Genomic DNA, 144,179 nt, shown 5'->3' on the forward strand with positions numbered 1-144,179 from the left:
AGACAGGCTCCTTCACATATACTCATAACTATATGAATGTGCAGCAACAGTCCATTGTAACCTGCGGACTGTGGAACATGTAGTGCAATGCACAAAATGAGGGCCGTATTTACAAACTTTTGACACAGGGCAGCGCCACAAACATTATTGCTGCTCTGTGTCCGAAGAAAAGGACAGCAATGTGTTGTAGCTTCAAGATACAGGCGGGCGGCGGTAGCCGCCCGCCACGCGGTCACCGCCATATGGCCGCTCCGCGGTCAAAAGACCGCGGCGACCATTCTGGCTTTCCCGCTGGGCCGGCGGGCGACCGCCAAAAGAGCGCCCGCCGGCCCAGCGGGAAAGGCCCTGCAACAAGGAAGCCGGCTCCGAATGGAGCCGGCGGAGTTGCAGGGGTGCGACGGGTGCAGTTGCACCCGTCGCGATTTTCACTGTCTGCTAAGCAGACAGTGAAAATCTTTATGGGGCCCTGTTAGGGGGCCCCTGCACTGCCCATGCCAGTGGCATGGGCAGTGCAGGGGCCCCCAGGGGCCCCACGACACCCGTTCCCACCATCCTGTTCCTGGCGGTAAAAACCACCAGAAACAGGATGGCGGTAAGGGGGTCGGAATCTCCATGGCGGCGCTGCTTGCAGCGCCGCCAAGGAGATTCAGCCCAGACAGGGGAAATCCGGCGGGAAAACGCCGGATCCCCTTTTCTGACCGCGGCTTTACCGCCGCGGTCAGAATGGGCTGGGAAGCACCGCCAGCCTGTTGGCGGTGCTTCCGTGGTCCCCGGCCCTGGCGGTCTTGGACCGCCAGGGTCGGAATGACCCCCACAATGTATTCCTGCCCTTTTCCCTAGTGCTGGCGCACAATGGGCTGCCATACGCCAATGCAGGCACCCTTGCACCATGGTGCAAGGGTGTCTGCATTACAGAAATCATTGTTTATCAGTCATTATTGGCATTTTCCTCCTTCTATGTGTACTGCAGAAAGCGCTATATTTTGTGAAATAACCAACATTTTTTAAGTCTTTATAAACAGAGAGAGGGCGATAGTGTGTGTTCATTTTTATTTGTGTGTGTGTAAAAACTCCTGTTTAAATCCAACAGACACCTCACCATACCTGACTGGAAGCACCTGCACCCAACTATTTATCACAAAATACATTTATTAAGGGTTGTGTAACACCCTCCCCCCACCCTTGAAGCTACTCCCTGATCACTGTGTGGTAGTAAGTATTGTCCCTGACCCAAAATGACAAGGTGTAGAGGAGGTATGTACATGTCCAAGTTATTAGACTTCAGTTGAAGGATGTGTCACCCTATGTTGAAACTCAAATATACCTAGTATTAACTTGGCTGACTAAAATTCCTAGTGTGACATTCACCATAGCCTATGAATTTGCACATTGTGCCCATTGTCAACAATGATGGACCCAAACATTTATGCAATCTTATAAATTGGGATACAGAAATAGGCACTACATGGGAAGTACATGCACGTACGCATTGCTGCAGTCTCTCACTTTTCTAATGTGTGTAGGGTTTTGCAAGATAAGTGAAATAAATTCAGCCCTTGAACACATTAATACATGATGTGCATGGTAGACAGCACAAGAAGGCAGAGTCTCATAGTCTACAGTGTGAAACCCAGATTACTGGATCATAACAACATCATGAACAAAGCCATATCACATGCACAGGAGCAGTGAGATGAATACTGGTACAGGGAATGCAGCCAACCTGGGGAATAGGTGGAATCAGAACAGTAGTAGGGTCCACATGTCTGAACACAATCACTACAGGCAACATGTCAACCAATGTCAACCAATGTCAACCAATGCAATTTTACTTGACAGATGTGGACAAGATGTCTTTACATATGTCCAGGAATGGTAGACTCAGTGACCTGTGTAACAATGTTGCAATGTGTGACATGAGCATAAACGTAGGTCTCGTCACACAGTGGTTGCAGTGATAATGCAGAGATAATGTAATTTGAAAGGCAATTACAGTGTAACTTGTACTCCAAGACTCTGTGTAATATACAACCCAGGCAAAAATGTTGTTTCAAAAGTCAAATATTACCAACTCAGATAGTCAAACAGTTTAGACATGTCAACAACTCACAAAGGACACATTTAACATTGCTCTCTCTCATTGCAGAGGATGTACCTAAATACTGCCTGAGCAGCTGCCTGTCCAGGGTGATGACCTGGCTCAGGATGACAGCCTGCCCAGCCTTGATCAAAACACCCTCTGTGGAATCCTGGGCTCCCTTAACACACCATCTCCTCTTGCAGGAATGGCCAACAGTGATGCGGGGTGTCCTGTGGATCCACCCAGCAAACAACTACCACAATCTGCTATCCCACCCCCGGGCCTGGACTCTGAGGACTCCCAAATAGATTTTCAACGTCATTCGGTAGTAGTCCAGCGGGAGATGCTAGATGTGGTGCGGGTGAGGATGAAGACCATGGCAGGCACCTTAAAGGCAGTCCATAGGTGCCTCACTCCAAATAAAGACACCTCGTCCACGATACGAGGCACCTACACTCCGCTCTGTGGACTACAACAGTCCCTGGCTGATATCGGTGGGCAGAGACATGAACAACTGCCCTGCCAAAATGGCACCAACTGACGTAGCCACACTGCTAGGGCCTATGTGTAAGACCCCAGAGTCTATGGAGCGGAAGCAAGACATATACATTGCCACTATGGGTGCATACCACTGCGGCCTTGGTGCAGTGTTATCAAACCAGCAGGCCATTCTCAGTGCACTGCTGCCTCATCCCTTGGCAGAGTGAAATGCTGCTGCGGAGTTTGGGGCCATATTTTCAATCCCGGATGTGTGTGTGCGTCCCTTGCCATCACCTCCAACACCTACAATACCGTGTTCACAGGAAAAGAACACACACATCAGAGGAGGAAGATATGGGCTTCACCTGTTTCCAACATAAAATTTCCCAATAACAGTTTTCTATGCCAAGATTCCACTTTCTCCTTTGCCCAGTGCTCATGACTGTCAGTAAACTTCACAGCTGGTATTGAACTCAATCTGTTGTCCCCTGTGTTGACCTCAACCATGTCTGAACTGTCAATGTGGCCTTCCCTAATGGCAATTTGTCCATTCTTCTCATCACTGAACCACTCCTCTACTCCCCTAGACTCATGCAGGGGTTCGCCCATGGACTCTGTCTGGACATTCAATGGCAAAAAAATAGTTTGGGGGAGTTGCTGCAACAACTGTGTCTGTGATTGAAACAATGTTGCACATGTAAATAAATGTACAGACTCAAATACGTATGTTGTGTGTCTGTAGGGGTATGTAGTAAATAGAACCTGGGGTATTGTGTGAGTTAGAAATTAAGCAAACTCTCCAAAGTGACACAGGTTTGATGGTGCCATGGACAAAGCACCACCGTCTGAGGGAATTTGATCATGTGAACCCTATGTGTCTGTAGACTAGTTTGTAGTCACCCAAGGTACCAAACATGAATTGAAACATGTCATAATTTGTCAATGTAGAGGGTGAAATAAACCATAGTCCTCGTGGGGACTTCATCCATGGACACTAAGCTACAAACTACACTGCTGTGACAAGCAAATGACGGAAGCATCAGTTAGTAATGTTCTGTCAAACAGTGTGTGACCATGGAGTGCCCAGATAGTTGACAATGGTTCACAATCAAAGTAACCCACAATGCATGTGGCATGAGACACACATGCACAGAAATGAGTAACAAAAGATGGTTTGGCATGTCTCCACTTTCACATTAACAGTGTCACATTCTTTTTACCAATCATAAGGTCATTCCAAGCTGAACCTGACAGATTTCTCTCCATGTGATTGTGAAAAACACTGTAAACAAATCCAAATGCATGTAGTTACCATTATATAGGCACATGCACTAACACCTACACCGAAAACATGAGCTAGACTCTTATGTTGATTTAAAACAGATTTTATGACTGAACAGATCCAATATAAAAAAAACTAACTACACTGAAAACATGAGCTAGACTCTTATGTTGATTTAAAACAGATTTTATGACTGAACAGATCCAATAGAAAAAAAAACTAACTACACTACCGTAACTGACTGAAACTACACTGTACCTATTCTAACCTAAGCTATATTACCTACACTAACTTATCATAAAAACATCTAAAGCTAGCTTAACTTAACTTATCTTACTCTAAACATATAACCTGTCAGGCTACACATAAATCCAGTCCCACCGTACAACACATCAACTTACAGAAACAACATACACTTAACCTATACAAAAACTACCTACTCAGACGAGCCTAAACAAATATGAATATTATTTGGTATTTTTATAGTTTTTTTCTTTCTTATTTATTTTATTTTATAAGCACACATACAACACATCAACTCCCCACCCAAAATCCCACAACACCCCTACCAACTAAAATCGTACCCACCCAACCTATAAACTATGAAATACTGAACCTACACTACATCTACACTATCTAACCCCACACTAAGCTATGCCAAACTTAATTATCTAAAAATAACTATCTACATGGGGAAGTGCACAAATGGTTTCTGTGGCTTTTAATGGCAGAGAAGGTTTTTGGGCAGCCTGCTTTATTTCTTGCAACAGCTGGATCACAGAGTCCATTTTATGCTCAATTCTAGATACCTTGTACTTCAGGTCCAATACATCTTTCAGAATCTTTTGTTCAAATTACCTAATTTTTCCTGTACTTTTAGCTGGTTGCAATGATGGTCCAGTTGGCTGGCTTTGTGAGGTGCTGGCAGTGGGTTCCGCTGATCCCCCCTGGTCTGCACTGTCATCCCTGTTTTTTTTCTCCTTATACTTTTTTGTAGGTGCCTCAGTTGTGATGCACCATTTTCCAGAGGCAACCTCCGCAGCATATCTCGTTTTCATTGCCTTGAAGGCTTTTCCAACAAGCCAGATGTGGATGAAGCATTCCGCCCGGATGTAGTGTTGCCTTTTCTGCTGTAGGGTCATGTTGTCTGTGGAAGCAGGATGAAAAACTGTCAGTCCAATGGTCACTAGGTACTGGGTTGATCAACATTAAACCAAATTCCTGTTTCAAACATCACATGTTGAATTTTCTATTCCAAAAAATGAACCTAGAGATGATAGTGAGCATACATACACGTAATATTTTCCTTCAACAAATTTAATAAGGTCAAAGTACCCAGGCATACAAAAGTTTGTCCAATGTATTTGCATCATCCTAGTACATCTAGGTATGATGTTTTGAGTACATAGTAGGCTTTGGAAAAACACTGTTCTGTACCCATGATATCGTACACATGCCATCATTACTGATCATTAGTGTTCCTTCTGCATCATGTAATGGCATGAATTCCACTGGCAACAGCCAAAGTAAGATAAGCAATGTCTGCATATATTGTGTGAAGACATTGGGTACCTGATATTCCAAGGACACATGGCTGGACACATTGCTACATAGAATTAACAGGTGCCAGGTATGAGATCTCAGAATGGAGAGTGACTCACATCACAGAGACAGTCAGAAACATACCCTATATTAACTCATGAAATCCCATGGAGTGTGTCGCCGCTAATGACATGTAGCAAATGTATTAGCATGTGTACCTGTTTGTCCCACATGTCAGATATAAATGTCATCTTGCTGCACATCAGCACGCAGCACATCCTTGTGATGGATGTGTGCATGCATGCTCTACATCTCACTTGCCCAGGTATCCTTTGTGCTATTGCTGTCCAAAAGTGTGATCCTGATTGATACAAATAATGAAGAGTATCATGTGTGACACATTCTGAAGGTTTATTGGGCAATTTTATGTTGGATTACTATTCTGTGCAGACATGCCTCTGGTCAGACTCACCTTGGCATTAAGATGAGAAGACAGGGCAAAGGTATGCTCATGTACCCACCATGGAGTGTGCTGAATTACACAACACGAGGGGGGACTTCAAATACCTTACCATGTGTGGATTGGTGAATCCTGCATTTGATACACTTAGAAGCTTATTGTAAAGTCTCTCTGTCATGTCACCTAACCTTCAGTGGCTGGCCTGTGGCACACACAGCAGTGCCATTTTAATAGCACAGATTAAGCCACCCTGTCTGGCTTTCCACATTCTGCTAAAGATAGCCCATATAATTCCTGTCCTTACTGTTGTGCTATTCATCCCCTCCTGTGTGAACTTGCCGAATAAGTTGGACAGAGAATCAACTACGTTGGAATTGGGCTTCTGACATGCATTTGGAAGTGTTACCTTCCCCAGCCTTGTTCACATAAGAATACACTACAACATGTTTTCACTGAATAATCATTTTGGTCATTACTCCTACCTCAGCTCACCTGTCATGTTGTACATCAGGTATTGGCAATATATTCACTCTGACAAGAGCTAGATTAAATAGCACAAGCAAAAAAGTAAATGTAGCTTTCAAATATAACCTTCATATGATATATGCTTACTTTGGGTCAAATATACACAGTTTTGGTGCAGGGCAGGTCCATAACCCATCTTGCTGTGCTGCCCTGTGTCAAAACAAAAGGAAAGGAATGTGCCATAACTACAAGATGCAGCACATTCCTGTCCTTGTCCGATGCGCTGGTGCACAAATTGCTGTCATGCGGTAACGCAGATACCCGTGCACTATGGTGCAAGGGTGTCCGCTTTGAGGGACGATTGTTTTTGTGCAGGAGGTGACACCTTCCTGCACAAAAACAATCAATACAGGCAATTTCCTCCTTCTATATGTGCACCAGAATGCAGCCTCCATAGAAAAAGGAAAAAATGGGAAGAAATAATGTTATTTCTCACTGTTAAGCCACCCCGGGGAGGCAGAGGCTTTTGACACATTCCCAGAAACCTTGTAAATCTGGGACTGAGTCAAACCCCTGGCTTATGCGTGGGAACACCCATGGAAACGCCTCCCTGATGCAGAGTAGGGCAACGCAGCCTCACTCCATATCAACAAGGCCATGTAAAGCCATGCAAAGGGCTTTGCGTGGCCTTGTAAATATGGGTCTGCAGCCTGCGTCACCGGTGCATCAAAAAAAGTGAAGCACAGCCGAGCAAGCTGCTTACAAATGAGACCCTGAGTGTGCATATTTGTGTGAGTAATTGTGTCACTGTAAACCCAATAAGAGGCTTATTGACAAGACCTACCTGTATAGTGCAGGACAGCACAGCAATTAACCTAGCTAAACTTCCCTGTGCCACAGGGAAAGGGCAGAAATGGGCTGTATCTTCATGAAATGGTATATTTCTGTACTTTCTCCCTGCACTGGGGCATAATTGGCTGCATAGCACCAATGCAGGCAGCCTTGTACTGTGGTGTAAGGGTGCCTGTGTTGTCACATGCCAGCCCATTGTGCATCAGTGCAGGGAAAAAGGACGGTACTGCACTGTATCTCATCGATACAGGTCATTCATGCCCTCTTCTTTTGACGCAGGTCAGCGCATCAAGTATACTTGTAGTGCTGTCTTGCACTGAAACATCATAAATAAGGCCCTTAGTCTACTTTTTATGTGTGCTTTAAAATGCAGCACACATAGCAAGGGCTGAAACAAGAAGATATCCATCTACCTCTCTCTCTGGGCAAAAGACTGTGATTCATTCCCTGGTTTACATTTTCCTGTAAATCTGGGAGTGCTTTAGAAACCATGGTTGTTGCATGGGAACACCCATTGCAAAGCTCATGGCATGCCCCATGACCCAATGTAAGACAACACACAGTGCCTCGCACTGCATTGCCTTACATCATATAAATGAGGTCATGAGAAGCCATGCAAAGTGCCTATGCACAGGCTTGTAGATGTGGGTATGCACTATGCACTGCTGATGCGTCACAAAACATGACTCACCAGTGGTGCATGGCGCTTTCAAATAAGCACTTACCTATGTTGGACATTTCTTAAAATTGACAATGCACACAGCTTACAAGAGTGCATCCTGTATTAACTTTGAAAATGCTCAAATTTTTCAGATTGACCTAAGACCTTGGTTGGGCCAGATTTGCATTGCCATGGTGGCTGCACAGTAAAGTATTTTAAGGAAGGACAACTCCATTTTGCACTGTGCATGGCACACCAAGCTTCACCTTTCTGTACTAGCATAGATCCCATTGCAGACTAATTGTTGACTATGCAGTAAAGCTAAAACTGTGTTTTGTGTGATGAAGATGTCAGGAATCCACCTTGAACATGAAGAAATAGCAGTTCTGCTGGGTCTCATTGCGCAGATGTTGAGCAGGCAGACTGGCCTCAACACAGGCATCCTTGCAGCATGGTGCAAGGGTTTATGTGTTGTTTGTACAGTTGCTAATGTGGAGGAAGGGACCCCTTCATTCACAAAAGATAACAAATGCAGTTTCTTCATTTTATCCATGTGTGCTTCATAATCCCACATACGTGAATAGTCAATGATAATGTCTCTGACATATTGCTCTCATGTTCACACCCTCCTCCGTGATGAGTTGGTAAAGTTGCAATAACTGGGTTACAGGCCTTATCTAATCAGTTATTGTCTGATATACATGTATGGATGCATGATAGTGGCTTTGTTACCCACATGGATTCCATTTCAGAATGAAATGTGATGCAGTGGATACAGATGAGTAATAATGTTACTGAGACACACACAAAAGATGTCAACTTGTCCCTTCCCTGGTTTAGTATAGTGTTTTGTTCAGGTGGCTAATGGATGTGTAACAATAGTGGTATAATGTTGACGCAGACTGGCGGCCAATTGGGGCAGTCATTTTCTACATGTCATGTCATTATGCTGTTAATATTGATGGATCAAGTCCCACAGGAAACTACTTTTCTTGAATCTTTTGGTGTACAGGACTCGCATTCATGCTGGTTGTGCAATGCAAAGCAGGCCTACATAGCTGTGTATGACCTCATAGTCAAACTCTATCATTGTAGTCAATGGTAGAAAACACAGTGTGCAATCTGTCACTTGTGGGGTGATTTCTGTGAAATCCACCTGGGGTTAAGTTCTTGTGGGCCCTTGGACCAAGCAACAACAGTCTGTGTGCAATTTGACCTGGCTCGTTGGGGCAAGATGCAGAGTGATTCTGGCTGTCCTTGGCACTGAGCAGGACTAGCTATGTTGGAGTGGCACCTTACCTAAAGGTATCTTGCAGGTGGAGTTCAGCAGAGTCCTTTGGCTCTTGAGCAAGGAGCTAGCCTCAAATCAGAAATAACCAGGCAGTGAAGCTTCGCAAGACTTCGGTGACGTTGGTGCAGAGGTGTTCCTGGCTGTTCGGAGTGATGAATGGGATCTGTGGCTGCTGGCTTTATCAGGAGTGCCAACGCAGGCTGAAAGGAGATGCAAAGACTGGACAACAGAGCCACTGAGGTTGGTGGTTCCACTGTGAAAATGTTTCCTTGGACCTGGAGCGTTGAGTTAAGCAGCTAGTGTTTGGGCTGACCAATAACACGTCTTGGTGCCAGCAAGCACAGTGGTTTGAGAAATCTTCTTCCAGTGGACCAGGTGAAGGATGCATTAAGCTGAGCCTCACAGAGGGTCTGGTCTCCAGTTCTTTGAAGGCTCCTGACCAATTACTTTTGGGGGGCCACGCTGTGGGGCCTGGTGGACAGTACTTCAGTGGTCTTGTAAAACATGGTCTGGTCTGGCTGTCGTTAGGGGACTAGTTCCATTAGTCCTATGGAATCCTGATGAAGGGGTCCGGTGGCGGAGGGTTCACCTTTACCTTTGGAACCAGTCTCTGATCCAGTAAAAGTCGAAGTGAAGAGTGGCTACCACAGGTGCAAGTACTCTTCCTCTTCTTCGTGGAGACCTGCCTTGTCTTGGAGTTGGGCCTCTTCTTGTTTCACAGCAGACCTGAGGTTCTGGTGTCAGGAGTGCCCCTTAATTCTTACATTTAGGGGCATTAAGCGGAGTGAGGACCAGTGACCAATGGGCATCTAGTCCTGTGGCTAACCTGCCCCTGAGGTAACAACATCCGGTGGGAGGGTGTCATTAAACTACCCAGAACCCAATATTGTTAAGCCTTTTCAAGATGGTACACGCCATCTGCCATGGTCCACTCCCACGTGCCTACCTATCGGTGTGATCAGCCTTAGGGGAGTGTTCAACTCATGACTAGCTAATTTTCCCACGTGCCCACCTCAGAAGGCGCCGGGGTCAGATAGAGGCTCTGTCCTCGAGTGGTGGACAAGTTTCTTTGTCCAACAGCAGTGGTGCAGTCTTTAAAGCTTAGTGCTGTGATGGGACTAATCACTAGCCATTCTGGTAGGGCGGAAGCGCGACCTCCTTCCAGCACAGGCCTTAGTTCAGACCTCTCTGAGCAGCACACACTCCTGGGCATGGGGTCAGAACTGTGTCTTGGTGGCAAACACTTGAGGAAGCCCACCAAGGCCTGAGAAAGCTGGCAAATTGATTGACATTCTCTGAGGATGCCACCTGGGTAAATACTAGGTAAACCTCAGCACAATAATTACGTTCAGGGATCACAAAGCACAGTTTTTGATACTAAACACAGGGGAATTTGGTCGGCACATCATGGAGCTGGACATCTGGGGTCTGCCTGGGTGCCAGCCCATGTTATCCTATGGACTGCTGGTCACTTGCAGTAGTATTACGTTTGAAATGCTAACACAGGGTCCTATATGCATGCACAACTATGTCCACCCTCAGAACACAATGCACCCTGCCTCCTGGGCTTTATGAGTTCTTCTTAAAGGGTGACTGACCTGTGCTATAGGCAGTGAGGGGGACTCTGCCTGCACCTGGTGTGGGCAGAGCTGAACTTGAGCAAGCAAGCTGCTTGTGCAGACTGATATGGCAGCTCTGCAAGCTTTGTTTTCAATTGGGCCAAGCATGGTTGCACAATTAGCGCTGTAGACCTGGATACCCCTTTACAATACCTTCCCTGGGTGCCACTGGAACCATTACTAGGGGTTTACAGGGGTGGTATTGTCGTTGTCAATTAGGGTTAACAATCACAATACAATTTAAAGAAATAAGCACTGGACCTGGCCTCTGATTATCAGGCCGCAGTGCACTTTAAGATCAAAAACGACACCATCCAGCAACAAAAAGTGGGGGGTGACATTTCAAAAAGGGCACTTTAACACACTAACCTTTACGCATCCCCAAAATAGGCGCAACAAGGTGAATCTTTAGGGAACAAGTTTGTCTTACAGATTTACCTGTGTCCTGCAACATGTAGCACGCATGGTACATGACAAAAATAGGCATGTATGTTTTGTGTACGTGAATGTGCAGAGATGACTTGAATGGACGTTTACATCACATTAGATCAAGGATTAGGACAATTCTTCTACTCCATGTTTTCCTTCTACAATTTACCCCAGGCATTCTGTATATCCCTGTGTCTTGGATGTCAAAACACCATGTAACTCACAAAGAACACAGATACGATGCAGAGTTGATCAAGGCAGCCTATTGATGTTCTTTCTTTTACATGAAACCTATGTGCCAAGGATGAGCCACACAGGATTTTGGCATGCCCTCATGGATATGTTTGAGATGCGTGTGCCACCTGAGGTCCATGTTGATATGTGCATACCAACAAGTTCCATAGAATCATGTTGATCAACCACCATATCATGTCATTGTACACACACATCTGTAGTATGAACCTGAGCCTGGATGGATATGTGTTTCATGGGCACAGTGCCATTATGCAATATTTTCATTTCCTTATCTTTAGCATTGGTTTTGTATTGACAAGTTTTTCTGAGGAAGTATCCATTTATTTTTGGCTGGCATCGCCATATGTGGAAATATTGAGAGGGATCTTGTCCTTCAGATGTGGGTATGCATTGATAATAGTTGTTATGCAGTGCATTTATTGTCACGTTCTGCCACTCTGACCTAAAAGGCATCAACTCATGGTTACTTAAGTAGTATTAGCTTGCATTTCGTCCTTTCTTCTGTGTAAAGGTTACATGATCAGACTCTTTGTGTTGTGTTTTGATATTTACATATGACATGTTGCCAGAGGAGCTGACCAATTGTTTGTATCTGTGTACAGCACAGGAACTTGTGATGTGACATCCATGCTTGATCCATTTCCATAAACCTATGGTGAAGCTGACATGGCAGCATTGGCAGTGGATAGATGATCTTGTACTGCCATGTTTTTTCTGTTCACAAGTGATATGTGTGTTGTGAATGTATTCCATATTTACCAGGACACGTTGTCGAATCATATGTTGTATATATGGCTTAGACTGTACCATGCACATACTAATGGGCATATTTACAAGGCCCTTTGTAAATCTGGAACGTCACTTTTAGTGACAGTCCAGCGGCACACACTGCTGGGTCATATTTACAAGGCCATGTAAAGCCACCCGTGTGGCTTTTCATGGCCTTGTAGATATGGACTGAGTTAATGCAGCATAAGTCACTGCATTGGCTCACCTTGCGACAGAGAAGCGTGCCGTGGATGTATTTGACACATTCCCAGATTTCTAAGGTTTTGTACACCTGGGAATGCGTCAAAAGCCTCTGCCTCCCCTGGGGAGGCATTAGGGAGGCGCAACTCGGGGAAATACCTTTATTTCTTCTTGTTTATTCATTTTTCTCCATGTGCTGCATTCTGCAGCACATATAGAAAAAGTATAACTCCTCTTGTGATGGTTATAGTGCAGGAAGGTGTCCCTTCCTTCACAAAAACAAGCATCCCCACAACACAGGCACCCTTGCACCATGGTGCAAGGGTGTCTGCTTTGGTGCATGGCAGCTCATGATGCGCCAGTGCGGAGGACAAGGAAAGGAATGCACTGTTTCCTGTAGATAGACTTGGGGCACTGTTCTGTATCAACACTTTGTAAATTTGGCCCTATTTGCCTCAAATGACATCCATAAGATTATGAGTTCACTCTACTATCCTTACCTAGTATGTGTCAGTAAAATGGATAGCTGAACAACATACACATAGTATTAGGAGAATAATTACCTTTAACCCAATATTTGATAGAGTTGTGTTGTCTGGCGTTGTTTGCAATGCTACATACCACATTATGAAGAGCAGTCCTGACTTTGGCACATTACAAGAGATTTTTTGTGGTGAGTATTCCCAACAGAGCTGCATTTGCCACAGCTCCCTTTTTGGAATTACGTCCAGCCTGTTTGTTACACAATGATACGTACCTTCGTTGCGTGCCAATGACTAGGACTTGCAGTTTTTGTGCTTTACAGCACCTTGAAATGAAGAATGCTTAAATATTGCAAGTTGTACAAAATCATTTTTTATTGACCTGTACTGTGGTCCGTAATCTTTTTATTTGTGGCTTGATTTTTCTCAGGCCTCTGTGAAGAAATTATTTACAATCTGCTGTCTTCAGCGTTATCCAGTATTGGAGGCCACATTTGTCTGTCAGCCCTCTTCTTCCCCTTCTTCATCATCTGGGCTACTGCGTGCACCCAATCCGCCACCATCTAATTCAGAAGGGCCTGTTCTGCTTCCAGAGACCCACTGGTCTGCGCAAGGAGGGGAGGCGGTCATCCCAAACTCTTGCCAGTATATATCTGGAACGTCAGGCGGGGGCTGCATGCAAGGATGAGACACAGGCACTGCAGCTGAGTTCAGCTCTTCAAAATGGTGACCATACATCGGTGGCACGAATTCTCGCAAGACTGCAGGAACTCTATGGAAGTGTAAGCCATTGAGCACTCAGTCGCACAACTAAAAGTAAGCGTTGCTTTATAAATTGGTACTCTGAGTTAACGTACTGCTAACAAATTAACTGCACCATGACTGATTTGCTATGCATACACTATTTGTAGCTCCATTGTTGGAATGCTTTGATGATTGTTGTTTGATACCTTGTGTACATTGTAGGGGTGAGTGAGCAGCGCACCTGCTGGTGGAGTGTTTTTGCTGTGCAGTGGAGTGCAGAGTACCAGAACTCTATGAACTTAACCAGTGGTGCGGAGTTCACCACCCACCCCTAATTAGGTGTTGCATGGATAGCCTCAACATGGGGCCCATGTAGCACATCCTTGATGCAGAGTAAGGTAGTGGAACACTTTGCACTTCCTTGCCTTTGCAGTGGTGTAATGAAACTTGAGCCCCCCTCCCCTGCAAAATACATGAAGGGGGCCCTCCACACAGGGCCGATTATAGTGCTGGTGGCTTCTGGTGTGACAGTCTTTTTTGGCACCCCCCCTTGACCTCCTTCTCCACAAATTCCCTCATTACCACTCTCCAACAATGCTCCTCACCTCTCCATAGCTCCTCTCTGACATTCAATAATTTTTCTTTTTTGAAGCTCTACTCATAGTTCTTTCAAACTTTTGTGATCTTTGTGGTACACATTCTTTGCAGCAGGTTCATTAGCCCTCTGTTCTGCTTTATGATGAGTAAAAACTGCCACAAAAAAAAATTCAGATCTCTCACCAGAGTTATCTTGACATTTTTATTGTTGCCTGAAAATTGCTGGATGCACAAGCATTTTCAATGCCACTAACCCATCATTTATTTTTAAGCACAGCACCCACACCAAAGTCAGTGCTCTGGTTGCGCCAGCCATGCCCCTACGCTCAGACCCAGTCAAGAGATATAAGGCCCTGGAGCTTGGGGCCCCCCTGCACCGCAGGGGACATGGGGGCTATTAGGATTGTGCCTTTGTTTATCTACATGAGGCCATGCCAAGGCTCACAGGGTGACTTTGCAGGGCCTCATATTTATGATTGGAATACTGTATCTCAGCAGAGCGTAATTGAAATGGATACCCAATCAGTACTGGCTTCTTGTAAATGAGGGCCACAGTAGTTTTCAAGGTCTGTACATGTGTGAGTTATAGGGTTATATTGCACATGCACCATGTGTCAGTTTGCAAGTACGAGGTACACACCTGCTAGATATGCACTGCCTCACTCATCCAACCCAAGCATATCTAAATTAAGCAACATGATTTATAGTCATGAGTTTGTTAATGTGTTTGAGATGTACTTAGCAACCAGTAGGCTAGTCCAATATATTCCATTCTGGAAGCGTTCATTGATGATGAAGTGTCTGAAGATGTAGGCATCATGAGTGCTCCCCGGGTACTTTGCCAGCACATTGATGCACAGCCCCAGATGGTCCACTATTCCCTGCACACTTATTGAATATGTGTGCTTCCAGTTTCGGTACAGGTGGCCTGTAGTGCCAGGAGGCACGAGTTGCACATCAGTGCAGTCCATTGCCCCCAGCACATATGGAAAACCAGCAATGACATAGAAGCCCAGCTTCTTTTCCAATTGTTTCTGGTTTGTGTTGGAAAACATGAGGTACTGGAGTGTGAGGCTTATGATAGCTTTAAGAATGGAGGGGAGGAATGTGAAAAATGAAGGCTGCAATATTCCTGCCACACTGGTGTGGTGGTTTGGAATGAGCCAGAAGCCAGCCTGGTCAATACATCCATCAGCTTAGCCTGCAGAGGGATGTTGGTGCACCTCTGTGATGTTGTCTGCAGCCTTGGTGCAATCTGGTGCAGAAGCCGGACAATGGACTCCCTCTTAAGCCTGTAATAAGTGATGACCTCCTCCTCCCTAAGGTCAATGAGGGTAGTCCTTTCACGTAGATCCGCTCCCTTCTCCTGCTCTGCCTCTGTGGTAGTGGTGCCTGTCTTTGTCTTGGTGCGCCAAGCTGGAGTAGTAGTTGCTCCATGGTGGGATTGATCTTGCCAGAGAGTTTTATGCATGTTTTGCTTATGTACTAGTGCCAATGCATAATTTTTACGCTTGGGTTTCCGATGCACAGGTATTTTTACACATTTTGAGGTCTGTGAGTCGTTTTGTTGCTATGCGTCACTTTCCCAAAATCTTGTAAATATGGCTGCATCAGTTCTGCACTGGTTTTTAAGTGGGACTGTCTACCTTGCATATGATTAACTTAGCCTGACGCAGGCAGTTGTTGCGTAGGTTAAAAATGGTGCAATGGGATGAATAGTGAAGCATTTCACTGAATTGGTCACTTTGTAAATATTGAGTAGTGACTGCGTCGTCGCTAGGTCAAAGAAAATGACGCAGCGACGACACAAGCTCCTTGTAAGTATGGGCCTCAGAGTCAATAGAGTGAGTTGCATCTTCGCTAGAGTCAACATAGGGTTTTTTCAATCTCCTCTTGGAAGAAAAGAGAGAAAGTCTCACAAAGCTCTGCCAAAGGGATAAAACTTTAAGTACAGGCTTTGGGAGCAAGGAAAGACTATTTTTGAGCGTTGGAGGCTGAGGTGATGTGATCGGCAAAAAACTCAGCTTGAACCATAGAGACTACACCATGAGAGACCTTAAGTGCCAATTTAGAAATCTCTTTATGTGATAAATTATAGGTTTTCCTCCAGCGATGCTCCATTTGTTTACATTAGTTTTTTTTTGGCCAATAAGGCTGTTGCAAGTCAAGGAGCAGAAGAACGGGATCTGACAGATGCTCTGCATCTAGCAGGGGCAGTCGTATCTACTGTGGCAGACAGCCAGTTGTTAATCAGAATGGCGTTGTACTCAGGATTCTCATTAAATAGTGGGAGGTCCTTAGAAAGATTTTGAGCTAGGTTAGTCTCATTCACCTTCTGCCATGGATGTGAGTTATGAGAGAGTGGTGCACAAGGTGGGAGCCTAGATGGGAGGGAAAACAATAATGGGATCAGATAATTATCAGTCCATGTAAGTGTAACTGGGACTCCGATCTTTTAGTCTGAAACATTAGTACAGACCAGATTCAAAGTGTTACTATACAATATATTCCTAAGCAGCACTTGACTTTCAGTCGGAATCCTTTTGCAAGTGCTGTTTCTTGTTTTTTGACAGCAGACGTTTTAGACATTTTGTAATACTGATTTATACACTTTGTTTATACTCTCTTTAAACTGTCTCCTTGGCAACCCTGTGTTCGTATACAGTAGTGAGTTTGATTAGTATCCTCCTGCCTTCACGTTGCACGCTCACTCTATAGCTGGTGGAGTAGTAAGTGATGGGTGTTTCTGGGGAATCTCCGGACCTCTCCTAGTTGATCTTTAGTTTTGAAAAAGTAGGATGCCTTTCATAAAACAGAAGGCTAGTCAGTTAGTACTTTTATCAGTCACCAATAATGGTAGAGTTATAACCAAACAACCTTCAATCAAGGCTCTCGCTCAGTAGCACGCCACAATCTACTAAAGTACTGACTTGATTATTTGTACTTGATAAAACATATTCAGCAGCTTCTCCACCGCTGAAAGAGCTAGGCTTCATCGCAGCTCTAGCAGAGATACTTATAATAGTGTCAGAGTCTTTGCAGCAGGCTATTTGTTTTCCAGAGGTTGAGGCTGGGCTGCTGTCATGATTAAATGGCCCAAGCATTGACTCATATCTGCATTTCCCAAGGGGAGCCTTCCTCACACATCACCTACTGGAATTGAACTCAAAACTGATATTAAGAGACAAAAGTAAAATCTGTTGATACCTATTTTTATAACTTACAGAAAAATAACTTGACTTAGGATCTACTGTTTTCTAATGGCCTATTGATGATGGAAGTACAGGTCAATTACCCAAATGGGTTCTAAGAGAAAGTACCTCTTTTTGCGTGGTCACCCCTATTTTTTGTAGTTTGATGCTGCAGTTGTTTTTGTTTTTTTAACTCTGCTCACTGGGGTGCAACTGTCCAGTCTCTAGTGTATGTGCTCTAAGTACTAGCACATGGTAAGTTTGACTAACTCCTACTTGCCATTTTTAGCTTCCCAGTAAGGCCACAGTATATGATTCAAGAAATACTAATGGCATGGCAAAAGATAAATGCCATCAGTGGACTGCATTATATGTTATGTCATCCACTAGGCTGGCAAAGGAAATGTGGCTTCAGACCCACCTGTGTAGCCTGAAGCCTTTATACTGCAGGCAAACCTGTCAAAAACCTTTTTGATAGCAAAGAACACTACTTTTAAGTAATAAAAATGCTACCCTTAAGTAGGTCTTGTATAGGGTGCCTGGTATTTAAATGTGGTGCATCCAAGAACTTAATGTTCACACTTTACTGACTATGACTAGCCTACATAAGCTATTTTACTGCGAAGAGCTATAGCTTTCCTGTGGGAAAAATCAAAGTTCACAATAAAATCTCTTCTAGCTATGGTTTGGGACAAGCTTATTACATTGCAATTCAGTTTTGTAGTCAGATTCGTAATACATATTCAAGAAAAGGCACCTATTAAACATTTAGACTTTGTCCTCTTGAACCTCCAGAAGACTAATTAACATGAGGTGTGAAAACTACTCATAGAACGCAGACAATGGCTTAGGGTATTTGACAGGAAGACTTGGGTGTAAGGTATGTGTCACGGTTCAGGAACATTCCTTAACTTGAAAGGAACCAGAGTAAGGCATACCCATTTATAGTTACTTATAAAGGAAGACCTGGGCAAGATAAACTCTGTCTCCTGGCCCCCTGTAGCCAGTTTGGCATCAGCCCAGTAGAAAGAGGAGCTGGTTCCAAAACCAGTTTGAAGTAGTTGAGGAGGAGGGATTACTCATTTCTCTAAACAAACCCCTGGCTAGCGCACAAGATACCTCTAACGTCAGAAAGGTTGTACCGTCTTAGATTTTACTTTAGAATTGTGCACCATGGGATAGTTTGTAGTGATGCAAACAGGATGTGCAACAAAAGTAGAAAGGTTTGTCATAGGAAAAAAATGTTCTCCTTTGTTAAGGAGTGTCTAGGAGTTATCTCTACCCACTGCCTACTGAATCTTCCCAAACTAGCACCTCACACACAACTCATCAGAACACTCTCTGGACCTATGGAACAGCGGAAGAGGACTGTATCTGCTGTTTGAAACCAGTGTGAAGACCCGGAGGGCTGTTTCCAGAACAAAGAAGCATACACCAATGGTCAGTTCTGTGTGGCTTTGTGAGGCTACAGGGACATGCCAACCTGCAAGATGAGTTTTACTTGAAGTGTCCATCTGACCAGTTGCAACTAAACCTGCACTGAACACTGCTGATGACCAAGACTGGAGTGAGTCCTGGCACCTAAGGACTTCCCTTGAAATCCTGGGAGCCTTAGAAGTGATCAAGAGAAGCTGCTGCAAAAAAATGTGAGAAGTTGGCTTGTTGGTTGAGGAGAGTGTGAGACTTTCTTAAACAACAGTCACAATCACTGTAGGGGTGAATTGCTAAAATCACTGAATTAGCCTCTGCTTAAGCCTCTGGTAGCTTGGCACAAAAGCAATCAGGCTTAACTTACAGTCACTGTGTAAAGTATTTATGCAGCACACACACAGTAATAAAGTGAAAACACCAAAGGGAAACATCTCACATAATTCAGAACAATAGAGACAAAATGCAATAAATAAATCAAGACCAAAATGACAAAAATTAAATCAGTAGAACCGGAGTTTTGAATTTCGAAAGTTTAAAGTGTAATCTAGTGCCTAAAAGATCAAAGTACCAACCACAAACAACTAGTCACATTAGCAGTGGCAAAGTCAAAAGGTTTGGCTGACAGTGTTGGACCGCGAGTCAGACAAAAGACATAGGGGGTGATTCTAACCCTGGCGGTCGGTGTTAAAGCGGCGGCCAACCCGCCAACAGGCTGGCGGTAAAAAATATGAAATTCTGACCCTGGCGGGAACCGCCAACACAGACAGCCACTTTAACACTCCGCCCGCCACGGCGGTACAAACAAACAGCGCAGCGGTCACCGCCAACAGCCAGGCGGCAGACAATGTACCGCCCACCCTATCACAACTCACCAATCCGCCACCTTTTCCGGGGCGGGAGCACCGCCGATAAAAACACGGCGGAAACAGACTACGAACGGGAAAACGCTCACCACTACGCACTCCAGGAGGAAGGAGGACAGCATGGAACCCGAATTAAACATCCTACCTGCTCTCGTCTACCTTCTCATCTACCACGAGTACGAAGTCCGGCGCAGACGACAACGGTGAGTACTGCACCTACGACACACGGGAGGGGGGAGGACGAAAGGTTACGGGCACACACATATGCGACCCCCCCCCCCAACTATGTACACACCAATGCAGAGCAACAAGTCACAGTGACACCACCCAAACACCCCAGAAAAATGCTAGGACATAATCAAATTTGGAATAAATATTTATGTACCAAAAAGGTCCTGAAAAATATTGTACAACCATGAAAGATATTCACAAGAAAACAAATGACATACACATCAGTGTATAACTGAAGTAACAAGTCCTGCACATCCTACGAATTCATCATGTCCGTGGGCCAAAGTTTTGAGAAACAAGGGCAAAGCCCACACAGGAGACCTGAGTCCTTTGGAGAGAACACTGCAGGGGCATCAGATGTAAAAACTACAGGCACCTCAGGGGGAAGGGAAGGGGGGTGCACCACAGCCACATGAGTCCACGACGCCAGATCCACGAGGAGCCACCATGCCCACTGTACCATCCTGGGGAGTGCAAAGCCACAGTCTCTCAATGTCTCTACAGTGGGTGGGCTGCCCACTGGACCATCCTAGGGAGTGCAAAGCCACAGTCTCTCAATGTCTCTACAGTGGGTGGGCTGCCCACTGGACCATCCTGGGGAGTGCAAAGCCACAGTCTCTCAATGTCTCTACAGTGGGTGGGCTGCCCACTGGACCATCCTGGGGAGTGCAAAGCCACAGTCTCTCAATGTCTCTACAGTGGGTGGGCTGCCCACTGGACCATCCTGGGGAGTGCAAAGCCACAGTCCATCAGGTGGATGACAGTCTCCACTGGTCAAGGAGGAGGCATGGTGGGCACAGTGAACCATAAACAGTGATTGAGACGGCGGTGCCCAGCGGAGCGGTGCTTGAGATGAAGGGCCCAGCGGAGCGGTGCTTGAGAAGAAGGGCCCAGCGGAGCGGTGCTTGAGAGGAAGGGCCCAGCGGAGCGGTGCTTGAGAAGAAGGGCCCAGCGGAGCGGTGCTTGAGAGGAAGGGCCCAGCGGAGCGGTGCTTGAGAAGAAGGGCCCAGCGGAGCGGTGCTTGAGACAGCGGTGCCCAGCGGAGCGGTGCTTGAGATGAAGGGCCTAGCGGAGCGGTGCTTGAGAAGAAGGGCCCAGCGGAGCGGTGCTTGAGAAGAAGGGCCCAGCGGAGCGGTGCTTGAGACGGCGGTGCCCAGCGGAGCGGTGCTTGAGAGGAAGGGCCCAGCGGAGCGGTCCTTGAGACGGCGGTGCCCAGCGGAGCGGTGCTTGAGAAGAAGGGCCCAGCGGAGCGGTGCTTGAGAAGAAGGGCCCTGTTCAGCGGTGCTCTTCTCCACGGCGGGCCCTGTTCAGCGGTGCTCTTCTCCACGGCGGGCCCTGTTCAGCGGTGCTCTTCTCCACGGCGGGCCCTGTTCAGCGGTGCTCTTCTTCACCGCGGGCCCTGTTCAGCGGTGCTCTTCTCCACGGCGGGCCCTGTTCAGCGGTGCTCTTCTCCACGGCGGGCCCGGTTTAGCGGTGCTCATCCAGCAGGTCAAGGGAGCCAGACCTGGCCTGGACTCCCTGCTCAGTCGCCCTCGGTCCGTGACGTTTCTGGACCCTTCGGGGACGGACTCCTGGCCTCCTTAGTGTCCTCCTTCCCAGCTGGGATGTGGCATGTGGGGTCCACCTTCTCCGCGCTCCTGCTGCCCTTCCGCTCCTTTGATGGGGCTCTCGGGCCCTTGCCTCCCCTAGATGGTGTGGGTGGTGAAGTGGCCGCACATTGCTCCTTGGGGGCAGCCCTGTCGGTCCTCGCACGGCGGCCCTTGTTTTTGCGGGTCCTCTTGCCGTGGGGGGGGCTGGACGTGTCCTTGCTGCTGATCGATGTGTCACTGCTGGCAAAGGGTGGGCTCCAGAACCCATGCACAACAGTGACACCCGAAGCTGGGCTGGTGGTGGCTGCGGTGCTCTTGGGACTCTTTGAAGATGGATGGGGGAGCTCATCGGGGAGAAAGAGGTCAAGGTTAGCCATGAAAAGTTTCTTAGGGCCAAGATAAAGGGTAGGAGAAGTGGAGATGGAAGTGGAGGTAGAGGAGGTGGTTGTAGGAGAGTCAGGTGTGCTGTCATTGGGTGAAGGTGCTGGTGCTGTAGGCTGTCGTGAGGTGGATGGCTGTTGGGTGGGTTTTCTGCCTGCGTTTGTGTGTCTTGGAAGAGGGGGTGACAGACACAGTGGGAGAGGACACAGGGGACGTGTAAATGGCAGTGGGCGTGGTGACTGCACGAGTGTGGACTGTACTGGAGGGTGAGGTGGTGATGGAAGCACTGGCTGATGTTGGGGTGCATGCAGGTGTGAGTGTAGACGTCACAGGGAGGGAGGAGGGAGACGAGGAGGAGGGGGACACAGGGGTGGCAGTGGCTGTTGGCATGTCTGCATCTGGGTGTTGCTTGGGTGAGTGTTTGTGGGATCTGTGGTGCTTGTGTTTGGATGAGCTGCTCTTGGGTGTTGAGGTGTGTGCAGGCTGGTCTGATGGTGTGGATGGGATAGGCTGAGGGACAGGAGACAGAGAAAGGCTGGAGGCAGTAAGAAGAGGGAGGCTGGAAACAGGGACAATGGCTGCCGTCAGTGCTGAGGCCAGAGCAGTGAACGCTCGTTGATGGGCAGCCTGACCCGAATGAATGCCCTCCAGGTACGCATTGCTCTGTTGCACCACCCTTTGCACACCCTGGATGGCATTCAAAAGGGTCGTCTGCCCAACAATGAGCGTCCTTACCAGGTCAATGAGCTCCGCACTGAGGGCAGCAGGGGCAACAGGGGCAGGGGCTGAGGTGCCTGGGGCGAAGGAGACGCGCGCCTTCCTGGGCGAACGGGCACGGAGCGAAGACTGAGGGGCTGCTGGGAGGGCGGGGCTGGTGCGCTGGGTGGCGGCTGTACCTGTAGAGGCGGGGGGCACGGATGTTGCCGCCACCCCTAGGGAGCTCCCATCCGAGGACGTGTCGCTTTCGCTGCTCTCACCAGCGGTCCCCGTCGTGGTGCTCCCCTCGCCCTCCGGATCACTGGTGCCCTCGGTGTCTGTTCCTGGGCCCACCGGGGCCTTGTGTCCTGCAGCTCCCTCGTGCTCCGATGCCAAATCTCCTCCGCCTGATGATGCTAATGCACACATGCACAAGAAGATGAAGAGAAAGGGTGGGGGGAGAAAAAAGAAGACCAGGTTGAGTGCATGCAATGTCAACACCGTTGGCGGAGAGGACAGACACAGGTGCCTAATGCACTAAGCCGCGCATTCGGGGTACACTACTCAGTACTACTGACTAAGACAACAGGCCAAGAGACGTCAAACGCGCACATGGGAGATGCTGGACCTTCAATGGCTGTACTTGTCACCCTACCGAGGTGGGGGCCGGGGCCACAGGGCCATGCCTAAGGGAGAGGACTACACTACAGAAAGCGCCCTGGCCTAATGTCACCCACAGCCCTCCTCCCCCACCCATACGCCTCCACTGCGCAGAAAGATAGGAGAATGTGCTGATACTCACCCCCTTGTGTCTGCTGTGATGTCTTAAAGCGCCCATCCAATTCAGGGTAGGCCACCGCCAGGATCCGGGACATCAGGGGGGTCATGGTGCGACTGGCACCCCTCCTAGGTTGGGAGGCCATCCCCAGCAGTGTTTCTGCGGTCTTCCTTGTTCCGCGGCGGATGTCCTCCCACCTCTTGCGGCAGTGGGTGCCCCGTCTGTTGTGGACCCCCAAGTTCCGGACTTCCTTGGCGATGGCACGCCAAATCTCGATCTTCTGATGGGCGCTGACCTATTTGACATGTACAGGGTGGAAAGGAGGAAATCATCAATGACCTGCATGTTAGATGTGATTGGCCCCCCCTCAAACTTTGCCATATGGCACATGCTCTCATCTGTCGGGCGTTGCACTCCTCATTCGCCCCCCACCCCACCAACTTACATCCACCCCAATCCACACAGGCATAGCCCATTCCATGTGCACCCGGTGTACTCACTTGTTGGTCTGGAGGACCGTAGAGTAGCGCATACTGGGGGAGGACCCCATCCACAAGCTTCTCCAACTCTTCAGACGTGAAGGCAGGGGCCCTTTCCCCAGTCGCAGCAGCCATTGTATCTTCCAGACCGAGGTCACAGCAGCACTTGCAGTATAGGTCCTCTCCTGTGGATGATCAGGTCTCGAGTGATTAAGCAGATAGAAAATGTCGGTCACGCCCGCGGCGGTGCGTACCGCGACCGCCGGCGCACTTCATCATTGGCTCCTGAAACCCATAGGCTTCAATGTTAACCAATGCGGCTTTGCGCTGCGGTCTTCGACCGCCTACCTCCACGGTGTGCCCCGCCAGCGCATTGACCTCACATCCCATTGTCCCACTTCACAGGTCAGGCAGCCGCCATTTCAAGGGCCTACATGGCTTAATTTTGACTGCGACACACAGGCCTAGGCCTTGCATTGCCACACATACACGCCTTGCAACCCATTGCCATTCTTTAACTGTGCAAGCTGTCTGTACGTACCTGTGGTTTGGCTGACTCTGTGCTCCATGTTGTCCTTCCTAGGCACCGTCTGCTGGGACTTGGGATGAGAAGGAGGAATCCTCGCGTGTACCGACCGCTGGTGGACCTGTCGACAATGGAAGAACGCCATATAATACTTCGATACAGACTTGACCGTGCCACTATCCATGAACTGTGTGCCCAGCTGGAGCCAGACCTGATGTCCCCCATCCGCCAACCCACAGGGATTCCCCCTCTGGTGCAGGTTTTGTCAGTCCTCCATTTTTTGGCAAGTGGGTCATTCCAGACCACAGTGGCCATGTCATCTGGAATGTCTGAGCCTATGTTTTCAAAGATTTTGAGCAGAGTGTTGTCTGCCCTGATGAAACTCATGCGGAGCTACATCATTTTCCCAGAGGAGGGTGACTTGCCTACAGTGAAGGGTGATTTCTATGCCCTTGGACATATCCCCAACATCATTGGTGCCATTGATGGGACCCATGTGGCTTTGGTACCCCCAAAAGACGATGAGCAGGTGTACCGAAACAGAAAAAGTTATCATTCGATTAATGTCCAGGTGGTCTGTTTGGCTGACCAGTACATCTCCCATGTAAATGCCAAGTTCCCAGGGTCAGTGCATGACGCGTATGTGATGCGAAATAGCAGCATCCCCTATGTGATGGAGCAGCTACAGAGACAACGTGTGTAACTAATAGGTAACTCTGGTTACCCCAACCTGCCGTGGCTACTGACCCCAGTGAGGAATCCCCGGACAAGGGCAGAGGAACGCTACAATGAGGCCCATGGGCGTACTAGGGGGGTGATTGAGCGAACCTTTGGCCTCCTGAAGGCCAGGTTTAGGTGCCTGCATATGACCGGTGGATCCCTAATGTACTCACCAAAGAAGGTGTGCCATATCATCGTGGCGTGCTGTATGCTTCACAACCTGGCTTTGCGACGCCAGGTGCCTTTCCTGCAGGAGGATGGTCCAGATGGTGGTGTTGTAGAAGCCGTGGAGCCTGTGGAGAGTGAAGAGGAGGAAGACTCAGAGGACGACACAGACAATAGGGACAGAGTGATACAACAGTATTTCCAGTAACACCCAGGTAAGAATCACCCACGCCATTTCACAATTGCTTATAGCCTCCTGCATCTGTACTTTCTGTAGTTCCCACCAGATCTTTTTGGGTAATTTTTGTTTTTCCCTTCCCTTCTCAGTGCTGTATGACTCAGTGCCTGACTTCTGCTTGGTTTGCCCATGAACTACAGCGTATTGACATTGGTATGTTGTCATCACTAATTGACAGAACAGATATTGAACAGTAATATGTAAAACATTTGCTAATAATACAGCATGACTCCAAACTGATTTGTGTGCAATATGGGATTTATTTACAGTGCTAGATATTGGTACATGTGATTATAAGGGTGATGGGTGGGGGGGGAGTAATGTCCATGGCAGAGTCCAGTTCTCAGTCTCACAGGTGCATTGTCCTTTTGCCTGTGGAAGGATGGAGCAGAGGCAGTTCATGGTTGGACAGGGTGGCAATGTGGGACAGTGGGAAGAGTTCAGGGGGTATGTCCTGCTGGCGGGGGTCTTGACATCCTACTCTGTCTTTTTTTTGGATCTCAGGCTCCTCTTACGGGGTGGTTGTTCTTCAGCAGGAGGTGGGGTTCTGGTGGCCTGTCGTGGTGTTGGGGCCTCCTGTCCACTTGCGCCGGCGGAGGTGGTAGGCTGTTCCTGGTCCGGGCTAGTGACAGGGGCCCTGTGTGGTGCCACATGGTCCCGCAACGCGTCTTCTATCCTGTTGAGGGCCAGGACGATGGTCCCCATTGCGGTCCCGATGATTCTCTGCTCCTCCCTGAACCCCATGTAGCGTTCCTCCTGCTGTGCCTGGATCTCCGTGAACCTGGCCAGTACCGTCGCCATCGTCTCTTGGGAGTGGTGGTAGGCCCCCATGATGGTGGTGAGGGCCTCTTGGAGAGTGGGTTCCCTGGGCCTCTCCTCCCCCCCCTGTCGCACAGCAGCCCTCCGAGCTGCCCGGTTTCCCCCAGCCTCTGTCTCCTGGACGGTGTGCCCGCTCCCACTGCCCCCAGGTCCCTGTTGTTGTTGGGGTGTTGGGTTAGCCTGGGTGCCCTGTAGTGGCAGACACACCGCTGATTGACGTGTCCTAGAGACAGAGGCATGGGCCCGCTGGGTGGGAGCTGTGCTGGTGTTGGCAGAGGGGGTCGGGTCTGGTGTGGCCTGTGGCTGCCTGAGGGGAACCGACTGCCCAGAGGTCCCCGATGGTCCGAGCTGGTCATCAGGTTCAGTGTCGACAGAGCTGCTGTCCTCACTGTGGGCCTATTCCGGGGGTGGGATGGACATTTCTGGACCCTCCTGGCTGGTGTGTTGGCGTTCGGGTCCTGCATGGGGTAAGAGAGTTTGGTTATTGTTTCTGTGTGTGCAATGGCGTGCGTGTTATGGGTGCCCTCGTCCCCCAGTGCAGGCATTCCCTTGAGGGAGGTGTTGTGAGGGTAGTTAGTGGGGGGGGGTAAGTGCAGTGGTCATGCTTGGGTGATGGGTGTCCATAGATTGTGTTGGCATGCAGGAGTTGGTGTTGGGATGGGTGGGTTGTGCTGGTGAGACATTGTCAGGGAGGATGTGTGCTGGGGGTTTGGGGGTGAGGGTGGGGGTGTGGGTTGGCATGCTGGTGGGGTGGGGGGGATATAGTAGTTGAGATTGGACTTACCAGAGTCCATTCCTCCGGCTACTCCTGCGAGGCCCTGAGGATGCAGGATGTTGAAGACCTCTTGCTCCCATGATGTAAATTCGGGAGGGGTGGGTGGGGGTCCGCCGCCAGTCTTCTGGACCGCGATGTTGTGCCTGGAGACCATCGATCGGACCTTCCCCCGTAGGTCGTTCCATCGTTTGCGGATGTCCTCCCTATTCCTGGGATGCTGTCCCACCGCGTTGACCCTGTCCACGATCCGCTGCCATAGCTCCGCCTTCCTAGCTATACTGGTGTGCTGCACCTGTGAGCCGAAGAGCTGGGGTTCCACTCTTAGGATTTCCTCCACCATCACCCGGAGTTCTTGGTCCGAAAAGCGTGGGTGCCTTTGGGGTGCCATGGGGTGGTGTGGGTGAGGTGTGGGGTGGTGTATGTGATGATGAGTATGTTGGTGTGTGGTGCTTTGTGCTACTATGTGGTGTGTGTGATGGTGTAGTGTGCCTCAGTGTGTATTGCTATGGATTGTCTGCTGTGTCTCTCTCTCCTTCTCTCAGTAATTGTGGTCATAGGGGTTTGTGGGTGATGTGGGGGTGTGTTTTATAGTTGATTGATTGTGTGGGAGTGGGTTGTGTATGTGTATCAAGTGTGTGTATTTGTAATTGTCCAATGTGCCTGTGTTTTGGTGCTGTGTGTGTATTTTGACCGCGGCGGTGTGTACCGCCAATGGAATACCGCGTTGGAAAGCCCGCCGCGTTGATTCGTGGGTCGAAATGGCATGGGCGTATTTCTGTTGGCGTGACGGTGGAGGTTTGGTCATCTCCAGTTTATCGCTGCCCGCTGATGTGGCGGCCTGCAGTGGAGGTCGGATTTTTGGAGGTTTGGCCGTTGTGGGTCAGAATGACCGTGGCGGCTTTCCGCGGCCGCGGCGGTGTTATGGCGGTCTTCTGACCGGCGGTAAGCGCCTTTTACCGCCGGGGTCAGAATGACCCCCATAGACTGGGCCGGGTCTCCACTACCTTCAGACTTCGAAGAAATTTTAAAGAAAAGTGTCTGAGAAGGTATATTTCAGCATGGCAAGGCAGCTGGTGGTGCCCGAGGAGAATGTATAATAATTGAAGAGCCAATGACTGAATTTACGGTGAAAAATCCTCAGTTCAGACTTAGAACCTGATTTAGATGTTGGCGATAATGGTCTCACCATTGACTTTTCTACTGAAAACCTGTCCTCTGCCTTAACGGTCTGCCTACCATATTTAGATGTTGGCGGTCCCATAGATGAAAGACTGCATTTGAACCCTGCTTCGCTAAGAAATAGCACCTATGTCCACAATGGGAGAGGGAAAAGGGAATGCGGACTGCAGCCAGGCTTCCTGCGGTGCAGATTTAGATGTGCCTGACCTCCAAGGAAAAAGTGGCGATCCGGCATCCACTTCTTAGTCGGTGGATTGGGGGAACAGGGGTGAAAACTCACCTTTTTTCCACTTTTCCCCCGTCTTCGACTGGACACAAATAGACAAGACCTGCCATCGCTTCTCACACTGACCCACAGAGAAAACAAAACCCCTTCCCCCCGTCGACAGACTTGAAGGTAGGGCCGTCACCTTGGCTGGGTATGTCGGGTGGGCACTGCACGAAGGTCGGGGACACTGCAGACATGTACTGTCACAGTAATTTTTTTTGTCACTGTGACATGTGTATGTCAGGGACACGAGTGGGTCAGACATGGATGGGCACACACTGCTACACAACACATATCGCACACATACACAACTCTCATTATGGCGCCAGTATTCACTGGCAATTTAAATACTGACACCACAGTAATGGTACATTTTCACCGGTCAACTGTGTCCATGTGTGCACTTTGCCAGGGGGCCTGTACCTGTCATGTTGTTCTGCAAGTTGTGTTTGTGAGTCAGTATGTGTTTGTGTGTATACCATGCAATTGGCTGGTTGAGGTGGGGGGAGCTGGCGTGGGTGATGTGGTTGTGTCTGTATATGTGTCATTTGCATGTGAGGCCAACATTGTTGTGTATGTTGTGTTGCCATGAGTAACGTTTTTATTGTTTGGTGGACGTTGTCATGATGTGTGTAGTTTTTCGTGTGGGTGAGTTTGTTTGTGTAGCTGTGTGTAGTTGTGTTGTGGATGTGTTGTGTGTGGGTGTAGTGTCAATTGTGTGTGTATTTTGTGGCGTGGATGTATGTCGATGTGGGTTTTCAGCATGTACAGGTTGTGTTGAGTTATGATGGCAATGGGTTATTGTGTGTATGTGTTGTGTAGTTTGTATAGCGGGGTACACCTATGGCTATCGGACAGTGTGTGTGTGTCACATACCTCTCTTCCATAGCCCCTGCCATTGTACAAAGTCCATTGAGTCCTGCCACCGTCTTCCTCCATCTGTGAAAAACCCCTACCATTCAATCCGCCTGAAGAACTGTAACATCTAAATGAGGCAGGCAGAAGATCGTGGCGGTCTTCTCGGGTTTGTGGCCGACGCAACTTGTTGGTGCGACCACCAACATCTAAATCAAACCCTTAGGCCCATATGTACTAACACATTTTCCCATAGACACAGAATGGATAAAACCCTTTGGTACATCTGGCCCTTAGTCTCTTGTTTTGAAAGTCAAAGATCTCCAGCGAGATGAAGCTGCAGACTATAGCCGAGGATGGCTCCCAGTGGCCAGATACCCTTTTTGCAAGGAGCCACTGAACAGGATTTGCTGCTGCGGAGAACAACAGAGTGAGAGCAACCGCAAAATCAGGCCGACTGGCGATGCACCTTGGGTGGATTGACAAACAGGTTGGTCCTGGTCTCCTCTCAGTTCTCAGAGCACTCTTTGGTCAAAGGTTTTAGATTTTGGCTACCTGGGCATATTTAGCACCACTTCCAAGACTCCAGAACTAAAGGGGCACCACTTGAAGAGTTAGGACTCACTTGGGTTGGGTCCAGGTGTGGGTTCAAGATGGTTAGAACCTTTTCTGTCCCTGAGGCCGTGATTGAGAGGCCCTCCAATTAGCCCTTGTAGTCACTCTGTTAGTCGTGGGTACAAGGAGAAGCGCAGGGTTAACAGCAGAGCAGACATATGTGGGGTCAGGGCAGACTACAAGCATCAAAGCAGTCCTCCTTTGTGCAGCAAACCAGTCTTCTGAAATGCACAGCAGGCCACAACAGCAGGGAGTCCTCTGCGAGCCCTTACACAGATCCAGAAAGTGAACTGAAGAGTGGCTCTAAGGGTCTTTTTTTATACTCAATGCTCTCTTTAAAATAGGTGACGTTTCTAGAAGTTCCCCTTTCAAAAGTGCTTGGAACTTCATGTCGCCCCTTAGGCACAAAAGGCTAGTGTGAGGTTCTTTGTAAAGGCAGGGTACACCCTATTGAGTTGGCCTGTACCCAGTTTTAACACCCCATCCAACTCCATCCTGCTTGAGATGGCACAACCGGGCACACCTAATCTCTCTATTGTGTGACTGCATGGGAGGAATATACAAAAGCCAACTGCCAACTACACCCAGTCATGTGACCCAGGAACAGATTACAGACACCAAATAGGGCAAGGAAATTCTAACTTTCTAAATGTGGCATTTTCAAAATGGTGATTTAAAATCTGACTTTACCATTAATGAGGATTTTGAATTACAAATGCTCAGGCAACAGATATGACTCCCCTATCTGCTCATCTGCTCCCATTTAACAAGTTAGCACTTATTAAATGTAATAAAATAACCCAATTTTATCCTATGGGAGAAGTAGGCCTCGCAGTAGTGAAAAAGGAATTTATATGTTTTTCACTACCAGGACATGTAAAACTTAAAGTACAATTCCAACGTTTTAATTACAATGCACTGTGCACTAAAGGCTGTTTAGGGCCTTCCTTAAGGCTGCTTTCTATGTATTAAAAAAGAGCCTAAGTATTGGCAATTGGTTTATTGTGCCAAGACAAATTGGCAGTTTAAAACTGCTAACAGACTCTAATCACAGGCCTGAGACATGTTGAGGAAGCTACTCAGTGCTGTAGGTCTACTACTAGCATTTAATATCCCATCCCTGGGAATATGATATTAGGGACGTATAAGTAAATTAAATATGCTGGCCACATGTAAGCCAATTTTACCAAGTTTTAGGCAGTGAGCAGAAGCACTTTGGCACTGGTTAGCAGTGGTAAAAATGCACAGAGTCCTAAGGCCAACAAAACCCAATTTAGACAAATAGGTGGAGTAAAGGTAAAAGTTTTAGGGATGACCCTGCAGAGAGGGCCAGGACCAACATAAGACTTCTGTGCAACTGCACGTTATGACAAAGGTGTCTAATTCTGAAAGGATTTCATTGGATACACATTTAGGCTTGCTACACTGGACAATTTTAAGCTTTATAAAAAGACTAAGGGGTAGATTTACCAATATTTTGCACTTTGTTTGTGTCGCAAAAGTGATGCAAACTAGCACAAAATATTTTTGTAATTGTTTACTTTGCAGTGCAAAACTTGTTTTGCACTGAAAATGGACTAAAAGTAACACAAAGTAATGCTAAGAGCTGCTTTGTGTGACTTAGAGTCAAGGGTCTGCTACAATGGCATTCCCAAGTAACCACCCACCCTTTTTGACACAAAACCCTATTTACCAAAAATATGAGAAAGATTTTTGCATCAGAAATTAAGGTCATTTGAAAGCAGGTGTTAAAAGAAGAAATGTTTTTATTTCTCCTTTCTTTTTCAACTTTGCATGTGTGCTGCACTGTACGGCACACATACAATGTAGAAAAAGTTTTAAATATTGTCTTGGCTTACTATTTTGTACTGGAAGGGATACCTTCCAGTACAAAACCTATGCTAGTTTCTCGAACACACCTTTGCATTATGGTGCAAAGGTGTGTGCATATCGTAAGGCAGAAAAATTCTGCACTGGCACTAAGGAGAAGGGAGGAGAGAGCCATATCTCCATATATTTGGTGCTTTCCTGCCTCTGTCCTTCTACACAGCACAGCATTTTTGGCTGCTCAGCTGCTTTGGGTAACTCTTTAATAAATCTGCCTCTCTGTGTGAAGGTATAAATATTTAAATGTATCAGCTTGAAGCAAGGACTTCAGTGGCTGAGAAACTGGAAGAGGTCTAGAGGGCTGCATGCAACCATTCTATTACGTGATCAATTTTATTGTTTAGTGTGTAGCAGGATATTACTTGGGGCCTCATTACTAGTTTGGCGGGCAGACTGCCATGTTGGCGGTCTTTCAGACTGCCCTATTACAAGTTATACAGGCAGGACTGCCGACCGCCAACCAAAAAAGGCAGACTGGCAGTAGCGCAGAGGCCCAGAAATAGGCAGTCCGACCTCCAGCCCCGACAGCACTGCGACCAATCACTGACCCTATTAAAAGCCGAAGGTTGCAGTGGTGGGCACCAATGGCAGTCAGTCGATGGTGGTCCAAACCATAGAGGCTTAACGTAAATGGAATTTGCATGCTTCACAAAGGTTTGGTCAATACAATCAATACCATTGGTACCTGTCACAACAGAAAACCAGCAAATCAACTATGTACAAGGTTGTTGGGAAATGTCACTGTAAACGTTTGGAGGTAGATGTCACAATACAATCAGTAACTATACATTTCACATTAACAGGTTGAGCTGCCACTGGCCACACACATTCCACAACAGAGAAAGCCACTACCCACATGGATGAAGCCCTCAATGACGATGATACTCCTGGATGTCTGGATGTGGAGGATGGTTCTGGCTCATCTGGGCAACCTGGTCAGACACCAACAGTGAATCTCACTGTGGCCACTACATCAGCTCCCAGCCCGGTTGCCTCTACATCACAAGCAGCCATTTGAACCCCTGCCTGTGTCCCTAGGACAGTGGCAACTGTCTTGTGCCCCCCAGTCCAGGATCCTGAGTCACAGCACAACACCTCTGACAATGATGGTCCTGGAACCAGTATGAGCGGGCACCCTGTGACAAGGGCACACGGCCGTGGAGGTAGGGTACGTGTGAGGGATGTTGTTGGCCAGCAGGGTGAAACCACTGGGGGTCCTTCTGGCCAGGACACCATCAACCATGTCTTGGGGGTCTACCAGGAGTCCCAAGGCAAGATGGCCAGAAACTTGCAGAACTCCGGGAAATGAAGCAGCCTACAGAGGGACTGTCATCATGAAATGCATGAACAGTGGGAGGCTCAAAATACCAACATCTCCTCTCTAATAGAGGTGTTGAGGAACATTACCACCACCCTGATCAGGAATCGACAACAATACACTACCCCTTCCTTTGGTACATCTACATCAGGGCCTTCATCAGTGCCAGCCGCTGGAAGGGAGGCCCTGTCGGGGGAAGAACCTGCTCCAGACACCCCTGCCGATGTTGCAGCAGATCCCCCTCACCACATAAGAGGGGACGTCTGGCAAAGAACCCAGGAGGTGCAGATGGCAACACACCCACCACTGCCAGCAACTGACCTCTCCCAAAATAACCTCTTTTGTGTGCCACACATTCACTCTGTTGAATGATCTTAAACCACCTTACATTTCCAATGGGAGGAGTACACTGGACTTTGGACATCCAGTGTTGTGGCATCTACTCCAATGATTTCATCCACCATGACTGAACCCTTCACTTTTCTTTTCCGTCATGCCCATAATTTATTTTATTCACAAATGTTCAATAAATTCACCTATCACAAAGTCATTGTCTGCTTACTTCTGTTCCACATTTTGCTATGTAGAGCTGTAAGACCTTGCGAAGCAAATGAGGAAGACACAAGATACTAATGCAAGGAGGGATATGTTATAGGTACAGTGTCCTGCTAAGGATTGATACTAACACACACAAACACATTGCTAAAAGTGTCTGGTCACACCAAACATTTTATGTCACTGTACAGCACATAGGTTGTTGAAATGTCTGGACTGTCATAACAAGAATGGCTGACTCATATTGTGTCAAGGTACACATACCAAGGTACAGCCCCCCCAGACAATGTAAGGAAGAGCCATGTCAGACATTGTCCTGTAGAATAGGCAAACAGAAAAGTGGATGGTGTCACCAGCTTGAGCCTTATCATATATGACACCAAAGAAATCTAACATCACATAAACCAAGGTACAGACAGAGGCCAGTACAACTATCCTTGATCACTGGCTCATCATTATCTAATGCCCATACATCTTGTTGTATGACACAAACATATGTTAATGCTGTGGCACAAGCACTGTGGCCTCCAATGATGAAACACATTTACAGCAACTTACATGCCATACAAGAATAGTGTTTAGGCTGCGTGAACAGTGAATGCCTTGCTTGCAATTGATGACAACATATATCATGCCCACATGATCACACACATGATGCAATCAGCCAACACAGCACACTAAACAAGTCCAATGTGCACTTCTGACCTTCTATCCAAACTCTGTTCAACCCTCCTTGTCACTAGCCTCATACACCCCAAATATTTGACCTAAATTACCTGGAACAATCCATGTCCACTTCCTATGTCAGAACTGTATCAGATACCTGCCAATGTCACAACTTTGAAATGCCCACATGTAGATGTCATAGTGAAGGTACCAGTACAAATACAAAACAAAGAGTATCGGCTTGAAAACATACCTATTACACAAATCACATAGCAAGCATCTGGAAAGTAAGTTACATTGCAATGAGACTGACACAAACAAAGTAGCTACATCAAGATGGGGATATGTCAAAGGTTAACTCTTCAAGCAGCCTTTTGGCTGAATATTGCAGAGTATCCACCCGGTAGTTGTTTCCAAAACAATCAACTCCACACATTCTCACAACTACAGTTCTTCGTACAGTCACAGTCATTACATCACATGACATACTTACACTTGTGAAAAGTAGCTATTGATCAGATATTCCCGCAAGTCAGCTCTTTCTTCTTTGCCACTGCCATCTTCACTTGGCATTTCAGGAATCTCACCTGGTGGCACTGCAGACTACCCCTCCTCTGGGATGTACGGGATATTCCTCTGCAGGGCGATGTTGTGGACAATTCAGCATGCCACGGTGATCTGACACACTTTCCAGGGTGAGTAGAGGAGGGCTCCACCTGTCCAGTCCAGACACCTAAATCTGGGCTTCAGGAGCCCAAAATCCAGCTCCACTACCTGCTGTGTTCTACATGGGCCTCATTGAAGGGGACCTTTTCTGGCGTAGTTGGATTCTTTAGTGCCGTCAACAACCAAGGATAGTTTGGATATGCGGAGTCTTCTGTTAAGGAACGGGACATATGTGTAAAAATAAGTCACTCACTTAATGAGTGTAGCACCAGACATTGCACACACACAATCATGACAGATGTGACTTACCAACCAGCCAGGCCCTCTCTGGGTGCAGTTCTGACATTAGCTGGGATATAGTGATGTTTTGCATTATAAAGGAATCTTGGACTGAACTCAGATAACGGGTGCACACATGTGAAATGTATAGATCTGCCAAACAGACAACTTGCATGTTGATGGAATGGAAGTTCTTTCTGTCGCGATAGACTTATTCATTGACGTGTGGTGGGACCAAGCCAACATTTGTACCATCAATGGCCCCCACTGCTTGTGGGATGCATGCAAAACCATACAAGTCAGCCTTCTCATGGGCTAAATCCTGATGTCGGGGAAAATGGATTTAGCTGCCCAGGTGTTTCAACATTGCTGAGATGACATCCTTCAACACCAAACTGAACCTAGGTTGGGACATGCCAGCTGATAGAGCCACTGAATGTTGGGATGGCCCTGTGGCCAGGAAGTGCAATACTGACATGACATGTACAATGGGTGGCATGCTGTTGGATAACTAATAGCTGGCATCAGATCTGGCTCTTACAGATGACATAAGTTCACTATTGTTTGCCTATTCAGATGGCAAAGAAGCATAATGTGGTGTTCTTGCATGGTCAGAAAGTCTGGTAGTGGATGGTAAATAGGAAGTTGACACATCCTTCCTCTCCCTAGATACCTATGCATGACAAGACATGATTTCTAATATTAGTCACTGTGTCCACAGCACCATAATGATATCATGTGACAAGACATTTCTGAAAGAAACAGCATGGCAACCAGGACACATCACAGCTGCATATATCGCAAGAGTCACACGTGCCCCCATGGTTTTTCTCACATATGTCCACAACATGTACCTGGACCAAGCTCAAAGATGTGCAGCACAATTGCTCCTCAAAATGTGACTGGTAATCCCTACCACCAAAAGGATTGTCGGTGGGGATGGACTCTGCCCCACTGGTAAATGTGATCTGTGCCCTGTAACACACTACAATGGTGTTTGAGTAGTAGGACCTACATGACAAGACACAATAATGTTTGTGAACTCAGAAAAACATTTTCAGAGGTGTGACGCATTCTCTAAAGCACAGTAGAGCATTTTAGGCTGCCAAAATGGCAGCTGCCTGACCTCCTTCACTGGACATTAGGAACCGCCTGCGACCACCGGCAGAAGTTGTCATGGCGGTAGGCAGTTGCAACTGCGACGGACACAGCCACAAGCTAACGTTGTTGCCAGTGGCGGTTGCAGGCCAATGGCTGTGTCGTCAGTGATGACGACCAAATATGTGGCGGGCGTGACCACCATGTTCTGCAGATTCACTCACTTGACTCCTGACACTGCTGCCAGCAACAACTCCACTACGTGAGTTGCTGTGTACTGCCTCTGGGAGCAGTCATGCCACATCCAGCAGGTGATAGGGCCCCTGCCTTCTCTCCAGAGGAGCTGGAGAGGCTAGTGAATGAGGTCCTTTCCCTTTATGGACAGTTCTATGGTGCACCAGAGAAGCAGCTAAGAAACTCATGTGCACAGTTTTATCTGTACTCCACCATCCTTTCCCTCCTCACAGGCTACAATGTTGCCATGTGTGCCAGTTTGACTACTCACATGCCTGTTGTTGCAGTCTGTGTGGACAATGTGCAGGTATTAGTGGCCAGTGCCATAGGTAAAGTTCAGTCACATCATGTTGGGAGAGGCTTTTGGGGTCCTAGATGCTCCTAGTGTTGGCTGCACATAACTAGGCGAGGAGACATTACTGCCATACACTGCCATCTCTTCCCTCATGATTTTTGTAAATGTCAGACAACATGTATGTGCATGACAGCATGATCTGAGTATGCATGGTGTATGAGTCAGTTGAGAGTCATGTGACTGTAAAAATGTAAATGTAAATCTTCACTTTTATAGCGCACTACTCACCCGTTAGGGTCTCAAGGCACTGTATGCATACCACTGTGAAACCACTCCTGGATTTTCCCTGTGAGGTAACCCACTCCTGGGCAAAGCCAGCCATCCAAGAACTGTCAGGGCTGTTGTGGAGATTAAGCAAGCTATTGGCCAGAGTTACAGAGTGGGGCCCATTAATTAGATTAGGCACCAAGGTGAGAATTATCTTGTCCAAGGGAATTGAGCCCAAGACCTACTGAGGCAGGAATTGAACTCTGGTCCTGATCGCTGCATCAGGGTCTGCTGCTCTAACCATTGTGCCACACTTCTCCACACTAATGTGCATGGTGTCATAGATATTTCTTGACATTTCTGCCCTTGCTAAACTGTTGTTTGTAAAGCATATCATGAGTCACTCAGCTGTTCAGGTTGTCAGACACACCACATGCCAAATAGCTGTTGGCTACATGAGGTACTGCCATGCATGGAAGTCATGGGAATGAAGAGACCAGGGCCTATCACATGTATCTCCTAGTATGGGTCCTAGTCTAGGTGGGGGTAGTATTATTGTGGCTATGCAACTGTGGCACAGTGCCCACTCCCTGTACCCCAGCAGATCCTGTAATGTGGCCAATATGAGGCTTTGGTGGCAAATCCTACCCAGAATACCTCATTCCTTCCAATGTGTCTTTGACTCATGACAGATCCTTTAGTCCCACAGGCCTGTTGTCACCTTCACACAGATCATATTTGTCCTGTACAAGCTTATTGCACAAATGACAGTCCCACATTGCAGACAGTCTGTTGATTCCTGGGAGGCCATGATATGTGACTCAGTAGCTTGGTCACATGGCAGAAACTGTACTACAAATACCTTTGTTTCTTGGATGCCATCTCTGTAGGATGGACACATATGTCCAAAGCACTGTTATGCAGTACAGGTACATGGCACAGAACCCAAACCCCTGAAGTGGCATGAGTCTGCATTTGTAATGGCACATGTCCACGCATGGACAGGGAAGGAACTTTTTGGACCCACCATGCCAGTCCCTTCATTGTTACTCACGTGTCATGTTTGAGTTTCTACTCTGGCAGTTGCCTGTAGGGACTTGTGCAGAGAGTCATTTTTTTAGAGTGTGAATTTGTTGGTCCAGTCATGCCTAAGGAGTTCACCCTCTAGAATCCACATAGGTGTTATGTGTTTCATAGTGTCTCACATCACAGTCAAGTTGCTAGAACATGGGCAACATGAAGTCAGTAAGCTTGCTTAGTGATTGTAGGGCCTGAGCAGGGTAGTGGGTTAGTGTGCAGATGGAAAATATGTTTATAGTCATGTCCCTGTACTTATTAGCTTGTATGTTTCACACTTGGGAAGTACTGACAAACAGGAAAGTCTTAGCTTGATGTTACTGACATGTATGTGACTCAATCATTTGTCTGAAACTTATGATCATGATTTCTTGATTTGTCCTTTGCATCCATGCAGGTCAACGCCCATTAAAAGAAGGTATTATGGATAGCCATCACCCGAAAGGTGTGGACCCTGGGGTTTCACAGCCCGCGGAGCGCCCATTGCAGGAAAAGGTGGGAGAACCTGAGACGCTGGGCCCAGAAGATTGTGGATGTCCAGCTGGAGGGTCCTCCCAAAGTGGGCGGAGTGCTTGTAGGACCATGACCCTCCTAATGGCCCATATTCTGGAAGTGGCCTATCCGGAGCTTGATGGGTGTTTGAGGGCAGCAGAGAAGCCACAAGGGGATGAGTGCAGGGCATATTCCTGCATGTCACATTGCCAAGTGAATGTGTTAGGTTCTGACAGCTCACCCTGACAATTAGGGATGGCCCATGTGCCACATAGTGGATGAGTGATTATTTATGTTGACATGTTATGTGGTGCATACTGATGTGCCTTGCCTATGGGCCCACGAACCTAGGACACCACTGGGTAGAATCCACAAACCACTTGCTCTGCTGGGACGACATATGGCTGTTTACATTGATCAAACAGCTACTGTTTGTTGCTAATTTCTATGCAACAGACCACTACTCCTCAGTATTACAGGCCAAAGGTAACTAGGTGATGGATCACTGTCCTCAGCCATGTGTCTGGGCAAATACGCATATAGGCCTCTGCCACGTAGGGGCTAGTTGTCTTCAGCGTATGACGGGTGTTGGTGCCTCACTGCGTGTATTATGTGAAGATGTCCAACATACATGTGACAGAGCTCACATTATTATTTGGATGCAGCTATAGGTTAATACTTTCCCTTGGTAAGTGGGGAATGGGCATTGACATGATGTATGTGCCATCACTGTTGCCAACATTCCTTGTGCCTACATGTCAACAGGTATCCCTCTCTCTTTTGAAACATATTTGCAAGCTGCTGTTTCATGCATGGTCAACCTATGTTGATGGGATGATGTCTGCATTCCCTCACACATAGGTGCATGGCAACCTGTGTGTGGAATAATTACAATGGGGGTCCATTTCATGTTGTGCCACAGACAGCAATGTGTTATCATTGTTTATTGGCTGACACATGCCCTCACCCACCATAGAATGTTGTTTAGCATGTACAATGGCAGTAGCAATGCAGGACATGACAGGTAGGCCTAGAGTTTAGAGCCACAATGTAAATATCTATGCCCTTGATGTGATATCATGGGGAAAAGTGCACTGCACATGTATAATGGGTAAGGTTTGTGACCTGACTTGTGTTTGTGTACAAGCATTCATCCACAGACATACATCTGGGTCTGCATGCCCATAATGGAGACAGTGATGTAGCTTTCAATTTGGTAACATGTTGCTGGACTTCAACAAATACGTGCAAAATCTCTGGGCCTTTCCAACATCCAAAGGACTAATGGCATCTACTGATGCACTCAGAGTGTGTCATTGTAAGGGCTGCCAGACAATAGTGGTGATTACCCTGGGACTTGTTGAGTCATTGTGTTGTGGATTTTAGGGACATCTCTCCCTGAAATATTGCACATGATGTCTACAGTGTCCATTTCCATGCCACATGTGTGGCCTATCTGAGGAACATTAATACTACCTCAATGATTCTATTGGGACAAATCTCACTTGGTGAAGTGTGCATAGTGGAAACACTTCCAGTGTGACATGAGTACTTCCATGTCATCTTCTCCTGGCTATTGTACTTTTGTCATCAACATGGCAGGAGCATCATTTCCTATTGTTGAGTCATTATGTATCTGACAAATAGATGTGCGCATGACCTTGTGTAGGATCTGTGGAGATGCATTTTCCATTGGCTTACTATTATATGCCAACAGGTAACTGAAGTCGGCTCCATGGGGCAAAGCTTTGAGGGTGATGGGGTCTCCCACCTGTTGAATGGTTATTGTGGTTGCACAACTACAGCCATGCAATTGTAGTTGTTTGAGATCTTGAATTTACAGTGTGAAACTTCTGACAGTTCAGATGGCATGCATGCATATGGTATGGCACATACATGGGCCACTTAGGTGGAGTCTGTTGTTGGGGCCGACTTGATATTATGGTAATCTTTGCTAATCAGAGATGTTGTTCAAGTGTGATCATGGACATGTGATGACCCTATTTCTCTTTGTATTTGCAGCATCAGAACCAGCAGGTGAAGGTAATGGGGCACAGCAGAGTGGGGAAGCATCTGGCCACAGGACCTCGGGTCAGGACTCCAGAGACACAGAAGGACCCAGTGGCCTGGAGGGTGAGAGAGTGGCACAGGTGAGACTGGAACATCCTAATCATCATCCGATTCTTCTTCTTCCAGTGGCCACTCCCTAGTGATGGCAGACTCATCAAGGTATCCCCTGTACCATCTTTGTCTGCCACCCTCCATTCTGTCACGGTCCTTCCTGTTGCTCTCCACCCAGTTGGCCCAAGAGAGGGAATCTCCTTTGCTGCAGCCACCTCTGCCTCCTCCCCTGTTACCACTGCTGCCCTCAGTGAGGAGGTTATTGACCTCCTGAGAAGTATCTTTGTGGGTCAGTCAACCACTGTAAATGCCATCCAGAGATTGGAAAATCAACTACAACAAACAAATGCATTCCTGGAAAGCATTCATGGTACAATGGCTGGCCTACAGAGATCTTTTCAGGCTCTGGCCTCATTACTGATGGCAGCCAGTCACCCCTCACCTTCCATCCCTCTTCCACCTCCTTCTTCCCAATCTAAATCCCCCCTTCCCCTACTTACCCAAAGCACACAGAGAGATCTGCATGCATCCACATCAACACACAAGAGAAGCACACACAAATACAAGCACCACAAAACACACAGGCACGCAAGCAAACAACAGTCACCCACAGACACAACAGTCACTACTTCCCCCGACACCCTCAGCACCCCCAGCATTACACACACAACATCAAGCATACTCACAGGCACCACCAAAATAGTTAGTGACACACCCACCTCACCCAGCATACCCACAGACACCACCCCAACAGACCCCCAGTCATCCACCACAGGCACCATACCCGTAGACACCACAACAACAGACACCCAGATATCCACCACATTCAGCATACTCGCAGTCATCACCCCACCACTCCATCCCCCAGCACCTCCACCTCCCAGACCCCAAGACATGCAAACGCACTCACTCACCACCCAGCTTACACCAACCAAACACAAGCATACTTCCCGGAAGCACACACCCACGACATCCACACCAACACAGACACACAACCACTCACTCTACCTCCAAATCTGAACCCCAACCCCCTTCTGATGCCCGTCCACATGTCCTTAAGAAAGTTTATTTGTTTGACCTGAACCTTTTCCCTGTTCCCTCCACCCACCGTCCCCAACCTGAGGCCCCACCCACCTCTCAGCCCCTCCCATCCACCTCCAAGGATTCTCCTGCAAGCACCCCTACCCCCTCCCCAAGAAGAAGCTGACCCCTCCCAAAATCAGACAACTCCTCCCAAAGCCAAAACCAAACCCCCCTCCAAAATCCGATTCACCCCCAGATGTTTCCTGAGGTGCCTGCCTGCCCACTTGATGCCCCTTCCTACGGAGGTTCACTGGCAGTTAAGAGTCAAGTGACAGCACCATGATTTGCCTGTGCTATAGGACATGGCCTGGCCTGTGGTCTTCGACTTTTCAAGTTTTGTTCCTCATAAACCCAAGCAGTTGTTTTGTTAGGTATACATTTGTCCTGCAATTCCTTTTCTGCCTTTCTGTTGTTCCTGAGTAACTTGTGTTGTGTGCCTACAGTTGTGTGTTTCAGCCTGCTTGCTGATCCATTTGCTGTTGTTTGCAGTATTTGAGTTTGTGGCCAGTGCTGGGGTCCCCCAAGACAAGGGTATATGTTGACTGCATGGTATTATGTTCTGTTTGTTATGGTAAGTATTTCATCTTGTGTTGTCATCTTTGTACATGTATGGTGTTAGGCTTGTCCCCCTGCTATGGATTATGTATTAATCTAATTTGTGACATCTTGAGTTTTGTTTGTGCAGACATGAGGGTATTCAAGTTTGCTACCTTTGTTTGCATTTGGCTGTGCATGTGTCTATTTAGTTGTGTGTATCTTGCAGCTACTTCATGTAGAGGTATGCCCCACACAGTTGGAGTTATATGTGCTTTATTGACTTGCATTTCCACATTGTGCAGATAGGCATGTCATTTGGGTCTAGTTTTGTTTGTCCCAGGGATACCTGCAGAGCCAGTTTCTGTGCAATAGTTGTTTTATGGGCAGTTGCAAGGTGATATGTGTCCCAGTACTGCATCCTTCCCTGAGTGCTCCTGATGCCACTATCCCTAATGTGCAGGTATTGTTTGCATAGTGAGGTTTGTATATTTGTCATTCTAACTACTGTGCATCCTGTTGTACTTCCATTGTGTTGCAATGTGTGTGATGTGTGTGTTCATAGCAGGGCTGTTTACTGGTAGTGGTGTTTCCATCTTACATCCATACATATGTGTGTTGAATGTGACAAGAGTACATGGCACGTGAGGAATGTGACTGTGTGAGTTGTATTTGTATTTGTGATGTTGATGTGTTGTTGGCGTTTTGTGAGACAATGTGGTGTACACTTCACTGTCCCTGTGCCTAAGATGGTCAGAGGTGTGTTTTTGTGTAGTGTTGCGGTGCAGTGTGAGTGACCTGCCCAAATGGGGCATTTTGTGACTGTGAATGTGTCCTTCTTTGTCTATAGTTCTGACCTGGGACACAATGAGACGTGTACTTTGTGCTGGTAGCATGTCCCCATCTCAGAACGCAACAATCTGTTGGTGAAGTTATTGAGATAGGTTGGTGCGGGTAGTCACAGTCGGTTGCGCCCACTGCATTGTTGATTTTATGCACCTTCGATGAGCAGCAACAGCGACAGGACATGCGTGATGGGCTCCATGTTGGCACGACATACGAGGCTGCCTGCAGGTGAGTGTCTTCCTTTATACTCCCTGTTTCTGCCTGCTGAGATGTGGTGGTTGGACCACCACATCCCACTGGCGGTGTGCAACCACACAATGTGTCTGGCGGAAACACTGTGTCCGTCTGCCTGTTTGTGCTGCCTTGTGTCCATGGCAGTCTGTGCTGACTGGCAGTGCCAGCAGGACCACAGTGGTCTTTGCTCTATGAGCCCGCATGACTCATAATCTGGCAGTGCAACTGTCAAACCGATGGTGGTCAGACTGTCAAACCGACGGCAGTCAGACTGCCAACGCTGCCATGATGGTCCACAGACCACCAAACTGGTAATGAGGCCCCTAGTTTTGGGTTACAGGAATGCTGTCATGACAATGGCACTCATTACAACCCTGGCGGTTGGTGTTAAAGCGGCGGTAATACCGCCAACAGGCCGGCGGAAAAAACAAATGGAATCACGACCATGGCGGAAACCGCCAACATAGGCAGCCACTTTAACACTCTGACCGCCATGGCAGTAGAAACAAACATCGCAGCAGTAACCGCCAACAGACAGGCGGAGGACAAAGTACCGCCCACCCTATTATGAGAGGCCTACCCGCCACTTTTTCCGGGGTGGAACCAACGCTATCAAAAGCTCGGCGGAAACGGTACACAGAAGGGAAACCACTCACCTCTCGACACCCAACGAGGAACCAGGACACCATGGAGCCCGATCTACAGGTCCTGCCAATGCTGGACTTCCTCCTGCTCTATCAGGAGCAGGACAGACACCGTTGATGACCACGGTGAGTACTGCACCTACAACACAGGGGAGGGGGAAGCGAAAAGAGAGTAACAAACACATGCAACACGCAATACCTCCACCCCCACCCTCACCCACAACACCATACACACAAATACATTCAGCAACATTACATATACACCCCCCACCCCCTGGAAGAATGCAAGGACAAAATTAAATGATGGTAACAATTGTAATCATGAAAAATCTGATAGTGAAATTTCAAAATTCAGTATATACAAATATGTACACCAACTACACAAGTCCGGATAGTGTACCAATCATTGTCCGTGGACCAGTGGTCCCAAAATGCATGGGCGAAGCCCACACAAGATACCTGGCTCGAAACGGAGAGAACACTGCAGGGGCATCAGATTGAAAATAAACAGGCACCTCAGGGGGAAGGGAAGGGGAGGGGGGCACCTCAGCCTAATGAATGCACAATGCCACTGCTGCACGAGGGGGCTCCATGCCCATTGCTGTATCCTGGGGAGTGCAAAGCCACAGTCTCTCAAGTCTTTCCAGTAGATGGTTTGCCAACTGCTTTATCCTGGGGAGTGCAAAGCCACAGTCTCTCAAGTCTTTCCAGTGGGTGGTTTGCCCACTGCTTTATCCTGGGGAGTGCAAAGCCACAGTCTCTCAAGTCTTTCCAGTGGGTGGTTTGCCCACTGCTGTATCCTGGGAAGTGCAAAGCCACAGTCTCTCAAGTCTTTCCAGTGGGTGGTTTGCCCACTGCTGTATCCTGGGGAGTGCAAAGCCACAGTCTCACAAGTCTTTCCAGTGGGTGGTTTGCACAGAGTGCTTCATCCTTCCAAGGACTGAGGTAGCGGATGTGATTCTCCACTGGTTCTGGAGGGGGCATTGTGCCCAGAGTGCTTCATCCTGCCAAGGACTGAGGTAGTGGATGCCTTTCTCCACTGGTTCTGGAGGGGGCATTGTGCCAGGAGTGCTTCATCCTGCCAAGGACTGAGGTAGTGGATGTGATTGTCCACTGGTTCTGGAGGGGGCATTGTGCCCAGACTGCTTCATCCTGCCAAGGACTGAGGTAGTGGATGTGATTCTCCACTGGTTCTGGAGGGGCCATTGTGCCCAGAGTGCTCCACATGCAGTGTGGCCGGTCCCATTCCCTCACCTGGGTGTGTGTGCCACGAGATTGCCTAGGAACAGGTAGCATGATACGCCATGGAGCCAGAGACATACCCCACACTGCTGCGGCTTCGCCTCCCACCTGCAGGTGCAAACAGTGATGGAACTCATGCCTCATGGAAGCTGGGCAGGGTCCAGGAAGTCTCCTCCAGCCTCGGACGACTCACCACTGGGGATGGTAGCCATGTCAGCGGTGGTGCCACTGTCCGAGCACGTCGCGGGGCTGGTGGCGGTGCTTGCAGCGGTGTCTGTGGCGGCGGTGCTAGCAGTAGTGCATGTGTCAGCACCTGTTGAGGGACACAGCAGGACGTCTCCTGCAGCCTCGGACGGCTGCCCAATGGGGAAGATGCTGGGGACTGCTGTTGAGGCTGCAGACGTGCAGGTGGTGGTGCTTTTGGCGGTGCAGGTGGTGGGACAGGTTGCGGTGTTCGCCGCCGTATAGGTTGGTGTAGTTGTGGACAGAAGGGGTGACACTGGTCCCTCAGTCGGTGCCACCGTGCCCTGTCCTGACCTGCTCTTCTGCTTTTGTCCCTTCCCCACCTTTGATGGTGCGCAGGTGTCTTGCCACTGTCCCCTTTTGTTTTGCCGGAGCCCTTGGTGGCTGGTAGGGGCGGCTTCTCCTTCCAGGATGTGGGCACCTTCTTCACCTTTGCAGGTGGCGGAATGTCCTTGCCCTCGTTACGTGGCACACTGGCAGCCCTGATGGGTGGCACACTCGATGACCCTGCAGTTGCAGGCACCACTGTGCCTGGGGATTTGGTGGCTGAGGTGCTGGGATGGGACCTGGTAAGCCTGGCCCTAGGGGAAGGACGGGGTTAGGTGAAGGGAAGAGGTCAAAGTTTGCCAGGAAACGTTTTTTAGACACACCGGGTCGGGAAGATGGAGGGGGTTTGGAAGTGGAGGAAGTGGTAGTGGTTGTAGGAGGTGTACGTTTGCTGAATTTGGGTGAAAGTGCATGGGCCGGAGGCTGTTGTGAGGTGGATGGCTGTTTGGTGGGTGTGTGCCTGCGTTTGTGTACTTTGGGAGGAGGGCTCACAGACACACTTGGAGAGGATACTGGGGATGTTTGCATGGTAGTGGGGGTGGTGATTGCACGTGAGGGGTGTGTGGTGATGGGCGTGCTGGTGATGGAGGTAGGGGCTGAGGATGTAGTGCATGCAGGTGTGAGTGGAGACGAGACAGGGAGGGAGGTGGTGGAGGAGGGGGACACAGTGGAGGCATTGGATGTTGCTGTGTCTACATGGGTATGGTGCTTGTGTGAGTGCTTGTGGGATGTGTGGTGCTTATGTTTGCCATGTCCACTCTTGTGTGTTGATGAGTGTGCATGCTGGTCTGATGGTGTGCTTGGGATAGGTTGAGGTACAGGGGATTGGGTCTGGGTGGAGGAAGTTGGAGGGGGGAGGCTGGACACAGGGACAATGGCTGCCATCAGTGCTGAGGGCAGAGCCTGAAATGCTCTCTGTTGGGCCGCCTGCTCAGAATTAATGTCCTACAGGTATGCATTTGTTTGTTGCAAATGCCTCTCAACACCCTGGATGGCATTCAAAATGGTAGATTGCCCAACAGTGAGGGATCTCAGGAGGTCAATAACCTCCTCACTGAGGGCAGTAGGGCTGACTGGGGCAGGGCCTGAGGTGCCTGGGACGAAGGAGATGCCCACCCTCCTGGGTAAGCGGGCACAGGACACACGCTGAGGGGCTGCTGGGAGGGCGGTGCTGGTAGGGGGGGTGGTGGCTGTACCTGTTGATGCGGTGGGCACAGAGGTGCCCGCCACCGGAAGGGAGCTCTCATCAGAGGAGGAGTCGCTGTCACTGGTGTATGCTCCTGTCCCCGTCGTGGAGCTCCCCTTGCCCTCCATCCCACAGGTGGCTTTAGACTCCATACATTCACCCTCCAGGGCCAAGTGGGTTGCAGCTCCCTCCTGCTCCGGTGCCACTGCTCCTCCACCAGATGATGCTATTGCACACAATAACAGGGAGACAAAACAAAAAGAGGGGGAAAGACAGAAGAAAAACATGTTCAGTGCCTGCAACACCACTACTTTTTGGCAGAAACAACACACAGGGAGCAGTCCCCTGCACTAAGCCATGCACTAACAGTTCCTAGCAAATTCACATGCCCATGAGGTACGAGGCCTAAGCCCAATTGCTGCACACCTGGAAGTCACAGGAGCCTGACTAGGTGTAGATGGCTATTACCACTAGTGGGGTTGGGGTGCCACAGAGCCTGCCTAACAAGGGATCTTGCCTACCAAGTTCGCCCTGGCATAGGGGAACCTACAGCCCACCTCCCCCAACCAGACACCTCGTAATGCACGCAGAGTCAGCCCTTGTGGCTGCTGTGATGCCCTCAAGCGCTCATCCAACTCCGGATAGGCTACCGCCAGGATCCGGTACATCAGGGGGGTCATGGTGCGATGGGCACCCCTTCCACGTTGGGAGGTCATCCCCAGCTGGGCCTCCGCCGTCTTCCTGTTCCAGCAGCGCAGGTACTCCCATCTTTTACGGCAGTGGGTGCTCCGTCTATGGTAGACCCGCAGGGTCCGGACGTCCTTGGCGATGGCACGCCAAATACCCTTCTTCTGGTGGGCGCTGACCTAGAGGAAAGATACAGGAGGAAAGGAAATTACTCACCCGTTCGGACCATCATATTCATTGCCCACCAGTTTCCACCCATGCCCTGACACACATACACTCACCATCCTCACATGCAGGCCTCAGCCCACCCCCACATGTATCTTCCATCCACACCACTCAAAACAGGCATTGCCCACACAGCATGCTCACAGTGTACTCACCTGTTTGTCTGGAGGACCGTACAGTTGCGTGTAATGGGGGAGGACCCCATCCACAAGTTCCTCCAACTCCTCCGAAGTGAAGGCAGGGGCCCTTTCCCCAGACACTGTAGCCATCGTCGCTTCCAGACACAGGTCACAGCAGCACTTGCAGTGTAGGTCCTCTCCTGTTGAAGGTCAGGTATCAAGTGAGGGAACAGTCCGCAGCGGTGCGTACCGTCACCGCCGGCGTACATCGTCATTGGCTCCTGGGACACATAGGGCCCAATGTTAACCAATGTTGAATTGCGCCGTGATCTTCAACCGCCCACGGCAATGGTGTATAACGCCAGCGCAGTTACCTCATTTCCCCTTGTCCCACCTTACAGGTCAGGCAGCCGCCATTTCAGGGGGCCACATGGGATGGATAAAAACTGTGTCACACCTATCTAGGCCGGGAATACAGACAGATACCGGCACATTGCGATTTACCAACGTTTCAGCAAATAACACATTGTGATACCTCAGGGTTGGATGACCCTCTGCTCGCTGTTCTCCTCCATAGGGCACGTCTGCTGGGACAGGTCATGAGATGGCGGCATCCTCCTCTGTACAGACCCATGGTGGACCTGTCGACAATGGAAGAGAGACACATCATAATCACATACAGACTTGATCGTGCAACAATCATGGAACTGTGTGCCCAGTTGGAGCCAGACCTGATTTCAGCTATCCCCCATCCCACAGGAATTCCCCCTCTAGTGCAGGTTCTGTCTGTACTCCATTTGCTGGCCAGTGTGTCTTTTCAAACAACAGTGGCCATGGTATCAGGGATGTCCCAGCCAATGTTCTCTAACGTGTTGTCCAGAGTGTTATCTGCCCTGCTGAAATACATGCGCAGCTACATCGTTTTCCCTCAATTCGAGGATTTGCCCACAGGGAAAGGTGACATCTATGCCCTGGGACATATCCCCAACATCATTGGAGCCATTGATGGTACACATGTGGCATTTGTACCCACCGCAGGAATGAACAGGTGTACAGAAACCGGAAAAGCTACCATTCGATGAATGTGCAGATGGTGTGTTTGGAAGACCAGTACATCTCCCATGTGAATGGCAAGTATCCTGGCTCAGTGCATGACGCATACATTTTGAGGAATAGCAGCATCCCTTATGTGATGGGGCAACTCCTGAGGCACAGTGTGTGGCTAATAGGTGAGGCCAAGGGCCCAACACAGTTGACATAGGTGTCTGGGTATGGGGTTGTCCCTAAGGGTTAGTGTGTGTCTAACAGTTGTCCCTCGACATTTGCAGGTGACTCTGGTTACCCCAACCTGGCATGGCTACTGACCCCAGTGAGGAATCCCAGGACAAGGGCAGAGGAACGCTACAATGAGGCACATGGGCATACTAGGAGGATTATACAATGCACCTTCGGCCTCCTGAAGGCCAGTTTCCGGTGCATCCATCTGACAGGTGACTCCCTATACTACTCACCGAAGAAGGTGTGGCAGATAATCGTGGCCTGCTGTGTGCTGCACAACTTGGCTTTGCGACGCCAGGTGCCTTTTCTGCAGGAGGATGGGCCAGATGCTGGTCTTGTGGCAGCTGTGGAGCCTGTGGACAGTGAAGGAGAGGAGGCAGAAGAAGAAGATGTCAACAACCAAAACAACATCATCATGCAATACTTCCAGTGAGACACAGGTAAGAAGATGTAACTGGTTCCCACATCTCATACTATTGTTGGAGCTAGCATAATTCTGTCATTTTCACTCAGTGTATGGACCCTGACTTGTTACTTTGCCTTTCCATTTCACAGATTAGGGTCCCACTTTGTGCCCTCTGCTATGTTTACTGCTGGCCTACAGTTCTGTTATATTGGTATGTGAACAAGTACATTGACATTGCTATATTCCAGAGGTTTTGACATTACAAATTTGTGAAAGCACAGACAGACTCCAGATTGTTTTGTGATTGAAGTGTGTTTATTTCTGTGCAAATAAGTGGAGGGGTGTGTGAAATGGGCTGGGGTGATGGTGGAGGAATGTCCATGGCAGAGTCCAGTCTATTTGTTTCACAGGTGCATTGTCCAGTGGGGCATAGGAAGTGGAGCAATGGCAGTTTAAGGTGGACAGGGTGACAAAGTGGGACAGAAGGGTGACATTCAGGGGGATCTTATTTCCTGGGGGGGGTCTTGGCAATGTTCTCTGTCTTGTTCCTGGATCTCAGGGACCATTCGCAGGGTGGTTCTCCATCTGCAGGGGGTGGGGTGCTGGTGGCCTTTTGTTTCTGTTGCAGTGCCTCCTGTCCACTAGCGCCGGCGGAGGTGGAGGGCTGTTCATCGTCCAGGCTAGTGTCAGGGGCCCGTTGGTGTGCCAGTGAGTCCCTCCTGGTGTTGAGAAGGTCTGCCAGCACGCCTGCAATGGCGACCAGGGTGGTGTTGATGGACTTCAAGTCCTCCCTGATCCCCAGGTAGTGTTCTTTCTGCAGCCGCTGGGTCTCCTGAAACTTGGCCAGTACCGTGCCCATGGTCTCCTGGGAATTGTGGTAAGCTCCCATGATGTTGGAGAGTGCCTCGTGGAGAGTGGGTTCCCTGGGCCTATCCTCCCCTTGTCAAACAGCAGTCCTCCCAGCTTCCCTGTTATCCTGTGCCTCTGTCCCCTGAACCGTGTGCTCACTGCCACTGCCCCCAGGTCCCTGATTGTCCTGTGTTAGTGGAGTTGCCTGGGTTCCGTGTAGTGGTGGACACACTGCTGATTGATGTGTCCTGGGCACAGAGGGATGGGCCCGCTGGGTGGATGCTGTGGCGGTGTTTCCTGAGGGGGGAGGTTCAGTGGTGGCTTGTGACAGTGGCAGGGGAACCCGAGGTCCCTGATGGGCCGGGCTGGTCATCTTGATCCAGGCGTGCAGAGCTGCTGTCGTTACTGTGGGCCTCTTCTGTGAGGGTAGTGGATATGTCTGGCACCTCCTGTCCGGTGACGTTGGGTAGAGGTTCTGTTGGGGTGTAAACGCATAGTTATTGTATCTGTGTGTGCCATCTTGTGCAATGGGTGAGTTAACCTCTACTCCTGTGCTTGCATTATTGGCTTGGCCCTTGTGTGATTGGTGATTTTGGGGCATGAGTGAGTCTCTCTACTGGACATGCTTTGGTGATGGGTGTCCATGCATTGGTGTTACATGCAGGGCTTGATTTTGGTTTGTGTGGGTTGTGTTAGTGGGGTATCTGTGGGTTTTTGGGGTGATGGGTGTGAGGGTGAGGGTGGGAGTATGTGATGGCATGCAGGTGGGGTGGGGGGATAAAGCAGTAAAGATTTGCCTTACCAGGGTCCAGTCCTCCTGCTACTCCTGCGAGGCCCTCAGGATGCATTATTGCCAAGACTTGCTCCTCCCATGTTGTTAGTTGTGGGGGAGGAGGTGCCATCTTGTGCAATGGGTGAGTTAACCTCTACTCCTGTGCTTGCATTATTGGCTTGGCCCTTGTGTGATTGGTGATTTTGGGGCATGAGCGAGTCTCTCTACTGGACATGCTTTGGTGATGGGTGTCGATTTATTGGTGTTACATGCAGGGCTTGATTTTGGTTTGTGTGGGTTGTGTTAGTGGGGTATCTGTGGGTTTTTGGGGTGATGGGTGTGAGGGTGGGAGTATGTGATGGCATGCAGGTGGGGTGGGGGGGATAAAGCAGTAAAGATTTGCCTTACCAGAGTCCAGTCCTCCTGCTACTCCTGCGAGACCCTCAGCATGCATTATTGCCAAGACGTGCTCCTCCCATGTTGTTAGTTGTGGGGGAGGAGGTGGGGGCCCGCCGCCAGTCCTCTGAACTGCAATGTGGTGTCTTGAGACCACGGAACGCACCTTCCCCCGTAGGTCGTTCCACCTCTTCCCGATGTCATCCCGTGTTCTTGGATGCTGTTCCACTGCGTTAACCCTGTCAACAATTCTGTGCCATAGCTCCATCTTCCTTGCAATGGACGTCTGCTGCACCTGTGATCCGAATAGCTGTGGCTCTACCCGGACGATTTTCTCCACCATGACCCCGAGCTCCTCCTCAGAGGGCCTGGCGTGTCTTTGAGGTGCCATGATGTGGTGTGGGTGATGTGTGAGGTGGTGTCTGTTGTGATGTGTGAGGGGATGTGTTGGTGTGTGTTCTTTGAGGTGCGTGGATGTTGCATGAGTGATGGTGTTGTGTGTCTGTGGATGCTGGTGTTGTGTTAGGTTGTCTCTCTCTCTGGCCTTCTTTTTGACTTTTGGTTGTAAGGGTTTGTGGGTGATGTGGATGTGTGTTTTATATTGGATTGGGAGTGTGGGTCCGGTGTGTGTATGTGCATCAGGTGTGTGTATTTTGAATTGTCCAATGTGGTTGTGTTTTGTAAATGTGTGTGTATTTTGAGCGCAGCAGTGTGTACCGCCAATGAAATACCGCGATTGAAAGACCGCGTTGATTCATGGGTCGTGATAGTGTGGGCGTATTCCTGTTGGCATGACGGTGTAGGTTTTGGTATCGCCAGTTTATCACTGACCTTTGTTGTGGCGGACTTGTGTGGGTGTCTGTATTGTGGCGGATTCCGAGCTGTGAGTCGTAATACCTGTAGCGGAATTCCGCTGCCGCAACGGTATGTTGGCGGTCTTCTGCACGGCGGAAAGTGGGATTTATCGCCAGGGTTTTAATGAGAGTCAATGTGTCTAATGCTGCAGAATGTCACCCCTTGCATAGCCTCTTTTCTCAGCAGCATTTGACTCACCTTGTTAAACATATTGTATCATTTCACATGTTTAAGTGAGCATGAACCAAGAGGATAAGATGCTAAGCAGCATTCTTAATGAGTTGCAAGTGTTCAATGAAGTAGGCCAGGAGTGTAAAGTACTGACAAACATAGTAATTCTAGCAGGAGAGCAACCACTTGTACCACTGCTTGGCGGTAGGACAAGAGTGGCGGAACTGATTTGTGCAGAATGCAAAACAACAAAAATCCCTTAGCAGAGAGCTTCTTGACCTAAATATTAATGGATGGAGAATGATTAAGTTGCAAGCAGAACAGGAAGGGTTTGATTTCTAGGGCACTGAGCCGCGAAGCTGATGACTAGATCAACAGTGGGCTACCAAACAAAAGGACTCTTGATTTATATCTATTAAGCTGAGGTGAGTTGAAGCTCAACAAGAAGCAAAAGCAGGCAGGAGGTCTAGAACCTGGTTATTGACAATTATGCCTTGTAACCCACTCAAGTATTATACGTATTAAACAAATAATTTATAAACTACTGTCTCTGTATTCTATTTTCAATATTTTTTTGTTTACAGTATTTACTATAAAATCTCTATGAATTTCGGCCTGTCGTGGCCCTTCTGTGGAGAAAACAAATAACAGTATTGTTCCGATAATTTCATATCTGAAATAAAAAAACTAAAACTAAAAGTCTATTCACTCTTTAGTGAAAATGTTTCAATGGACAATTATCAGTAAAAATACTAATAGACTACGGCCCTCATTACAACATTGGCGGTAAAAGCTTCTTACCGCCGTGCAGAAGACCGCCAACACACCGCTGCGGCAGCGGAATTCCGCCACAGTCATTATGACCCACTGCTCGGAATCCGCCAAAATTCAGACATCCACACAAGTCCGCCACACCAAAGGTCAGTGATAAACTGGCGAAAACAAAACCTCCACCGTCATGCCAATAGAAATACGCCCACACTATCACGACACACGAATCCACGCGGCGGTCTTTCAACCGTGGTATTCCATTGGCGGTACACACCGCTGCGCTCAAAATACACACACACCTACAAAACACTACCACATTGGACAAATCGAAATACACACACCTAATACACATACACACACCACTCCCACACACCCATTACGATATAAAACACACACCCACATCACCCACAAACCCCTACGACAAAACTTACCGAGAGAAGGCCAGAGAGAGACACTACAAACTACTACCAAGCATCCACAGTCACACAATACCATCACCCACATAACTTCCACGCACCTCACACAACACACCACTAAATATCACCCCACTTATCACTACACACACCACCCTACACATCACCCACACCACCCCATGGCACGGCAAAGACACTCCAGGTTCTCTGAGGAGGAGCTCAGTGTCATGGTGGAGGAAATCGTCCGGGTAGAGCCACAGCTATTCGGATCACAGGTGCAGCACACCTCCATAGCTAGGAAGATGGAGCTATGGCGCAGAATAGTAGACAGGGTCAACGCAGTGGGACAGCACCCAAGAAATAAGGATGACTGTAAGGAAATGCCTCCTTGGCATGGTTACCCCCTGACTTTTTGCCTTAGCTGATGCTAAGTTTTGATTTGAAAGTGTGCTGAGGCCTGCTAACCAGGCCCCAGCACCAGTGTTCTTTCCCTAACCTGTACTTTTGTTTCCACAATTGGCACACCCTGGCATACAGGTAAGTCCCTTGTAACTGGTACCCCTGGTACCAAGGGCCCTGATGCCAGGGAAGGTCTCTAAGGGCTGCAGCATATCTTATGCCACCCTGGGGACCCCTCACTCAGCACAGACACACTGCTTGCCAGCTTGTGTGTGCTTTTGGGGATAAAAAGACTAAGTCGACATGGCACTCCCCTCAGGGTGCCATGCCAACCTCACCCTGCCTATGCAGTATAGATAAGTCGCCCCTCTAGCAGGCCTTACAGCCCTAAGTCAGGGTGCACTATACCATAGGTGAGGGCATAAGTGCATGAGCACTATGCCCCTACAGTGTCTAAGCAAAACCTTAGACATTGTAAGTGCAGGGTAGCCATAAGAGTATATGGTCTGGGAGTCTGTCATGCACAAACTCCACAGCACCATAATGGCTACACTGAAAACTGTGACGTTTGGTATCAAACTTCTCAGCACAATAAATGCACACTGATGCCAGTGTACATTTTATTGTAACATACACCCCAGAGGGCACCTTAGAGGTGCCCCCTGAAACCTTAACCGACTATCCGTGTAGGCTGACTATTTTTAGCAGCCTGCCATACACCAGGCATGTTGCTGGCCACATGGAGAGAGTGCCTTTGTCACTCTGTGGCTAGTAACAAAGCCTGTACTGGGTGGAGGTGCTTCACACCTCCCCCTGCAGGAACTTTAACACCTCAAAGGCTCACCCCCTTTGTTACAGCACCCCAGGGCACTCCAGCTAGTGGAAGAGAAGAGGCCCACAGTGATGACAGCAGCTCTGTCCAACTGGATCTAGATGACCAGCCCGGCCCATCGGGGACCTCTGGACAGTCGGTTCCCCTGACACAGTCATAGGCCACCACAGAGCTTCCCCCCTCTGGAAACACCAACACAGCACCCACCCAGCGGGCCCATACCTCTGTTCCCAGGATACGTCAATAAGCAGTGTGTCCACCACTACAGGGAACCCAGGCTAAGCCACCACCCCATCAACAACAGGGACCTGGGGACAGTGGCAGTGGGCACACGGTCCAGGAGACGGAGGCCCCGGAACACAAGGGAACTGGGAGGGCTGCTGTGCAACAGGGGGAGGACAGGCCAAGGGAACCCACTCTCCACGAGGCCCTCTCCAACATCATGGGAGCCTACCACCATTCCCAGGAGACAATGGCAACGGTACTGGCCAAGTTCCAGGAGACCCAGCGCCTGCAGGAGGAACAGTATTTGGGCTTCAGGGAGGAACTCAGATCCATCAATTCCACCCTGGGCACCATCGTAGGGGTGCTGAAGGAAGTCCTCAACACCGGGAGGGACACTGTGGCACAACAAGGGGCCCCTGACACTAGGCTGGACGATGAACTGTCCACCACCTCCGCGGGCGCTAGTGGACAGGAGGCACCGCCACAGGACCACCACACCAGCACCCCACCCCCTGCAGAGGGTGAACCACCCCGCAAACGGTCCCTGAGATCCAGGACGAAGACAGAGAACGATGTCAAGACTCTCGCCAAGAAATGAGACCACCCTGAATGTCATCCTTCTGTCCCACTTTATCACCCTGTCCATCCTCAAACTGCCCCAGCTCCACTTCCTATGCCCATTTGGGCAATGCACCTGTGAGACTAATAGACTGGACTCTGCCATGGACATTCCTCTATCATCACCCCTCACCATTTTACAACCCCCTCCACTTTTGAGCACTTAAATAAACACCCTTGAAGCACAAAACAATCTGGAGTCAGTCTGTGATTTCGAAATAGTGTATTAGCAATTACAGTGTCAAAATGCACTTTCAAATGTAATGTCAACATGCCTATGTCACACAGCTCTATCCATGAGGAAACAAAGCAGATGTCACACAGAGGGACCCACATCTGTGAAATCGTAAGGGAAAGTGACAACTCAATGACCATACACTGGGTGAAAACGACAGACAGTTGAGAGGTAGTAGTGTTAAAGTACATGTAGTAGGCAGGTTTGTATTCTTACCTGTGTCTCACTGGAAGTATTGCAGGATCACCGAGTTCCTGTTGTCGATGGCCGCTTCTTCTGCTTCCTCGTCTTCACTGTCCACAGGCTCCGCAGCTGCCACAACACCGCCATCTGGACCATCCTCCTGCAGAAAAGGCACCTGTTGTTGCAAAGCTAAGTTGTGAAGATCTGGCACACCTTCTTTGGTGAGTAGAATCGGGATCCACCTGTCATATGGAGGCACCTGAACCTGGCCTTCAGGAGGCCGAAGGTCTGCTCTATAATCTGCTGATTTCGCCCATGGGCCTCATTGTAGCGTTCCTCTGCCCTTGTCCTGGGATTCCTCACTGGGGTCAGTAGCCATGACAGGTTGGGGTAACCAGAGTCACCTGCAAATGGCGAGGGCAACTATTAGACACACACTAACCTGTAGGGATATCCCGAGACAACAAGGCCCACTGATTTGCTTCCAGGTGCTCACCTAATAGCCACACACAGGCCCATATTTATACTTTCTGACGCAAAGCTGCACCGGCGCAGCTTTGCTTAAAAAAAATTACCGCCGGCTAACGCCATTTCGATGCGCCGTGCGGGCGTCAAATTTATACTTTGACGCACGGCGGCGCAACCAACAGGTGGGAGTCATTATTTCGTGACGCACACAGCGGCGTCAAGTCGTAAAGGAAACCAAGGTTAACGCAACGCAAATGACTGTGGGTCGATTTACGACAGCGCAACCCGGAAAGCGCAGTTTGTTTTGACGCAATAGCGTCAAATTTACCTGCGAACACTGCCCTTTCAGCAGAGGAGAGCCAAAATGGATCCCAGATGCCACAACAGACCCCAGGAAGATGACAGCAGACCAGGAACCAGCCAGGATGATCCATACAGGAACCAAGACATATATAGAAAAAAAAGAAAGTGTTGCTTCAGTGCAGAGGAGCAGGAAATCCTGGTGAAAGAGGTGACGGAACACCAGCACCAACTGTTCATCACCTCTAAGTTGCCAATCAGCAGGAGAGAGGCCATATGGCAACAAATTGTGGACAAGATCAACAGTGTGGCTGAAGAACCCAGAACAGTCACTGAGTGTAAGAAACGCTGGCATGACTGCAAACGTAGGACAAAGGAAAAAATGGCCAGGAAGGCAGCACTGCAGATTGGAGGTGGGAGACCAGCACACCAGGAGGCCCTGGACCACATGGAGGAGATGGTCGCAGCCGTCATCCCTGAGGAGATCGTCACAGGGATTCAAGGACAGGACAGCACAGACTACCACGAGACAACGCACATGTAGGGTAAGTCGCATGGGGAATTATAATGCAATAATGATAACTTCAACCGGGGTGGGGAATACCTACTACACAATGCATGTAAGTCAGCACATATATGAAGTGGCATGGGTAAAGGGGCACGGCAGGGGGGCATGCCCAGCATAGACAGAAGCTGGGGCACGACAAAACACAGCACCAACAACAGTCCCATGGAGTCATCCTGTCATGACAACAATGGAGCTAAGGGAAAGCTGCGACAGGTGGGAAGGCCACCACGTCAAACTTACATCCAGGCACTCGTCAGTCAAAATGTATCCTACATCAACTAGGTCCCTATCAGTAATCCAGTAGCCAAAACAACAACTGCAATGTAACTGCAACAACAGTTGACACTAACACCTCTGATCTCTGTGCAGCTATAGTAGCTAATGGCAGGAACCTCCCCATGGAACATACTACCAAAATTAGGGGGTGAGGATGACATCTGCAACTATTTCCAGAAATAAGACAAAGGCACCAGTACACTCATATGCCAATGCCCATAGTTGACACATACATCAGCCAAAGTAAACAGCAATAGGAGCCACACAGCACTAAGGACACACACATGCTGCACACGTCAGGGTCCCTCACATGCCTGGCTAACAAGGCAACATCACTAATGTCATACTGCTCAGACAACAACATTGAGGAGGGGACACATGCAACTGGTCACTGAAACACACCTGCACAGTCTGAGAACCAAATAGGACATTGATACGATAAACAGGGCAATCCAATTAAACACACATTACCCAACATCAGCTGGAAACATCAACAATGTCTACATCCATATCACATCGTAACATTGCCATGCATAGGATATGCCACATAACAATTACAATTAGGTCAATGTGAATAAAAAGATTTTGGGGCAGGTCATAAGAGGCAAGTGTGCTGCCAGGGCAATCACAACACCCACAGCCAGTGAAAGTGTAGTGTGGTTACTTTTACGTATCCTTTGCGCATTAGCTTCAGGCTTTAGGCCTTTAGGCCTTTGTGCACTTTGCCCTGAATTTATTTCATTCATTTGCTGACAGCTTAGAGCCTCTGTGCACTTTGCTCTAAATGCTTTTTATTAGGCTTCGTACTGTTATTTTTCAAATAGCCAGTTCTACGGTATTGTTTTTTATTCATATCACACTGTTTTGCCTACTTCAGCACTGGAGTTCTCCATAACATATTCACTCTGTGCTTCAGTCAAGGATACAGTCTGGTACATTGCCGATAGACGTGGTAGGAGTTTAGATTTGGCATTCCTGCTTAGGGACATTTTGTGATCACGGTGACATGTTAGTTATAAAATCACTTCCTTGTCCCAATACACGCAAGAGGGAGATTCCGACCAGAGAACCACAACTAGACGCTGACTGCCTCGTTGCAGATGCTGAACCAGATCACAGGCCTTTGCTCAGGTATGAGGGCTGATGTCTCCCCAGTGATTCGGAAAGGCAAGCTAGAAGCTTAACATGCTGTGCTCTAAATAGAACAAGCAGAGGGAGGGTAGAAACTGTTAGGCACTATGATAGCTTTGTTCTTATGTTTCACTCTCCTGGTGACTATTTCAATCCTACTGTGTTGTATTGTTCAGGTTATTGCGGCTCACGCCTTATTATCTAAAATACAGTCGTTTTATGAAAACATCATATACAACTTATACTGTCTTTGTCATTTGTATATGAGATCATATTGTAAATGAGAGAGTTGGTTTGGATCTGAGTGACCACGACTTCCCTGAGAAGTTCCAAAGATGTCATGTGCTCGGCTGCCTAATCATTTATTCCCCGTGGGAGAAATGAGGCACTGCTAGTTAGCCGGAGCAAAAACCGGATTTAGGGTGACAGAGTTCTTTACAAGTGGGTCAGACTCAGTCCCCCACACCGTTATCGATCCTGCTGTCTAGAAATCCAGTAGTCTCATTTAGGATAATGAGAGCCCACGCGACAAAAGGTCTCACCATAAGAATAGATATACACGGAGGGACGAGTAGGACAAAAAGATGGCTATTCCCTAATTGGTACAAAGCAACACCTGGAGGCGATTAGGCAGACAAGTCTAATAACTCTATATCATACATGTGACACACAGGTGGGCCATAGGCCTATAACAATGCCCATATGAAGGACAGCAGATACCAATACCAAACCAGAGCACAAAGTAAATTCATCAAAAGGCTTGCATGTTATGGCACAATTATCACAACACAGACACAATAATTGTACCCTGTTTCATTGCAAAGGAACATGGATCTCCTGCCGATATGCCTGTCCCTGATTTCCCTGAAGACATGGATGACGAGCCCATAAACATTTCCCAGGAGACCATCCAAAAGGTCCTTGAAAGCCTCCAGACCCCACCTTCAGTCACAAGGAGGAGCACAGAACAAGCAGCCATCACAGAAGTCCCACCCACCACCCCAATTGTAAGACCTGCCAGCTCCAACACAGCTGAGGACTCTGACAACACTGGCACCAGCTTTGAAAGAACTGTAGTTGGTGTACAGCGGGAGCTGGCCAAGGAGGTGCGGGTGGGGATGCAAAATATGGCAGCCAGCCTTGAGGGGGTGCGTTCGTGCATGACGTCATTTGCAGATCAGGCAGCTGCTATGCAAGCCCTAACATCTCTCTTGCAGGAACTTGCCAAAACACAGAAGGAAATCAGCACAGCTGTAATACAGTTGACACAACACCTACAACTGCAAGCCAGTCAACGCGTGCACGAATGCAACATTGAACCCCTCAGGGCCGACCTGGCTGCCTACCATCGTGATGTGGCTGCTATTCTCAAAAACCAGCAGGCCCTCCTTGCAGCAGTACTGCCCTTAAGAACTTCACAGGGAGCAGCCCCCGGGATGCCTGACTCCACGTCTTTTAACACTGAGGTGTGTGTTGCCCCTTCACAACCAACAACAACAAGGACAAAGCAGGCAACACACACATCAGAAGAAGAAGACATGGAACAGATCACATTCTCACAGAAGAGTACCCGGAAGCACTAGTCCCTGCACCATGGCCTACTTTGACCAAGGTCCTACGTTTTGTCAAATGACAGTCTCACTACAACTACACTCAATGACTGTTCTGCTAACCACTGTATGACTTGTCACCATTGCCAGTGAATGTCTCTCTCCTACTATTCGCCAAATCCTGTCCCTCTGCACTGTCTGTGACATCACCCCAGTATGTCAGGAGCATCATCCACACCCCTTCTGTAGGATCACCATGTAAGAATGCACCAGAACGGACTCAGCAAACATGGACAATGGACATTTTGCACTACAGCACCTATCAATAAATAGCCCTTGCACACCTAATATGTCTCTGTGTTATTTGACACATCAACTGTGCAGTAGATAACTCTAAAGTGCCTGTGTGACAACCATGTAGCTTGTCAATTCAACTGTCCTGACATCATGTAGTCTGATACATCTGTGCAGTGGCCAGGATTGCATCATAGCCTTACCATCCTGAGAAGAATAACTGATGAAGGGACAAACCACACACAATCATGCTGTGTTGGACAGAATAATGCTCCATCTATAGCAATTCAAGTCAACTAATGGTGGCTGATAAATGTAGGCACCATGCAATACTAAAAAATGAAATTATGCAGCATAATCTAAGCAAACACAAATAAACACGGCATCAATCACCCTTTCTGAGTATACTTCCATAAAGGGAAGTCATGCTGAATTATTACACACATGATCTATGTCAGCAATGAAGGCAACAAGACAAGAGTGTTAACAACACCTCATCTACAAAGATCTCCCTAACATCACACTGCAGTCCGACCTAATAAATTACCCACAATACCAAGGGCCTCATTCCGACCCTGGCGGTCATGGACCGCCAGGGCCGGGGACGGAGGAAGCACCGCCAACAGGCTGGCAGTGCTTCTGGGGCAATTCTGACCGCGGCGGTAAAGCCGCGGTCAGAAAAGGGGAACCAGCGGTTTCCTGCCGGTTTTCCCCTGCCCCAGGGAATCCTCCACGGCGGCGCTGCAAGCAGCGCCGCCATGGGGATTCCGACCCCCTTCCCGCCAGCCTGTTCCTGGCGGTTTACATCGCCAGGAACAGGCTTGCGGGAATGGGTTTTGTGGGGCCCCTGGGGGCCCCTGCAGTGCCCATGCCGCTGGCATGGGCACTGCAGGGGCCCCCTAACAGGGCCCCATTCAGATTGTCAGTGTCTGCAAAGCAGACACTGAAAATCGCGACGGGTGCCACTGCACCCGTCGCACACCAGCAACTCCGCCGGCTCCATTCGGAGCCGGCTTCATCGTTGCTGGGGCTTTCCCGCTAGGCGGGCGGGCGGCCTTTTGGCGGTCGCCCGCCCGCCCAGCGGGAAAGTCAGAATGACCGCTGCGGTCATTTGACCGCTGCGGTCATTTGACCGCGGTGCGGTCTTCTGGCGGTCTCCGCCCGCCGGGCAGAGCCCGCCGCCCGCCGGGGTCGGAATGACCCCCCAAGTCTGGAAGCACACTTTGTGATGTAGAATACCTACTCATCAACACAAATCCTTGGTGATCGATGTAAACTACCAATGGTGGGTCTCCCAAATGGTGGATACTTACCAAGTTAGCACAGGGGTAGCTGCCATGTTAAACCTCCATTTACTGTGGTGGGTAGCATAGGGCACAAATGTCATAGAAAAACATTCACCTACACTGATGTCAAGGCCATGATAAAGTAGCAGTTAACACATAATGCAAAGGGTTAACTATATGTTTATTCCTAATAATTCACACCAGAGGCAACTAAGGGAAAAGTCATACCTACACTAATCTAACCTGACTACTCCTAACCCACAACTGTCCCTAACTAACCTAAGCTAAACTTACTCTATAAATATAACGAATCGATCTAAACATCAACCCCCCACCCACCATTATGAGACAGGACACATGCAGGACAACACATACTAACCTACACACATACTATACTATCCTAAACAATCATATATTTTTTTGGTGTTTTAAAAAAAAATATATATATATATATTTTTTTTTAATAACAAACAGGAACCCAACATTGACACCCACCCACCCACCCAAAAAAGAAAAATAGAAAAAATAAGGACCCCACCTTCCTCCCTAACACTAACTAAGCTAACAACCTACACTAACCTAACACTAATCCCCAAAACCCAACTATCAGTACAAAAAGGAAAGAGGAGAGAGGGGAGGGGTAAATGTAAAACATGCAAAAAGTCCTAGAGGTTGGCCCTCCGTAGGGTCCGCCTGATGGACCGAACCCTTTTCTTAATATATGCCACATCCTGGCTTAGCTTGTCCACCTTTGAAAAAACTTTATCCATTTTTCGACTTAATGCCAGGAATGCCGCTGGGTCTACAGGAGGGGCTGCTGCAGTCTGTGTGCTGGCCGAGGTGGACGGTGTGGCAGCAGTTGTATGCCCACTGGACTGTCCTGCGTGTTGGAAATGGCTGGGTCCAGGTCGTGCTGACGAGGCAGGGTCAACTGTCCCCGCCGTTGCTGGGGCCACTTGGGGAGACCTGGTGGATGTGGTGGTGGTGGCTGTTGTGAGCAATGTAGGGCCACCCTGTGGTGAGGCCCACCATGCCCCGGAGGCCCGATCGGCTTGGTATTTGCAGGCCATCCTCCTGAACCCCGACTGCACCTGCAGGATGTGCCGGTATCGCATTGCACGCCGTGTCTCTCTGCGGCACTCATGTTTGCATCTGTGAAGAGATATGGCAACTATTTACCATAGGAAATGCATTGGGTGGAATAGTACAATGGGTCAATTGCACATTACTTGTACTGTATTTGTTACAGCGATTGTCACAACATAGTTCATTGAAAGTCTCAGAGGAAGTACATGTGAAGCCTGCATACAAAAGGCCATCTCACACCTAGCATATCCATGTCTCTACATGATGGGTGACATCTGCCTAAACTTCTCATCCAAATAATGGCTAATGCAGCTGACATTATGGCTGAACCTCTTCCGCATACTGACTTCACTACATATGTCACTCTATGTGAGAACTATCACAACCCTCACTCAATGCCATTTGTAAATTGTTCTTTGCAAATATTGAACTCATGTGCCATAACCGAATGTGTACACTAGGTTCTAAACAAAGTTGCAAAAGGTCACAAGTATGTGTAACATACTGGTTGCTACAGTCCTAGGTACCCTATTCCCAATCACATGGCAGTCTTTGAGGGTGGGGTGGGAAGAACAACCAACAATCCCAGATTCAATGCACACCCAGGAGTGTATAGAAAGCTCAACAAGTATTTGCCTCCACACACAACACCAATGAAGGGCTAGCAACAATTTGGAGTCAGCCAAACATTGTCCTATCCAAGGTCCACACATGTCAAAATGCACTGACTTAGGCCAACATCACATACTACCAGTGAGGCATATTTAAACACACACACAGAGGAGCAAGAACACCCATGATCATGAGTAGAATGAACACCTAGGCCATTGCACTCCAGTCCCACACACTTGTAGTTCAACTTGTGGAAGTACATGCCCCCGGAATATCCAACCTACAGTGTACTCAGTCCATCCTCAACTAGGAAGCTTCATATTTAAGACAAGCCTTTTGCAGAAGCTATCTGGGAGAATGTCAGTCTGAAATGCAGACTCAGTCCAAGCCAAGTCCCAGAGCAACTCTTACATTAACCAGTGTATTCCACATGACTCATCCCACTCCCCATAGCGGGGCCAACTGGAATGACCTACAGCCCCTAAATCTGAGAAATGGATAAGCATTGGTCTACAGAAACTGAAGTGATATTTGAAATCCCACTAATGCAACAATACCAATGAACGGGCAGCGCATCAAACCTTGAATTCTGTTGAACACACAGTAGTCCATCATGCATCACTAGCAAACAATAAAAATAGCACTCATGCCACACTCACTGTAGGTGTCGGGGTCCTCAAAATGAGCCACCTCTCCCACGGTGTACGGTGCAGGTCCACCTGTAAAGCATGGAAGGAAGAATATACTCAGACTCCGTGCACTGACAAACAATTGCAGTTACAATGACAATGTGAGAATATGACATGCGTAATGAAACACTTTGACACATGCTCATACTGCATGGAAGATTTCTTAATCGACATTTACATTGGAGGAGTCTCCTGCTACAGTTACACACTATACTACACACATGCAGTGGTCAGGACAGTCATGTGGTGTCAAAGATACACCTCCATTAGTATGCCCCAACAATATCAGGGTGCATTCATCTCATCATGTGCATCCCAGAGAGACATCCAAAAGCTGGTTACTTGAGGACTGCATGACCCCTCAAACTCAAACAGGCTATGTGGTCATTTTCAACACACACCAACCAGACACACATGTGACATATGTGTGGACAACATAGCTAACTTCAATTGACGTGAAGGCACCACTCATTTACAGCATCATAATGGTTTTACAAATTTCTATCTAGCTATGGCGTCTACATATGTAGGTATGATGTTTCAACATCCCTTTTTCACTGGCAAATATGACCTGTAGAGTTCAAATAGAGGCATTAACGTGTCGCTTGTCTGACACAAAGGCAACACTACATTACATACAGCTACAGGCATCCGGTATGTGTTGAAAACATGAGCTATCTGACTGCTAGCATTTGTCTTCCTCCACATTGTGCAACAATTACCCAGTAGGTTTCCCTAGCATTACACACAGTCAGCTACTTATCTAGCAGATTGGGTAACAATCATCACATGTCCCCAAACAGCTTTCAATTATTCACATGTAATTGAATTGTACTCACCAACATGGCCACCAATCCTGATTCCCAGGTGGTCCAGCAGATCCTGCTCCCTGGATATCAGATCAGCCCAGCGGTGCTTGAGTTGATGGTCATTCCTCATGCTACTGTAGACCCGGACCAAGTGATGGCGCACCTTCCCCCACCGGACTTTACGTGCCTCCGTGTGATACCCCTGTATCACACGGCCCCCAGCCTTCAGCATGAGTGGGAGGAAATGGCAAACAAGCCAAATAAATCCCCCCAATTCCTCCTCACCCATCCTGGAAAGCCGTGGCCTACCTGACATCTTTACAATTACAAAGGTGAAAAATGTTGAACAAAAAAGGAAAAGGGGGAAATGGGGAAAGGTAGAGTAGTGAAGGCAAATGAAAACTTAAGAAAAATAGCCCAACTAACCCCAAATTTAAACTACCCAGAATAGACTCCCACAGACAAAAAAAAGAAACACTGGATTTGACAAAAGTATACAAAACAGACTCAGACAATATTAGACAACAAGACAATGATCACAAAAGCACAATAGAGAAGGTACACTGGACACAAAAGTATTAAAACACAGGACAACACTTTTCACACAGCCACACAGTCTAGAGTAATCTGAGACTGCAAAGTGAAAGTGAAAGTACACTCACAGTACAGATTCTGTAAACAGGATATCCTATTACATCACATCCTGCATAAAATGGCCGCCGTTTTTATTTTCCCGTTATGCGTCATATTTTCACGCATACAGATTGTGCGTCATATTTTTTGACGCATAACAGTGCACATAATGCAGAGTCAAAAATAATTTCTACATTGTTCCCTTACATTTGTGTGAGGCTGAGTTTACAGTTCTACAGTTGAAATATAATTCGCTGGCAAATATGAGAATCAAATATGAAAATTAATTGTGACTCTGCATTCTGTGCACTCCTGTACGTCAAAAAATTATGACGCCCATGCTGTATGCGTGGAAATATAACGCATCATAGAAAATATGGTGGCCATGTAATGCAGCTTATTAATCTATTGTTTTTAATATGATATTTTTTGACTCTGCATTCTGTGTACTCCTGTACGTCAAAAAATTATGACGCCCATGCTGTATGCGTGGAAATATGACACATCATAGAAAATATGGTGGCCATGTAATGCAGCTTATTAATCTATTGTTTTTAATATGATATTTTTTGACTCTGCATTTTGTGCACTCCTGTACGTCAAAAAATTATGACGCCCATGCTGTATGCGTGGAAATATGTTGCATCATAGAAAATATGGTGGCCATATAATGCAGCTTATTAATCTATTATTTTTAATATGATATTTTTTGACTCTGCATTCTGTGCACTCATGTACGTCAAAAAATTATGACGCCCATGCTGTATGCGTGGAAATATGACGCATCATAGAAAATATGGTGGCCATGTAATGCAGCTTCTTAATCTATTATTTTTAATATGATATTTTTTGACTCTGCATTCTGTGCACTCCTGTACGTCAAAAAATTATTACGCCCATGCTGTATGCGTGGAAATATGACGCATCATAGAAAATATGGTGGCCATGTAATGCAGCTTATTAATCTATTGTATTTAATATGATATTTTTTGACTCTGCATTCTGTGCACTCCTGTACATCAAAAAATTATGACGCCCATGCTGTATGCATGGAAATATGACGCATCATAGAAAATATGGTGGCCATGTAATGCAGCTTATTAATCTATTGTGTTTAATATGATATTTTTTGACTCTGCATTCTGTGCACTCCTGTACGTCAAAAAATTATGACGCCCATGCTGTATGCGTGGAAATATGACGCATTTTGACAAAAATGTCTTCATTTTGTCGAATTGTGAAAGGAATTTTGTCATGACCAAACGGTGCTAAGTGATACACATTTGTGGTTAGCTATGACACATGTCCCTTAATGGATGTATAGAAGGCATTCACAGTGTAATATTAATGATTGCTCAAAATGGTTATTACCCATATTTGTACACATATTTTGGGTAATTGCAGATGGCTAATTTCAAATGATGAATGGGATACCAGGATGGATTCCTTAGCAACAATGTGTCCACATTTATCACGGTAATCCATTTATCTATAGTCCAAACAGGTAGTGCAATTGTCACTTACACTTTTTATGGGGCTAACCATGTCCTAATAATGATTTTGTGTATCTTATATGTGTTTTACATTTGACATGTAGGCCACACATGCGCCTTATGCATGTGTTTACTTCACATGTACATAATTCTTATATATTTGGGGGGCGGTAGAGGTGGACTTAGGCCCCCAGCACCCTAGGGTTTGCCCTTCAAGATTTGCTAATTTATCCACGGCTTTCATTTATTCTGTTATGCTAAACCTGCAGCAGCAGGCTCATGGAAGGCCATAGGGCATGATTCACTGTTAGCCATTCAATAATCCCATTTGCCCATTTGACGTTTGCCCTATTGATTATTTGAAGCAATCTGACACACCATTTTGCACTGAAATCTTTTGCTAAATCTCGGCGTTCCTCATGTGCTGATGACAAATAGGTTGTTGATGTATATGGCCCTTTATGCATTACCTGGTTTAGTGGCATGTTTCATTCTTCCTGCTAGGTTCGAACTGAGACACTACTGTGATCGGCTGCTTGCAAATATTTGGTTGATTGGATGGCATATGTTTATATGTGTGGTCCAATGTAGATCCAATATCAACTGTCTGGGTGTATGTTGTCACTGTAACTTCAAGGTCTCCTCATGAGTTAGTGGCAGCTAATCTGGTTCCAATTGGGCATTGTTTGTAGCCAAAATTGAGAGAAGCCATTGAGGACATGGTCACGTACACATGGATGGTCCCACCCTGTCACTGAACACGTGTAATGAGACTTTCAAATGAGCTACATTTTTGTGCTGAGTGAGAGAATGTCTCAGGTGTCTGGATCAGGCATGTGTCATTGCCACATTTGTACTCCTGTTGGCCTCTGTGGATGGTAATGTATCATGAAACATCATAGCCTCTGTGCAGACATTTGTGGTGTATATTGTTTGTGTGATGAGTGTTATGTCATTATTGCTCAATGAGACGACATTCTTCTTCAGCAATTTCAAACTAAAGGTGGGCAGAAATGAATAGGCCAAACCATGATGTGGTGTTTGTTATCTGTGTTTATTTACAATTGTGCAATAAGTGGTGATATAAGAAATTATGAAAATAAATTATTTACAATCTGTTGGCGCCTACGCACTCCAGTTTGGTTGGTCCCCCTCCTGTTGCAGGCCAGCATCCTCCTCTTCGTTGTCTTCGGGCATGTCTGAGTCTGGTTCGAGGAGGGGAATGTTCCTTTTTACACAAATATTGTACAATATGGTACAAGTGAGTATGATCCTACAGACCATCTCTGGGGAATATAGTAGGCTACCTCCAGTGTTGTCAAGGCAGCGGAACCTTGACTTGAGGATCCCAAAGGTCCTCTCAACAATGCTGCATGTCCTCTTCTGGGCGTCGTTGTATGCCCGCTCTGCAGCAGTAGTCGGGTTCCCAAATGGTGTCATTAGCCAAGGCTGGATGCCATACCCCTGATCAGCTGAAAGAAAAACACAGAATGGGATCATGTAGATGTAGGAGGCACTCTTGTACAGACCTTTGATGGCAGTAGTTGTCTTGTGTTGTCTGTGACTCTTTTGTGTACTAATGTGACAACCTATACTTGTAGGCTAAAACTTTTGCATTGAGTTTTTTCCTTGGTTGAGCAAGTGTTTGTTAGCTAACCGTTTGTCAGCAGTATGTTTTTGGATTTTCAGTACAGTGTGCCCTCCCTAGCATTGTGACTTGTGATACAGGTGTGCGTGTGTCTTCACTGGGGGTGAGATGATAGCTCCATGCAGAGTTAAAAATGGAAGTGTAGTTAACACGTTCATATGAAAGTACCCTGGACATCCCATACCTTTAGACTTATGCAATGTATTAATGTACAGGTTTTTGTGACACTTACAATTTGCAAGGTGACATTTAGGCAACCACACTCATTAATGTCTTCAGATTAAGCTGTACAGTAAATTCCAATGTGTGACAGGTTCAATGGTGACTTCAGAAACATGGCTAGTGATGTGAGGACCTCAGTGTGTTCCTGGCTAGGTGTTGCTATTGTGGTGTATGTGTTGTGTGCCCTAGAGGGTTGCTGTGCAGTGTGTATATAAGTTGGATTTTTGTACTTACCAACAAGTAGTCCATTGCCATACCCTCCATCCTGGAAGTGTTGGTTGATGGTAGAGTGACGGAAGATGAATGCGTCATGTACACTCCCAGGATATTTAGCCACAATGTTGCTGATCAATCCTTGGTGATCGACTATGGCCTGCACGTTGATTGAATGTGTGTGCTTCCTGTTGCGGTAGAGGTGTTCTGTTGCAGCATGTGGCACAAGGCGTACATGTGTGCAGTTGATTGCACCAAGAACGTGTGGGAAGCCACTGATGGCGTAGAACCCCTGTTTTGTTTCCTGCTGCTTCTGCAGTGTGTTAGGGAAGCAGATGTGGAGGGGTGTCAGGCGAATGATGGCATCCAGTACTTTTGGCAGAAATGCGGAGAATGATGGTTGTGATATTCCACCAACCAGGGCACCAGTTGTTTGAAACGAGCCACTTGCCAGCAGGTGAAGTACGGCAAGCAGCTTTGTTTCTGTTGGGATGGTGTGGGGTGTCACCAAAGTGGGGGCCAACAGCTGTTCAATATTTCTCAGGAGCTGCTGAATGGCCTGCCAGTTCAACCGGTACCTCTGTATGATGTCGTGTTCCCTGAGGCCATGCAGGGTTGTTCTTGGGCGGAATATCCTCTCCTGCCTTCTGCGCTGCCTTTGGGGTCCCTGCTGTTGTTGTTGTAGCTGCTGTTGTTGCTGCAGGGCTCTGCGTCTACGTGCACGCTGGATAAAAATCACCTCCATGTCTCCCTGTTGCTGCTCTGCTGCTCTGCTGCTCTGTTGTTTGTTCTGTGTGTTCTGATTAAATACAGGTGTGTTTGCCCCATTTTAACGGCTGCCCTGACCCATGCGTTAAATTTTGACGCACATCGGGCTTTGCGTCATTTTTTTGCTCCGCCTCCCGGCCGAGAGTCATTTTTGCCCAGAAGCATAAATACGACGCACGGCTGTGTGCGTCGTTTTTTGGACGGGAACGCCTAACTTGCATATCACTAACGCAGGGCGGGTTGCCGCATCCAGAAAATGGTGCACATTTATCGTCCGCGGGCTCGGGAGTCAGGGTTTAAATATGGGGCAACGTTTGTGCTGATTGTGCGTCAAAAATGTTGACGCACATTCGGCGCAAACGGAGTATAAATATGCCCCACAGTGCCTCTGGAGTTGCCCCATCACATAAGGGATGCTGCAATTCCCCAGGATGTAAGCGTCATGCACTGAGCCAGGGAATTTGGCATTTACATGGGAGATGTACTGGTCGGCCAAACACACCATCTGCACATTCATGGAATGATAACTCTTCCGGTTTCTGTACACCTGTTCACTCCTGCGGGGGGTACCAAAGCCACATGTGTCCCATCAATGGCACCTATGATGTTGGGGATATGTCCCAGGGCATAGACGTCACCTTTCACTGTAGGCAAATCCTCCACCTGAGGGAAAACGATGTAGCTCCGCATGTGTTTCAGCAGGGCAGACAACACTCTGGACAACACGTTGGAAAACATAGGCTGGGACATCCCTGATGCTATGGCCACTCTTGTTTGAAATGACCCACTTGCAAGGAAATGGAGTACTGACAGCAGCTGCACTAGAGGGGGGATTCCTGTGGGATGGCGGATAGCTGACATCAGGTCTGGCTCCAGCTGGGCACACAGTTCCAGGACTGTGGCACGATCAAGCCTATAGGTGATGATCACATGTCTTTCCTCCATTGACGACAGGTCCACCAGCGGTCTGTACACCGGAGGATGCCGCCATCTCCTCACATGTCCCAGCGGACGGTGCCTATGAAGGACAACAGCGAGCACAGAGTCAACCAACTCAGAGGTACGTGCCCACAGCTTACACAGAACACGAATCATAATCCGAAAATTGGCCTGTATGAGTGTTGAGGAAAGGCCTAGGTATGTGTGACACACTTAAAAATAAAGCCATGTGGGCCCCTGAAATGGCGGCTGCCTGACCTGTAAAGTGGGACAATGGGATGTGAGGTAACTGCGCTGGAGTTGTACACCGTCGCGGTAAGCGGTCGAAGACCGCGGCGCAATTCTGCATTGGTTAACATTGGACACTATGGGTCCCAGGAGCCAATGACGATGTACGCCGGCGGTGACGGTACGCACCACCGCGGACGTGTCCGCCATCTTCTATCTGTTCAATCACTCGATACCTGATCTTCGACAGGAGAGGACCTACACTGCAAGTGCTGCTGTGACCTCGGTCTGGAAGAGACAATGGCTCGTGCGTCTGGGGAAAGGGCCCCTGCCTTCACATTGGAGGAGTTGGAGAAACTCGTGGATGGGGTCCTCCCCCAGTACACGCTACTCTACGGTCCTCCAGACAAACAGGTAAGTACACTGGGAGCATGCTGTATGGGCTATGCCTGTGTGGAGTGGGGTGGATGAAAGATTGGGGTGGGGAGATTGAGGCGTGCATGAAACACTGGTGAGTGCATGTGCCATATGGCAAGGGTAGGGAAGAGGGCCAATGACTGTGACGGTGCGGATGGTTATATCTTCTCTTTTTCCCCTGTACTATTCCTGTAGGTCAGTGCCCACCAGAAGAAGGATATTCGGCGTGCCATCTCCAAGGAAGTCCAGACCCTGGGGGTCTACCAGAGACAGAGCACCCACTGCCGTAAAAGATGGGAGGACATTCGCCGCTGGAGCAAGATGATGGCGGAGGCCCAGCTGGGGATGGCCTCCCAACGTGGGAGGGGTGCCCGTCGCACCATGACCCCCCTGATGTTCAGGATCCTGGCGGTGGCGTACCCGGAGTTGGATGGGCGCTTGAGGGCATAACAGCAGCCACCAGGGGGTAAGTACACTCTCATTCTGCTGATTTTGCACGCAGTGGAGGTGTCTGGGTGGGGGAGATGGGGTGTGGGTTTCCCTAAGCCAGAGTGAGTGTGCTAGTTAGGTCCCCTTGTTCTGTTAGACCCTGTGGCACCCCACCCCACCTGTGTACAGTGCCAAGTACACCTAGTCAGGCTCCTGTGACATCCGTGTGTTCAGATGTCGGCCATAGCCTTGTAGGCCATGTCCCAGGGATTGAACAGTGGAGCCCAAGTGTGCGGCGTAGTGCAGGGGGCGTCTGTGTCTGTCGTGTCCGCCAACGGTAGCGGTAATGCATGCACTCAACATGTCTTTCTTCTGTCGTCCCCCCGCCTTTTTGTGGTCTCCCTGTTCTTGTTTGCATTAGCATCATCAGGCGGAGGCGCAGTGGCACCGGAGAAGGAGGGAGCTGCATACCACATTGCCCTGGAGGGCGAGACTACGGACTTGGAATTCACCAGTGGGACGGAGGGCTAGGGGAGCTCCACGGCGGTGACAGGAGCTGACACCAGTGATACGGACTTGTCCTCTGATGGGAGCTCCCTTGTGGTGGTGGCCACATCTGTGCCCCCCGCATCTACAGGTACAGCCGCCACCCCCCCCCCTACCAGCACCACCCTCCCAGCAGCCCCTCAGCCTTTGCCCCGTGCCCGCTCACCCAGGAGGGTGGGCATCACCTTTGCCCCAGGCACCTCAGGCCCAGCCCCAGTCACCCCTGCTGCCCTCAGTGAGGAGGCCATTGACCTCCTCAGGTCCCTCACTGTTGGGCAGTCTACCATTTTGAATGCCATCCAGGGTGTAGAAAGGCAGTTGCAACAAACAAATGCATTCCTGGAGGTCATTCATTCTGGTCAGGTGGCCCTTCAGCGACCTTTTCAGACTCTGGCCTAAGCACTGATGGAAGCTATTGTCCCTGTCTCTAGCCTCCCTGCTCCAACTTCCTCCACCCAGACCCAATCCCCTGTACCTCAGCCTATCCCAAACACACCTTCAGACCAGCATGCACACACGCCAACACACAAGAGTGGACATGGCAACAGAAGCACCACACATCCCACAGGCACTCACACAAGCACCATCCCCATGCAAACACACCAACATCCACGTCCTCCTCCTCTCTCTCTGTCTCATCTCCACTCACACCTGCATGCACTACATCCTCCACCACTACCTCCATCACCAGCACGCCCATCACCAAACACCGCACACGTGCAATCACCACCCCCACTACCAGTCACACATCCCCTGTATCCTCTCCCAGTGTGTCTGTGAGCCCTCCTCCCAAAGTACACAAACGCAGGCACACACCCACCCAACAGCCATCCACCTCTCAACAGCCTCTGGCCCATGCACCTGCACCCAAATTCAGCAGATGAACACCTCCTACATCCACTACCTATTCCTCCACTCCCAAACCCCCTCCATCTTCCCGTCCCAGTGTGTCTAAAGAACGTTTCCTGACATCCCTTGACCTCTTCCCTTGACCTCCCCCAGTCTTTCCCCTACGGCCAGGCTTTCCAGGTCCCAGCCCAGCACCTCAGCCACCAAATTCCCTGGCACAGTGGTGCCAGCAACTGCAGCGTCATCGAGTGCGCCACCCATCAGGTCTGCCAGTGTGCCACGTAGCGAGGGCAAGGACATTCCACCATCTGCCAAGGTGAAAAAGTTGCCCACATCCCGGAGGGAGAAGCCGCACCTACCAGCCACCAAGGGCTCAGCATAACCCAAAGGGGATAGTGGCAAGGCAACTGCGGCACCATCAAAGGTGGGAAAGGGACAAAAGCAGAAGAGCAAGTCAGGAGAGGGCACGGTGGCACCGACTGAGGGACCAGAGTCACACCTTCTGTCCACGACCACACCAACCTGTACGGCGGCGAACACTGCTAGCTGCCCCACTACCACAACCGCCACCTGCACCGCCACCTGCACCGCCACCTGCACAGCCAACGGCACGTCTACAGCTTCAGCTCTTCCCCAATGGGCAGCCGTCCGAGGCTGCAGGAGACATCCTGCTGTGTCCCTCAGCAGGTGTTGACCCATGCACCACCTCCAGCACTGCCGCCACAGACACCGCCACAACCACCGGCCCCGCAACGCACTCGGACAGTGGCACCACCACTGACATGGCTACCAACCCCAGTGGTCAGTCGTCCGAGGCTGGAGGAGAGTTCCTGGACCCTGGGCAGCTTCCGTGAGGCATGACTTCCATCACTGTTTGCACCTGCAGGTGGAAGGCGAAGCCGCAGCAGTGTGGGGTATGTCACTGCCTCCATGGCGTATCATGCTACCTGTACCTCAGCAATCTCTTGGAACACACACCCAGGTGAGGGAATTGTACCAGCCACACTGCACGTGGAGCACTCTGGGCACCATGCCCCCTCTAGAACCAGTGGAGAGATACATCCACTACCTCAGTCCTTGGCAGGATGAAGCACTCTGGGCACCAGGCCCCCTCCAGAACCAGTGGAGAGATACATCCACTACCTCTGTCCTTGGCAGGATGAAGCACTCTGGGCACCAGGCCCCCTCCAGAACCAGTGGAGAGATACATCCACTACCTGAGTCCTTGGCAGGATGAAGCACTCTGGGCACCAGGCCCCCTCCAGCACCAGTGGAGAGATACAGCTACTACCTCAGTCCTTGGCAGGATGAAGCACTCTGGGCACCAGGCCCCCTCCAGAACCAGTGGAGAGATACATCCACTACCTCAGTCCTTGGCAGGATGAAGCACTCTGGGCACCAGGCCCCCTCCAGAACCAGTGGAGAATGACATCCACTTGAGAGATTGTGGCTTTGCACTCCTCAGGATAAAGCAGTGGGCAAACCACCCAATGGAGAAACTTGAGAGACTGTGGCTTTGCACTCCCCAGGATACAGCAATGGGCATGGATCCCCCTCGTGCAGCAGTGGCGTAGTGCATTCATCTGGCTGAGGTGCCCCACCTCCACTTCCCCCTGAGGTGCCTGTATATTTTCGGTCTGATGCCCCAGCAGTGTTCTCTCCGCTTCCAGTCAGGTATCTAGTGTGGGATTCGCCCATGCATTTTGGGACCAGTGGTCTATGGACAATGATTGGTACACTGTCCGGACTTGTGTAGTTGGTGTACATATTTGAATATACTGGATTTAGATTTTTGCCTATCAGATTTTTCATGATTACACTGGTTACAATCATTTACCTTTGTCTGTTCATTCTTCCAGGGGGTGATGGGGTGCATATGTAATGTTGCTGCATGTTTTTGTGTGTATGTTGTTTTGGGTGAGGGTGGGGGTGGGGGTATTGCATGTTGCGTGTGTGTGTCACTCTCTTTTCCCTCCCCCCTCCCCTGTGTTGTAGGTGCAGTACTCACCGTGGTCGTCGAGGGCGTCTGTCCTGCTCCTGAAAGAGCAGGAGGAAGGGCAGCATTGGTAACACCTGTAGTTCAGGCTCCATGGCATCCTGGTTCCTCGTTGGGTGTTGAGAGGTGAGTGTTTTCCCTTCTGTGTACTGTTTCTGCCGTGCTTTTGTTAGCGTTGGTTCCGCCCCGGAAAAGGTGCGGATAGGCGTGTTGAAATCCTGTGGGGCGGTACTTTGTCTTCCGCCTGTCTGTTGGCGTTACCGCCGCGGTGTTTGTTTCTACTGCCGCAGCGGTCTGAGTGTTAAAGTGGCTGTCTATGTTGGCGGTTTCCGCCATGGTCATGATTCCATTGTTTTTTCCGCTGTCCTGTTGGCGGTATTACCGCCACTTTAACACCGACTGCCAGGGTTGTAATGAGGGCCATAATCTGTTAATTGTATGTCATTTTCTAAGCAGTCGTGGACCCCCAGAGGAAGATTCGCAGACCCCCAGTGGTCCCCGGACCACAGGTTGGGAACCACTGGCTTAGGGAAATAATCCCTTGGTTCAGATTCCCAACTTCTCTAGAGTCAGGCCTAGGGACACACTTTAATAGCAAAGTCCTGAAATTAATGTGTGCAGCATCACAAGTTAAGCAACAACTTCATTGCAGTTACAGGCCAGAGCTTTTGGCTTGATAGAGCAGGCTAATGAACCTTTGAAGTCTGACTGGCAAAAGTTTGTGCTTCCACCTCACTGTAATTGCCTAGATGCATTGCCTCTTGTTTTGATGTGTTTATGCAGTACTCCAGATAGGAAAACAGGCTTAATGCCTCACAAGATTATCAAGGGCTGTGCCATGAAATTGCGAGCTGTGCTTTCAAATGCACTTGCGCACATTACAGATGATATGCTGCTCCATTAGTGCAAATGACTGGCTTATGTGGTTTGTTATGTGTCTCATCAGGTTGGAGAAGCTACAGTCCAGCTGCAGCAGGAGTTATGTCATGACCTGTGTCCAGGTGACTATGTTATGGTGAAAAAGCATGTGAAGAAATCCTGCTTAGAACATCGGTGGAAGGTGCCACACCAAGTAGTGCTGGTGGTGACCACTGCAGTGAATTGTGCTGGAATTCCTAACTGGATTCATGCGGCACACACTTGAAAAGTTCCAGGTCCCCTTTACAAAACAGCACCTGTTCCTGTATGGCTGGTTACATTTAGGCAAAGGGAGCAGCTTAGTCAAGCTGTTGGAGATGAGCAAGTAACTGAAACAGCATTAGTGTGGTCTGAGGAGTGTCTGAGTAAGTTAACAGTAGTGGTTGGTACAGAAGGGTCAAGGCAAACACAGTTGGCAGTTCAAAGCTCAGTGGCCAAGTGAACAAACTGTGCCAGTAGTGCAAGTGCTCCTAGCTATTCCAGAAGAAGCTGAAGGGTCTGGTCTAAGCAACAGTGATACAGACAGACCAGTAGCTCAAAGAGCAAAATGAAGGAGAATGCCTTGTCAAAAGTACACAGCACCTAAATGAACATATTTTTCAGCAAATGACTTGGAGAAGGTATTTGCAACCTTTTGTTTTAACAATACGTATCCAGTTGAACATTTTTTGAGTTGTTTTTGTGGCAGAGTTGAACTTTGAAACTTCACTGCCACTTGACAGACTGAGCAATTACACCTTGGATGTGATTATTAGTGATTTCGAACTGCACATTTATCAGAGACATTTTAACTTTTGCAAGAGGTTTTCAATGGACCTTGTAGCAATTAAAAGAAGATTTCTGTAGTTAACATTTGGACTTTCTAAAGAGACAATTGCTTGCCATTTGCTTTGCTCACAACAAAAAGACTGAAAGAGATTCCCTGACCTAGTCCTAGCCAGGAGTCCACTTGGATCCACCAGCCTGCCCCCGTGCCCCTGATCCATCCGACTGCTGCCTGGACAGCAGTTCGAAGCCCTCCTCCACCCGCAGGCACCCGCCTGCGCCTCATCCCTGGTGCCTAGTGGTAGACATCTCCGCTTTGTCGAGTAAGTAATCCTTTTGTGTTTTTGTATTCTGTATAAGCCGTTTCTTCTGCCATCTCTGCATAGTCATCTATTCCTCTTGTGATCGTCTGCGCTGCACACCCTCTTAATGGCGGCCGCTGTGCAACCGCGCCGCTGGCACGCCGGAGGCGCGCCTGAGGCAAGCCCATCTGCGCCCGTCCGCGCCTGGACCGCACCCAGCGCCAGTACCCCTGCTCCCCCCAGCAAAGACCCCCCAAACAACACTACTCCACAAACACACTCCACTCCCTCAACCCAGGACCACACCCGTGTGCACCCAAACCAACCCCACACACACACAGGGACCCTTCACCTGCTACGCCTGCCGATTCTCCTGCTCCACCCTTCACACCTCTAACACCCACATGCCCCACACCAACCCTACCGCCCCCCACACCAAACACCACAATCTCAACGCAACAGACTCCCTCACAGCCCCCGCACACCCCAACAGGCCACTCCACAAAAAAACCCACAACCTGAACACACTCCACGACAACACCACCACAACCCACAACAACACCACAAGCCCCCACACCAACACCATCACACAACACAACAACAACACCCCCCACAACAATCTCAACTGCTTACTCCTAAACACCCGCTACCTACACAAACATGCCATAGAATTCTGGGACCTCATCACATCACACTCACCTGACATCGTCTTCCTCACTGAAACCTGGACGAACCACTCATCTGAGCCCGACTTAGCCACAGCCACCCCTGATGGATACAAATTCCAACGCAAAGACCGCCTAAACAAACCAGGAGGTGGCATCGCCATCATTCACAAAGACACCATTAAGTTCACCACCAACACACACAACACCCTAGACAGTGCAGAACACATGCACTTCCTAATCCACATAAACAACAACACCACCCTCACAGGTACACTCATATACAGACCCCCAGGGCCACGCCACCCCTTCTGTGACTTCATTGCTGACACCATCAGCCCTCACGCCCTCACCTCCACAGACTACATCCTCCTCGGTGATTTCAACTTTCACCTGGAGAACCCACAAGACCACAACTCCTCATCCCTCCTAGACAACCTCACCAACCTCAGACTCAAACAACTGGTCACAGCACCCACCCACTCAGCAGGACACACACTAGACACAATCTTCACTTCGAGCCAACACATAACCTATACCCACACCACCGAACTCCACCGGACCGATCACCACTGCGTCCACTTCTCCTTCGCCAAACCCCCCACACATCACCACCAACACACCACGCCCTACCGCATGTGGGACAAGATCCCCACAGAACACCTGAACTCCCATCTGGCACAAAACCCCCCCCACACCAACGACCCCAACACTGCTGCCCACAACATCGCAAAATGGATCACTACCTGCGCAGACTCACTCGCCCCCCTCATAAAAAACATTACCACCCGCAACATCAAGAACGCCCGAGGTTCACCACTGAACTCCAAGACTCCAAGCACAAGTGCCGCAAAGCAGAGAAAGCCTGGTGACAGGAACCCACAACCACCAACTTCTCCACCCTCAAAACCTCCATTCGCAATCACCAGCAACTCATACGCGCCACCAAAAGAGCATACTATAAGGAACGCATAGAAAGTAACTCCCACAACAGCAAAGAACTCTTTACCATCATCAAAGAGCTCTCCAAACCCAAAGCCAGCAACGTAGACCCCACGCACACACAACTCCTCTGCGACTCCCTCTCAAACTATTTCCATCGCAAAATCCTAGACATACACAACAGTTTCAAACCACACAGACCCACCACACACACCCCTCACCCGTCCAACACAGACCCCCCTCACACACCCCCAAGCTACTAACCACCTGGGCCCCATTTGTTGTAATTTAATAGCAATTAGATTAAGCATTAGCAGAAGACATCTTGTATTTAGCAACTATTGTGAACATTTCGCGGAATCCATTTTGTATTCATGGCAGCCATTTTCTCTGCCATGTGCTCGCCATGTGCTCTGTCCTACCTTTCTTTTAACTACTCTTGAAAATCTGTCTAGTGACAAGTTATATTTAGTATCTCCCACTTTCGCACATGCCCAGTAAGATCTGCAGCTGTTAGTAATCAGTAACAGACAGTAATGTGTCAACTAGTCCTTGAAAACTGTTAGCCCCTCCTACCTGTCGACTGTGCATTTCCATATGACCTTATATGTATGTAAGTCTTGCTTCTATAATTGTACCACCTTCTTTTAGCCCCTGCGTGGGTATAAAAGGACCATGCTCTCTTAGTTCACTGTGCTACTTCAAACATTACCGGAGGGTGCTGTTTGAACTGTAGTACCACCTCATGAGGTTTAATAAACTTTGTCTTTTATTTCAGTTTCTGTGCCAACTTCTTCCTATATGGTCTGAGGACTTTGTGCAGAGAAAGGCGAACCCCCTGCAATAGTAGGCCTTGCTGAGGCTTACTTCGACAAATTGGCGCCCAAACAGGGACTCATCGGCGACTTGGACGCCCGACGGATTGGTCGCGACGAAGGATTGGGATCTCGCTGCGGACGATCAATGCCTGAGGAGACCTGAGTCTTGGCAACCACGGCGTTTTTCCCTTCTTTCTGATTTGACCATCCAGGTGGCGCCGGTCCTCGACTGAGATCCTTTTTGTTCATTTGTCATGCAGTGACCATTTGGTCAATTTTAGAACTTGGCAGTTGGAACCTGGACGCCCTGTGATTGGTAAGAGCCGTTTTACGGCACTTGCTGTGGGTTTTGATGCCTTTGTTTGGTAATGAAGTTTAGCACCACTTACTGTGGCTCTCGTGTTTTGGGTGACTAGCCAATTTGTGTCCTTTGAATTGATATATAAATTGCAATTTATATAGGCAGGTAATGAGGAGAATTTTCTCCAATTTAATTTTGATTTGAACGGCACCTTAAGTGCTACTTTGATTATAATATTGCATATTCTGCACTATTTTTGGCATGCCTGTTTTTAGCGCTCTTCGTAGGATGTGTTGCTTTAGTAATGGTACCAATTTGAGACTGGAAGAACCGCAACCGGCACCCCCAGAGGGGACCCCCAATAGAGATATGTATGTTAAACATGGTCTTTCTTCTATAATGTACAGCACATTATGCAATAAATACACTCGTGCGGATCCTGAGTTACGTTGGCCTATGCATGGGTCATTTGATTTGCGAAAGATTGAGTATGTGGAACAATGTATGTGTAAGCGAAGGTCTAGGCAAGATAGGTTTGACTGTGTACGAATGTGGGAGAAAGAAGTGCGTGGACGAGTGAAGCATGAGCAAGCCTTGCTTGAGAAAGAGCAGCGGAAGAATGCATATGTGAAAGCATTGGAAATGAGAAAGAAAGAAATAAAAGACTTAAAGGAGCTAGAAGAGAAAGAACGTAAATTACAGGTAACTGGCCAATACACTGTTAGGCAACCTCTCTATCCTATCCTTAATAAACCACACAATGATTTTTTGTTACTAGATCTCCCTCCACCTCCGTATGTCCTTCCTTCTGCCCCTCATGAGTTAGCTGAGGTCTCCGGTTCGGAGCAACAGAAGATACGAGATAGTCGCTCTATGTTGCCTGCTGACCGTGCGTCTGAGCTTAGATCTATTGCTCATAAAACAATTTGTAGCATTGTCTCTGCTTCTGAACTTTTAGACAACATGAAAGGGTGGATGGAAAAGGAACAGCTATATTTTACTGAGGCATTTGGCACAGAAGTTATTGAACTATTTCGGAAATATTCTGATAAGTTAGAGCCTGATGATGTAGCAGCTGATCATAAGCAAATGCGTGATGGTCTTTTTGGTTTCTCCCAGGTAGCTGATGCAATCAGGCATTTGGTGAAATTATGTGTTGTGGCAGTCCGTTTGCAAAAGGAGAAAAGGGCGGTGGACGTAGTTGCACGGACATCTCAGACCGGCGGGGTGCAAGCTTCCATCTTCGGAACAGATGAGACTATGATAGTTCATGCGAAACCAATGCGGGAGGCCGCACCTTTGTATGTTCCTCCTAAAGGATTGGGTACAAGTGATGATAATACTTCTGTTGATGCTAAGGGTTATTTTATTTATAATTGGGTGTATACTCCTTGGAATAGGGCAGATGTAATGGCACTTAAAACAGCATTACCTGACCCGTGGAAAAATCCAGCTGCCTTTTATGAGGAAGTTGAGGGAGCAATTAGTTCTTGTACTATGACTTTGGCTGACATTGATTTATTTTTCGGATTGATATTACCGCCAGATATGTGGAGAACTGTTCGTAAAGTTGATGATCGTGTAGTTTTTGGGGCGTCATGGAAAGAATTAGAACAGATAGATGGGGATAGGGAACCTGCGAAAAAGCCATATCAGTTGATTCTAGATCTTCCCGCAGCCATATTAGTTAAGTTAAAAACGATTATTCCCCCTAAAAAGATAGATTGGACTGTTTTAGCGTCTTGTAAGCAAAAGGCAGATGAATCCGTCTCTGATTTCTTTACATGCTTTGAAGAAGCATTTCATGATTTTAGCGGCCAGTTATTGTCACATGATACGGGCAGACATTTGTTTGTCGATAAATATGTCGCAAATCTGTTACCAGGAATAGCTAGTCGTCTAAAAGCTAGTGAAAGTTCATGGACTACCTCTACTCCGGTTTCTCTTTTGACTATGGCTCAGTATTATGAACGTCAAGAATTAGAAGCAAAAGGTAGCGAGGATAAAAAGATTAAAGAATTAAAGACGAAGGTTATGTTGGCTCAAGCTTATGGTCTGCCTTTTAGAGGTAGTGATAGAGGTAGACATGGATCTTATGGTTCTTCTTACACTCGTTCGAATTTGTCTGTTGATCAGTGTGCGTATTGTAAGAAATGTGGGCATTGGGCTGCCGATTGTCCAGCACTACATGTTCAGCAGTGTTCACGTGGTCGGGGACAAATGAGAAATCACTCAGGATATTCAGGGCCTAGAAGAAGTACGAATGATCATGCTAGGGTTGATGCTAATGTACAAGGGCAGGATGGGTTTAACACTTTTGATAGACGGAACCAATACCAGATGTCTAACTATGTGCAGCCTGATTTCCAAGATTCTGCTGATGTATAGGATTGCCTAGGATGGGGTAATGAATCAGTTGAATTTCCAGTAGATCAGAGGGGTCCCTATGTTACAGCACATGTTTTGGGTTCTACTGATCAGTTTCTGGTTGATACAGGAGCTACTCGTAGTGCCTTGTCTAAACAATTGATTCCAAGGGCTCCCCTGTCTGGCTTAACCATTACATTGATAGGTTTTGATGGAACACCTTCCCCCAGCCCATTGTCACAACCACTTGCATTCCATGTTGATAAATTTACTGCTCCATGTCCATTTTTGCTTTCTCCAAATACACCAGACAATATTGTGGGTCTTGATATGCTCAAGTATTTCAGGGCTACAATACAATGCTCTCCTGAAGTGGTGCGTGTTATTTTGAATGATAATCATCCTGTGATGGAAAGAGTTTGTCTTGTTAAAGAGGATATTGCATTAGCTTCACTCCCTAGTACTTTGTGGGCTACTTCAGATACTGATGTGGGACAAATGATTATTCCACTGGTATATTAGTGTCAAGGAGGGAGCTGTATTGCCACGTTTGCCTCAATACAAAATTTCACAGGAGGGCGAAGAAGCACTCACACAAATTGTGCATGATCTTATTGCAGTTGGAGTTGTTGGGGAAGTTCCATATAATGTTTGTAACAGTCCGATTCTTCTGATTCTGAAAAAGGATACTGATACTAGGATTTACTGATTCATTATTGATTTACGAGAAGTCAATAAGATTGTGGTACCACAATATCCTGTGGTATCTGACATCACGACACTTCTTACTTTGGTTCCCCTGACAGCAACTACGTTCTCTGTGATAGACTTGAAGAATGCTTTCTTTTTGATCCCTATTCATCCTGACAGCCGATATTTGTTTGGTTTTACTTTGAATAAACGACAATATAGATTTTGCAGAGTTCCTGAAGGCTATACTGAGAGTCCTAGTATTTATAGTTAAGCGTTAAAACGACAACTTGATTCTTTTGTTTTGCCTGAAGGTGTGGCTCTCATACAATATGTTGATGATATTTTGTTGGCAGCTGATACCCCTGAGCAATGTGAAAAGTGCACTTTGTCCTTACTTTCTTTTCTTGCTTCACACCATCATAAAGAATCACGAAAGAAATTGCAATATTGTAGACCAAAGGTAACCTATGTAGATCACCTTTTGTCTAAGGAGGGTTGTGCACTTACATCAGATTGTATTCAAACAATTTTAAACACACCAGTACCCTCTACTCAGAAAGATGTTTGTGCATTCCTTGGTCTTACTTCTTTTTGTAGGCAATGGATATTAGGGTTTTCATACATTGTCAAACCTTTGCTAGCACTTTAGAAAAAAGGACCTAGGCACTCTATAAACATAAATTAGCCACTATATTAGTAATACGCAGTCCATAAGTAAATAAGCAGATTAATTGTACAGATGAAATTAGCAGTAATCCAGAAGCCTCTGTATATCATGGTCAATCCATCTTTAATGTAGCGAAAAGCAGCATGCAAATTCCTTCATTCGTAATAATGAAAAGAGAACAACAGCCATGAGGAACAGCCAACACGTGTTTCGTCATGGGGGGTATATTCCCCTTGACTTTTTCAAGGCTATAAAACACAACAAACAACAGTATTTGTACATTGAAACAGAAGGCTTGTAAAAACCATACATGTATATATCAAAATTAATATGATTAAGTGTCAAACAAGTCTCAAAATTAACTAAAGTTTAGTATCACTAACAATGGAATATAATGTATATAAACCCCATTATAAATTACATAATTCATGCATGTGCAAATTAATTGTTAGACCATCACATCCAAAAAAGTGAAAGTGACCAACCACAGCACAAACGCGTGGATGACTCAAGCTGGTGAATATCAATAAGCTAAAAGTGTTTGCTAACAACTATGTGCACCAACAAAGTTCAATGTGTTTAATCCCCAAGGACCACCACTGATCACTGACCAAATGAAAAAAACCTACCTCACTGAATCTTCCAAAGTAACACTAGAACACCAACCCTAGGCGTTAAACAGAACTGCTGTAAAGAAATTATAATACCAAAATGAAATAAGAGAATTTCCCAAGCAACTAAACATATGTGTCCACCACCTACACCAATGTGCAATAAAATCGAATCACCTACCGGTACGTAAACAAGTACCTTACTCAAAATATTTAGCCCACGAGTATGCTCAGAACCTACAATATTCAAATACAAAAATAAATCTAACGCGAATAGGCGCCAAATGACTTGTTTAGATGAATAATGGTACCCTTCTGTTGGCTCACCCAAAATTGCTCCACTGACTGGGGCCCGGCTTCCCGATTCGGCCATTCCCCGATACGCGTTACATCCCCGCCGCCTTGGTGAACAAAATAAAGCATGCCGGTATACGCGTGCCATTTACGGCAAGACCGAAAACCTCACAACAAAGAAGCTACTCTCCCGGCGGCACAGAGGCGCCATCTTTGAAAGGGCGCCGATATATTTAATAACAATAATTATATTGGCCACTTCTCCATTTAAACAGCGTCTAGCCCTATATAATAAAAGAACCAGATTTATATAATATGACAAGATATGAAAGAAAATTTATAAATTATCCCCTATATTTGGAAAAACAACCATTTCATTAGAATTAGTGTTTCAAGGTAACTCAAGAGTAACTAATCAGAAGGCTAAAGTCATAATTTGTAGCCAAACGCACGTCTGCGTCATGATTCCCACCCCACAATTCAGGATGTGATGGTGACATAGTCCATTTAGCCAGGCAATAGAGATAATATATATAAAATTTGAAAAATTGACATGTTGGGAATAATACCTTATACATACACAAATAAAGAACAAAAGTAATGATTACCACAAGAGTAACAATACAGAAAAGAGTTCACAAATAATACGACAAATACAATTACAAAGTATAACGGATGGAATGAAATCACCATCAAGGTGAAGGTCTCAACATCAGTAATTAGTATTTATACAACTAAACAACCATATATCATTGATATGTATCAAGAATAATATTCGAAAAAAACAGCATAAAGAGTATATTATTACATACTGCACACTAATTCACTACCTATTACAAAAGGTTTATTCATAATCAAAAATTACATTCTAATGATACAACACAAAAAACATTACACTGGATACCTTAATCCAAAAAATATTCCATTCCGTAATTGGAGTTGAGTCCTGTTTCTACAGCTCTAAGTTTAAGAATCCATAGGCACTCCTTCTTTCTTAATTGTAACTCTCTATTTCCACCACGTGGGTTTGCATGGGCCAAATCGAAACCAAAGAATTCGAAATTACATCCATTAGTCTGTCTAACACAATGACTCATGTGTGTGACAATGGGATAACGTTCATCACGATGTTTCAAAGCCCTATAATGCTCACTGATTCTAGCTTTGAGAGATCTAATTGTACTACCAATATAGTATAGACCACATTTGCATATGATCATATAGATCACATAGCAGCTATCGCATGTGATGTGGGCATTGATGTAAAATTTGTCACCCGTCAAACTTTCAAAAGACGAAATCCCCGATCTGCTCAACTTGCACATCCCACATCGACCACACTTGAAAAACCCCTTGTTATGGGTAGTAAGCCAGTTATCCTTTTGCAATTTTATAGGATAGCTAGGACACAAAATATTTTTAAGGGTTCTACCCCTTCGGTAAGTAAACATTGGTGATTCAGATAGTAAACCCTTCAGAGAGGTATCTGCCTGTAATATATGCCAATATTTCTTCATACTTTTGAGAAGAGCTGTTGAAGCCGGAGTATAGTCAACTACACACCTAATATTATTGTCGGATACTTTATCCCTATGTCTCAAAGTGTCGGCCCGAGACAAACGACCAACTCTAATACGTGCTTTCGTCACAAAATTTCATAGGGTAACCCCGAAACTCAAATCTAGAGGACATATCCTGAATATTATTAAGAAAATCAGTATCCATACTGCAATTCCTTCTAGCACGTACCATTTCACCATAGGGAATGGAGTAAATTTGGTGTTTCGGATGTGCACTGCTAGCGTGCAGAATGGAATTGCAGGCTGTACTCTTTCTATATAGACGACTTTCGATCTTGTTTTTGCAGATAAAAAGTTCAACATCCAAAAAGGATATACACGTCTCACTGTGATCCCAGGTGAACCTTATATTAAAATGATTTGAGTTTAGAAAGTTAACAAACTCATTTAGTTGCCTGAGGTCCCCTGTCCATATCATGAGACAGTCGTCGATATATCGACCCCAGAAAAGTATATTAGAATTCCAGGTTTTAGCATCAGGCCCCCATATCCATTTGTGTTCGAGGTAACCCATGAAAAGATTCGCATACGATGGGGAAAAGCGAGATCCCATTGCGATACCCCTTTTTTGTCGAAACCATTTACTCTTGAAGAGAAAGAAATTGTTGTCCAGAATTAACCTTATCATATCTAGAATCATCGTGGTATGTCCATAAAGGCTAGCTGATTGATTGTATAAAAAATAACGTAAAGCTGTCATGCCCAAATCGTGATCAATACTAGTATATAATGAGGTCACATCCAGAGTTACTAGCTTCATACCCTGTTCCCAATTAATATCACTGAGTATACCAAGAATATGTTTGGTATCCTTTATATAAGAGGGAAGATTGGTAACAAAAGTCTGTAAAAAAATATCTACATACTCAGATAATTTTTCGGTAGGGCCACCTATTCCAGATACAATAGGTCTACCCGGCGGTGAACGAGAGTCCTTATGGATTTTGGGCAGAGTGTAAAGACAGGGATATCTGGGTCTAAACACCCGCAAGTACATATACTCATCATCCTTGAGCAAACGTTGATCAAGACAAAGTTTCAAATATTTATTAATTTTGTTGGAAAGACCAGGTATGGGATTAGTCTCAATCCGCTCATAGCATTCAAAGTCACTGAGCTGTCTGATAATTTCCGATTCATAGTCCGCACTATTCATGACTACAATATTACCGCCCTTGTCGGCCTCTCTAATTATAATATCCTTGTTAGAGCGTAAACTTTTAAGACACTCAAGTTCACCAACCGACAGATTGTCATACCGATGATGATAATAAGACTTGTTCCTTTTCTCAGCTATTAACAAATCCTGCCAAACTAGTTTGAAAAAAGTGTCCACGCAATTCCCACCACTAAGGACAGGCGTCCATCTAGATTTTAGTTTCAAACCACTTGCCATAGTATCGGGCATTACATCCAAATCCTCCAAAATGTTAAGAATTGTCGAGGGATCCTGTTCAAAATCTGTAATAGAAAGCAGTACCGATGTATCTTGTATATCCCGTATGGAGAGAGGGTGATAATCTTTAGTGCAAGAGGAAAGAATATCCCTTTTAGAAGTGCTAGTAGACGTACCAAAATATTTCTTAAGTTTAAGTCTCCTCACATACTTGAAAAAATCTATTTTGGTTTTTTGAAAATCCCCAGAGCTATATGGGCAAAACCCCAGTCCCTTAGTGAGTAATGTATTGGCATGTTTAGATAGTTCCACATCTGATAGGTTGACAATATTAATTGTCTTACTCTCAGTATTACTCATTTTCGCCTGTTCCAGGATCTGGTTTGGACCCCTATTCTTGTTTCTTTGAGTCCCTCCTCTCTTACTTCTCCTTGTTTTCCGGGGTCTTCTGTACGTCTGTTTACCTCCCTCTGTCCTTGTCTGATTCTTTGTACTTCGGCTAAAAAAGAAACTGTACCCTGTTTAATTGGTGCATTCTGATCTGAAACATTAGACACGTCACTCGAATCGCTGCTAGTAGCTTTAGTTAATTTTGAGACTTGTTTGACACTTAATCATATTAATTTTGATATATACATGTATGGTTTTTACAAGCCTTCTGTTTCAATGTACAAATACTGTTGTTTGTTGTGTTTTATAGCCTTGAAAAAGTCAAGGGGAATATACCCCCCATGACGAAACACGTGTTGGCTGTTCCTCATGGCTGTTGTTCTCTTTTCATTATTACGAATGAAGGAATTTGCATGCTGCTTTTCGCTACATTAAAGATGGATTGACCATGATATACAGAGGCTTCTGGATTACTGCTAATTTCATCTGTACAATTAATCTGCTTATTTACTAATGGACTGCGTATTACTAATATAGTGGCTAATTTATGTTTATAGAGTGCCTAGGTCCTTTTTTCTAAAGTTCTGTATATCTGTGTTCTCATAGATTTTGGGGGTAGGGAAGAATCCTCTAGGGCCGGGAGCACCTAAGCTCATAATATAAGGGGACTGTTGGGAGCGCTTCTTTTTCCTTGTTCCCCTTGTAATGTCTTCCCCTTTGCTAGCACTTTTGACTAAAGATACTCCAATGCCCCTCCCATGGACAGATTAATGTGAGACTGCTTTCCGGCAGCTACGACAAGCCCTTTGTTCAGCACCAGTGTTAGGTACTTCAGATTACACAAAGCCTTTTGCACTTTACGTACATGAGACGATGGATGTGCATTGTCAGTTTTAGTACAGACACATGGTGATATGCAGCGTCCCTGTGCATATTTTTCAGCAGTACTTGATCCTGTCGTTCGAGTGTTGCCTGGGTGTTTTCGTTCAGTTGACGTAACAGCTTTGTCAATATGTCAGAGTGAAGGGATAGTTTTGTCACATAAGCTGTTGGTGTTAGTACCCCATGCGGTTGATGCTCTTTTAAATCAAACAAAGACACAACATTTAACTAGCGCTCGCCTGACAGGATATGAATTGACATTGCTGACTCCTCACATTACACTGAAGAGATGTGCAACACTAAATCCAGCCACTTTGTTGCCATATCGGGTGACTCAGCCTCAGTCACAAGAAACACATGATTGTATATTCCTTACCGAAGAACAGACAAAGGGTCGTATTGATTTACAAAATACGCCCCTTCCAGATGTAGATGGGGAATTGTGGGTTGGTGGGTCTTGTTTGAAGTTGCCAGACGGTACAACCTCAGCTGCATATGCAATCACCACAATACACACAGTAGTGGAGACAGCTCGTATACCACAGAAGTCAGCTCAAGCAGCTGAACTAATAGCTTTGACACAAGCATGTGAGCTTAGTACTGACTTATGTGTGAACATTTATACAGACAGCCGCTATGCTTTTGGAGTGGCTCATGATTTTGGTTTGCTTTGGAAGGAGAGAGGCTTTCTCACATCCCACGGGATGCAGATAATGCACGGAGAATTAGTGCATAACCTCTTGACTGCATTGACATATCCAAAGAAACTAGCTATTGTGAAATGTAGTGCACACAAGAAAGTGACCGATAAGATAGGGCAAGGTAATGCCCTTGCGGACCGCGTAGCACGTGAGACTGCGATGCAGGGAAGTACTACTTCTATGTATGTAGTGAAGTCACAAGCTGAACGTTGGCATAATGCTAGATAAGACGTATTAGATATACAGAAATCTGCTTCTGTGAAAGAATGTGAGTAATGGTCTGAAGAAGGAGAATTGGATGATGAGGGCTGTTGGCGGAATAGGCAGATGGATAAATGGAAATTGCCTATAGCTTTTGTACAACCTATGGTTCAGATGGCACATGGGCTGGCACATGTTGGAGCTTCAACAATAACGAAGTTGCTTACGCAAGTTTGGGAGCATCCAGAAATTTCCAGTACAGCTAAGAGAGTAGTACAGTCTTGTTTGATCTGTTTACAATACAATCCTGGAAAAGGGACACGAACTCCTGCGGGAGGGTTTGCTACACCAACTGCACTTTTTGAAGTTCTACAAATGGATTATATTCAGCTTGAACGCTGCAACAATTTAAAGTATGTCTTGGTGGTGGTATGTGCCTTCAGTAAATGGACTGTGTACCCCACAAAGGATTATACTGCCATTACCACAGAGAAGGTGCTTTTGAAAGAATTTTCCCTAGGTTTGGTGTTTGCAGACTTTTATGGAATGATAACGGACCTCATTTTGTTGGGGAAGTTATTAAGTATGTCCTGAAAGGATTAGGGATCAAACAGAAGTTCCATGCGGTTATCCACCCACAATCAGTAGGGTTGGTGGAAAGGTATAATGCTACTTTGAAGCTGAAGTTAGCGAAGATACAGGCTTCCACATCCTTAACTTGGCCGGATGCATTACCGTTGGCATTATTGTCTATAAGGTCAGTGCCACACTCTCGAATAGGCCTTACCCCATACGAAATAGTGTTTGGAAGGCCAATGAACATTTTGGGAGTTCCTAAGCCAAATTCTGTATATGATGTACCTTGTGTCCTGATGAATGATTATTTGGCACAGTTAACTGACAATTTGGTTTCTATTCATCAACAGGTTTGAGAAGCACTTCCTGACAGATCTACAGGTGAAGGCCATGAACTCCGACCTGGTGACCAGGTGATGATTAAGTCCTCTGAAAGATCAAGCACCTTGGAACCAAGGTGGGGAGGCCCAGAGCAGGTGCTCCTTGCGACAAGGACAGCAGTTCGAATGACGAACCGAAAGAATTGGGTTCATAGTACTCACTGCAAGAGAGTGCTATCTACCTTGGTGGAACCTGCTGTGCTGACCGATCATTGAGAGATTTTGACTACGGAGAAAGGCCGTGCTATATCACCTGACGAATCTGCAGTCTGCAGAGTTCTTCCCGGCCCATACGATTTCTGGAGTGTCGCGATATATTTTGAGACCGAGGATTTTAAACTGTTCAATGACATCATTAAAAAAAGATATAAAAGGACAATAAGTACAAATGAGGTAGACCAAACGGACACTAGCCTGCAACAATATGTTGACTTTAATTTAGGGTTGTTCTCCTTTGTGGGTGCTGCGTTAAACAGTAGGAAAGTGAGACGATCGACTAGGGTTGTGGAAGCTGTTACCAACCAGGCAGCTCTGGCACTTGGGAATATTACAGAGGAGCTCCAAATTGCGAGGATTGTAGCGCTCCAAAATTGTATGGTACTAGATGTGATATTAGCTGATCGAGGTGGTGCATGTCGCATCATCGGTAGTAGTTGCTGCGTTTTTATTTGCAGATCACTCACCTTCAGTATATGATGCAATATCTAAATTGCATAAAATTGCTGCAGAAATCCACGCAGAGACTGGTACTTGGACTTTTTCTGGATGGTTTTGGGCCCTTGTTTCCGCTTGGGGCTGGAAACCACTGACTATCCTGTGTGTAATGATTGCAATATTTTTCACATGCTGTATCTGTATTCAGTGTGGTCCAATGTTCTGCTCCATGTGTATTACTGCTTGTATGCCTACCAAAAGAAATATTACATAAATTAAAGCACAACACATGTTAGATAAGGAAATAGCTGAAATGATGAGCATAAATATACAAGATGAATATTTAGATTATCCCAGAAAGACGAATGTCTTCAGCTAATGCTGAAAGAGTCGTCTGTTGTAATTTAATGGCGATTAGATTCAGCATTAGCAGAAGACATCTTGTATTTAGCAACTATTGTGAACATTTCCTGGAATCCATTTTGTATTCATGGCAGCCATTTTCTCTGCCATGTGCTCGCCATGTGCTCTGTCCTACCTTTCTGTTAACTACTCTTGAAAATCTGTCTAGTGACAAGTTATATTTAGCATCTCCCACTTTCGCACATGCCCAGTAAGATATGCAGCTGTTAGTAAACAGTAACAGACAGTAATGTGTCAACTAGTCTTTGAAAACTGTTAGCCCCTCCTACCTGTCGACTGTGCATTTCCGTATGACCTTATATGTATGTAAGTCTTGCGTCTATAATTGTACCACCTTCTTTTAGCCCCTGCGTGGGTATAAAAGGACCATGCTCTCTTAGTTCAGTGTGCTACTTCAAACATTACCAGAGGGTGCTGTTTGAACTGTAGTACCACCTCATGAGGTTTAATAAACATTGTCTTTTATTTCAGTTTCGGTGCCAACTTCTTCCTATATGGTCTGAGGACTTTGTGCAGAGAAGGGCGAACCCCTTGCACTAGTAGGCCTTGCTGAGGCTTACTTCGACACAACCACTGACGAAGAAACTGAAAAAACAATGAATTACAACCACTCTGGATCCCCCTCCGACCCCTGCCCCCATTGCATTTACAACAAAGCCAGCCCAACCATCGCCCCCAAGCTTTGAGACATAATCAACAGCTCATGCAACACTGCCACCTTCCCAGACCCTTGGAAGCACGCAGAAGTCACTGCACTCCTAAAAAAGCCCAAAGCTGACCCGGACGACCTCTCCAACTACCGCCCCATCTGTCTCCTCCCTTTCCCCACCAAGGACGCTGAGAAACTAGTAAACACCCGCCTATCCCACTTCCTTGAGGAAAACAACACACTCAACCCCTCCCAGTCTGGGTTCTGCAAGAACCACAGCACGGAAACCGCCCTCGTCGCATGTACTGATGACATCAGAACCAGAGTCGACAAGGGCAAAACCGTCGCACTCATCCTCCTGGACCTCTCCGCGGCCTTTGACACTGTCTGCCACCATACACTCCACACACGCCTCCACAACACAGGGATTGGACACAAAGCCCTAGACTGGCTCACCTCCTTCCTCACCGATAGAACCCAAAAAGTCTGCCTCCCTCCCAAATCATCTGCGGAGTCCCCCAAGGGTCCTCCCTCAGCCCCACCCTTTTCAACATTTACATGACCCTGCTCGCCAACATCCTCCGACCAGATGGAATCACCATCTTCTCCTACGCAGACGACACCCAACTCATCATCTCCCTCACCCGCAACCCTACTACCGCCAAAACCAACCTCCACTCCGCACTCCTTGACACCGCCACTTGGATGACAGCAAACCACCTCAAGCTCAACTCCAACAAAACAAAAATAATCATTTTCGGCCCCAACAAAACCATATGGGATGACTCCTGGTGGTCCACCGCCCTAGGCCCCACACCCACCCCTGCAAACCACGCATGCAACCTTGGCATCATCCTGGACCCCTCCCTCTCCATGACTCAGCAAATCAACGCCGTCACCTCCTCCTGTTGCAACACACTCAGCACGCTGAAAAAACCTTCAAATGGATTCCCATAGAGACCAGAAAGACCGTCACCCACGCACTCATCAGCAGCAGGCTAGACTCCGGAAACACCCTCTACGTCGGCACCACACTCAATCTCAAATGCAAACTCCAGAGAATCCAGAACACAGCCGCACGCCTCATCCTGGACCTCCCTTGCCATGAACACATCTCATCACATCTCATCACACCTCAAACCCTTCACTGGCTCCCCATCGACAAGAGGATCACCTTCAAAATCCTCATCCACGCGCACAAATCCCTCCTCAACACCGGCCTAACCTACCTCAACGAAAGAGTGAACTTCCACACTCCCAACCGCCACCTCCGATCTGCCGACCTCGCACTCGCCACAGTCCCCTGCATCCAACGCGCCACCACAGGAGGCAGATCGTTCTCCTACCTCACCCCCAAGGCCTGGAACCCCCCTCCCCACCAGCCTCCGCAAGATCCAAGACTTCCTGCTTTTCAGAAAGAACCTCAAGACATGGCTGTTCGAACAGTGACCCTCCTTCCCCCACCTCCCCAGCGCCTTGAGACCCTCACGGGTGAGTAGCGCGCTGTATAAATTTATTTGATTGATTGATTGATTGCTATATTTGCTGGCGCTAAATTGCATTTTTACATTTTTGCATTTCTATTTTTACATTTTTGATTTATGGTCTGAAATTAGAGAACTTATGGAGCGCTTTAGAAACAAGACCAGTAACAGGTACATTTGCGAAGGAGTGTTAGTTGTGACAGTTATCTTGATGATTGCATTGCTTTTCAGATTAGGCTTATTTTATCTTCACCATCTAGAACAGGAGACACTAGATCAACTAGTGTACTGAGTTCCATAATGCCTGCAGATAATAGAGTGAATACACTAGATAATAAGGAATTTTATGCAGCCAGCTCAAGAAATTGCTTTATGAATATGTTGATATGGATGATAAAAACTGCTATGTGTGCACACATTTGCCTGCATCAGTTAGTGAGGGAATTACATATCACAGTCTTCCATTGACATATGGTATTTTCCTGTAGTTTGTTGATAAGCCTTTTGTATGAACAGAAACATTTTTGGTGTTATTATTCAAATTATCATCTTGTCTTTTCTGAAGTACCCATCGTGAGACACCTGAATAAAGATGCCAATGGAAAAACTATAGAGACAGTAGGAAGGTTTCTGACCCTACATTGACATTTGGTACAGTTTATACCCATAGAAATAATTTGACCTGTATTCTCACCCCAGTAGAGAAGGAATGTTTAGGGCAAGTTGAAGATAGAAGAAGAGCAATGAAAACAAAGGAAGCGAGAGTAGTAGTAGTATGTGATTGGGGGAAAGAAGAAGCCCATTCAGCAGCAGGAAAACAAGACATTAGGCTGGCAGCATGTAGGGCAAGTATGCATATATAGACCCATGTCAGAAACAAACACAGAGGCCCTCATTATGAACAAGGTGGCAATCACCGCCGATCGCGTGGTGACGGTGAACAGAAGCCCGCCAGTGGCGGTGAACAGCACACCGCCGTATAATGAGACCATAAAGTCAAACCTCCAAAAATCCTGCAACCTCCAGCCACCGCCAGGGCCTATGATGGCGGAAAGGCTGTACACCTCAACCTGCCACCGCCATGCAGACAAATCCTCCACCCATCAAATAATGATGCATGAATCACAGTGGCGGATAGTGGATGTCGAACGACCACTGGCGGTACAGACCGCCACAGCCAGCAATGGGACCCAACAACAATAAATGCACACATTGGCAAGTTTAAAATCCATACACCTGACACACATCCACAACACTATAAAACACTCACATACAAACTCCAACAATCCTTTGCAATGCCAATGAGACTGACAACACTACACAAATACACTGCACACAACATTACAAAAGTCACACACGGAAATACACCACCAAAACCCATATACTCCCCAAACACCATCACAAGCCACACACACAAACACACAACAGCACCCTCTCCAAGACACCCAAAACACCACACCCACAACACACATCATGGCACCCCCTAAGCACCCGCGCTTCACAGATAGGGAGCTAAGGACCATGGTGGATGAAATACTCAAGGTCCAGCCACAATTATTTGGGGCACAGGTGAAGCAGACAACCATCGCCAGGAAGATGGAGTTATGGCAGACCATCATCTACAAGGTCAACGCAGATTGAATGACCTGCGTGGGAGGGTGAGGTCAATGGCATCCAGGCACAACATCGTGGTACAGAAGACTGGTGGAGGACCTCCACCTACACCCCGACTACACTGACTGGGAGGAGAAGGTACTGGCCATCCTGCACCCAGAGGGCCTCACGGAATCACTGGAGGACTGGACTCGGGTAAGTCAACTGCAATTACTTCATATCAACCATACCTGTAATGCATGGACCACCACACCCCTCCCACTACCATAAGGACCCCATCCCCACCCAGGCTACAACACCCACATCCAGTCACCCTGCATGGCTACAAACCCACCAACAGGCCCCCATCCTCCCCTCTGTGCACAGTCACCTACACCTGGAAGGATTTACAATGGCACTACAGCACCCATAATGCACCTCCACCCCCCACGCAAATTCAAAGGATAATTCCACGAAAGGACCCTGCATGGCACGAAAGGGGAATAAAAGCACAAAATAGGGCAGAGCTGTGCATCCATTTCTGAATTAGAACATGTAAAATACATGTCCATTCCCCCCACAGGCACCACCACCCATGCCACCCAGACTGAAAGGCCAAGGAGTGCCAGAGCCATACACGGAGACAGCATCCCCACTCAGGAGACTGTAGAGGGATGTATGGAAATTGAGGAATACCCTGGCCCATCACACAGTCCTGGACTGTCTCTATCCAGCAACCCCACCCAGGATACCACTGACAGCCCTACCACCCAGCCATCACCATCAGCTCTGGCCAAACGACCCCACACCAGTGTCTCTCAGTCACAGACTGGCTGACCACATGTACAGAGGCCAGAGTCTCCACCCACCAACAGGCAGGATGATGATGGCACCAGTGCAAGTGGGACTGCCAGACCTGTGCAGGGGACACAGGCACAGGGGGCAAGGGCCAATAGGAGGGCATCAGTGGCCCAGGGGGGAAGCCAAATGATGGATGCTGCAGCCCAGGAGGTGATCTCAGAGGTCCTGGGAGCATACCACCATACCCAGGACAGAATGGGCCAGATCCTGGCCACCCTGGAGCAGAATCAAAGGCTGCAGATAGCACACCTCTAAGAGACAATGGAACAATGGAAACAATTCAATGCCACCATGGCCACCGTTGCAGGGGTGCTGCAGCACCACTACCCTAGCCAGCCTGAGACCTCAACCCACCTGCAAGCCCTATCCACTAGCCAGGACACTGCCCTGCCATCTACATCTGCAGCAGCTACTGGACTGGTGGCACTGCCAGAGGACACACAGGAGACCAGCACCCCTATCCCTGCAGCCCAGCTCCAGTCACTCAACCATGCCACAGACCCAAATATGGCACTGGAACACCAAGGCCCCCGCTAAGAAGTGACTCTGCCTTGAACTGTCTCCCATGTGTGCCACTGTGCTACCTTGTTGACCTGCCACTACCAACACACCATCTACCAAGGGACAAATGGACCAATACCCACTACCACCAACAGCTGAGCCCATCCACCAGACTATGGATATGCACCATGGGCCCACTCCATATCACTGTACAGCGATTTAACAACTTTGCACCAAATCCTATGTCCTCTGTCATTATGAGTTCACAATTGAGAGTGTGTATGCATTAGCTAGTCAATTTCATAGTCATACCTTTATTATAGGAGTGGATCCCACGTACTGTAGTGTCTGAAGTAAATCACAATGTACACAATACTGGGTTCCCTGGCACATGCCACTTCAGTCTTCAGTTAACAGTGTCAATGACTATAGACACCACATCACCAATCACATGAGTCAGACTAACACTATGCAGTGAAGACAACAGCATCAGTGAACAGTACCTCATAGTCACTGGAAGTATAGGCGGATCAGCTGGCTCCTGGAGTTGATATCTTCCCCCTCTCCTTCCTCACCATTACTCTCATCCCCTCTCTGAGGTTGCAGGTCTGGGTGGAAAGCACCCTCCTCGTCTAGAAGGGGTATAGCTTTCCTCACAGCCAAGTTGTGCAGCATGCAGCCACCACTATTCTACACACCTTCTCAGGGCCATAGCACAGGGATCCCCCAGAGAGATGGAGGCAATGAAATCTAGCCTTCAGGAGACCTACAGTGCGCTCAATCACCCTCCTATTACTTCCATGGGCCTCATTATAATTCCTCTGTGCATCTGTCCTGGGATTCCTCACAGGTGTCAGGAGCCATTGCAAGTTGAGGTATCCAGAATCACCTAAAAAAGTGGGGAACAAACATTTTAACAAACTGCCATTACTTGCATACAGGCTGGTTATCAGCTATATACTGATCCAGTGTCATACACACTCCCCTATGAGCCATCCTCTGTCCCCTTATAGTTGACCCATCAAGTGTGGGACAATGCTGTTTGACAGGACAAAGGAATCATGGACTGATCCTGGGAACCTGGCATCAACATGTACATCTGACATCCAGTCATCCACCCCACACACCACACCTGCAATCACCACAACTACATTGACAGACATATGCAGCGCACTCACCAGACCTGCAGACACCCAGACAACATCCATGTACACTGGCAGCCTGTCTTGTCCCACTGTGTCCACCCCCCTCCTCCCAAAACACTCAAACTTTCGCAGCCACCCACACAACACACATCCACCACACATCAGCACACTTTACAGGCACCTGCATCCATGTCCGGCACACCTACACCTTGTACAAGCACTCTCTCAACCTCCACTCCCAGACCTTCCTCCAAATCCCCCCCAACTGCCCGTAAGAAGCTTTTCCCCTTCCACGTTGACCTGTTTGAACCCACTGACCCACCCCATTGCATCCCTAAATGTGCCCATCTCCTTGCCCAGTCCACTCCTTCCACGTCCAAGTCCACCCCAGTCCGCCCTTCCCATTCCCTTGCCCCTTCCCCAGGGAGGAAGAAGCCTGTGTTGCCCCAGGTCCCTCTGCCACCCCCGGGTCCAAGCCCAAACCCCCTCCACCTCTCAAACCTAAGCCCAAGCCCCCACTTCCAGACGTAAGTCCCCACCCGTGCCACCCCCTGCCCCTGTTCCCTGAGGTGCTTGGCTGCTCCATTTATGCCCCTTTACAGTGGAGTACCATGTGCACATGTGGAAGTCAAGTCCGCCCTATTTAAGCCCTTCAGGGTATTTTGAATGGACTGGACAATGGGCTTATTTGGACATTACATTTTTCTAGTTTAATCAATTTTGAGTGCCCAGTGGTGCTGTTGGCACAATATGGTGACGTGGTTCATCGTTTCATTGTGGGGGATGTGGTGTGCACATGTGTGTACTTTGGTGCAGGTCTTTGTTGCCTTGTGTTGGGTAAGTACATCTTATTATGGTGTGTATGGTGTCAATGGTGTGGGATGGTGTAAGGGGTTGGGAGTGCGTTGCAGGGTGGGTGTGGTGCTTGTGTAACTGTGCCCTTTCTTCCCATATTTACTAGGTTGCGGTACTTACCATCGTCGTCTTCATCGGCAGTCACAGTCGTGGAAGTATATGGCAAGGAGAAGCATTGGCATTATTTCCAAATCTCTCTCCATGTCTGCTTCAGCGTGTTGTGTGTACCTCCAGTGAGTGTTTCCTTTTATTTAGTTTGTTTCTGCCACGCTTTGCGTGGTGGTGGTTCCCATCCTGGAACTGACGGCAGTCTTGTGCTTCATTATGTGGTAGGTGGGTGGATCCTTTCCGCAGGCCTGTGGGCGGCCTCCTCCGTCCTCATCGACACTCCAATGATGGCGGTGTGTGGATGGACCGCTACTTATTTCTCATGTGCTTCATTATTTGGCGGTCCGGACTGCCAGTTTGTTGCCGGTAGTTATCGCCACCGCCGGCGGGGTGGCGTTTTCCGCCATGTTCCTAATGACCATCAGAATTTGTAGAAACAAGTGCGTTCAGACATGTTTTCAACTTTCGGAGTACTTGGGCATTTATGTTGAATCGAAAAGACCCAGCAATTACAGGAGTTTATTTCAATTGTGGGAAGAAAGCTTATTTTAGCTTGCCGAATGGATGGATGGTACATGTTGTTGAGAAATAGTTCTTCCAAAGATCTATCATGTGGAACACTTTGATGATCCTGTGTGGGAGGAAAAGTCAAATGCCTGAGTCAAGAGAAGTGCCAGTGCTTCAGAGATTGTAGGAAATATCTTTGGTGCAATGATTACATCTGGTAGGAGTGGTCCTAAATAATCTGAAGATAAGGAAGTTATCAACTATTGTAGATAAGTTGTCTACAGTTACAGCAGGTGCCTTCTTGGTAGCCAACAAAGAAATGGTTGCCATAAGATAAATGGTTTTGCAAAATCGTCTTGCTTTAAATATTCTTTGTGAAAAAGAGGGCAGAGTTTTTAAGATGCTGAAAGTTCAACAATGTTGCACTTTTATCCCAGGTAACAGTAAGGAGTTAAGAAAGTATTTTAAGAACATGACCGACCTGAAAGAGGATTTGAAGGAGTTAGAAGCAGCAGGTGCATGGGAAGGTATAGGAAGTGGGTTTTCAGCAGTTGGAAAGTGGTTTGTAAACCTAGGTAGTGGAATTATTAGCAGTATTTTTAGACCTTTGTTGATAATTGCTTTGTGTGGCTTAGTTGCATTTGGATCTTTCAAGTTATACAAAGAAATTAAAGTGAAGAGAGCAGAGGAGAAAAAAAGACGATTTTGAACTTGGAAATAGACAAACTATCTATTGCAGTGACAATAAGCAGTTAGAGGAGTGCAGAAGATCTTACCTGGTAGGTCTTCAGAGACTTTGATCTGTCTCATTGATATGGGGGATTATAATCTGATGTGATGGCTTGATTCGCCATCAGTGGGGCGAATTTATGTAGCTGAAGTGTTATTGCTACTTTTGACATCACCATAATAATCTGTATGTGACAGAATTTACATTTTGTTGTTTGAAGTTCTAACAAGTTGACTGTAAAGTGGTGCACTGAAAGCTTATATTAAAGTCCATTCGCTGTAGAATAGTGATCTATTGTGATGTGGTATAGACATTTTAAGACATGTATAGTCATTTAATTTGATTAATAGTTTTCACTAAAACAATAATGAATTTCTTAAAGAAAATGTTTTAGATGTCACAAAATGTCATAATGTTGAAAATGTAGTTCCGCATCATTCCTATTGAAATGTACTAACAAGTTATTTTGCTTTTGCCATTAATGTAACATGAGCACTGACAAGATTTGCTAATGATGGCATTGCAATTATATTGTCATATGTCTTTTTTTAAATTTAGTTTAGCGATATTGATTGCAGGGCCTCAGGCTTTGGAAAACAAGAGAAAACTGTTTTCCATTTTTGCTAATGTGTCATTTCTTTACAGATGTTGTTCCCATAGAATGTTAGTTTGGAAATGGATGTCTTATAGTCTTACACATAGAGAGCCTGAGAAAGTAACCTTGAAGTCGGTACACCGAGGAAATTAGAACATGGACAGTATACATTTGTTACAAAATTGTACAGCAGAGCAAAGATGGATACCTTTCCCATGTTGGTCCTGGGAATCTGTCCTAATATTGCAGATCCCTGTCATATGGTTGACTATGATTGGACAATGAAACCTCTGAATTCACGTGGTGTGATTGATGAACAAATTATCATTGACTTTGGACTTTCATTTACCTTTTCCTAGTTGCATTTCACCAGACACCATTCAGACTTTGAGAGGTACAGACCTCTTTGCCCTTGCCCTGCACCTAAATGCTGAGATGAGAAGAATTTGATTTTTCTTTGGGCCCATGAGGGGAGTCTTGACCGAGCTTCTGACATGCTGACACCTTCTCTTTTTACTTACTTTTTGTCAACCTTAGTTAGCCTCATTTTGCCCCAGATGCCGTTTTTCCAAATTATTTTCCTCTTTATTTTTGTCCCCATGTTTTGTAGCCCAGCACAGGAGTAATTAGATACTCTGTATATTTGAGGCATCCCCATTGTTTAGAGAACTAATTGAAAAAATTTGATTTAATGCAAATGCTTAGGAGAACTGGTCAGCATTTAATTTCAGAGCTTCAGATTTTGGTGCTCATGTTTTGCATTGCATTGATAGAATGCTTAGTCTTTTGGATGTTAATTAAGATTCAGTTGTTCCAAAGACTAGGACATCTGTTGGTATTTCTGTATTTTTATAGTCTTGTCTTAAGAATTTCTTACATTAACACAAGTCTTAGCTTGTAATAAAACCCTTTAACTTTATTCCTGACTTGGGTTTTCCTTGTGTGGCCAAATTGGTCATACTAAATTGAAATACTAATTGATTGTGATGTTAATTTCTCTCTTAACTCCTAGCTATGGTGAAAAGATTAATTGACCTCATCTGGAGCATACCAGAAATGCTCCAGCAAATAAATGGTGCCCTAACAACCTAAAGACAAGAGGGAGAAACCTTTACTGTAGCAGCCTTGGTTGTCACCACTGCACACCTCATTTGAAATACTACAATTCAGTCAGTCAAAACGTACACCAATACAATATAATCCCATCTAGGAAGGGCTTGGCCTATAATACCACCCTGCCACATGAGGGCGAAGAATAGCAATCATCTGTGTCAGACAAATTACCATCAACGGCAACACATGTGCTTCCTGCAATAGTTTAGAATTGCTTACATCCCTCTGACCTATTATAAGAACTGCAAGTGTGAGATGTATTGATAGCAGATATAGATTGCACCACAACAGATATCATAACTTTTTCAGGTGCCAAATAATTGATATGTAGGTTGAATTACGAAAAGGTTCAGAGATTAAGTGGAGACACACATAGTATTCAGCCACTCCCAGAGACTTGACACATTGGCCATGTAAGGAGAATGGCAGTTTAGGTAATATATTCAAACAGTATTTTGCAGCCCTCTACAACAGGTAAATATAATTGATACTGCAGAAAAATGGTGCAACTTCATTCTGGTATTGTCCATCATGCAAGCAAGCGACATCTAAACTGAAGAAAAGGAGCACAATGGGGGTTACTTGCAGTAGATAATATTCTTTGAATGAGAATATCAAAGGATGGTATTTATGAGTTGGGCTATATTTAAAAGCCACTGATGGGTGGCACTATTCCACCACCCATTCTAGTGATGCCTCTTTCCTGTTGTCTTTCTTTTTTACAGGTCAGACATTGCATATTTACCTTTACAAGTTATATACTACACCACTATACATGTGGGTGGGTTTATGATTAGGATTGAATGTATAATGTTAATAAAGCACCCAATCAGCTGTAGATTAGGTCAATATATGGTCCTGATGAGTTGCCCAGATCAGCTGTGAATAATTAATGCCAAGAATTATATTGACCTCTGTTTTCACCACATTTGAACTATGAAGAATCATTATTTCCAGCACAGACGTTTATTGTTTTTACTCATGACAAGAGCTCCTGCTTAATAAAGACTATGGCCCTCATTACAACCATGGCGGTAAATGCCACCTACCTCCGTGCTGACGGCCACCAACATACCGTGACCAGAGCGGTAATCCACCACGGGTATTATGACCCACACATAGAATACCGCCACCATAGAGACACGCACACAAGTCCGCCAGACCAAAGGTCAGTGATAAAATGGCGATAGCAAAACCCACACTGTTAGGCCAACAGGAATATGCCCACAGTATCACAACCCACGAATCAATGCGGCGGTCTTTCAACCGCGGTAAACCATTGGTGGTGCAGACCGCCGCGCTCAAAATACACAAACACATACAAAACGACACCACATTGGACAATTCAAAATATACACACCTGACACACATACACACGCACACACCCACACCACTATAAAACACACATGCACAATACCCACAATCCCTTTCAACGAAAAAAAATATAGCTAACTGAGAGAGACAAGCCAGGAGCACCCACTCAATCAGAGGCACAGAACACCACCACCCATACACCATTCACGCACATCACAGCATACACAACAACACATCACTCCACACATCCTCACACATATCACTCACACCACAGCCATGGCCCCCTAAAGACACCCCAGGTTTTCTACGGAGGAGCTAAGGGTAATGGTGGAGGCAATCATCCGGGTAGAGCTACAGCTATTCGGATCACAGGTGCAGCAGACGTCCATTGCTAGGAAGATGGAGCTATGGCGGAGAATCCTGGACAGGGTAAACGCCATGGGACAGCACCCAAGAACCAGGGATGACATCAGGAAGAGGTGGAACGACCTATGGGGAAGGTGCGTTCCGTGGTATCAAGACACCTGATTGCTGTACAGAGGACTGGCGGTGGGCCCGCACCTCCTCCCCCACAACTAACAACATGGGAGGAGAAAGTCTTGGTGATCATGCATCCTGAGGGCCTGGCAGGCGTAGCAGGACGACTGGACTCTGGTAAGTCAAATCTTAACTACTTCATCCCCCCATCCTACCTGCATGCCATCACTAACTCCTACCCATACCCTCACCCCATCACTCCACCAACTCACATATACCCCACTAGCACAACCAACCCATCCCAAAACCAAGCCCTGCATGCACCACCAATGCATGGACATCCCTCACAGACGTGCATGGACAGCCATCACCCCGGCATGCCCAATAGAGGTTCAGGGGACAGAGGCACAGGACAACAGGGAAGCTGGGCGGACTGCTGTGCGACAGGGGAGGACAGGCCCAGGGAACCCACTCTCCACTAGGCACTCTCCAACATCCTAGGAGCATACCACCATTCCCAGGAGACCATGGGCCAGGTACTGGCCAAGTTGCAGGAGACCCAGCAGCTGCAGGAGGGACAGGGAGGATCAGGGAGGACCTAACAAAAATATACACCATCCTGGTCACCTTTGCAGGGGTGCTGGCTGACATGGGCAAGACCATGAGGGAGGCAGTGGCACAACGAAAGGCGCCTGACACTAGCTAAACCACGGAACAGCCTTTCACCTCCGCCAGCGCTAGTGGACAGGAGGGCCAGCCACAGGACCAACAGGCCACCAACACCCCACCCCCTACAGAAGAAGAACCACCCACAAATGGTCCCTGTGATCCAGGCAGAAGACAGAGAACATTGCCAAGACCCCTGCCAGGAAATAGGACTCTCCTGATAGTCACCCTTCTGTCCCACTCTGTTTCCCAGTCCACCTTGAACTGCTATTGCTCCCCTTCCTATGCCCCATTGGCAATACACCTGTGATACCAAGAGACTGGACTCTAACTGGACATTCCTCCACCATCACCCCAGCCCCTTGCACACACTCCTATACTTATTGGCACAAAAATAAACACCCTTGAAACAAATACCATACTGGAGTCAGTGTAATGAATCTCAAATGTATTAGTACAACATCATCAAAGCATTGCAACGTATATATACAGTGAAATATACTACAAGATGACCTTTGGTGGGCAGCAGTACTTATAGCAGGTGCCAGAATGAGGCACACAGATCTGAAAATAGAGAATCCAAAAGGAACAGTCAGTGGCCATAGACATAGGGTAAGAGGCTGCCATGTACATTGTCCAACAGATTACTGAAATATTAAGTGGAGCTACAGTCTGTTACCTGTGTGTCACTGGAAGTACTGCTGTATTATGTTTGTTCTGTTGTCCACATGCTCTTCCTCTGCCTCCTATTCATCACTATCCACAGGCTCCACCACTGCCACAAGACCATCTCCAGGCTCATCCTCCTGCAGAAAAGGCACCTGGCGTCTCAAGGCCAGGTAGTGCAACATACAGCATGCCACGATGATCTGGCACACCTTCTTGGGAGTAGTACAGGGATCCACCAGTCAGATGGAGGCACCCGAACCTGGCCTTCAGGAGGCCGAAGGTTCTCTCAATTATCCTCCTTGTATGCCTATGTGCCTCATTGTAACCTTCCCCTGCCCTTGTCCTGGCATTCCTCACTGGGGTCAGTAGCCATGAGAGGTTGGGGTAACCAGAGTCACCTGTAAATATCGAGGAACAACTGTTAGACACACACTAACCCTTAGGGACAACCCCATACCCAGACACCTACTTATACTGTGTGGGGACCTTGGGTTTACCTATTAGCCACACCAGGTGCCCCTGGAGTTGGCCCATCACATATGGGATGCTGCTATTCCTCAAGATATAGACGTCATGCACAGGGTATTCGGCATTCACATGGGAGATGTACTGGTCCGCCAAACAAACCATCTGCACATTATTTGAGTGATCGCTTTTTCTATTCCTGTAAACCTGGGGGGGGGGGGGGAGGGACAAATGCCACATGTGTACCATCAATGGCACCAATGATGTTGGAGATATGTCCCAGGGCATAAAAGTCAGCCTTCACTGTGGCCAGTTCATCCACTTGGGGGAACACGATGTAGCTGCGTGTGTGTTTCAGCAGGGCAGACAACACTCTGGTCAACACGTTGGAGAACATTGGCTGCGACATCCCTGATGCCATGGCCACTGTAGTTTGAAAGGAACCACTTGCCAGGAAATGGAGCACTGACAGGACCTGCACTAGAGGGGGGATTCCTGTGGGCTGGCGGATAGCTGACATCAGGTCTGGCTTCAATTGAGCACACAGTTCTTGGATTGTGGCACGATCAAGTCTGTCTTTGATGATAATGTGTCTGCCCACCATTGTTGACAGGTTCACCAGGGATCTGTACACTGGAGGATGCCGCCATCTCATAATCTGTCTCAGCGGTTGTAGGCTATGGAGGAGAACGGTGAGGAGAGGGTCATATTTCCACATATATTGCACTAATGTTGCTAAATATGTGTCACAGAAGCAGTATGTGAAGTCGAGAGTCAGTTGATGTGCCAATGTCTGCTGTGACAAAGTTAGGTGCCATGTCATGTGCCCCCCTGAAATGGCGGCTGCCTGACCTGGGAGGAGGGACAAGTGGAAATGAGGTAATTGCGCTGGTGTTGTGCGCCATCGCTCTAGGCGGTCAATGACCGCCGCGCCACTTCGCATTGGTTATTATTGGGCCCTATGGGTTCCAGGAGCCAATGGTGATGTACGCCGGCGGTGACGGTACGCACCGCCGCAGACGTCACCGCCATTTTCTAACTATTCACTCTAACTTCTCCAAATTCTCAACTATTAACTTGACTCCTGCCTCAAAACTGAGAGAACACTGCAGGGGCATGAGGTCGAAAACACACAGGCACCTCAGGGGGAAGGGGAGGGAGGCACCTCAGCCAGAAGATGGTACTACACCACTGCTCCTGGAGGGGGCAACATGCCCGCAGCAATGTCCTGGGGAGTGCAAAGCCACAGTCTCTCAAGTTGGTGGTTTGCCCACTGCTTGGTCCTTGGGAGTGCAAAGCCACAGTCTCTCAAGTCTCTCAAGTGATTAGGTTGCCCACTGCTTGGTCCTGGGGAGTGCAAAGCCAGTGTCTCAAGTGGGTGGTTTGCCCACTGCTTGGTCCTGGTGAGTGCAAGGCCACAGTCTCTCAAGTGGGTGGTTTGCCCACTGCTTGGTCCTGGGGAGTGCAAGGCCACAGTCTCTCAAGTGGGTGGCTTCTCCACTGCTTGGTCCTGGGGAGTGCAAGGCCACAGTCTCTCAAGTGGGTGGTTTGCCCACTGCTTGGTCCTGGGGAGTGCAAGGCCACTGTCTCAAATTGGTGGCTTCTCCACTGGTTCTGGAGGGGGCCTTGTGCCCAGTGTGCTTCATCCTGGCAAGGATGGGTGGGTAAAAAGGCTTCTTCCACTGGTTCTGGAGGGGGCCTTGTACCCTGTGATACAGCACTTGGGGAGTGCATGGTCACAGCCTCTCACCTGGGTTTCACACCTACAGGATTTGCAGGGGCCAGTGCGCACTACAGCCCATGGAGGCAGGACTAGACACTGCCCGCCGGCGGTGACGGATGCTCAGTGGTGGCAGTGGCAGGGCTGGTGTCGGGGCTGGCAGTGGTGGGGGAGGCTCCAGCCCTTCCCCTGCAGCTTCAGACGGCTGCCCACTGGGGCTGCTGCTGCTGGTGGCGGTGCTGGCAGTGGTGGGGGGAAGCTCCAGCCCTTCCTCTGCAGCCTCGGACGGCTGCCCACTGTGGCTGCTGATGCTGGCAGTAGTTATGCTGGCGGTGCTGGTGGCATTTCTGGTGGCGGTGGTGGTGCTGGTTGCATTGTTGGCAGTGGTGGGGGGAGGCTCCAGCCCTTCCCCTGCAGCCTCGGATGGCTGCCCACTGCGGCTGCTGGTGGCGGTGCTGGTGGAGGTGCAGGCAGTGGTGGTGTTACGTACTGCGCTAGACTTCTCACCTCTGGATACCGGGTTGGCGAATACACCAAGTCTTCTCCAGGTTCTGGATACTCCCAGATAAGGGCGTCCCCTTCTAGTAGCCATGGTGCCGCTTGACAGGCTACGCCAAAGCAGACCGTACCCTCCAGAAGGAGTCCCAGAGGGAAAAAAAAACAACATCGGGGAAAAAACCTCAAACAGGAACTCCTGAAGAAAAACAAGAAAAAACAGGACTTGATAACAGGAAACAAAAATAGGCAAATCTCCCAAGGCAAAAAGCCGGAACAAAGAACAGGCAAAAATCTCCCAAGGCAAAAAGCAGGAACAAAGAACAGGCAAAAATCTCCAGACAAACCCACCACCAAAAAAGAAGAAAAAGGGCTACAGGTAAGTGTAGGGCGACCGGGAGCTAAATATATGCTTCCCAGAATGTGTAGTCAAAAAAGGCGGGGAACGGCGCTCCGAGTATCGGCAGCGCGTTCCATCCGTGAGGACAGAAAGAGAGGCGCGGCATTACAGTAGGTTCCCTCCTTGAGGCACCAGGTTTGTCAGGATGACTGTCAAAAAACAGGCGGACCAACGGGGAGCATGGACGGAGGAAGCATCCTCCCAAGAACAGTCACTGAGAGGGTATTCTTTCCAATCGACCAAAAACTGTAGTTTGTGTCGAAAAATTCTGGAATCACAGATTTCCTGGACTTCATACTCAGGCTGTCCGTTAATAGAAAGAGGAGGTGGACGCTGGAACTGGCGATGGTATGGATCAGGAACAAAGAGTTTTAACTGGGACACATGGAAAACAGGTTGAACCCTCCAGGTATGAGGTAAGCGGAGACGCACAACTACAGGATTCAGGACTTGCGAAATCCGAAAGGGTCCATAAAAACGTGGCTTGAACTTATTGGTGGAAAACCGGGAACATAGAAATCTGGAAGAAAGCCATACCTTGTGGCCCACTTGATACAAAGGTGTGGCTTGTCGATAACGATCCGCCTTTCATTTCATTGCTTGTTTCGAAGCTAGGAGAGTTGTGTGAAGTAGGCCCTGGATTCGACAGATCTGTCGTGAAAAAGAAGTGACAGAAGGCACAGAAGAGGATGTTCGGGAAACAGTAGTGAAAGTCCTTGAATGAAATCCATAGGTACAATAAAAGGGTGTGGTCTTGGTCGCAATATGTACTGTGTTGTTATAGGAGAACTCGGCAAGAGCAAGATACTCCGACCAATTGCTTTGTGTGGCATTACAGTAACATCTCAGATACTGCTGAAGTTCTCGATTCACTCTTTCAGTTTGCCCATTAGTTTGTGGATGGAAACCAGAAGATAAAGAAATCTCAATGTTAAATAAGGCACAAAAGGCTCTCCAGAAACGTGATACATATTGAGGCCCTCTGTCCGAAATGACCTCTTGCGGGAGACCATGGAGGCGAAAAATATCACGCAGAAAAATGCGACTCATTTCTGGGGCCGTCTGTAGTTTCTTCAAGGCTGAGAAATGGGCCATCTTGGTGAATGAATCTACGGTCACCATGATTACTTGATTACCGAGGAGGTAGGTAGAGAGCATATGAAATCCGTGGATAGAGTACACCAAGGAGCGGAAGGAACCGGTAAAGGTCTTAATAAACCTGCCACCTTAGTTCGGGGTGTCTTAGTCTGAGCACAGACTGGGAATGCTGACACATAGGTTTCAGTGTCTGTCTTAAGCGAAGGCCACCAAAAAGATCGCTGAAGCAGCTTCTGGGTCTTCCTGATACCTTGATGACCGGCTATCGGAGCATAATGGCACATTTGTAGAGCTTCTGTCTGCACTTTCTTGGTAGGTAGGAAAAGAGCATGTTGATGATAGAAGTAGTTGTCCTTCTGCAAAAAAGGAGTCACTCTATCCCATTCGGGAGCAGACAGAAACTGGTACTCGGATTGAACACGTTCTTAAAAAGATTGAGTAGTTCCGATAATTCTGCTAGACTCTAAGATGTGGAGAAGAGTTCTGGGCTATGTCAGGATATCTGCGGGATAAGGCATCTGCCACTGAATTCTGGGAACCAGGTATGTACATGATCACGAAATCATACTGGCTACAGAAGAAAGCCCATCGAGCCTGACGATTATTGCGACACTGAAAACTCCCAAGACATTGGAGATTACGATGATCAGTCCTGGCTTCAAAAGGCTCTCTGGAACCCATCAAGAAATGCCTCCATTCTTTACAAGCTTCTTTGAGAGCGAGTAGTTCTCATTCCAATACAGAATAATTGCCTTCAGCCTCTGATAGGATATGAGACATATAAAAGATAGGATGTTCCAATCCATCGTTGTCTTGCTTCTGTAGCAGACCTGCCCCAATTGCTTTGTCTGAGGCATCAGTCACAACGATAAATTTATTGGTATTGTCAGGATGACGCAACACAGGTGCTTGGGTAAAGGCTGTCTTCAATTCTTGAAACGTGCTTTCAGCATCCTTGGTCCAAACGAAACCCTTCTTCAGGTTCTCTTTCTTAATTGTTTGTTTTATGAAACTTTGTAGGTGGGCAAAGTTCTGAATAAACTGATGATAAAAGTTTGATAGACCAAGGAAACATTGCGTTTCCTTAATGGACGTTGGAGAAGGCCAATCTAATATGGAACTGATCTTGTCAGGATCCATGGATATTCCGTGTTGATTAATACAGAACCCCAAATACTTTACTTCAGATTTATGGAACTCACACTTCTCAGGTTTACAAAACAATTGTTTTTTCTTGAGTCTTTCCAGGACTTGCAGGACATGATCTATATGTTGCTCAGGATCACGGGAATATATCAAGATATCATCCAAATAAATGACTACATATTGGTTGATTACATCAGAGAACACTGAATCCATAAATTGGTGAAAAACAGAAGAGGTGTTGGTCAGTCCAAAAGGCATAACACGGTACTCATAGTGCCCAAAAGGGGTACGGAAAGTGGTCTTCCATTCATCTCCTTCCTTGATCCGAAGGAGATGATAGGCACCCCGTAAGTCTAATTTGGTAAACATGTTGGCTTCTTGAATGGCATCCAATATATCTCTGATTAAAGGCAGCGTATATCGATCCTTAATCGTTATTCTGTTGAGTTCACGAAAGTCAACGCAAGGACGCAGATCCTTAGTCTTCTTTGGGACAAAGAAGAGAGAAGCCCCAGCAGGGGACATGGAAGGAGCAATCAAACCATTGTGTAAGTTATCGTCTAAATATTCCCTTAGCACCTTCTTTTCTTGGTCTGCCAGAGAATACATTCGACCAAAGGGGAAGACTTCATCAGGAATTAAAGGAATAGCACAGTCATAACTGCGATGGAACAGCAAAATAGGATTACTAGGTTTCTGAAAAATCCTGATATATTCCTGATAACAATCTGAAACTCCCTGGATCATATTGATAGAGTTAGTGTCATCCTTAGTTGACTGACAGGACCTTTTGGGAGTCCAATAAGAAGTAGTGGAATAACAATTCTGTTGACAAAATGAAGACGTTAGGGATATAGTTCTTGTTTCCCAATTGATATAGGGGTTGTGTCGGGCTAACCAGGGTATTCCCAAAATCATGATGTGATTTGGTGAGGCTATGAGATCAAAGGCAACATGTTCTTGATGCCCCCCAAATGTCAAACAAAGAGTAGGAGTTGAGGCCACCACAGGTCCTGAGGTTAACGGAGTGCCATCCACTGTGTGAACCTGCTCAGGAGTCTCTTTAAGAATGCGGGGAATTCCTTTACTTGTAGCCCAGGTCTCATCCAGATAGAGTCCATTGGCTCCACAATCCAGGAGAGCCAGAAGGTGTTCTTCTTGATCTTGTGAACTTTGTAACTTGACCGAGAGGATAAACAGGGTGGACATGCTTTCTTTGGAGGAACATATTGATGTTACTTCAGCTCCTCCCTACTCCTTCCTCCTTACAGGGGACGGGAGCTGGCGTTTCCCGCAGGTCTTGAGGGACGTACCGGACAACTACAGATCAGGTGGCCAGCCTTACCACAGTACAGACAAAGTCCCTTTCGTCGTCGTTCCTCCCTTTCTGACTCCGTCAATGGTCCACGAACCAGATCTATCTGCATGGGTTTTTCAGGGGTAGGTGGAGAGGCTTCGGATGGAATATCTTCCGTTCACCGAATGTTAGCACGAAAGGTACCAGACTGGCATGGAGCTCGCGTTCTACGTCTCTCCATCTTGCGCTCTCGAAGTCTATATTTGATGTTCATAGATTGATCCATTAATTCCTTCAAAGAACAAGCTGGAGAAGAATGTACAAGCTCATCTTTAATTTCTTCACGCAGGCCTCAGCGGAAAAGGGTTATGAAGGTGCGTTCCACCCAGGAGGTTTCAGCTGCCAGCTGTTTGAAACGGGTTATATACTGCAGAACATCATGATTACCCTGCTGAATGTCACATAAGGCTTCTTCAGCTGCTGCTTCTACCCCAGGTCTCTCAAACATTTGTTTGAAAAGAGTCAGGAAAGCGGAATAGTTAGCCAGGACTGGGTTTTCTGCAGAAACCAGAGGAGTCGGCCAAGCAAGCACCGGACCAGACAAGGCACTGATCAGATAGCCCACCTTAGCCTTATCCGAAGAAAACTGGAGTTGACGAAAGGCAAAGAAAACTATCAGGGCGTCCAAAAATTCCTTCATCTTTAGAGGATCTCCAGAATATCGAGGAGTAGTGGCAGGTACGGGTGGTATGTCCATTGATCGGGAAGACAAGACCTGTCGTAGCGCAGTGTTCTCTGCCCGTAACTGTTGTAACTCTTGGGCTTGTTGTTGGATAGTCTGCAACATGGCTTCAGCATTTTCTGACGCTTCTCCCTGTGGATCTTCTATGGCGATCTCGCAAAGCGGAATCTTTTGGCGTTGCAATCTGTTACGTACTGCGCTGCACTTCTCTCCTCTGGATACCGGGTTACTCCCAGATAAGGGCGACCCCTTCTAGTAGCCACGGTGCCGCTTGACAGGCTACGCCAAAGCAGACCTTACCCTCCAGAAGCAGTCCCAGAGGGAAAAAAAAACAACACTGGGGAAAAAACCTCAAACAGGAACTCCTGTAGAAAAACAAGAAAAAACCGGACTTGACAACAGGAAACAAAATTAGGCAAATCTCCCAAGGCAAAAAGCAGGAACAAAGAACAGGCAAAAATCTCCCAAGGCAAAAAGCAGGAACAAAGAACAGGAACGAACAGCACAACCAGAAAGAAGTGTTTGCAACGCAAGGTGGGACAAGACTGACTGACTTATATACTGAGAAAAGGGAAGTGACATCACAGGAAAAGGAAATAACCCCATCTTGAATTGGGAAGAGGCCATAGACCAGAATAGGAAAAAGAAAGAAGTATAAAAGAAAAACAGAGCATGCTGGGACAAAAACACGAAAAAGACAAGATAGACACAACATGGACAGAGACAGGCAAAAAGACCAGACAAACCCACCACCAAAAAAGAAGAAAAAAGGGCTACAGGTAAGTGTAGCGCGACCGGGAGCAAAATATATGCTTCCCAGAATGTGTAGTCAAAAAACGCGGGGAACGGCGCTCCGAGTATCGGTAGCGCATTCCATCCGCGAGGACAGAAAGAGACGCCGCGTCTGAGCTCAGCGTTACAGGTGGGGAGAGGCTCCAGCCCTTCTCCCGCAGCTTCGAATGGCTGAACCGCCATTGTTGGTGTTGGGGGCTCAGAATCAGTCCCAGCCCCAGCCCTCCGGTCCTTCCTGCCTGCTAGTGCAAGCCCCTCGCCCTTCTCCTTGGACGCTGATGGTGCCTCCTTGCCCTTCCCCCTGGCAGCTGGTGGTGCCTCCTTGCTTTTCCCTTTGGCAGCTGGTGGTACCTCCTTGCCCTTCCCTTTGGCAGCTGGTGGTGCCTCCTTGCCTTTCCTTTGGCAGCTGGTGCAAGCACACTTTCAGTGCTGATGGCTGGTTCCCTGGAGCATCTCCCACCTGTAGTAGCTGTCAACACTACTGTGCCCGTGGACTGGGTAGCTGAGGTGCTCGCCTGGGTTCTTACAACCTTGGGCCGACGTGAATGGCAGGGGAGGGGGAGGGGGAGGGAAGAGGTCAACGGTGGAGGGGAAAAGCTTCTTAGGGACATTGGGGTGGGAAGAGGGTGAAGGTTTGGGAGTGGAGGAAGAGGGAGTGGTTGTAGGAGGTGTCTGTCTGCTGATTTTGGGTGCATGGGCTGGATGCTGTTGTGAGGTGGATGGCTGTTGGGTGTCTGAGTGCTTGCGTTTGTGTACTTTGGGAGGAGGGGCCACAGACACAGTGGGAGAGAACTCAGGGGATGTGTGCATAGATGTGGGGGTGGTGACTGCCAGTGAGGGTGTAGTGATAGGTGTGATGGTGATGGAGTTAGTGGATGAGGATGTAGTTCATGCAGGTGTGAGTGTAGACTCTACTGGGATGGAGGTAGATGGCAAGGAGGAGGGGGACACAGTGGAGGCAGTGGATGTTGGTATGTCTGCATCTGGATGGTGTTTATGTGAGTGCCTGTTGGATGATGTGAGGTGCTTGTGTTTGCCTGAGCCACTCCTGTGTGTTGTCTTGTGTGCATGCTGGTCTGCCTGTGTGCTTGGGATAGTTTGGGGTTGAGGGGAATGGGACTGGGTAGAGGAAGTTGGAGGGAGAGGCTAGAAACAGGGACAATGGCAGCCATCAGGGAGGAGGCCACAGCCTGGATTGATCTATGTTGGACCGCCATGCCAGACTTAATGCCCTCCAGGAATGCATTTGTTTGTTGAAAATGGGCTTCCAGCTCCAGGGTGGCATTCACTATGGTTGACTGCCCAACCAAAGATGGATCGCAAGAGGTCAATAGCCTCCTCACTCAGGGAAGCAGGGCTAACTGGGGCAGACCCTGAGGTTCCTGGGGCGAAGGAGATGCCCACCCTCCTGGGTGAGTAGGCACGGGAAACTCGCTGAGGGGCTGCTGGGAGGGTGGTGCTGGTACGGGGGTGTCGGCTGTACTTGTAGTTGGGGTGGCCACAGAGGTGTCCACCACCACCAGGGAGCTTCCATCAGAGGAGGTATCACTGTCCGAACTGTCCCCTCCTGTCTTCGCCGTGGTGCTCCCCTCGCCCTCTGTGCCACTGGTGCTCTCACTGTCGGTGGATTTGGCCTCCTGGGCCCTGTGAGATGCAGCTCCCTCAGTCATCGGTGCCTCTGCTCCTCCGCCAGATGATGCTAATGCAAATAAGGACAGGGTGACAAAGCAAAAAGGGGGGGGAGACAAAGGATACACTAGCCAATGTACTACCAGTCACAATACTAGTCACCAGGCCATGGACAGGAATACCTAATGCCAATAGCAGCATAACTGGCACCTACAGACCCCTGCCCAGTAGTGGATGCCTACTAGCTTGGTAGGAGGTGGTGTTCATCAGCCCCTGCCCAACATGGGACCTACCCTGCAATTTCCGGCCTGACCTAGGGGCACCCACAGGCCCACATCACCCACCCGGAGACCACCCCACCACACTCAAGTAATATATGGGGTAACTGTACTCACCCCCTTGTGGCTGGTGTGATGCCTTCAAGCGCCCATCCAGCTCTGGATAGGCCACTGCCAGTATGCGGGCCATCAGGGGGGTCAGGGTTCAACGGGCACCCCTTCCTCGTTGAGAGGCCATCCCCAGCTGGGCCTTCGCCTTCTTCCTTGCCCAGCGTCTCAAGTCCTCCAACCGTTTGCGACAATGGGTGCTCCGCCTGCAGTAGACCCCCAGAGTCCGCACATCCTTGGCGAAGGCACGCCATATTCCCTTTTTCTGATGGGGGCTGACCTGCAGAAAAATAAACATAGAAAACGGTATCAGTCAGACCGTCCGGCCTGTTAGACTCATAGCCCACCATAGGCCTCGCATCCCCTTTCGTACAGACATTGCCCACCATACATGCATCACGCTGCCCAGAACCCTCCCACCAACCCCCCCTACACGAGGCCCTCATACACAGCACTCCATGCATTCATGCCCCTTGCATAGTGCTCACGGTGTACTCACCTAATGGTCTGGAGGCCCATACAGCATTTGGTACTGGGGTAGGACCCCATCCACCAGTCTCTCCAACTCCGCAGCGGTGAAGGCAGGGGCCCTTTCCCCAGTGACACGAGCCATGGTCTGTTCCAGACACAGGTCACAGCACCACTTGCAGTGTAGGTCCTCTCTTGTTGAAGGTCAGGTAGCAAGTGAGTGAACGAGATAGAAAATGGTGGTCATGTCTGTGGCCGTGCGTACCTTAACCGCCGGCGTACATCACCATTGGCCACTGTAACCCATAGAGCCCAATGACAACTAATCAGGAGTTGCACGGCGGTACTCGGCCGCCTCCTGCAACAGCGCACAACATCAGCAGCATTACCTAATTTCCACATGTCCATCCACACAGGACAGACGGAAGCCATTTCCGGGGGGGCAGGCCATGGCATCACAGTACACATAGGCACCATTTGGGCCTCTCCAACAAAATACTGTTACAGTCACAACATGAAATGCAGTGTAGTGTTTGGAAATGTGGAATACTGACCAGCTGATCCCAGTTTTGCCCCCTAGATTACAACCGCTGTGGATGAACAGGAGATGGGGACATCCCCCGTGTACAGACCCCTGGTGGACTTGGCAACAATGGAGGACAGGCACATTATCCTCACCTATAGACTGGACAGGGCCACAATCACAGAGCTGTGCACCCAATTGGAGCCTGACCTGATATCTGCTATCTGTCACCCCCCTGGGATCTCCCCTATTGTGCAAGTCCTTTCTGTGCTCCATTTCTTGGCAAGTGGCTCCTTCCAAGTGACAGTGGGCTTGGCAGCAGTATTATCACAGCCAATGCTCTCAATAGTGCAGACCAGAGTGTTGTCTGCCCTGATGAAACACATGCTCAGCTACATTGTTTTCCCCCAGGTGGAGGATTTGGCCACAGTGAAAGCTGATGCAATGGGACATATCCCCAACATCATTGGGGCAATTGATGGTACACATATTGCATTTGTGTCCCCCCTCAGAGAAATAAAGAGGTGTTCAGAAATCGAAAGAGCTTTCACTCCATGAATGTGCAGATAGTGTGCCTGCGGACCAGTACATCTCCCACGTCAATGCAAAGTATCCTGGATCTGTGCATGATGCCTTTATCCTGAGGAATGGCAGCATCCCATATGTGATGGCTCAACTCCAGAGGCACCGGCTGTGGCTAATAGGTGAGCCCTGGTTCCCACCCAGTGGATGTTGGTGTACAGGTATGGTGTGGGCCCTAAGGGTTAGTATATGTCTAACAGTTGTCCCTCGATATTTGCAGGTGACTCTGGTTACCCCAGCTTCTCATGGCTACTGACCCCTGTGAGGAGTCTCAGGACAAGGGCAGAGGAACGTTACAATGAGGCACATGGGCGAACAAGAAGAATTATAGAAAGGACATTCGGCCTCCTGAAGGCCAGGTTTCTTTGCCTCCATCTAACTGGTGGATCCCTGAGCTACTCACCCAAGAAGATCTGCCAGATAATCGTGGCATACTGCATGTTGCATAACCTTGCCTTGAGATGCCAGGTGCCTTTTCTGCAGGAGGATGAGGCTGGAGATGGCCGTGTGGCAGCAGTGGACCCTGTGGACCGTGAAGATGAGGAGGCAGAGGATGAGGATGAGGACAATAGAACAGCAATTATATGACAGAACTTCCAGTGACACACAGGCAAGTCACTGTAACTTCACTTTACACTGACAGTTTTGTGTTTGACATTGAATGGTAGGCAGATTCTCCAATTCGATGGCCACTTACTGTACCCTTTGACATCTCTATTTTCAGATATCTGTGCCCCACTCTGGCACCTGGTGTGTTGACTGTAGCCTACCACAGGTCATTCCTATGTATTTATTCCTGTACAGTTGTATTGAAGTATGTAAAGCTTGTTAAACGAATACATAGTTAAATCATTTGACAGACTCCATACTTGTATTTTTTTTAATGGTGTTTATTTAAGTGCTAAGCAGTGGGCAGGGTAGTGGAATGGGCTGGGTTGATGGTGGAGGAAAGTCCAGGATAGAGTCAGGTCTATTTGTATCACAGGTGCATTGTCCAAGGGGGAATAGGAAGGGGAGCAATGGCAGTTCAAGGTGGACAGGGTGACAGAGTGGGACACAAGGGTGACAATCAGGAGAGTCTTATTTCCTGGCGGGGTCTTGGCAATAGTCTCTGGCTTCTGCCTGGATTGCAGGGACTGTTTGGGGGGTGGTTCTCCTTTTGCAGGGGACGGGTGCTGGTGGACTGTTGTTCCTGTGGCCGGGTCTCCTGTCCACTAGCGGCAGCGGAGGTGGAGGGCTGTTCATCTGTGTGGCTAGTGTCAGGGGCCCGGTGGTGTGCCACTGCCTCTCTCATGGTGTTGGCCATGTCTGCCAGCACCCCTGTAATGGTGACCAGGGTGGTGTGGATGTCCTTCAGGTCCTCCCTGATCCCCAGGTACTGTCCCTCCTGCAGCCTCTGGGTCTCCTGCAACTTGTCCAGTTTCTGGCCCATTGTCTCCTGGGAATGGTGGTATGCTCCCAGGATGTTGGTGAGTGCCTCCTGGAGAGTCAGTTCCCTGGGCCTGTCCTCCCCCTGCCACACAGCAGTCCTCCCAGCTTCCCTGTTGTCCTGTGCCTCTGTCCTCTGAACAGTGTGCCCACTGCCACTGACCCCAGGTCCCTGATCGTTCTGTGTTTGTGGGGTTGCCTGGGGTCCCTGTAGTGGTGGACACGCTGCTGATTGATGTGTCCTGGGGACAGAGGTATGGACCCGCTGGGTGGGTGTATGCTGGTGTTTCCTGAGGGGGGAGACTCTGTAGTGGTATGGGACTGTGTCTTGGTAACTGATTGTCCGGAGATCCCCTGATCCAGGCGTCCAGAGCTGCTGTCATCACTGTGGGCCTCTTCTGTGGGGGGACTGGATGTTGTTGGCACCTCCTCTCCGGTGACGTTGTGTGTAAATGCAGTGTTATTGCTTCAGCGTGTGACATCTTGTGCATGGGTGTGTTGCCCTCTGTGGTTGTGAGAGAAAAACAAATTTGGCAACACTAAGCAACAGTATCAATGCACATTTCCTAAATTACCCAAGTATAAATGCTGTTAGGTAGTGCTCATACACTAATGCACATCGTTGCCCTGATGTGCTTTCCGGTTTTTCAAAGAAAAGACCGTAACAATAGAACCAAACAAAATGTACTAGCGGAGCACAACCATTTTTTTTCCTTTCTTTCTTTTTTCAAATTTGTTCTAAAGTATTGATAATCAAAAAGTCAAAAAGTCAAATATGACTATATAATTAGTAAATTGTGATAGACTGTCCACAATCCATATACATTATTATCCTCAAACAATGTAGGTTCTCATAATTTTATATAATGAAAATATTTATTTCAAAAATTGGTGACAATAATAAATAACATACAACACTAAACCCCTACAGTAGAAAACCAACCAACATAAAAGACATAATGTAAATACATGCAATAAAAATCCATAATCTAACACAGAAATGAACTATGAGTCAAAGGACCAGATGATATTTTGTCGAATCCACATGTAACATCAGCCGACACGTGTTTCGTCCACACATTGGACTTCTTCAAGGCTGATAAATCATAATTCAAAAACATTACATTAATAATTAAAAAATTAAAAAATCGAAAAGACAACTCCAAAAATTAAAGAAAGGATCACGGTTAGTCAACCTGCACCAAGAGTGTGTTGGAAATAGAAAACGTGCCATTGAGAACCTACATCCCAAATTAGTCTGTGAGATTAATATAGTAAGTATGAGTGATAGGGATGAAATTTGATATGAATGTGAAGGTGAGTCACTATTTTTAAGTATGAAAGAGAGACCTATGTAACCCCCAAAAAGAGTTTTGAAGGGAAAGTACCTTAATCTCTCCATTTACCACTTGTATCTCCAAATGATATTCAAATCTCTAAATAACAGAGAAACAGGGGAGGAGATCCAATCATCAACTGTCAAAATGTAGACCATATGTGTTACCTATATTCAAAATCTGGTACCCCACTAACCTTGGTATTGTCCGCACTAAGCTTGTTCATTGTACAAAAAAAACTCAACTGATTTTCATTTTTTTGATAATATAATTTTAGTTAATCAGCTTATAGTTGGTCCTACAAATAAATGAAAAGAACATATAGCCACGTTATGGCCTTTATTTGTCATATCCTTCTTATCAAAGGAACCGTAATTCAATCTAAACAAAATATCTAAACCGTCACTATAACATGAAACCTGGTTCCCTACAAAGTGTAATTTAACTCCATATAGATACATAACGTCTTTCATGAAATGTTTTCACATAGTTCAAGTGATAGGAATAAATCCCATATAGGGGCTAATCGCCCAGAAGGTATGAAATTGAAATATGTACATTTGGAAAAATTAAGAAAACAAGAATTGTCTCGGTGGTGGGACGCAACCGTTTTGAGAAAATACATCGCAGATAAAAAAGTACCACGAGGTTTGAGAGTAGTCATATTCCCCTCCTTCGATGATCTCTCACCGAAACATATGTTAGATTGGGAGCAATTACTCTTTGAAGCATCTAAAGGAATGATGACCATTCTAGTACAACATGCAGAGGAAAAGAGGGAAAGTTTATTGATGGAAATTAAAGAGCTTGAAACTGAGATCCTAGCCCTCAATCTACCATAGGTGAAAGAAAAAAATGATAAAATTCTAAAAGACATGTTGGATAAACATCAACTTTACATTAAACACAAAAAGTTGTCAAAAATACAGAGGGATGACAGGGACTATGAAAATGATAGAGTCTATACTTTTGCAAAACGATTTGATGATTTTGCCAATAAAGTACATGTCACCAATATACAGGGGCAGACAGTGACAACAACTAATGGCTCAGATTTCTCTATTACATCGGAGGAATCTGATACAATGAGTATATCAAGTGAAAATTCAAGTAGAGTATCTAAGGAAGATCATGTGGCTTCCACTAGTTTTTTATGGGAGGCAAAAAGATACAGATTAGGCAACAAAAGGAATTTTTACAACCAGCCACGTCTCAATCAAAGAAGAGAACCCGTAGAGGAAAAAGGAGAGGGAGACAACAAGGGACAAACAGGCTCAGGTGTGCAAACCAGGGCAGCCAGGAACAAAATCAAAAACAACTGACTCTAACAGAATTGTCGACAGTTATTGACAATCATGATTGCAACGACATCTCTATTGTGAATCTATCTGACTGCATATTGACCGATGAACAAATAAAAAGTATTACGTAAAGGATTAGGTTTCTGGGTTTCCCTGACACTAGCCACACAGATGAACAGCCCTCCACCTCCACTGCCGCTAGTGGACAGGAGGCCCCGCCACAGGAACAACAGTCCACCAGCACCCGTCCCCTGCAGAAGGAGAACCACCCCCCAAACAGTCCCTGCAATCCAGGCAGAAGCCAGAGACTATTGCCAAGACCCCGCCAGGAAATAAGACTCTCCTGATTGTCACCCTTGTGAGAATTATGAGAACCTACATTGTTTGAGGATAATAATGTATATGGATTGTGGACAGTCTATCACAATTTACTAATTATATAGTCATATTTGACTTTTTGACTTTTTGATTATCAATACTTTAGAAAAAAATTGAAAAAAGAAAGAAAGGAAAAAAAATTGTTGTGCTCCGCTAGTACATTTTGTTTGCCTCTGTGGTTGTGATTGCCCTGTCAGCTTTGCCTTGTGTGAGTAGTGATTTTGTGGGCTAGGTGATTCTCTCTAATGTGCATGCTTTAGTGATGGGTGTCCGTGCAGGGCTGTCAGTGATGTCCAAGCATTGGTGGTGCATGCAGTGCTTGGTATCAGGACGGGTGGGTTGTGATGGTGAGGTGTATGTGAGGTGGTGGAGTGATGGGGGTGAGGGTAGGGGTAGGGGTAGGTGATAGCATGCAGGTAGGAGGTAGTAGTAGTATAGAGTTGACTTACCAGAGTCCAGTCCCCCTGCTACTCCTTCCAGGCCCTCAGGATGCATGATTGCCAAGTCTTGCTCCTCCCATGTTGTAAGTTGTGGGGGAGGAGGTGGGGGTCCACCACCAGTCCTCTGTACTGCTATCTGGTGTCTTGCTTCTGTGGAACGCTCCTTCCCCTGAAGGTAATTTCACCTCTTCCTGATGTCATCCCTTGTTCTGAGGTGTTGGCACACAGCATTGACCCTGTCCACGATCCTCCACCATAGCTCCATCTTCCTAGCAATGGATGTCTGCTGCACCTGTGATCTGAATAGCTGTGGCTCTGCCCGGATGATTTCCTACACCATGACCCTTAGCTCCTCCTCAGAGATTCTGGGGTGTCTTTGTGGTGCCATGGGTGTAGCGTGTGTAGTATGTGTGGTGTGTGTGAGGGTGTGTGGGGTGATGTGTTGGGGTGTGTGCTGTAAGGCGCGTGGATGGTGTATGGGTGATGGTGTTCTGTGGCTCTGGTTCTGTGGGTGCTCCTGGTGTCTCTCGCTCTTTGGTGGCAATTCTTTCCAGTCGTAAAGGGTTGTGGGTAATGTGGATGTCTGTTTTATATTGGTGTGGTGTGTGTGTCAGGAGTGTGTAGTTGGAATTGTCCAATGTTCTGTTATTTTGTTAGGTTGTGTGTATTTTGAGCGCGGCAGTATGTACCACCAATGGTTTACCACGGTTGAATGTCCGCCGCGGTGATTCGTGGGTCATAATGCTGTGGGCATAGTTCTGTTGGCGTAACCGTGGGTTTTGGGTACCACCAGTTTATCACTGACCTTTGGGCTGGCGGACTTGTGTGTGTTGTTGTATAGTGACGGATTGCTATGTGTGTGTCATAATATGGGTAGCGGTAAACTGCCGCACCGACGGTATGTTGGCGACAGTCAGCATGGCAGTAAGCGGGATATACTGCCAAAATCATAATGAGGGCCAAGATATTTAGGTCAAAGCACATTTCTGAGAGAATCTCTGTTCATCCTTGGTAGCTATGGCACAAGCATCATGCAATCCTTAGAGTGTGTAAGTTCAAGCTTGGGTGCAACCTTCCTGGGCAAGCCACATCATCTTGTCCCAGTGCTCTGGAGGTGTAAAGAATGACTCAGTTCCATTTTTCTTCATTTGGGAAAGATCCTCCTGTTCAGTCCTGCAGCCCCTCGCTCCTTAGGGCTGACTTAAAGGCAACCAGGTCTCTCTCCAGTCTCATCTCCTGAATGTTCTATTTCTCTCTGGACAGCTCAACCCTTTTGGAGTCAGATGTTCTTCTGCCTTTTGTGCCCCTGAAGCAGACAAACACTACATCAACAGCTTGATCCTTGGGGTGCAGCTCCTCTCTGGGAGGCATCAGAAGTCAGAAGTCATTAACCAATTTATCTTGCTCCAGCAGGGGCCAAGAGTCTTCTTTTTTCCAGAACGGACATTTTCTTCATGTGGAATCCTCCCAGGTCCAGGACTGTCCTAAGGAGGTGGAGTTTTATGTACAAAATGTACTCTTTGCAGTAGTTATAGAAATTGCGACATCTAACACACACTACTCTCTAAGAGTACTCTATGGGCCAGATGTGCGACAGTTTGCAAACAGGGATTCGGACCATTTGTGACCGCTAAAACAGCCTTTAGCATGTACAAACCCTATTTTGCAAGCCGGTAACTTTCCTTTCAAGTGCCCTTCCCAAGTTACTCTCCAGGCACATCCTTTGTATAAAGTGATGCTTTTTACAGCAGTTTTTAATGGGACTGTCTCCAGACTGGTGTACCCTCGACATAGGCACAATTAAGAGTGAGGTTTTTGCACCATCAAACAAATAACAGTCCCCCTTGCTAGCAAAAGTGCTTGTGGAATTTTTAAAGGCAGCCCTGTCTCCATCCTCTGCCCTTCAGTGTCTGGGTATCCACCCACCAGACACCAGAATGCAGGTAATACACTTCTACTATTTGGAGGAGTGGTCCTCATCCTCCATCTTGGGTCATGTCAAATCAAGCGCACCCAAAATGGATCCCACTGGCTTCAGTACTCAAGATCACTCACACACACACAGAACCCCACCACTGCACACGTGCTGCAAGCATGATACACACATACAAATTCAGCATACTTACGGGACAGTACAAGGGTTTCTATATACACATATCAGCAACATTTTACACAAGAGGGGCCTGTCTGCAACACTATCATTAACACAGATAAAAGAGTCTGATTATTCTATCAGTTTCCAAAATACTGTATGTAGTCGACACAACTTTATGCACTATATCCTGGACAGTAGTTCTCTGTTCTGCATTAGGGCACCAATGGTGCATCCTTCCAGGACACAGGCCAGGTCTAGGACTTGGTATAGTCAGCAACAGGACTAGGCCTCTGCTCACACACATGGGATGTGATGTAAATTCGTGTATATTAACACATATTTTTTCAGTTTTCTTCCAGTCATTTCTCACAGTTGCAACGTTACATTACACCTATAAAAATCAACTGGAGTAAAGTCCTTACTAGGTAAGAAAGGAATGCATACATCCCTATATTTTTATGGGGTACTCGGAAAGAGCATTCTCCATAAGGAAAATATTTTCCTCTGGACAGTTTTGCCATGTTCATTCAAACTCAGAGTGGACATTGATAAAGCAGAGAAATATATAATTGTTGTAAACTTCCATGGTTTGCCTGTTGGAATGCTGTGAATCCTTAAAAATATGTACATCCGCACCGTTCAAGGATCTATGATTTCAGTGCATCGCAGATGTATAGAATTACACATGTTCAGTATATCAAGACGGTAGTGATGCAAACTCGAAGTCAAATTGTAAATTACAGCTGACACTGAGGTATGTACTTTTTATCCATTGTGTGGACCTTCCTATTTCTGGTTAAAGCACATTGTTTCATGCTGTTTTACGCCAACGTTGATGCAGAAAAACGCACAAACTACCAAGAACGCTCAACCCTTTATATCATTAAGAATATGACCACGTCTTTACCTATTTATCAGCCGCATTTCCCTATTGCACATTAACCAAACAGTCGAAAATATAAAAGGGAATCAATATTTTAAGCACAATAATGATTAACGTTGCCTTTTACTGTATTTCTTTCTTTGGGCAGAAGAGCTGTTACTTAGCATCCCCACGGTGAGCCACACTGTATTAATTTTCTTTAGCTGGAAGTCAAAACTGTGTAACAGAAATTCAATAAATTGTGCAAAACGACAATTCAATTGTCTTACTGTTGTGAGCTACATAGTTTCGTACTTGCAGGACGTTCCCACAGGACGTTCCGCTACTCGTGATTGCATCATTATTTTAATAGTGACATTGTTTTTTTCTTTTCTCGTTCAGCACTCTCTAGGATCCTTTTTGTCCAGTCACTGCAACCATTTCAACGTTTAGTTTCTTGCATATTTTTGTTATAACTAACATTATGCGCTTTGTATTTTTTACGTTCTATTCTCATTGTTATCGTTACCATTTTCTATTAGGCATTTGGGTCTAGTTGTATGTAATATTCTAGTCGTATTCCCATGAGAGTTCAGTACCTCTCAACCTTTCCATATATAATTTAAAGATGAGCAGCAATAAAAGGTTTCAGATACGATGGAACAATTGGGTCTGATTTAGAGTTGGGTGCGAAAGGGAAATTCATTGACATCTTTAATTCAGAGATTATTTGTGCCAAATTTCCATAATTTACTTTTTCGTAGTCATGTGAAATTGTGGGGAAGTGGTGCGAAATTATTAATTATGTGAAATAAACATCCATCATTTAGGCCCGTATTTATACTCCGTTTGCGCCGAATTTGCGTCGTTTTTTTCGACGCAAATTCGGCGCAAAACTAACGCCATATTTATACTTTGGCGTTAGACGCGTCTAGCGCCAAAGTATGGGCAAAGAGCGTCATTTTTTAGCGTGAACGCCTTCCTTGCGTTAATGAGATGCAAGGAAGGCGTTCCCGTCTAAAAAAATGACTGCGACGCAAATGCGTCGTATTTATACTCCCGGGCAAAAATCACGCCCGGGAGGTGGCGGGTCAGAAAACCCCGCATTTGCGCCACTTTTTAACGCCTGGGTCAGGGTAGGCGTTAAGGGGCCTGTGGGCTCAGAATGAGCCCACAGGTACCCTCCCCTGCCCCCAGGGACCCCCCCTGCCACCCCTGCCCACCCCAGGAGGACACCCAAGGATGGAGGGACCCACCCCAGGGACATTCAGGTAAGTTCACGTAAGTATAATTTTTTATATTTTTTAATTTTTGTTGGTGGCATAGGGGGGCCTTTTTTGTGCCCCCCTACATGCCACTATGCCCAATGACCATGCCCAGGGGACATAAGTCCCCTGGGCATGGCCATTGGGCAAGGGGGCATGACTCCTGTCTTTACTAAGACAGGAGTCATGAAATGGCGTCTGGGCGTCGTAAAAAAATGGCGCAAATCGGGTTGAGGCGATTTTTTTGCCTCAACCTGACTTGCCCCATTTTAAGACGCCCTAACGTCATTTTTTCCCAACGCCGGCGCTGCCTGGTCTACGTGGTTTTTTTCCACGCAAACCAGGCAGCGCCGGTCTGCTTGCGCCGGCTAACGCCATTCCATAAATACGGCGCCCGCATGGCGCTTCAGAATGGCGTTAGACGGCGCTAAATTTTTTGACGCTAAACTGCGTTAGCGCAGTTTAGCGTCAAAAAGTATAAATATGGGCCTTAGTATTATATTTTAGTGACAATGTGTTCTTGCAGCAATTTTTGAAGCGAGTAGCATTTTGAGCTAAAAATAGCACGAAAACACATACTTGCCACAAACACTATCCAATAACGTTCTGATTGTTTGTGTTGTTCCCACAATATTTCCGCGAACGGTGATGTGATTATTTGATGTGGTGTAGTTGTGTAATTTTGTGTAATAAGCGTAATACAAAATTCCTGAAATTGACAAATGATTCCATTGTAATTTAAATTTCACACAGGCCTAAATGAAATCAGGCCCTAAGTCTAGAAGTTTGGTTAGGATCAGACTATGAAGATGAAGCTGATTTGAAAGCATCCATGAAATATACAGAATTAAAATAAGAACATGAATGAGAAATGTGAAAGCTTTTGTAAGATAACAAAATTGTTAAAAGTAACGGTCTCAAAATAATGTCAATTATATAGAAACATGAAAAATGTGATAATTTCAGTTGCAAACAAAATACCTATCTGTTGAGGTTGGATAGCAGGAGCTTCATAAAAGAGTTTGGAGCCACTCAGGTAGGAGATATGTCTCCAATTTCATCTTCACATTCGTCAATGACAACTGGTGGATCTTGTCAGGGATTTATCCTCCCTCCAACCTTCACTATCTCCTACCTACCACTCCACAGCACACATATACATTCTATCATTCACTCTCAGCTTTCCAGAAAAGAAGCTCAGACATAAAAGGAATGGAGACACCTGATAATATACAAACCCAAATTAAAAAGATGTTAATAGATTGCAGCACAAGAAACAAACATTTCCAATGCAATAGGTCTCGTATTAGTGAGAGTTATAGCTGTTGGCGTAAATGAAAATGACAATCTCGCTTTTAGGCCCTTATAAATATTTAGCCATGCAGCACATTAAACCTTTATCAGAAATAAACTGTATTTGTGCATTCCTCTGTACACTTGGCATTAGAGTGTGATAGTCCAAGCAGCCCCTACAGAGCACCACAGTAGAAATAGCCTTTGGAAGAAACAGGGTCATGCAACCATATATTCAGCCCCTAGAGGGCATAATCACATAAAAAAGAATGATAAAGAACATTGCAGTGTAACCATTGATAGTGTATTACACATTTTTAGGCCTAGCAGGCCTTTTAAATATCATTTAACTGTGGAGTCAGTGGCACAAGGGTGCAGTGCTGCAGGTTGTTACTAGATGTCTCTGTAGAGTCAACAGCAGAAGGTGCAGTACCACTGGATGTGGCTTGATGTCCCTGTAGAGTCAGCAGCAGAAGGTGCAGTACCACTGGTTGTGACTAGATGTCTCTATGGATCCAAAAGCACTCATAATGTAGGCCCATATTCATACTTTTTTTGCGCCAAATTTGCGTCATTTTTTTAAGCAAAAACTGCACAAACCTACAAAATATAATTGTATTTTGTAAGTTTGCGCCGCTTTTGCGTCGAAAAGTGATGCATATGAGGCGCAAAAAAAGGATAAATATGGGGCCATAGTTTCATAGAACATTGCCAGAACATCTTCTGACACCAGATACTCAGAATGTCCCCCAAACCCAGAAACGGCTGGAGAAGTACCAGGTCCTCAGTGAAATGGATGAAATATTTAGCCATGTTGTACAATAAACCTTTATCAGAAAAAAACTGTGTTTGTGCATACATTAACAATTTATCAGAAATAAACTGTGTTTGTGCATTAGCAGAAGGTGCAATATCACTGGTTGTGGCTAGATGTCCATGTGGAGCCAACAGAGTTAGTAGTTCCTTGGGTCAATTATCATCTTTCAGCCCTTGGAGAGCATAGTGCATTTCACATTTGCAGGCCGAGCAAGGCTTTCAGATTGTTATTACAAACAAGGCCCTTATAACACAAACTCCTCTCAGCTGTAAAAACCAAAGTTCCAGCTATAAGAGAGTTTACATATGCATTGAATGGTGGAAGTAGTTATGATTTTTGGGCCCATCTAACGTAGTGTGACTCACAAGATGGCCTGGACAGAAAAAGCACATTGTTCTGAATGTTTTGGTGGTGGATAGATGTCCCTGAGAAGCCTACTGAGTTAATAGTGTTGTCACTGAGGATTCATTCCTGGGTCGATTTCATACTATAAAAAGCCACGAAAAAAATGTACAAAACACAGGCACGACACAACTACTTGTAATTACTGATTATGTAAAGTAAGAACCAAATGAAGGGCAAACGTGGAAAATGAACCGCACATATGAGCTCAATTGCTTACTGACAAACACGAGAGGCAGGAAACAAAGAACACAAGTCCGTCCAAGCAGCAGAAAAACATTCCAGGCGTAATTAGACTACTTGGCCGGTGGTCCTCAGCCAAGTAGAGAAAGTGGCGTATGGGCTGCCAAACCCCTTAGGAGGCAGCAAAACAAGAGTGACACAGCCTTCAACCTATGGTAAGCAGCAGGCAGTGACAGGTGGGGGCAAAGTCCTATATTCCATACAGGTCCTGCAGACAGTGCATGTGCGCTGTCTAGGCTCGATCTAACTGACTTTCAGCACATTTTCATCTGTCTCTTCAATGTTTTCACATTTAATGTGACCACACTGCTTTGAGTAGGCATGTCCCCAGAGAGAAAGACGATTTGGTAAGATCTCAATTGTCAAATGATTATACAGCTCAAGCATAGGATTTGAAGCATTAATCTTCCCAATATCTATTCAAACAAAAATCATATTTTTCAAATTTGGTGGGGTTAATGAGAGGGGGTGTTAGTTTGTGCAAGGAATTAAGAAATGCACTGCGCTATCCAGATGTAAATAAAGCAAAAATCATCGTCAACCTATAACATTGTTATAGAGGAAAGGAAAACAAATCATGGTCTCAAGAAAATAGAAGTAAAATATCTTAAGTAATGAGATGCCATAATACATTTGTGTCTAAAAAAGACAAAGTTAAAGGATCATTAAGGTTCAGTGAATAAGAAACTGAAACACCCCTGAAATGTGACTTATGGTTTACAAATGACAATGCATATCATAACACAATTCTCCTCCCCTGTTGTGCTAAGTGTAGACATATTTACATGGTTGTGGTTAATGGACAGTGTTAGTTTGTAAAAAAAAAAAAAAAAAACGCACGTGTTCTCAATTTTTCTTATGCACTTGCCAGTCCATCCATCACTGGCACCTCCCGCTTCCACTCGGAGAGCAGCGCACATGCAGTGCACTCCCTTCACTGGTGTCACCCTCTTCCACTGTGATATACTGCGGCTCATGATGCCTCTAGCATTGGCGCTAACACCTCCCATCAACCGAAGATCCATGGCAAGGTTTGGGGCGCTAAGTAAACGGAACTTGGCAGAAAATGTTTGCCCCCCCTCAACTCCCAGTGACTGTATGGTAACATGGGACCCTTGTGTCCCCAGGGATCAGCTTGACTTTACTTTAGCAGGTCACAACCTGTCATTAAAACAGAGGGCCCCACTTTTTGAATGGGGACTCAGAGTCAAAAAGGTACAGTCAAAATGTGCTGATTATTTTGCACGATAATGTGGTGTGGAGCTATTCCCCGAGCCTGGATTTTGATGTAGTTTTTCACGAAAAATAACGTGTGCATAGTTCCTATGAATCACTACGTTAATTGTCATTAAACAAGTATGATGTTATTTTTTCAAACTATTTTCCTCGATAAAATATACATTTTAAATAGGGTGGCGAGCACACGGTCAGTTCTTTACCTAATTGTCGACCATTTATTCAACTCGGCCAACAGGTATTTTAATTCATTCTTCCGTAATTCTTGTGAAGTTTTCTGCACAATGCGCTTGTGTCTCTTCAGGAAAAGCGCAGTACGAATGCCAATAAGTAAAATACAGTGAGATAGAGCAACCAACCCCATCTACACAACCCCGAAGGCTGCTAGCAGCGGAAGTTAGATGCAAGGCCAGTCCCTGCAGTCAAACCCTGCTGCACACAGCTCAAGATTATGCACAACATACTGTGGTGGTCTGCAACATCAAAAATCATCATCCACCCAGCTTCTATCAATTATTAGGCATTCTGTCATTTTTTAGTTCCTTCTTACGTTCTTATGATCCTTGACTTTCTCTACCATACCTTCTGGTACAATTAAATTATTCCAACCTTTCTAGCTTGGAAGGTCAGCACTTCCAAACAATGCTGGAGAAAATACAAATATAGGCTGTAAATAAAAATGACAAATAAGGTCAAACAATACCATAGCAATTTGGTTATTAAGGTGTAATGATCAAGTCTATTTCATAACACATCTGTACGCTATATAACTAAAAAATAACAATGAGAAATAAGACACATTGAGTAAGCAAATATTGCACATAGTAGGAGCGTCAATACTTTTCCCAAAGACATTAAAACTTGAAAGATGTAGGCCCTCATTATGAACATGGCGGTAAACACCACACTGCCATTGGTGGCGGTAACTACCACCAACAGGCTGGCGGTCCGGACCGGCAAATAATGAAGAACATGAGAAACAGCCAGCGTGAAATCCACACACTGCCAGCATAGGAGTGTCGACAGCAACGGAAGAGGCCGCCCACAGGCCGACGGAAAGGCCCCACCTGCCCAACAAATAATGAAGCACAAGACCGCTGTCAGTTCCGGGGCGAGAATCACCGCCCCGCAAAGCATGGCAGAAGCGAACCAAATAAAAGGAAACACTCACTGTAGGCCCACACAACACGCCGAAGCAGACATGGAGAGAGAGTTGCAAATAATGCCAGTCCTGCTCATTGTAATATACCTCCACGACCATGACCGCCGACAAAGACGACAACAGTAAGTACTGCAACCTAGTAAAGAAGGGAAGAAAGGGCACAGTTACACACCCAAGCAAACCCCCCACCACCACCCTGCAACGCACTCCCAATCCCTCACACCATCACAAGCCATACACACCAGAACAAGAGGTACTTTCCCGACACAAGGCCAATACAACCTGGCCAAAGTACACACATATGCACACCACACCCCCACAATGAAATGATGAACCACGTCTCCAGATTGTGCCAACAGCAACACTGGGCACACAAATTTTAATAATTAAAGACAAATGCAATGTCCAAATAAGGCCATTGGCCAGTTCATGTGTAACAGGCTGAAGTGCCCAAATGGCCCGAACTCATGCACATGGTACTCTACCATCAAGGGACATCAATGGGGCAGCCAGGCACCTCAGGGAACAGGGGCAGGAGGTGGTGGGGACTTACGTCTGGGGGGGTTGGGCTTACGTTTGGGAGGTGGAGAGGGTTTGGGTTTGCCCTTGGAAGGTAGGGGAGTGGGCTTGGACCTGGGGTGGCAGATGCACCTGGGCCAGCACGGGGCTTCTTCCTCTCTGGGGAAGGGACTCGGGAATGGAAAGGGCAGACTGGGATGGACTTTGACATAGAAGGAGTGGACAGGGCAAGGAGGTGGGCACGTTTAGGGATGAGACGGGGTGGTCCAGTGGTTCGAATAGGTCAACACAGGACAGGAAAAGTTTTTTAGGGGCAGTTGGGGTGGAAATTGAGGAAGATGTGGGACTGGCGGTAGAGGGAGTGCTTGTAACTGGTGTAGGTGTTCTGGACGTGGATGCAGGTGCCTGTACAGTATGCTGAGGTGTGGTGGATATGTGTTGGGTGGGTGTCTGGGAACGTTTAAATGTTTTGGGAGGAGGGGGGTGGACACAGTGGGACAAGACAGGCTGCTAGTGTAAATGGATGTTGTCTGGGTGTCTGCAGGTCTGGGGAGTGTGCTGCATGTGACAGTCAATGTTGTGGTGAGTGCAGGTGTGGTGACTGCAAGAATGGGGCCAGCAACAGTGACTGAGGGTGCAGTGCTTATGGGTGTGCATGTTGAGGGGACAGACAGGGAGGAGAGAGAGGTGGACACACTGGGGGAAGTGGATGTTGCCATGTATGCCTTTGTATGTTGGCTGTGTGTATGCTTGTGGTGGGAAGTGTGGTGCTTGTGTTTCTGTGTGTGCTTCTTGTGTGTTGAGGTGTGTGCATGGCTGTCTGAACGTGTGCTTGGGATAGTTGAAGGGAGTGGGGTGCTAAAAGGGGCAGTGGTGGTTTGAGGGGGGACGGAAAGACCAGGGACACTGGCTGCCGTCAAAGAGGAGGCCAGAGCCTGAAAAGATCTCTATGGGCCAGACATGGCACTGTGAATGCCTTCCAGGTAGGCATTGCATTGTTGCATCTGGGATGCTAGCCCCTGGATGGCATTCACTATGCTTGTCTCCCCTACAGAGATGGTCCTCAGGAGGTCAATAGCTTCCTCTGTGAGGGCAGCAGGGCTGACTGGGGCAGGGGATGAGGTGCCTGGGACGAAGGAGATGCCCACCCTCCTGGGTGAGCGGGCATGGGCAACTGGGTGGGGAGCAACTGGGAGGCCGGTGATGGTATGGGGGGTGGCGGAAGATGAGACAGAATGGGTGGGCCCACTAGGGTCCGCCACCACCATGGAGCTCCCATCGGAGGAGGCATCAGAGTGACTAGCGCCAGTGGTAGTTGCCTCCCCACAATGGTTAAAGTGGCAGGCCCTGATGCAGAGATCTGGCCCGGGACCAGGGTTCAATTCCTGCCTCAGCGGGTCTTGGGCTGAATTCCCTTGGACCAGATAATTCTTGCCTCGTTGCCTAATCTAATTAACGGGTCCCACTCTGTAACTCTGGGCAATAGCTTGCTTAATCTCCACAACGGCCCTGACAGCGCTTGGATGCCTGGCTTCACCCTGGGGGTTGCCCAGGAGTGGGTGCTTGACAGGGAAAAGCCAGGAGTGATTCCACAGCGGCATGCGTACAGCGCCTTCAGACCCTAACAGGTGAGTAGTGCGCTATACAAGTGCGAAGTTTACAGTTTTTTTCCCCCCGTGGTACTACCCTCGCCCTCCAACCCACTGGTCCCCTTGGCGTCAGGTAGACTCTGCCTCCTTGGAACCATGGGCTGCTGCATCCCCACTCACCAGTGCCATTGCTCCCTCATCAGATGATGCTGATGTACACAAAGAACAGAAGAGCACAGGGGTGGGGAGACAAAACATGAGCGAAATCTGTAAATACCTGAATGGATGTGCATACTTGGTGCACACACAGAAAAGAAAAACAAAGTTCAGGATATGTCCATATGATACAGCTGACTATACGTCCCCTTTGGGATGGACACTTCACAAGATAATTTCACCACCTCACTCACTCAGGTTCACCATTGATAACCATGTTAACCAATGAATGAGTGCACAGCGGTGAACACTGCCTTACGCTATGACAACAACTGCCAGCGGAATGAGGTCACTTCCACTCCTACATATCTGGATGGCAGGAGGCTGCCATTGTGCTAGCACCACGTAAATATTTCATGGTCAGGGGCCCCATTCAGGCCCTATGAATCCCAGCTCTTAGTCGCCTGCCCACATGAGTGTCTATTCCTCACATCAGTCCAGAGATATCACTGCATACGTGTCCCTAATGTAGTACATCATACATCGCTTGTGTGTGTAACCTACATATTGTGCCACAGTTATTCTTACACAACATGTTTTGCATGTGTATGTGGGTCCCTCATATGTGTTCTCTCCTCCCCGTAGGTACAGACCCATGTGGCAGGGGAGGGCCCATTCCGTGTACCGATCTCTTGTTGATTTGGATACCATGGTGAAACATCTCATCACTGTCACCTACAGACTCAATCGTACAGCAATCCATGACCTATGTGGATTACAAGATCCTCTACTGAGACTGGCCAATCGGAATCAGCATGCCATCCCTACTGAAGTGCTCTCTGTACTCCATTTTTTGGCTACGGGCTCATTTCAGGTGACAGTGGGCATGGGTGCAGGTTTCTCACAGCCAATGTTTAGCCTCATCCTGTCCAAATTCCTGAATGCCTTTGTACAACACCTGCAGACATATGTCAAGATTCCCTGCCACCAAGTCTGTCTTTTATGCCTTTGCTAACCTTCCCCATGTGATATGTGCCATCGATGGCACCACATAGCCCTCATCCCCCCAAGAGTGAATGAACAGGTGTACAGGAACACAAAGAACTTCCACTCAATGAACATACAATTGGTGTGTACTGCTGGACAGTACATTTCATATGTGAATGCCATGTTTCCAGGATCAGTTCATGATTCCTTTGTCCTGAGGAACAGCAGTGTGCCACACATGATGGAACAACTACAAGGGGACAGAGGATGGCTCATAGGTGTGTGTGTGACACTAGATCAGTACATAGCTGATAGCCAGGCTATCTGCAAGTAATGGAGGTTTGTTACAGTCCTGTTTCAACCAGTTTTGTAGGTGATTCTGGCTACTCCAACATGCAATTGCTCCTGACACCTGGGAGAAATCCCAGGACATATGCAGAGAGGAATTATAATGAGGCCCATGGACGTACTAGGAGGGTGCTTGAGCGCACTATAGGTCTCCTGAAGGCTAGATTTTGTTGCCTCCATCTCTCTGGGGGTTCCCTGTGCTATGGCCCTGAGAAGGTGTGTATAATAGTGGTGACCTGCTGCATGCTGCACAACGTGGTTGTGAGGAGAGCTATCCCCCTACTAGAGCAGGAGGGTGCTGTACATCCAGACCTGCTACCTCTGAGAGGGGATGAGAGTGATAGTGAGGATGACAAGGGGGAAGATGTCCACTCTAGGAACCAGCTGATCCAACTATACTTCCAGTGACTATGGGGTACTGTTCACTGATGTCATCTGCACTGCATCATGTCTGTCTGACTTATGTTTTTGGTGATGTGGGGTCTGTAGTCATTGACACTGTGACCTGAAGAATTAGGTGGCAGGTGCCATGGAAACATACATGGTGTACATTTTGGTTTACTCCAGACAATGTTGTGCGTGGGGTACCATTCCTGCAATAACGGTCTGATTATGGAATTGACTGGAACATGCATTCACATTTCCATATATATACATAATGACCGGGGACATACAAATTTGTGTAAATGTGTCTTATTTGGTGTCACAAATGCATTTGTGCACTGTACAGTGACAGGGAGTGGGCTAATGGTGGATGTCCATACTAAGTACATGGGCTCAGCGATTGGTGGCAGTGGGTATAGGTCCATATGTCCCTTGCAAGTTGTTAAGTTTCTATTGGTGGGTGAGTATGGTAGCAAAGTGGCACACCTGGGAGACAGTCCATGTCAGAGTCACTTCTTAGTGGGGGCCTTGGTCTTGGCAGGTGTTCCTGTGCCATATCTGGGTCTGAGGGACCATTTGAGGGTCTGGTGCTGGGCTGCACGGGTAGGGGTGCTGGTCTCCTGTGTGTCCTCTGCCAGTGCCACTAGTCCAGTTGCTGCTGCTGATGTTGAGGGCTGGTCTGTGTCCTGGGCAGTGGTAGGGGCTTCCTGGTTTTGGGGGTCTCAGGTTGGGTTCAGTAGTGGTGATGCAGCACCCCTGCACTAGAGGCCATGGTGGCTTTAAGTTGTTTCCATTGTTCCATGATCTCTTGATGCTGGGATAGGATCTGGCCCATCCTGTCTTGTGTATGTTGGTATGCTCCCAGGACCTCTGAGATCACCTCCTGAGCTGCAGCATCCATCCTTTGGCCTCCCCCCTGGGCCACAGATGCACTCTCACTGGGCCTAGCCCTCTGTGACTGTGTCCCCTGCACAGGTCTGACAGTCCCACTTGCACTGGGGCCATAATCATCCTGCCCTTTAGTAGGTGGTGACTCTGTCCTCTGTACTTGTGGTCTGCCAGTCTGTGGCCTGGAGACACTGGTGTGGGGTCGTTTAGCCTGAGCTGATGTTGGGTGGTAGGGGTGTCAGTGGTGTCCTGGGTAGGGCTGCTGGAAAGAGACAGTCCAGGACTGTGTGACGGGCCAGGGTATTCCTCACTGTCCACACTTCCCTCTCTAGTGTCCTGAGTGGGGCCTCTGTCTCCATGTGGGGCACTGGCACTCCTTGGCCTTTCCGTCAGGGTGGCATGGGTGGTGGTGCCTGTGGGGGCGAATTGACATGTATGCTACATGTAATAATTCAAATGAGGATGCACAGCTCAGCCTTATTTTGTGAGGTGTGTTCCCCTGTTCGGCCATGCAGGGACCAATTGTGGGGTTGCCATTACTTTTTGCATGGGATGTGGAGGTGCATTGTGGGTGGTGTTGTGCCATTGTGATTCATTGCAGGGGTAGGTGGCTGTGCACAGGGGGAGGGATGTGGGCTTGTTAGTGGGTTTGTGGGCATGCAGGGTGACTGGATGTAGTGATTGTGGCCTGGGTGGGGATGTGGTCCTGGTGGTAGTTGGAGGGGTGGGGTGGTACATGCATTACAGGTGTGGTGGATATGAAGTAATTGTAGATGACTTACCCAAGTCAATTCCTCAAGTGAGTCCAGTGAGGCCCTCTGGGCGCAGGATAGCCAGTACCTTCTCCTCCCAGTCGCTGTAGTCAGGGAGTATAGGTGGGGGTCCTCCCCCAGTCTTTTGGGCCGCAATGTTGTACCTGGATGCCATTGACCTCACCTTCCCACGCAGGTCATTCCATCTCTTGCAGATGTCGTCCCTTGTGCAAGGATGGTTTCCCACTGCGTTGACCTTGTTCCCTATTGTCTGCCATAACTCTATCATCCTGGCGATGGGTGTGTGCTGGACCTGTGCCCGAAGATTTGTGGCTCGACCTTCATTATTTCATCCACCATTGTTCTTAGCTCCCTATCTGTGAAGCGGGGGTGCTTAGGGGGTGCCATGGTGTGTGTTGTGGGTGGTGTGTTGTAGGATGTTTGGTGAGGGTGCTGTTGTGTGGTTGGGTGTGTGTCTTGTGTGATGTTGAGTTCAGTGTTTGCGTGTTGTGTTGTCAATATCTGTCATGCTATTGGCATTGCAAAGGATTGTGGGGTGTGTATGTGAGTCTTTTATAGTGTTGTGGATGTGTGTCAGGTGTGTGGGTTTCAAACTTACCAATGTGTGCATTTCTTGCTGTTGGGTCCACTTGCTGGATGTGGCGGTTCGTACCGCCAATGGTCATTCGACATCCACTATCCGCTGCAGTGATTTGTGCATCATCATTTGGAGGGCGGGGGATTTGTGTGCTTGGCGGTGGCGGTGTTGGGTGTGCAGCCTTTCCACCATCAAGGGCCCAGGGGGTGGCTGGAGGTAGCAGAATTTTTGGAGGTTTCTGTTTTTGGCATCATTGTATGGCGGGTTTCTGTTCGCCCCTAATGGCGGTCTTCTGTTCTCTGTCGCCATGGTGTTTCCTGCCATGTTCATAATGACCACCGTAATCATTTCAAATGTAATCGGAATACTTACTCTAACTTGAAAGCTGCTAAAATGTTGAACAAAAGCCATGGAAAATTGCATATTTCAGCTGGGATAACAGAGACAAAAGAACTAGGTATTACAGATACAAATGTGTCTGACAGTGTCTTCCATGTTACTTTAGTTTTTAGGCAATTAAAAGTTACTAGGTTGCTATGTTGTCCCCTTGTGGCGAGAGAAGCAATTACAGAAATTGGATTTTCACTTAGTGCTAGTTACTATGAGGCTGGGGTACACTATTGTGAAATACACAGCATGGCAATAAGATTTTTAGAGTGCACTATCATTCAGAACAGTATCCCGGCAATTAGCAAGTGTGAGTCCAGCAACACCTTGGACCTAGTGGGACTACTCAAAAAGCCAGGTCTTCAGCTTCCTGCAGAATTCAAAGAAGTGAGGCGGAGGTTCTTATGTGTAGCGGCAAGTCATTCCGTGCTTTAAGAGTGATATAAAGAAGGCTTGACAGCTGTAACAGTTTTCCTTGTGCATGGGATTTGTGCAAGTAGGAGTCTGGATAAGTGAATATGTAGTGTGTTGAAAATGTGGGTGAGGAGTTCGAATCATGCTAATTTGTGAATAGGGAGTCAGTGGAGTTCCTTCAGGTGAATATTTTGTTGATCCCTGCATAGAGGGTGTTTCCGTAGCCAACTTTTCTTGTGACCAAGGCATGCATAATGGTTTTGTGTGTGTTGTTTGGGAACCATTTGAAAATATTTCTCACCATCTCCATGATAGGTAGCATGAGGTGGTGACATCATTGACTTGGACGGTCATGTCCAGTTTGCTGTCAATGATGATGCCGAGATTCTTGGCTTGGGTGTTGGTCTAAGCTCTGTTAACAACAAGGTGGAGTCCTACAGTGATGTGGTCTTCCAAAAAATGATGACTTCAGTCTTGTTAGATTTCAGCTTTAGACAGTCATCATCCGATTCGAGTCAAGTAGGCATTGAAGTTGATCTGGGTACTGGGTGTCTTGTTTGTGAGGGAGAAAATGAGTGGCATGTCATCGCTGTAGAAGAGGACGTTGATATCATGAGAGTGGATGATGTTGGCTAGGTGGGTCATGTATGCGTTGAATGCTTTTGGGCTTCGTGAGTATCCTTGCAGAATAATACAGATGAGGTCGCAGGCATTTGAGGTGTACACTGACTGACTAGGTCCTTCCAGTCAGGAAGATGCAGATCCACTGGAGTGTGTGTCCTTGGATTCTAATGTTGTGGAGGTGTTGGGTGAGGATAGGGTGGAAGACTGTGTCAGATGCTGCGAAGAGCACCAGGGGGATGAGGGCTGCCATGTCTCCTCTGCCCAGAGTTATACAGATGTCATCTGTGGCAGTGATGAGGACAGCTTCTGTGCTATGTTTGGGTCTGAAACCTGACTGAGTGGTGTTGAGGAGGTGGTGGTCTTTTAATGATTTTCTCTGAGATCTTGGTCATAACTGGTGGCAGGGAGATTGGTCTGCAGTTGGCGAGCGTTGGAGGGTCTGCAAAGGGTTTCTTCAGCATTTGGAGGACAGTTGTATGTTTCTGGGAAGAAATCATATAGGAGGTGGAGGCATTCAGAATGGGTGTAAGCATGGTGCTGATAGGTTCCAGTCCTCTGAAGTAGGAGTGGTGGGAGCAGGGGTCCGATAGGGCCCCTGAATGGATAGACTACATGGTGGCAAATATATATTCTAGGGTGATGATAGGCCATGTGGTTAGCATTGATTCTTTGGATAAGATCGGGAGGTGCTTGGCGAAGTCTGCCAGATCCCGTTGCTGGCTGAAGTTGCTGTAAATGGTGGAAAGATTGTTGCTACAGAAATGAGAAAGATTGTTGCAAAGATACCTTAAGGGGATGATTGAGATGGGGCAGTCAACAGTGAGGTGAAATCTTTGACAATGGTGAAGATTTCCTTGCTTCTGTTGGTGCTGGCATCAACACGACCCCCCATGATGGTGTGTTTGTTGGTCCAGATTATTTGGTGGTAGCATCTCAGGGCAGATTTGAACATGCTCCTGTTGCCTTTGCCTGGCTCATTCTCCATTTGCTTACAGTGGTGTTACATCATTCTGAGATCCTCAGTGAACTGGCTGGCCTGGGCCCTGGATCTTGTTGTATTGCTGTGTTGCAGGGTGCAGGAGGTGTTCCCATTCTTGAAATTCTAGACAGCTTTGGGGAGGCTATGGCTGTGTATGAGTTGGTGGGTGGCAAGAACGGTGTTCCACTCATTGTCAGTTATGGTGTTCCAGTTTTGGCTGGCTGCCTGGTCTGACAGTGGTGCGTGTGTGTTGTACCGGGACAGGGATGAAGAACTTGAAGAGGGCGTCGTCTGTCCAGGGGACTGGTGTGGGCTTGTCCACTCAGCTGTTGTCAAAGCTGATAAAAAAGGGTTTAGGATGTGTCTGGGGACTTGGGTAGGTCCCGTTACTTTTTGGATGAGGCCCAAGCTTCAGAGGTCTTCAATGAGTGCTCTTCAGTTGGGATGGGAGTAGTCTTCCCTCAATGTTGTGTGGTGCAGTTTAGTGGCAGCCAGGGTTGAGGGCATGAAGGGTTGGATCATGGCATGGGTGGGGGAGAGGACCAGGGCTCCTGGTCCGTGGCGTTGTCCAGACAAAGACCAGTGCAGAGAGGAACAGTTGAGCTCGTCTTTGGCATGCTTTTGAATGTGCCACCTGCATGTCCTTTGCACTCATCGACTGCGCATCCATGCTGTGGCATCAATTAACTAGGTCCTGGGAAGGGAGAGGAGTGGTTTTATCAGGTTCCACCAAGATAACAGAAGAAAAAAAACATTATAATTCCATACTTTATCTTAAATATCTTCCCCAATGGTTTCCAGAAAGAAGGTTCTAGATAAATAGAATCAGACTAGGTAGCTACGCAAATTCATTAGGTGAGTTAACCTAGAACAGATTTACCCATGATAATCTAAAAAGAATTCACCCCTGGGAAAACTTTTTACCACTTCCTATTCTCCTAGCATATCTCATTTCCTGATTTCTGACTTGCACCATTTTACTCAGCCATTCTTGAGGGGAGGGAGATAAATCAGATCGCCAGTTTCTTAGCAGGAGAGATCTGACAACCACAGGGGCAATAAAAATGAGTTTTTCCCACCTAGGTGGGAGCCTTGCCTTGGGGTCGAAGCCCAAACACATCAACTAAATACTGGGAGTTATAGTAACCTGAGCAATAGTTGTTAGTATCTTGAATATTCCATCCCAGTATTCCTGTATAAATCGACATGTCCCAATCACATGTATCCAACCCACCACCCCTACTGCCTTACAGAGAAAGCAGAGATCAGGACAGGTAGGCATCGCATGGGATAAGGCTTGCGGGGTTCGATATAATAGCCAATTACAAAAAAATATCATCCGATGCCAATTCGCTCCTCTAAGTACTGTAAAGTTTAAATGATTAATCCTCTCCCAGCACTCCCTTGACAGGTCGAGGCCCTCCTTGGGAGCCCATTTTCTTGCCACGTTTTCCCTGAGATCGACCTTATCCCGATCTAGAAGTAACCTTCTCCATGCTCCTGCCCGCCTTATCCCAAGAGGGTCAACCAATTCGACAACTAATGCCTGAGTATTAATAATTAAATCGATATCCAGATCCCTTAAACTGTGAAGCATTGTATTATAGGATCCCACCAAAAGAAAATCATTTTGGACAGCCATCTGAATGTTTAAGGGAGTTTCCCAGTTGTCATTGATACGAAAATCCCCAATTTTACTAAATCCTGCATGCTCCCATCTCCTTACTAAGTCTGAATTGAGCTGAGAGCCAAAGCGTAGCGTAAACTGTGTGAGAGGAGTATGAAAATGCAAATATGGGATTCAATATCTTCTAAAAAATCAGATTTTCTTTTAAAGAGCCATTTAAGAATCTTATAGCAAACTTTGTTTGGAGATTTCACCAAAAGTGCTGGATTCAGAATATCGTGCTCCCTGCATATTAATTCACGGAAGTCTTTAGTGAATAAGCAGCCTACAGGTTGATCTACTTTAAAATTAGTGAAATACTGCGCAAAAAAGGCAAAGTAATGATCCTTAAAATTGTGTAATGCTAAACCCCCCTTTTCTCTATCAGCGTATAATGTACTTAATGTGGCCCGTGCCTTCTGATTTTGCCAAATAAATGGGCGAAACATAGACTCCAGTAAAAAAAAAAAAAAAGATGTTAATACACAAGGGATAGCCGCGAACAGAAAGTTAAATAATGGTAATACTGACATTTTGATCAATGCAATTCAACCTAATATAGAAAGGGGGAGAGACCCCCCATCGTGCATGCAGAGCCTGAGTTTTCAAGAGCAATGGGGCGTAATTAAGATCATGCAGGTCTCCTATGTCGGCTGAAAAGTTAATCCCAAGGTATCTCTTTGGCCTAGTATTCACACAATGCTTTAATTCAGGGAGCAGTTTAATAGGAGAAGTGCCACACAGAATAATATCCGTCTTACTAATATTAATCTTGTAGCCACCAATTTGCTCAAATTCAGCAAACACATTAAAAGCCGCTTCCTGGGAGGTTCGCTCTTCATCTAAAAACATAATATCATCATCAGCATACAGTTTGATCTTCCCCATTGACTTCAGAGGGGAATGAATCTGATTATTTTGTCTGATTTTAATGGCTAAGGGCTCAATGAAGAGAGCAAAGAGAATAGGTGATAGAGGGCACCCTTGCCGAGTCCCACGTTGTACTTGAAGTTGATCAACACAAGCGGAATTAATTATAATATTGGCTTCAGAGTTTAAATACAGCCTTTGAATTAATGCAGAGACCTGAAAGGGCATCTTATAGCTAGACAATATACTGTGTACCACACAACAAAATCAAATGCTTTTTCCGCAGCTGATAAAAGGATGATGGCAGACATTTTACTAGAAGCGAAATAATCAAGAGCCTCGGCTAAGTAGTGCGTATTAGTTGCAAGTTGCCGACCAGCAATAAAGCTGTTCTGATCGGGGTGTACCAGTTTATTGACAATCCCATTGAGCCTATTAGCCAGAAGTTTCGTGATAATTTTATAATCCGTATTTAGCAAAGAAATTGGACGATATGCATTAGGGTCTTCCCTGACCTTATTCTTTTTGGGAAAGCTCACCACATTCCCTTAGTGCCAAGAATTGGGAATCTGGTCGCCCTTAAGCAGGCCATTAATTAAAGACAAAAGGTTGTCAATAAATACCTTGATAAAACCTTAATAAAATTTAGCCGGAAAGCCATCAGGTCCACAAGCCTTCTACATGGGAAGGTTCTTGACAACCTCAAGGAGTTCTAGCTTTGTGAATGGCTGTATGAGAGTATCGCTGTCTTCTTCTGTAAGACTAGGAATATCCAGTTTCCCCAGGAATTCCTTAATGGTCTTCAGGTCAATATCCGGAGCATGGCTGTAGATTCGCCTATAATGTTCGAGCATAATTCCATCCACAACTCTGGGGTCAGTATGCCTAACCCCGGTGACAGGGCATCTCAATGCATGTATCATATTGCCAGCAATTCGATCCCGAGCTTGCCATGCCAAAAATTTGCCTGTAAAATTACTCTCTTCATAAACCTTTTGTCTATAGGTCTGATATCCTAGGTCAACCTTCTTAAAAAGA

Source organism: Pleurodeles waltl, chromosome 5, assembly GCF_031143425.1.
Source record: "Pleurodeles waltl isolate 20211129_DDA chromosome 5, aPleWal1.hap1.20221129, whole genome shotgun sequence".
Classification (NCBI taxonomy): Eukaryota; Metazoa; Chordata; class Amphibia; order Caudata; family Salamandridae; genus Pleurodeles; species Pleurodeles waltl.